General features: G+C 44.6%; 2 protein-coding genes across 6 annotated transcripts; one reads left to right on the plus strand and one right to left on the minus strand.

The window, feature by feature from the left end:
* Positions 1-415: 415 nt before the first annotated feature.
* On the minus strand, positions 416-7,343 carry Trmt5 (tRNA methyltransferase 5). Its single transcript, XM_006992729.4, has 5 exons — positions 7,217-7,343; positions 5,215-5,867; positions 2,966-3,090; positions 975-1,626; positions 416-650 (listed from the first exon to the last, which is right to left on the minus strand). Exons 1-5 carry the CDS (start codon positions 7,219-7,221, stop codon positions 571-573), a joined length of 1,515 nt encoding a protein of 504 aa, XP_006992791.2. The 5' UTR covers positions 7,222-7,343; the 3' UTR covers positions 416-570.
* On the plus strand, positions 7,282-74,062 carry Slc38a6 (solute carrier family 38 member 6). Of its 5 annotated transcripts, XM_076550875.1 has the most exons (17): positions 7,282-7,581; positions 9,015-9,145; positions 12,920-12,993; positions 14,111-14,211; positions 34,131-34,183; positions 38,544-38,583; positions 50,271-50,349; positions 57,628-57,710; positions 58,114-58,172; positions 62,573-62,638; positions 62,872-62,925; positions 64,996-65,075; positions 65,378-65,478; positions 70,755-70,879; positions 71,997-72,141; positions 72,311-72,402; positions 72,691-74,062. In XM_076550875.1, the coding sequence occupies exons 4-17, from the start codon at positions 14,139-14,141 to the stop codon at positions 72,790-72,792; spliced, it is 1,152 nt and encodes a 383-aa protein (XP_076406990.1). In that variant the 5' UTR covers positions 7,282-7,581; positions 9,015-9,145; positions 12,920-12,993; positions 14,111-14,138; the 3' UTR covers positions 72,793-74,062. The 5 variants fall into 5 exon arrangements, with proteins under 5 accessions (XP_076406990.1, XP_042116716.1, XP_006992792.1 ...); XM_006992730.4 differs by lacking the exon at positions 14,111-14,211 and having other exon boundaries at positions 7,360-7,581; XM_076550876.1 differs by lacking the exon at positions 9,015-9,145 and having other exon boundaries at positions 7,368-7,581.
* The last annotated feature ends 70,117 nt before the right edge of the window (positions 74,063-144,179 follow it).

Consider the following 144,179-nt stretch of genomic DNA (forward strand, 5'->3'; position numbering starts at 1 on the left):
CACTAGTAACTACAATGTAGTTAAATGCTTTCCTAGTTAAGCAAAATATAGTTGTTCGGTTTTTAAAAACTGTCTCTCCGAGGGACAGACACTATTAAAAAACCATTTATCTAATAAAAATAACTTGATTATATAATTTAGATTTTTAATTTATTAATTTGTTCATTTATTTTGCATTTGTGTATGCATGAGTGCCTTGGTGCACACATGAGGTGGGAGGAAAACTTCCAGGAGTGTCTCCGTTGACCATGTGGGTCCCAGGGATCACACTCAGGTCATCAGGCTTGGCGGCGACCACCTCTACTCACTGAGCCTTCTTACTGGCCCATCCCCATTCTATTTTAAAACTGTGCTGGATAATGGTGGTTCATGCCTGAAATTCCAACAACAAAGTAGTCTACTATACAAGTTCGGCTTATTTCAGTTAAATTTTACTTTGGTAATGTTTCATTTATAAGAGCAAAACATACGGGTTCAATTACAAATACCTGATAGTTAAAGTTTATAAAATCATACAAATTGTTCTCCTTTACAAAAAATTTACTGGGGAGATGGAGAAAGCATTTCCAACTAAGAATCTGATGTGATTTGTGGTTCTGAGAAGGAATCATCTGTCCTCTGCCGTTTAAGAGATGGCTCTTCGGGATTCTCTGTAACAAATTCAGAAAACCCATTTTAGAGGACTTTTAACAGTTGAATACAATGTTTTTAAAAGAAGATATTCTTAAGATTTTTTTCATTCAGTCACTTTAAAGAACACTGGTGTAGATTTATCATTTTAACAAGCCTATTAGACGAAACCACATACCATGCTAAAACTTGAAGAAACATTCTCAACTAAGTGGCAAGGTATCACTTCCAAACCTTACACACACACACACACACACACACACACACACACACACACACACACACACACATGAGCTATGTTAAAGGCATGATATGCCCCACTCCAGTCTCAAGAACTTGCTCACCTACACTGAGGGCCTGGGTCTTGTAGAGTGTAGCAGCGGGAATCTGGAAGGTGATGCACAGCATTTCCTTGTTAGGGGCCACGTTTCTCACGAGGTGAACTGAACTACTTTCCTCCAAGGGAACTCCTAACACATCTCCAGCTCGCTGACAGACATCCTGAGCAGGATTGGCGTCTTTGGAGAAACAGTAACAGTGCACTGTGGGAAGCCGCTCACTGCTGCTTGGCTGCCCGTCTAGGAGTGACCTGAAAACCCCGAGAAATTCTATGGCCTTTGCTGGCAAGTTCATGACAATGTGGACAGAGGGTTTGGCTTCGGTCGGCAGTCCTAGCCGGCGCATTAACTCTTCTCTGACCGGTCCTTGGAGGAAGTCTCTTCCATCCATGTTGAAGACTTTCACTTTCTGGTCAACTTTATTCAGTTTACAATTGTGCAATAGCCATTTATGGGACTCCGGATTGAGATCATTGGCAAATACTGTACAGTTTTTCCTTGCTGCTGGTATGGCAAAAGGCCCAACCCCAGCAAAAACATCAAACAAGACGTCTCCAGGGCGGAGAAGTTCAGTGATCCGGCCGTGTTCTGTAGAGAGACGAGGATTCCAATAGACTTTGGAGAAATCAAACTCATATGTGTAATTATTTTCTCGAACCTGAAAAGGAAGGGTATCATGTTTTTAGTTAATCTCATTGGATTTAAAGTCTGCCCACTGAAACTGGATAGGTTGCATATGTACACATGAGACATACATGTACATGTTACTGTCATAGGAGCAAATAACTTCACTTAAAAACATTCTGGTTAGACTCCTGGTGTTTATACCATTTCTGGAGCCAATTAATATCTTGCATTCACCTTTTTCATGTGAAAAGTCAGTTCTCCAAAGCCAAATGGCTGTTCCCATCCTAAAGGACTCATAAAGTTGATTCCAGTTCACACAGGCAGGAATGCTGCGGAGAGGCCGACTAACTGGCTTATGTTCCCAGATGAAGAAAGAAAACAGCATGAATCATCTGAAGCCTTCCTCTTCTACAGCACTTCCACACAGCAAGCAAGCGGCCCTCCACAGCACTCAGGCTGCAAAGGGACATGTTAGAATTTGAGGTATCTATGTTTGTGGTGGTATTTTAATTGTGCTGAAATGTGATTTTATTTGTATGTTAATAAATAGAGTTTGCCTGGAGATCAGAGGTTATAGCAAGCCATAAACAGAAGTCAGGTGGTGGTAGCACACGCCCTTAATCCAATCACATGGCAAGCAGAGTCTTTGTGTGGTCAAGGACACAGCCAAGCATGGTGACACATGCCTTTAATCCCAGTACCAACCATAGAGACCTGGAGGTCTGTATAGACAGGCAGTGACGAGGAAGGGATGTGGCTGGGCTTAGAGCCAATGAGAGGACAGAACAGCTAGGCAATAAAGGCACAGGTTAGACAGGAAGAAGCTCTCTCTGGGCAAGCTACAGCGTGGTAGTAAGCTAAGGCTAGTCGTGGCTATTCGCTATTTCTCTGATCTCTTCGGCTACTACCCCTGTATTTGGCTCTGTGTTCCTTATTTAATAAGACTGTTTAGAAATTCGTATACATGTTTTTAGACAATTACTAAAATTTTACGAATTTCATATCTATAAATTAGACATTTTAAGCTCCTCATTTTATGAACAAAGAATCAAAGACCAGAAAGTCCCTAACTTAGACAAATATGCTATATCTTTCCTCTGTTTCCTGGGGCCCTAATTTCATATTGGTATATTACCTTCCCCTTTGGACCAAACCAAACACTTCTGGCCAGAGCTGGAGGCATTTCAGTGTCTGCCCCCTGAGAGTGCCCAGGAATAACCTGGCAGGTAGATGTTTCAAGAACTACTTTTCATACACTGTTCCACAGCCTGCTCTGTCCCTGAGCTGTCCGGGGCATATTGTGAACGTGCTGTCTTGATTCCAAGCATCAGTCTTTCTGTTCACTTTGGGTTGGTATTACAGTGCAGTACCTTGGTTAGCATTTTCTCCTCTCCAGACAGCACCTCCATTTGGAAATTTCGGTATGTATTATCAATATTGCTGGTTTTATTTACTGCCGAGGTGAGTCCTGGGTTTTTGTCAATCATAACTTGGCCTAAAAGGTGAAAATTCATTATAAATACTGCTTGTTGTTTGTGAAGTTAAAATTAAAAATACTTAACAGAAATGAACAACATTTTCTTTTGGTTTACGAATAAAAGCTGTACTTGGTATGTGTAATTCTACCTACAATTCTTAAAAAAAAAATCAAAGAGATAAGTTAATAACTTGCAGCCTATATAGAATTTATGGGTACCTTAAAAAAATTTTTTTTGAGGACTTGTGGTCTATCGTTTTCCACATTTTTGTTAAACACAGTCAAATAAAAGCAAATATGAAACTGGCAAAGGATGGAATGAGAGGCTGTGAAGACCCTGAACAACAAATGGTCGCTGGAATGCCAGCAAAGACATGCTTGTTCCTGTTGGCCTCACACCAAAGGTTTCTTTTACTGTGTGTTAGAAACAAATGGCCCCAGTTTGGAAATGTATTTCAGCTAGCAATGTTTACAACCAAGGAGACTCGGGTTCTTCAGAGTCTGACCGACATTAAAAATGTTCTTTTAGTCGAATATTTATCATAGCAGAGAAGCTACAAAGACAAAAATATACATCAAAAATGACTTACTATTGCTCTTTAATTAAGTCTGTATCTTTTTGCCAACATTAAAATTTTATAAAGATCTATATACTGTCATTTCATAAGGAAAGAACTTCATCTGTGAGTTAGTAAAATGTACTGAATATAAATTAGCTGAAATGAAATGAGAATTTCAGAATTCAGAATACAATAAAAAAAAATGAATCAATGGCCCACTTATCATGTTCTGCTTCAAACTCCAACTCCTCCTGGATCCATCCCACCCCCCTCCCTACCCCCCCAATTTTGTGTCTTTTTCCCCCACCCATCAAGTCCGGTTTGTGCGGCCCACATATTCAGAGCTGTATTGCCTTCCACCAACTTTCTTTCTTTTTTTTTTTTTAATTTTATATGCATTGGTGTTTTGCCATGGGTATTGGGTCCCCCTGAAACTGGAGTTACAGACAGTTGTGAGCTGCCATGTGGGTGCTGGGAATTGAACCCGGGTCCTCTGGAAGAGCAGTCAGTGCTCTTAACCACGGAGTCATCTCTCCAGCCCCAGCCTTCCACCAACTTTCAAGATATAAAAGTTAAATTAAATGAAATTTTAAAACATTAAAAGCAATTCTACAACTCCATAACAAAAACTTAGAGCTTTGCACTTATTTGGTAAGCCCACAGAGCTGTATCGCCAGTCCGAAGTGTTTTATTTTTAACCCTTGAGCACTGTATGAAAAATTAAAAAACAAGCATGACCAAAGGACGTTTTGAGTTAGGGTAGGCAGGCACTGAATGAACGCCCACATCTGACATTGCACTAATCCCCACTCTCAGGGCCACTGCTGTGCAGGATCAGTGTCTTTGTTGATAAAAACAGAGAAGCGGAGGGGTTGGGGATTTAGGCCCTGGGTTTGGTCCTCGGCTCTGAAAAAAAAAAAAAAAGCCAGAGAATCGCAATGCCATTATCAAATCCCAGCCATGCAGAACACTGACTACTGCGAGTAATTCCCACAAGTTTTGAAAATTATTGTATTAGAGCAGTAATCCACAGGATGCATAGACACCGAGTATTTATATAAAATGATTTTGACTAGTCTTCCATCTAAAGAGTAAAGGCCTTGGGTCTCCGTGGAGCTACAACAGTGGGGTGTTCATTACAGTTTCTAAACAGCTAGGGACACTTAAAATGTCTTAAAGTGACTAACATAAAGAAGAGGCGTAATTAGCTAAATCAATAAATGAACGGCACTGTATATCTGACTCTAATTAAAATTAAACACCGCCATTTTTGAAACCTAGTATTGAACATTGTCCCAGAGGTCTAATGGCTTTTTGAACTGAAAGAATTATGTTCAATACAGAGCACAGCTTTTGTGTGTGTGTGTTGGGAGACCCAAAGTCTATGCCAATCCTGTGATTAGAGAGAAGATATTCCAAAAGGCTCTTCAAAAACAGGGATGGTGCTTACGGTTTGGCTTCAGATTAAAACTAAACTACCCTGCTTCTCTAAGTTAGCATTTTAAAGTAAAAATTGAAGCACTAACGTTAGAATCAGTCATTCTTTTTTTCTAGAACATGAATCTGACTATAATACACCTACCAATTAAATGCTTGAACGGCAGCTGATGGTCTCGGAGATTCAGGTGTGCGATGTGCCCAACCCTGCTGAAACCTGAGGTCACGTCTTGACCTTCTGGAAGCACAGCTCTCAAAATTTCTTCTGACTTAAAGTTTTCATAAGTTAGTTCCAAATTGTATTCGGATAACTGTGGACTGACATTGAGTTCTTCTAAAGCACTGAGTTCTGCTTTCTCAAAGGACTCAACAGAAAGCATTTTGAAGGGATCCAACATAATGAGTCTACTGTCCTCATCTTCGGGATCTTCAACGACACGCTTTATGCCCGGGCGCTGCAGGGCTACTCTCTTGAGGGCGCGCATCAATCTGTTGACGACCTCTTTCCCCACTTTGAGCACTGGGACGGACACTGTCTTTTTAAAAGCTGTCCTATCCAGTTCTGTCATTCCTCGAACACCAGAGGGTGGTGAAAATAACTCAGGATCTCTCATACTTGCTTCTGTTTCTGGCATGGTTGAGAATCTTTGTCTCTGACCCAACCAAAAAACACTAGGTGCTTTCCTAAGCCTTGGTACCAGCGTCCTTGTGATTGCGGACAAAGATACAGATTCACTGGGGCGGCACCATTCTACTTGCAGAAGTCTTCTTGAGAATCCCAATGGCTTCCATAAGATTCTAGGAAAAAGATTCAAAAACACCATCAAACTACATAGGAGTCCATTCACAACGGCTTGAGAATGAAAATAAGACTCTTTTAAATCACCTGCTGAGTGCTGACTGAAAGTCTGAAAGGCATGGGGGGACAGTCTCTCTTGCAGGACAGTATGATTTTTGTCACCGGTTAAACAATGAATTTGCATCTTCAGTCTGCTTGCCCTTCTAACAGACGGATTAGCAGTCCAGCCGCCTCCCCGTATTCAATGACAATTTTCCACAGAACACACAGAGAATTGGAAGTGTGAAATCTGAGTTAAGGGGGATCTCCAAATGAAATGGTTACTAGATAAGATGCCACCAATGGCCATATTTCTAGGATATTCTTACAGGCTTTTGTATCAGAAGCTTTATGATGAACTTTGTAAGCTAAGGAGTAAGTTAATCACCCAAAGTTGTGTAGCTGGTAAGTGGTTCAGCAAGGCCTAAAAAGTAGCTCGTCTAGCATGCCTGAAGCCTTAGAGGTCTTTCTCGAGCATCACTTATATCAGCCACAGTGGCACCTGTCTGTAATCTCAGCAATAGGGAGACAGGAGGGTTAAAAGTTCAGGACCAGCCTGAGATGCATTTCAGACCAATCTCAGAAGACAAAAACCTTGGTTAAGAATGACCTTAAGGACTGAAGATATAGGTCAGCCGGAAGAGTGCTTTGCCTGGCATGCACACACAAATCCATGGGCTTTCAGCACTGCATAATGGGTACGGCGGTGCAGGTCTCTGAGTCCAACACCCCACTCAGAAGAGCAGGCAAGGCAGGAGAATCAGAAATTCATCCTCCAGGCCAGCCTGGATAAACGAGATCCTCTCCCCTCCCACGTGGCCTTAGTATATTGCTAGGATGCCATGCATACGCTATTGCCATGGGCCTTGCCTGAAGTGCCTTGGCTTCCGTATTCTGGTGGACGAGGCTTGACTGTGTGTCTGAAGCACAGTATTAGCTATTCATTTCATCTTTTAAAACACCAAGTGGTAAAGGATCCTGTCACAGGCCACTAGACTATAACGCAATGAAGTTGAGAGTTATACTAGTATTTAATGAACTATACGGAAACTCAGTAATTCTAGGTGTCCATTTATTATTTGTAAAACGTGGATTAAAAACCATGAAAAGATTTTCGTGGTCCTGGCAATCTAATCCTGGGCAATACTCATGCTAGGCAATCGTTCAAACCACCGAGCTTACACCCCAATCCTCACCGGCTGCAGCCGCCGGACCGTCAGATCTTTCTCCTCACCCGGGACACTTGCAACCCCTTCCCCGGGCGCCCCTCCCCAAGTCCCGGAGGGCGGACCAAGACCAGAACCCTCACCTCATGCTCGGGTGCAGATCGGAAATGGGTCTCCGGCGGGTGGGCGTGGCCTCGGCGACGTCATCACTGTTGGCCGCCGAGGGCGCGTAGAGTCAGCTCTGGTGGACTCGCTCCGCTCTTCCTGGCCGCGGATGAGGTACGGGAACCCGGAAGGGCCAGGCCCGTAGCTCCGCCCCTGACGCGGCTCCACCGGGCGCGTGGGGCCGGGCCAGAGGCTCGCTGATGGACTGGGTCGTCGGCCGCGGAGCAGCATGCAGGCGTCGCAGGGCAGCCACCCAGCCGAGCCGGGCTGGTACGTCTCTGCCCAGCAGCCGGAGGAGGAGGAGGCGGCGGCTGCGGAAGAGTGGAGCCCGTTGCTAAGCAACGTAAGTGGGCTCGGCTCACAGCGCGGGGCTGCTGGCGCGGCAGCATCCTCCCAGCGCTTGCTAGAAGAGTTCTCCGGACGTGAGGGGACCGACCCCGGGGTGGGACTCGGACCACTGACCCCAGCCGAGTTTGGAATGTGGCCGTCGCTTGGCGCGCTCAGTCCAGAGTGGGGCTTGGGACACCGGCCCGGCGGGATGAGAGTCAGGGTTTTGTGACTCACAGTTGTTTTGTATCTTTGTCGCCTTTCAATTTCCTCTAGTCTTGGGAGGTCTTTGCAAGAATCCTGAGATAATTTTTTTTTTGGACTTAATCATGGGGCGAAGGGAAACGTGAGCTCTAGGCACTTTATATTACAGATGTCCCTGTAAGTGAAGACGAGGGGAGGGATCTGTACGCACACAGCTCGTCCTTAACCTAAAGCCGGTGTAGTAGGCTGTGTGAACCCCAGGGCCCCCGCCCCCTCTTCGGTGCCCAATATCCGGCCCAGGACCTTGGGCATGCTTGACAAGCGCCCTAACCCAGGACTGCTTTCCAGTCCTGGGACTCCACTTGAACTGAATCCTTATACAGTAACAGTCGACAGTTTTGCTTCTGTTGTCCCTGTAAGGTATTCCTGATCGTCCTTGCTGGGCAGACTTAATTCATGAGGTATATAAATAAAAGGTTAGTTTTGCAGCCCTAGTACTTGGGAAGGAACAGTTATGGGCAACAGTTCCATGCTGACACAGGGATTCAACAGGAATCACGTGAGCTGAGGCCTCTTCCTTCTCTCAGTCTCCACCCTTTGTTTACCTTATCTTGATCCCTTGAAGTCACAAGAGAGGCCATGGCTCCTACTGAGGCCAGCCTGGGCCCTGGGAGGTCTTTTTCTGAAAGACCAGGTTCCTCGAGTTACACCAATAGGTCAAAAGGAAAGGAACAAGTGCTGTGTCCGAATTTGCTTTCTGGTGCTGTGATAAATAAAGCCTGTGACAAAAAGCAACTTGGGGAGGAAAGGGTTTATTTATCTTACAGCTATAGTCCATCATGAAGGGAAGTCAGGGCAGGAACTTGGAAGCAGAGGCCGTGGAGGAACACTGCTTTTTGGCTTGCCCCTTCTGGCTTGTTCAGCTTGCTTTCTTTCAGGCAGGAGGGCCTGCCCAGGGATGGCAACACCCAAAGTGGGCTGTGCCCTTCCATGTCAGTCAGGAAAATGTCCCCCCCCCCCAGGCTGGTTTGAGGGTATTCTCTCAACTGGGGTTTCCTCTTCTCAGATGACTCTAGCTTGTGTTATATGGACAGAAGCCCTAACCCTGTCCTGGTGATGTAGTTAGTGTTGCCCACACAAATCCTCAGGTTTGTAGATCGCCTCCATAATTTGACAGTGATGTTTCCACAGATTTTTTAAATTCCTCATTTGGACATTTAAAGTGGCTAAATTGTGTGTCTACAGGAACCTCACAGACAGCGATCTCCGGGGGTTTCCTTTGGTTTCTCAGTCTTTAATGTGATGAACGCCATCATGGGAAGTGGCATCCTTGGATTAGCTTATGTGATGGCTAATACCGGTATCCTTGGATTTAGGTGAGGCCTGTTTTCGTCTTTTATCATCACTTTTTCATTTTGATAAAGAATTGCGGTTCCAGAAGTTACTGGTCTACAATTTCCAGGCGGATGATTGCTGAGGTTTTAGCATTGCTTTGTCACCCCTGTGCCTCACTAATCTGTGGTTTGGAGGAATGCTGCATGCCACCATCAGGCACTGCTTGAGGGATGTGTGCTCTTGTAAGACCATCAAGAAGGAATCAGGGACTCTTCAGACAGCATGGGCTTTAGTTGGAAAAGGACCTGCAAGGGGCGGGGAGCGACGGACCTCTGGTGTAAGAATCTGAGCCTGTTGCCTTACAGGCTGGGGTAGTTAGTTACAGGGCACAAAAAGGGAAGGAGGAAGGCCACTGTAATTTTTCCCTTTTTAGCAGGTGGTTGCCAGGGGTAGCTAGGGGAGTAAGATGAGTGGTAAGGATGTCACGTGATAGATAAGCATCTTTTCCTGGTCACTCATTACTAGAGTCCATAGGGCACAGAGGGTGAGAATCTAGAGAAACAAGTTACTTTAGTTACTATGGCCCGAATGACTTTACTTTGGCAATTGTCATTGCTGAACCAAATGGAGAAGACATGGCTAACAGTTCTGAAGTGCAGCACTGGCCTGATTCATTGTTGGGTGATCCATATAGAGTGTACTCGAACAAACGTAGGTGGCAAGGCCACTCACACATCTACGCTATATGGTGCAGCCTGTTGCTCCTAGGCTAAAGATCATGTAGTGTAATGCATTCTATTGTTAGTGCAGTAAAGCAGTTGTAGCATAATGGTCTTTGTGCATCTAAACATGCAAGGGATTTAGTGAAAGAAAAGTGATGTTCCTGAATAGGACATGACTGGGAGAAGAGGTTGGAGGACTATCGTTTGTTTGTTTGTTTTTCTCTTTTTCTTTTTCTTTTCTTTTTTTTTTTTTTGAGATAGGGTTTCTCTGTGTAGCCCTGGCTGACCTGGAAGTTACTTTGTAGACCAGGCTGGCCTTGAACCACAGAGATCCTCCTGCTTCTGCCTCCCTAAGTGCTGGGATTAAAGCCCCACTGCCTGCCTGGGGACTAGTTTTAAGGGTCTTTTGTTTTGTTTTTAACTTTTTGATTCTTGCTATAACAGCTTAAAATACAAGCATGTCATTTACCATATGAAACCTTCCTTTCTTTATGTCCTTATTCTACAAGGTTTTTAAAAGTTTAATCTACTTTTATTTTAGTAATTTACTTTTTTTTTAAAGATTTATTTATTTATTATGTATACAGAAGAGGGCACCAGATTTCATTACAGATGGATGTGAGCCACCATGTGGTTGCTGGGAATTGAACTCAGGACCTCTGGAAGAGCAGTCGGTGCTCTTAACCTGTGAGCCATCTCTCCAGCCCCAGTAATTTACTTTTTAAACTTTTTTCTTTAAAACTAAGACACAAACACACTCCCTACCTGAGAGCCAGGATCACCAACATCATTCCATCCTATTCCCCTGGGAGGTCTTCAGGGCAATATACAGCTGAAGCTAATGCCCAACAGGCCTTTTCTGAAGCACCTGGAGGATTGGTCAGAGACTGCATTACGGTTAACATCCTTCCATAACAAGAAAGAACATGCTTCGCACCTGTAATTGTGGTAGTTGGAAGGTAGATACAAGAAGATCAGGAATTCAGGGTCTTCCTCAGCCACATAAGTTCAAGACCAGCCTAAGCTACGTGAAACCCTGCCTCAAAAAACCAACCAACCAACAGAAATGACAATAAAAGTGTACTTGAAAATCATGATTTAAAAAATACAGTATAGTAATATAATAAATACATAAACCAATGATTTGATTATTTATTCTTGGTGAATAATCTATACCAGATGTAAAAGCATGTACTACACTTTGTGTGATTGGCAGTATAGTAGTGTGTTTTCCCCAGCTTCAACATGACCGTGAGTAATATGTTGCGCTATGACATGAAAACAGCCATGGTATCACTAAGACCTCATTGGTAACCCAGACATCATTATACAGTACAGGACTGGTGTTGATTTTTACTAATCTAAAAATGTGGCTAAGATTGTTTTTTTTTTTTTAAACAAAACAAAACAAAAACCACTTGATTACTTGATTTACACTCATTTATAATTTTTTTAAAAAGCCTCTTATTCAAGTCAATGTATGTCAGGTTGTCCATTGTGAATCAAAACTTGTCAGCCATCCATGCAAGTTAGTAGCCGTTCTGTGGCTATTTTCAAGAGTTGATTGTGGGCCAGTGTCTTCGTACTGTTCTATGGCTGTGACCAGACACCGTGCCCAAGGCAGCTTATAAAAGAAAGCAGTTACTGGGGCCTTGCTTACAGTGTCCGAGGGTGAGTCCACCATCGCCATGCTGGGGAGTGTGGCTGGCTGCAGGCGGGCAGGCAGGTGGGCGGGCTGGCGGGCGGGCAGGCGTGGCACTGGAGCAGTAGCTGAGAGCTTTCACCCTGATCCACAGGCCAGAGGCACGGGACAGGACACACCTCCCAATCCTTCCTGATTTGGTCACCAACTGCTGACCAAGCACCCAGGGCTGGCCAGGAGCCTCTGGGGGCCATTCTCTTGCCAAGCGCCCCAGCCAGCTAGCCCGATAGTTTCTGGCTGTTGATCACGTGGTGCTTTGTATAGTCGTGGTTTCACTGTCACCTGCTGGTTTGGGTTCTGCGAGTTCCTGTCGGCCCGGAGCTGTGGGATCTTCCGGAACCAGACCTCATACCGAGCATCCAGCACCAGGTTCCTTTGGCTCGTTTGTCAGTAGAAGCCAACGTCTCATTTCCCTTTCCTCCCTTCTCCCCTCCTTTCTTGATAAGCAAAGCGGCTTTTAAGTAGCCTGCTTTGGTTTTGTTGTGGGATGCGTTCACACGCTTTGACAATTCTAAAGACTGCATGGGACATGTCAGGCAACTCAGAATCAGAGAGCCTCTTCTTTTAAAGCTCTCTGAGAACTTCCTCTTTTATATCACGAGTCTTAGATGCAGGTGGACAGCGCTGACAGTGGTCTCACTGTGTCAAATCAGAGGTCCCTTTGGCGGTTGTCAGATGTTAATTTGTGAGGTCCCCGATGCCAGTTCAGTGACTGCTTGCTGTTTACTAATAAGTATTACATGAGTCACAGAGAGGATTTCACTTAAGTTCTGTGTGGTACACTGGGGACAGCAGCCTAGCTAGAAGCCTGTCCTGCTGGGATCTCCCTGGGAATGAGAGGAATCATTTATGCTGCTGTTTATTTCCACAGCGTTGACACAGGTTTTTAAATTATGTCATTAGAAAGGTGTTAATTGCATTGTTTGGGTTTGAGCTGGAAGAGGTGTGTGTTCCACAGAGCCTAAGAAGTGCTGCCGTGTGATCCTGGTAAAGCTATGGCTGGTTAATGGGTCCACATCACTGGAAGGGGAGGGCGTTCGGGAGATAGGGCACAAGGAAGACAGGGAGGCTTTGACCAGGGAAAATGCGTCATTAAAGGGAACGTGTAGATCACTGGAAGCTGAGCTGGCAGTCAGCAGACAGTGCAAATGAGGAATTTGTGTTTCAAGGAACGCTTGTTCCTTTTGATTTCTCCTTTAATTTTCAAAGCACTGTATTTTCATTTACCTGCACCTCGGTAAAATACAGAGCGATCGTTTCTTTAATATCTGTAGTTCTTCTACTACTCAGAGCTATTCCCTATGACCGTTTGACTGTGAAGAAATCTGTGATGAGATGTCATGAAAAAGAGCAAGTTTGGGGAAAACTTAACTGTGTGATCTATATTTCAGTTTCTTGCTGCTGTTAGTTGCGTTCCTGGCCTCTTATTCAGTCCACCTGCTGCTTAGCATGTGCATTCAGACAGGTGAGTAACACACGATGCTCTCACTCCACCCGGTCTCTTGAGTTTGTATGTGCAGAAGTGAATGTCTCGGATCTGAAGTCTGAGGGCGAAGGTGCAGCTCAGTGGTAGCATATATATTTAGCAAGCACAAACAAGACCCCATTTGGAACTCCAGCATGACACATACCTCGAAGAATCTAATTTCCAGTGAGCATATGTCATTAACAGTGTGGTGATCGGTTTTGATTTCTTGAGCTGAGGATGAAAGCTGGTGTTTGTATCACCTCTCTCTCTCTTATCTTTGCATTAGATTTGTGTTGAAGTTTGACACAAGCTTTATCTCTCTCTGCATGGCCAAGCTCGATTTGCTCTCACTGGTCTTGTGGCTTTCAGACTTACAGAAGCAACTACATGTACAAAATAGAGGTTTTAAGTGGGATTATTTTAGGCTCAAACAAATGAGAACCCTAAAGGGAATTTTTGAGAATTTTAAGACTCTTGAACAGAGTTCTAAAACCACCATTCTATTTTATTTCCCTTGTTTATACATCAGAAATTCCTATTTTTTTTTTTTAATGAACAGATTTTGTAACATATCAACTAGGTGATTCTTACGCAAAACCACTTAGGATTCACAGCTCCGAGCTGCAACTCATACCAGTGGTTGGATGGCTTTGACCATCAGGCTTTCTGATTCATGCCTCTGCCCTCAGGGTGAATGTGCAGGCAGATAAAAAAAAAAACTCAAAAGATGGTTTAAGGTAGCAAGCTGTTACAGCAGCATCCTGAATTCAGGAATAATCCCTTCAAGTAGCATTTGTAAATCCTGCCAGGAATATCAGTTTAGCTTCTTTGCATGAAAAGTTCTTTAAATTAGGATAGTTCTTCTAACATTGTAATACATTCTTTTGATAAATGCTATTAAAGGATTAAGATTTTAGTCAACTGTGTGTGGCAGTCAGTTTTATTTTAGTTATTTGGGAGTAGTATTTAAATTTGTGGAATTTTAAAAAGTAATATTAATTTTATTCTTTGCACCATTTAACCTTACATTTCTGACACCCATTCTTTAACTCTGGGGCACACAGTGAAAACTTGTCTGTTTCTCTCTCCCTTTCCTTCTCTTTTCCTTTTGTAGCTGGCTTGGGTCCGGTAACTAACTTCTCATGGCTCTCCACTCACCTGCTGCCCCTGTGTCCGCTGATCGATTCCTCAGTCTCTGTAAAGCTCTCAGTCCAGGTAGGCTCCTTCACAATGTACTCACGTAGACTGGAGAGGAGCGAGTGCTTAATCGCCTCTTGGTTGACTGTTGTAAAGGGTGCTGTGTTCAAGTTGGAGTCAGAAAAGAGTTATTTTAAGTCTTTATAAAAGGTAATGTCTTCCTTTTCTTGCCTAGAGTTGAAGGACAAAGAGGAAATTTCATGTTTATAAAAGGAACGGGTCTTTTCACATGAAACTCTCTTACTTGAAATTTTAATCAGGGTTGCGATCTGTCAGGACTTCTCTTGGGACCTGAGGTGACATGTCAAGGTGCCATATGCCACCAACCTTAGTGTGTTGACTATGAAATGGTCTGGGCAACACTTCCTTCCTAGAATCAAACAAAGTCATGAATCTAAGACGTCAGATCCGTGGTGAATGCTGAGTTCTCACTGAGACATAATCCCAAAGGACTGTGAGGTCTTACAGATGATGTAATCTCAGAAGCAGGTGGCTGCTGGTCATCCTGTGAAAACATGGTTTATGCTCTGGGGTTAGAACAGTCCCCGTCCCATCCCCCATCCCTCCACCCCCCAACCCCCCACCCCACCCCGGCCTCCACATCACTATCAGGAGGGAATGAGTGTTCTGGAGCACTGTACTGTTGCTGGCTCCTCACCCGCACTGCACACTACATTATCACCATGGCGTGCATTCAAAGCCAGTGGTTTAATGGTATTATAATACTTATCTCAATGATGTCAGTTATTTCAGGAGTCTCATTTATCTTTCGTTCCCCAGACCCCGTGTGTTCACCGTCTATTTTCTGATCTTATCTTTTACTGTTCCCCCGACTCCCAAAACCCAGGTCATCATGGTGGGAAGCATGACAGCAGGAGGCAGGCAGGCATGGTGCTGGAACAGTGGCTGATCTGCAGGCAACAGGCAGAAAAAACAGCTAGAATGCGCCTGGTCTGAGCTTTGGTCACCCCTAGTGACCCCCAGTGACACACCTCCAACAAGGCCACACCTCCTGATCTTTTCCAAACAGTTTCACCAACTGGAGACCAAATATTCAAATATATGAGCCTATGGGGACATCATTTTCATTCAAAGTACCCCAGTAGCCTGGCTGGCCTGTAACTTCCTTTTCTTTTTAAGATTTATTTCATTTGTGTAGAAAAGTATGTATATTGGTGCTTTGTTGTGTATGTCTGCACACAAGAGGGCATTTGGTCATGAGCTACCATGCAATTGATGGGAACTGAACTCAGGACCTCTGGAAGAGCAGCCAGTGCTCCTAAGGGCTGAGCCTTCTCTCCAGACTGGCCTGGAACTCCTTGTGTAGCCCTGGCTGACCTCAAATTGACAGAGTTCCACCTGCCTCTCCCTCCTAAGTGTTGGCATTAGCGGCATGCCCCACCATGCCCAGTTCCCTTTACTTTCTTACCTGCCGTGAACACTCAAGCCTCTTAAAGAACAGCATTTGTTATATTGACTGTGCTCAGCAGTGTCTGAAGAGATTTATACGTGTAACCTTCTGACAACTGCATGAGGTAGATTTTGTCATATGTGCCAAAGACTGGCAAAGTGAGACCTCAAGAGATGACGTGCTTCCCCAGGGATGTACAGCCAATTGGTTGTTTAGAGGAGCTGATCTCGCAGTGCACAGTCTGCTGCCATTTCCCTTTGCATTTCCCATGCAAACCTTGAGGCTTGTTTTCTGGAGGAAGTAAAAAGAATCCTGCACTTGACCCTGAGTCATCTTTCTGAAGGCAGAATGTAAGTGAAAGTCGGCAAGCCAAGGACGAGTCCCACTAACAGTTCTAGATGCTGGCACGGGAATCTGCTCTCATCAGGGATTAGAGGAGTGCTTCATACAGAATTTCTTCTGCCCAAAATCAAATGCCTCAAGCTGCAGCTAACGGGGGCACCTTTCAAGAAAAGCATGGCTTCTTCCTGTGGGACTGTTGTGTGATTAAGCCGGTCGCTCAGTAAGCCAGAGCTTCCGTTTATCCTCTCAGTACCTTACAGTGTGTCAAGGGACAGCCAAGTAGTACAAGACCATTCAGAGAAAGATTCATGCAAAAACAACCACAAAAAGAACACAGAAACAGCAGTGAGATGCCTTCGTAAGGATATCAGGTGACAGATTCAGAGCAGTGTCACAACAGACGCTGGGAGGAACAAGAACTGCCTTCCCAGCCACCCTGGAATACAGTTTTTGTTGTTATTTATTCTTACAAAGCTATACTTGTACTACAGGGTCTGCCAGGTTTACCCCTCTTGGCATTTACCCAGACTTTTATGTCTACACAAAACTTACATATAGATGTTTATAGCAATTTTACTTATAATTGCCAGGGAGTGACCAAAATGCCCTTCAGTTGATGAATGACTAAGCAGACTGTGACATTGAAACAACAGAAAATTATTTTGTTCTAATAAAAAGTGAACCACCAGGCCCTGAAGTAGTGGAGAATTTATAAAAGCATGTTATCAGGTGAAAGAAACCAAATGCTCCAGAGTTCTGCTTGAGGTATGTGTACATCGAAAATGAAACCCATACCTTGTGGGGATGACCTATGCTACTTGTTCACTGCAGCATTATTCACAGTGCTGAAATAAAGAAATACCCTGTGTGTATAGTTGGAAGTTTTCCTGTGTCCTGCCCGGTCCCGCAGCCACTCCAGCCCAAGTAAACACACAGAGGCTTATATTATTTACAAACTGTGTGGCCTATGGATTTAGCTTCTTGCCAGCTAGATTTTTCATCTTAAATTAACCCATTTGGCATTACCTGTCTGCTGGCATCTTGTTGCTCCTTAGGTGGTGGGCTGGTGTCTCCTTGACTCTACCCTTTCTCGTCTCCTCTTCAGTTTGAATGTACCGCCTAACCTTGTCCTGCCCTGCCATAGGCCAATGCAGCTTTATTTATTATTCAGTGGGAACCACACATATTCACAGCATACAGAAAGACATCCCACAGCATGTGTGTCTTTAGGTAGATAGAAAAACAATAATCTATATGTGTATTGGAGTATCATCCAACCTTTAAAAGCAGGCTCATAATGTCTTCCAGGCTCCTAGCCAGTGCTGGGAGCATAGGGGAGCCTGGAAGACATTATGATAATGGTAAGTGAAATAAGCCAAGCAGAAAGAAAAACTGCATGTTCTCACTTACATGTGGACACTAAAACGGTTTAGTTTCAAAAACAGAATAAAACTGTTTGCCAGGGACATTGGGGAAGGGAGGGGGAGATGGTGAGTTCTTGGTTGAGGGACACTAAGTTAAGCAGGATAAAGAGTCTAGACACCTGATGTACAGGTTGTTGTTAATGTCAAGTTTATTGGAAATTTGCCAAGAGACTAGATTTTAATTTCTCTTAACCAAGAGAGAGGGAGGAGGGGAGGAATGGTTGAATGGATATGATTGTTTCCTTGAATATCATAATTTCATATGTATATCAAAGCATCATGTTGAATACCTTAAATATATACAACTAAGAGAAAGAGGAAACTAACCAGAAAGGATGTGTGTGATTGGTTTCCAGCTATCTGACGTGGTGGAAAAGGCAAAACTATGAAGAGTAAAGAAGTCAGTGGTCAGCCGGGCGGTGGTGGCGCACGCCTTTAATCCCAGCACTCGGGAGGCAGAGGCAGGCGGATCTCTGTGAGTTCTAGGCCAGCCTGGGCTACCAAGTGAGTTCCAGGAAAGGCGCAAAGCTACACAGAGAAACCCTGTCTCGAAAAACCAAAAAAAAAGAAGTAATCAGTGGTCACCAGGGTCAGGAGGGAAGGATGAATGAATGGGAAGAGCATAGAGAACATTTAGGACAGAGGAAAGGAGCCGTGTGATAGCATAATGGTGGATATACATTCATCAAGCTCCATAGACTGTTCAGTACCAAAAGGGAACCTTCATGTTTGTGTGATATTGGCAGGGCAGAGCTCCTTGATAATAACAGAACTACCGCTCTATGGCAGGAAGGTAGCCTTAGGTGTCAGGCAGGAGGTACATCACAGCCTTATATTTTCTTAATTTTGCTTGGGCCCTAAAAATATCATCTGTTAAAGAAAAGTAAAAGGAGAGTGAGAACAATATAGGAATGAGATGAAAAGTAAAAAATTAATAATAATGTATTCATAAAAGCTCACAAGGCCCCAACCCTACATAAAGAAGACCAGGTAACTAGGGGACAGACAGAGGGAGAAATAGTCTTCTCCAGGGAAGAACAAACCAATTGATTATTCTATGTCAAATGGTCAGCCCTGAAAACATACATGCAAATAACATACAGACTGAGCAGATTATATTTATGTATTTAAGAATGTAGATGTGTATACATATATGTATATAACAACAATTAATGGAAAAAGAGGCTATGCGTTTAAAAGAGGAAGGAGGGATATGTCGGGGGGTTTAGAGGGAGGAAAAGGAAGAGGGAAATGATGTAAAAAAGAAAGAAATACTTTTTCATAGGATCAGCAAATGAGGATCTCTTCTAGTCTAGAATGAAAACATGGATTCTGATATTTGAAAAAAAATAATGCATCCTTAAAGAAGAACAAGAAAATATTAAAAGTGTTCAGAAACCACAAGTGCCATAGGAGACAGAGACAGAGACAGAAGGAAGGAAGGAGAAAGTAAAATAAAATTACTTTTCTAGTTGGATTGGAACACTTAAAGAAATTTCCAAGGATTGTCATAGACAGGAGAAGGAGCTTGAAAATGGGAGAAAAGTCTACCACTGTACCACCTTGAATGTGCTCAGTCTCACCTGAACATGAAAGAGAAAATGTAAGAAAGTTAGAGCAGTCCGGGAAACCAGCATGCAAACCAGAGAACTTCCACAGAAGGAGATAAACGGAATGACAAAGTTATCAACAGAGGAGCTGGTGGAACCGAAGAAAACACGTTTCCATAATGAGGTGTTCCTTCTGTAATAACCGTTGTGAAATAATTCACACTGAGTGCATTGTAAATATGGGGAAGCCAGAATAAAAGGATGGTATCTTAAACGTCTACACAGAAGAAACAACAAACAAAAACTCAAGAGCTCTGGGGAGATAACTTGGTTAGAAGTGCCTATTATGAAAGTGTCCATGTGACAAGCTAGGTGTCCTGCAATGGCTGTGACTGCCACCCTGTCCAAAAAGCCCGAGCTCCGGGTTCAGCAAGAAACTGTCTTCTACACACAGTGTGTGCACCCACATACCAGTGTGAGCACATTACATATACACGTAACAAGCAAAAACCAAGACCCAGATTAGCTAAAGTCTTCACGGGAGCTGTAAAGTGAATTACAGAACAGTCTTTTTGCGATTCCAGGGGTGCAGGGAGATGATTCTAAAACAGAATTCCCTACCCAGACAAACTCATGGGAATGGGAAGTTTCAGTAATGACACTTCATACGTGCAAGGTCTGAGAGGCAGTCCCTCAAGCACACTTCTGGAATAAGCAGTGGAGGATGTTATATCAGACTCGGGAGTAACAGGAGCGGGGACTCCAGGAGAGAAGGGAAGGGAACTCCCAGGACAGCAGCTGCACAGCAGATCACCACTGCCACTGTCGCTGTCACTGTGATGTCCCTTTCACCAAGGCCCAGCACGGCTGCCAGGCCTTTACTGCACCCAGGATCATATGCGGGGTGGCTAGCGCTAATTTCCATGACCAGAACTTGTGGAGATGAGAGGTTAGGTCGGTACAGAAGTCTTAAGAATTAAATAGGGATGGAATCCAGGCCGCAGGTTGGGGATTAAGGGAAGAGATGCGCTAAGCAGAGTCAAAACAGGAGTGTTGTTGGAGTGATAGTGAAGAGTGAAGTGAAAGGCTGCTTTGGGCCACTTGGAAAGTAGCAAGGTCATTAATGGAGGTGCTAACACAGGCAGAGGTGGCTCAAAATTTAAAATAAGTTCATTTGTGACAATGTGGACTTGGAAGTGTATGTGGAAAGACTGTTCTTAGATCTGAAACCAGGTAGAGGTTCGCTCCTTCAGTGTTCTTTTCTCTCTTAGGAAGACAGAAATTATCAGTTCCTTGCCTGAAAAACTCAGTCTAGCACCGTGGTTCTCAGCCTGGGGGTTGTGACCCTTTGGGGATCACATATCAGATCTCCTGCATCGCAGTTGTTTTCTTTCGCTCTTTGGATTTTTTGGGGGGGCCACCATCCAGCTCCCAAATAAGTTCACATGGAGACTTATTATTACCTATAGATGCCTGGCCTTAGCTTGGCTTATTTCTAGCCAGCTTTTCTTAAATTGTTCTGTCTTTTGCCTCTGGGCTTTTACCTTCCTCTATTTCTGTGTACCTTTCTTTACTTCTTACTCTGTGGCTTGCTGTAGCTGGATGGCTGCTGGTCCCTGGGGTCCTCCTCTCCTTCTCTTTTCACTCCTTGCTCTCGCTCTCTTTTCCTTCCAAATTTCTTCTCCTGTTTATTCTCTCTGCCTGCCAGCCCTGCCTATCCTTTCTCCTGCCTAGCTATTGGCTGTTCAGCTCTTTATTAGACCAATAAGGTGTTTTAGGCAGGCACAGTAACACAGCTTCACAGAGTTAAACAAACGCAACATAAAAGGATGCAGCCCATCTTTGTATCATTAAACAAATGTTCCACATCATAAACAAATGCAACACACCTTAAAATAATATTCCACAATACTGCATATCAGATATTTACATTATGATTTAAAACAGTAGCAAAATTAAAGTTATGAAGTAGCAAGGCAAATAATTTTATCAATGTGAGGAACTGTCTGAAAGGATCTCAGCGTCAGGAAGGTTGAGAACTATTGCCCTAGCAGGAGAAACAAGTACAGGACCAAATGATATCTACTATAGTGTGCTAAGTAAAAGGACTCGGTGTGAAGTCTGGGAGACGTGAGGAGGGAAGAGTGTGTACTGTCTGTTGAGGGGGCATGAGAGTCGGAACATTCTAGAAGACTGAGCTGAAAAGGATTTTAGCTAACATGTTCTGTACATTGTTCACAGTGTACTCAAAATAGCTTACTACCAGTAGTGAATAATATACAAAGGAGAAAATTAGATGGTAGAGAGGTCTCAGAGCCTGAAGAATATGAGGATTTTGCCCAAGGAACAAGAGACCCACTGGGATGGTTGAAAAATTAAAGGTAGATACCAAAATCTTGTTCTGTCCAAAGAGAATTTTGGTCCTTCCTAGAGCCCATGACATAGCCTGTAACTCCAATGAAGACCAAATAGTCCATTCGTCTACTTCTTTACTGTGAAGCAGTGATGTTTCTGGTTTGTTTTGTTTTTTGGTTTTTTTTTTACGCCATCAAGTTTGTGATGATTGGTAACACAGCTGTGGTGAACTAAGTTTTGTTCACGATAACAAAATGCCCCAGCTAGAAAATAACAGAGAAACAAAAACAAAGGACGTGTTGCTGGTGTGCCTTTTCTTTAGAAACAAGTTTTTGATAAAGTTCCAGATGCTCTGTTAAGAGTGTGTCCTGCGCTTGTGTGGTAATTGTGTTCCTGGAAGGAGATTTTATAACCAAACCACATAGCATCTACCATGCCTGTGATGAGGACATTTCATGAAAGCTGGAGCTAGGTGGTGAGTGGAAGTATTAGAACTATGGAGACATTGCGTTTCCCTGGTTCAAAAATTAACATGCATGCACATGCCTGTAACCCCAGACTCAGAAGGCTGAGTCGGGGATCCAGAGTTCAAAGTCAGGCTGGTCTACGGACCAGGATCCTGAATGACAACAACTAAATGACAAATCGTCAAAATGACCTTTGAACTTACCTTACGTAGTTCATGACGGAATATATCTATATGTTAAACATCCACATAGCATTTTCCAAGAAAGCTCACCCTGGGATTTTGTGGTTTCATTCTGCCCAGCATTGGTCTGGGTATCCTGGGAAGATTTTGAATCACTTTCAGGTCATAATAAATTCCATTTGGGACTGTGAGGGACTCAGAACTGAAACTGATGGAGAGGACAATAGGCATCTTTCCCAGAGCATAGCTCTCTGTGACCAGTTGTTTATCAGGGAAGGTAGTCAGGTATCCAAACTGTATTCTCCTCTATTTCTTTTTGGATTAGTGAGCATAGGTTAATGCACTCAGAATTGATGGAGTGAGTCAGTTAACTGGGCCAGCTTCAGTGGATTAGTGTCCTCATGCCCTGCTTTTTATTACCGATTCTCGACTGACCTGGCATTGGCTGCAGACATTTCTGGTTATCATGCATGCCCAGGGACGGGGAGGCTGGGTGCAGTGCTATATTGGCATCCAGTGTGGTCAGGACAGGGATCCTGTTGAACATCCCACAGAACACAGACAGCTCTGTCTGACGGAGAACTACGTGGGCCAAATGTGGCCAGGCTGAGCAGCCATGGACTAGATTGTATGTGTGTTGTGTGTTCTCCACTCGTCATTTTACCTGATGTTAGGGTAAGGAGTTCCTTGCCAGAAGCTAAACTTCCTGCCTTTGGTTAGGAAAGAATGCAACATTCATTTTCATTGTCGGTGTGGATGCATGTGTGTGTGTTGAGTGTAGACATGTGCACCACAGTACATGTGTAGAGGTAGGAGAACAACCTCATGGAGATGGTTTTCTGCTCCCGCCTTTCCGTGGATCCCAGGGATGAAATACTCACTGAACCATCTCACTGGTCCTCATTGTTATCTTTATTAAAAACTACATGCTTGGGATTGGGGAGAGAACTCGGGTTAAGAGCACTGGCTGCTGTTCTAAAGGACCTGGGTTCAATTCCCAGCACACACACAGGGTGGCTCACACACAGTCTGCAACTTCAGTCCCAGGGGAATGTGATGCCCTATTCTGTCCTCTGTGGTCACCAGGCACCATCACAGCTCACTGATACACATGCAGGAAAACTCTCACACACATAAAGTAAAATTTTGTTGTTTTGAAACAGGGTCTCTCTACGTAGCCCTGGCTGTCCTGGAACTCACTGTGTAGACCAGCCTAGTCTCTGATTCACAGAAATCCACCTGTCTCTGCCTTCCAAGTGCTGAGATTAAAGATGCGTACCACCACACCCAGCTAAAATAAATTTTTTATTGACCCAATAATATGTGCTTGTAAATGTGGGACAGTGCAGACTTATGAGGTAGTTGGAGAATTTCCTGCCTCATTCTTTCCTTACTTCTTTTGGCAGCTGCCTTTCCATGTTTAAATTATGATCTCTTGTTTGTTGAGTTTTTTGTCAGTCCTTCATTGCAGACAGTGAGAACTTAACTCGGTTGTGCCATGTATTCCCTCCCCACTACTGAGTTCCATTGCTACTCAGTAGTCCATCACTCGGCATCTTATGTGTAACTACAGAATACACAAAGCCCTAGTTTTGTTCCCATTGACTTTGGGAAGTTCTTTTCAGCTATTTTCTCTCCTTCTTATAAAGCATGTTCTTCCCTTAAATCAGTGTTCTCAGCCTTCCTGATGCTGTGACCTTTAATACAGTTGTACCGACCCCCAACCATAATATTACCTTTGTTGCTACTTCACGACTGCAATTTTGCTACTGTTAGGAATCATAATGTAAATAATTTTGAAGATAGAGGTTTAAAGGGTTGAGAACTACTATTTTACATTGTCAGGGTAAATAGCATGTATTTTATGTTTTGTAATGAGTTTTAAACTATCCATATTATCTATAGATTGAGTTTAATAGTTGAAAACCATGCATCTATTAATAGCCTATGACTGTGTAAATTATTCACTGCACAGCTAACTAGTAAATTGGGAATCCAGAACATTTCTACATGTGTAGTATTACAGATTCTGTTGCCAGCTGAAAGAATGCCACTAGTATTCTATCATTCTCTTTTAATGCATAGAAAGGTTGTTAATCATGCCATATTCAGATGGCACAGTGGCATTGAAATGTATATTAAGAAAGATCAGAAGTCTTAAAACTAGTGAATATTCAGGAACAGAATGCCCTCCATGTACTGTTAGGAAAAAAAAAAGCAAAAAAAAAAAAAAATGATGGAAAACACAAGAAAGAAAGAATTTCAGAATAATAAGAGTACTTTCCAAATGGCCAACTTTCTGAGAGTTGAACTGTGTTTGGATAACTTGTGTCCCTCAATCCAAATCCAAAGATAATATTGCTTCTGCTGAAACCTGGGCTCGTACTGTAACCAGAGTTTATTAATTGTCCTATTTCATTGAGGAAAAAATGCAAAGCAGACAGAACACTGGAGTAGCTAGCTGGAAATGCTCCACTGTTTCATGGGAAGCAGCTTTCCAATGGTTCCTGTGGAGGACGGGAGTCTTGCGCCTAATGCTTATTAAGGAAAAACTCCCCATTTACTGATTAAGACTTACAGCCTCTCCATTCTTTCAATGCGCAGCATTGATTTCTCTTTTTTCCCCCTATTTTCATTTTTTAAATTTATTTTTCTATTATCAGCTTGAAACAGTATAAATTCTTATCCTAACTGTGAAATGTTTCATTGAGGCTTGCCCAGTATTGAGTAAAACCAAAACTTATTACAAGCCACAAGTCATCCTAGGGTCCCCTCTGCTATATAGCCTCCCTGGTTCTGTGGGTTGTAGTCTCATTGTTCTTTGCTTAATATCTAGAATCCACTTATGACTAAGTACATACCATGTTTGTCCTTCTGGGTTTGGGTTACCTCACTCAGGATGATATTTTCTAGTTCCATCCATTTGCCTGCAAATTTCATGCTGTCATTGTTTTTCTCTGCTAAGTAGTACTCCATTGTGTATATGTACCACATTTTCTTAATCCATTCTTCAGTTGAGGGGCATCTAGGTTGTTTCCAGGTTCTGGCAATTACAAATAATGCTGCTATGAACATAGCTGAACATGTATCTTTGTGGTATGATTGAGCATTCCTTGGGTATATGCCCAAGAGTGGGATGGCTGGGTCTTGAGGTAGATCGACTCCCAATTTTCTGAGAAACCGCCATACTGATTTCCACAGTGGTTGTACAAGTTTACATTCCCACCGACAGTGGAGGAGTGTCCCCTTTGCTCCACATCCTCTCCAACATTGACTGTCATTGGTGTTTTTGATCGTAGCCATTCTAACAGGTGTAAGGTGGTATCTCAGAGTCATTTTGATTTGCATTTCTCTGATGATTAAGGATGTTGAACATTTCTTTAAATGTCTTTCAGCCATTTGTGATTCTTCTTTGAGAATTCTCTGTTTAGCTCTTTAGCCCATTTTAAAATTGGATTATTGAGTATTTTGACGTCTAGTTTCTTGAGTTCTTTATGTACTTTGGAGATCAGTCCTCTGTCAGATGTGGGGTTGGTGAAGGTCTTTTCCCATTCTGTTGGCTGTCTTTTTGTCTTATTGACCGGGTCTTTTGCCCTACAAAAGCTTCTCAGTTTTAAGAGGTCCCATTTATTAATTGTTGTTTTTAGTGTCTGTGCTGCTGGTGTTATATTTAGGAAGTGGTCTCCTGTGCCAATGCATTCAAGACTACTTCCTACTTTCTCTTCCATTAAGTTTAGTGTAACTGGATTTATGTTGGGGTTTTTGATTCACTTGGATTTGAGTTTTGTGCATGGTGACAGATATGGATCTATTTGTAATCTTTTACATATTGACATCCAGTTATGCCAGCACCATTTGTTGAAGATACTTTCTTTTTTCCATTGTATAGTTTTGGCTTCTTTGTCAAAAATCAGATGTTCGTATGTGTGTGGATTAATGTCAGGGTCTTCATTTAGATTCCATTGGTCTGTATGTAAGTTTTTATACCAGTACCAAGCTGTTTTTATTGCTATAGCTATATAGTAGAGCTTGATGTCAGGAATGGTGATGCCTCCAGAGGTTGCTTTATTATACAGGATTCTTTTAGCTATCCTGGGTCTTTTGTTTTTCCATATGAAGTTGAGTATTTTTCTTTCCAAGTCTATGAAGAATTGTGTTGGGATTTTGATGGGGATTGCATTTAATCTGTAGATTGCTTTTGGTAAAATTGCCATTTTTACTATGTTAATCCTACCTATCCATGAGCATGGGAGATCCTTCCATTTTCTGATATCTTCTTCAATTTCTCTCTTTAGAGATTTAAAGTTCTTATCAAAAAGATCCTTCGCTTGTTCAGTTAGTGTTATCCCAAGGTATTTTATATTATTTGTGGCTATTGTAAAGGGTGATGTTTCTCTGACTTCTTTCTCAGCCCTTTTATCATTTGTGTATAAGAGGGCTACTGATTTTTTTGAGTTGATCTTGTATCCTGCCACTTTACTGAATGAGTTTATCAGCTCTAGGAGTTCCCTGGCAGAATTTTGGGGGTCAGTTATGTATACTATCATATCATCTGCAAATAGTGAAAGTTGAACTTCTTCCATTCCAATTTGTATGCCTTTGATCTTGTTTTGTTGTCTTATTGCTCTAGCTAGAACGTCTAGTACTATATTGAATAAATGTGGGGAAAGTGGACAGCCTTGTCTTGTTCCTGATTTTAATGGAATCGCTTTGAGTTTCTCTCTGTTTGATTTGATGGTGGCTGTTGGTTTGCTGTAAATTGCCTTTATTATATTTAGGAATGTTCCTTGTATTCCTGATCTCTCTAAGACCTTTATCATGAAGGGGTGTTGGATTTTGTCAAAGGCTTTTTCAACATCTAATGAGATGATCATGTGTTGTTTTTCTTTCAGTTTGTTTATATGGTGTATTACATTGACAGATTTTCATATGTTGAACCATCCTTGCATCCCTGGGATGAAACCTACTTGGTCATGGTGGATAATTTTTTTGATGTGTTCTTGGATTCGATTTGCCAATATTTTGTTGAGTATTTTTGCATCAATGTTCATGAGGGAGATTGGTCTATAATTCTCTTTCTTTGTTGCATCTTTGTGTAGTTTGGGTATCAGGGTAATTGTAGCCTCATAAAAAGAGTTTGGTAATGTTCCTTCTGTTTCTATTGTGTGGAACAATTTGAAGAGTATTGGAACTAGTTCTTCTTTGAAAATGAGATAGAATTCTGTACTGAAATCATCTAGTCCTGGGCTTTTTTTTTTTTTGGTTGGGAGACTTTTGATGACTGTTTCTATTTTTTTTTAAGGGTTATTGGTCTATTTAAATAGTTTATCTGGTCTTGATTTAACTTTGGTATGTGGTATTTATCCAGAAAATTGTCCATTTCTTCCAGATTTTCCAATTTTGTGGAGTACAGGTTTTTGAAGTATGACCTGATGATTCTCTGGATTTCCTTGTTGTCTGTTGTTATGTCTCCCTTTTCATTTCTGATTTTGTTAATTTGGGTGCTCTCTCTTTGCCTTTTGGTTAATTTGGCTAGAGATTTGTCTATCTTGTTGATTTATTCAAAGAACCAACTCTTTGTTTCATTGTTTTGTTTTTTTTTTATTGTTCTCTTGGTTTCTATTTCATTGATTTCAGCCCTCAATTTTATTATTTCCTGGCATCTATTTCACCTGGGTGAGTTTGTTTCTTTTTGTTCTAGAGCTTTCAATTGTGCTGTTAAGTCATTGGTATGAGATTTCTCCATCTTCTTTATGTGCATTTAGAGTTATGAATTTTCCTTTTAGCTCTGCTTTTATAGTGTCCCATAAGTTTGGGTATGTTGTACTTTCATTTTCATTGAATTCTAGGAAATCTTTAATTTCTTTATTTATTTATTCCTTGACCCATTGGTGTTTCAGGTGGGCATTATTCAGTTTCCATGAGATTGTAGGCTTTCTATAATTCTATAATATCCAAAAATGATTTCTGAAATACATTGCTAGTGATTGCTTCAGCTATTAAAGAGGTTTGCTCCGAGGGCTGCTTGTGGAGGACTACATTAGTTACATAATTCATTCCATTTCTGTTCAGTAGGAATATGCCACCCCTGTAATTGTTTAGCACCATCTTGTTTTTGTGTCTCTGAAACATTCTCTAAATGTTTATATTGTTGTAATATATAAGAAGAGAAAAAAGAAAGAAAGAAAGAAAGAAAGAAAGAAAGAAAGAAAGAAAGAAAGAAAGAAAGAAAGAAAGAAAGAAAAAGAAAAAATCCCTTGCTGGTAAATCAAGCAGCAAATTACTTAGCACTAGAAAAAAGTAAAATTTCTGTTTAACTGCAAGCTGTCTGGTTTATAGAAGTGGAACTATTGAAGTATTGTTTGGTTTGGGGTTTTGAGGCAGCCTAGGGTGTCTTGCTGTTTTGCTCAACTGCTTTCAAATTCTTGGGCTCAAGTGATCCTCCTGCCTCAGCTTCACAAGCAGCAGGGATTAAAGGCCTGTGCCAATACACTTGTGGTTCTTAAAAATAAAGTTCCGCCTTTGTTGTTTAATCATTGGAACACATTTGAATTCCTCTCTTCAGAAGTACAGAAAGCTGAAGAAGAGTGACTGGAGACTCACTCATCACTTACGTTTTTACTCTGTACATTCTATTTGAATCCTGGTTTTTGTTTCACTTAAAATATTGACATTTTCTTGTTATTATAAATGGGCTCTCGTAGTTGTAGTATTCTATAATGTATGCCTACCATGATTTACTTAAGCAGCCCTGTTTTTCCAGCGTTAATCACAGCATGATTAAATATCTACTGAGTTCCCTAGTTATATTCTTATCTCCTAAGATAAAAGCTCACAGGTTCAAATGTTAAATATTTTAAAGGCTCATTGTTCAGACTGCATTCCAACCATCAATCCAGTTTATAAATTTCAGCATTTGAAGAAACTGCCCCAGCGACAGAAGAGAACTTGAAAACTGTTTCACAAGACTGCCTTGGTTCATATGCTGAGATGTGGAGGAAAGCGCTTGGCTGGCTGTGTCCACATTTCATCTTAGCAAAGCCAGAAGCCATTATTCATATTCATGATGTCTCAGGCTGGGGAAAGTGCTTCTAATTTTTGCAACATAAAAGAGGTCTGATGACAGTGACAGAGCTGAGCAGGGACCCAGACATGCTGACGGGAAAGCCAGAATTAGGCTGGAGCACTGGACTCGGCTCCATTTAAAAGCCTAATGCTTCGCCTCTCTCAGTGAGGGACTTTGTGGTATGCAGAGAGATTTTTACGAGGCTGAAGAAACAGTAGAACCAGAGGGCAAGTTTGAAATTGCAAAATTGTCAGAAGTTGCAGCTAAAACTGTCTTCGTTAAGCTGTTAGGTCTACTGTGCTTTCTGACGTGAGCAAGGGCTGAATTTCAACTTTTAAAATTTAGAATAAATGCTTGGTCTTTAAATTAGAATTGAAATACCTGTTCCCTTGAGAACTTTTTCAATTTTTTTTTCGCTAATAGGTATTTGCTTTTCATGTTTACGAGCTATACACTCAATACATTTGTCCAACTATTTAAATATAAAACAAGGCTGGACTGTAGCTGCGTGGTAGAGCATGTGTCTAGCATGGGAAGGGCTTGGATTCAATACCCAACACAAAAATGAAGCAAACAACAAAAATTAAACAGCTGTAGTCTAACTTTTTGATGACTTCCATCTTTGCTTATGTACTGAGAAACACACAAAATAGTAATATGAAAAGCAATATATTTAATGTAGTCTCATGTGTAACACTGGAAAACCTCATTGCTTTAAATTCTTGGAAGAAATGTTTTTCTTTTTTTTCTTTTTTAATACCACCTAAATTATAAATTATAATTATTTTCATTTTAAAGCATAGTCTGATGTGATTTTCAGTTGCCATATTAGATCTGTTCATATTAACAAGTGTATATGTCCTTGACATATAATCTTTGATATTATAAGGGAATTAATGAGATGTTAAACTATTTTATTTCTGAGAAGTATTTTGGTTCCAAAAGAACTTAGCCCAAGGGAAAGATTAATTATAGCCTAGAAAATATGAAAGGGAATTTAAGTAGAAATATCTTAAAGTAGAGAAAACTTTGAAATAACGTACTTCAAATGTGCTTATTATCACGAGACTGCCACAGAATCATAAAAATGAGCTAGAGTATGATCTACACTGCCCATATCACCCTAGTCCCTACCCTGCCGATTGTACTCTTTCTGTCTTTATAAATTTATCTCATTGTATGCATCTCTGTAATTATTCTGTTTAATTATATTTAATTCAGCTTAAATTTACATAAATGGTAGTGTATGCATATTTCTGGAATGTTGATGAATTAGTGGAATATGGCAGTTTAAACTAACAAGCTATGTCTAATAGAGACATAAATGTGGAAATCACTGAGAAAGACAATAAACATGAATGGCGTTGCTTATGAGTTACCATTACCTCTGAATAGAAAGTAATTAAAGGAAAAAAGTCCGGCAGAGTTGGGGGAAGATATTTATTATTGGAAAATCAGGAATTTAATTTTCAAATAGTAAGGCATTTAGGTCAGGTAATTTTTATAAAGTGACAGAAAAACCTGACAACATGGAAATGTTTTTCTTAAGCAATAATGGAAGTCTGAAGTAGTGGCCCATACATTCCTGTATTCCTGCCAGCCCAGGGGCTGTCACCCTCAATTTAGTAATGTTTTAGGGACCACACCTCAGGTAAAACTGGATCCTTGACCTCTCCACAGAAAAGAGTTTCTGTGCAAGCCAGTACGAATCTGAGTTAGAGATTATTAAATGGCATTTTTTTTTGTTCTGAACAACATTAAACTTCATTTAAAATTGCATAAACACTGTAAAATAATGAACAGAAAAGTTAAATACAATTTATCACATGTAAAATGGATCATTATATAATTAGCAAAATATCAACCCTAAATTCCCACTTCCACAGTGGGAATGGGATACAGCAATATTAATCTAATGGATTAAGTAAAAAACATAACTTTAAATTGAATAAAACTTTTCAAATAATTCAATATAGCCCTAGCAAAGCTGAGGTTTGGATTCAATGAGACCTGGGATAAAAATGGATATTTACCATTTTAGTTACTTCTAATCAGCTTCCAAAAACTAAGGCAAGTCTCCTTAATTCTGGGAAAGAATGTGTCTCTAAGTAACCATGGTGCTTTTCTTAACAGTCCTGGACAGGCAGTCAGTAGTGTGGCCACAGTTCTGCATCCTAGGCAAGTCCAGTGGAGTGTGATGGGTCAGGAAAGCACCAGTCTGTGCAACTCGTTGTCCTTTGTTGTACTATTTTCAAGCTTTAGAAAATACATTAAAAAAACAAAAAACAAAAAAAAAACCTCCTCCATCTACAACTCCGGCATTGAGATGCTAGTCAACACTTCTGCCTCTTCTTGCTGATGTCCCTCCTGATCTTCAGAAGGGAACGACACTAGGATGGGCATTCCTTTCAGGAATAAACAGTTCACACAAGGAATGGAGTTGGTAATTACAGAATATTGGAAAATGACGTCGAAAACGGAAATACCAGGACGAAGGTGGGACAGAGATCGAGTCTGAAGCTTTGGGACAAGGTAAAAAAAAAACCGAAATGCCTGGATGAGGGTGGAGTGGATTTGGAGTTTGAAGAGCCCAGCAAAACTCGGAAGAGGATGCCTCAGGAACAGCAAGACCCAGAGCTTCAAAGTCATCAGCCAGGCAGGAATCAGTTATGGAAAGGTCTAAAACAACTAAAGCCCCTGGAGTGGCCGCAGGCCCCCAGGAGCAGGCTGTAACTGGGGGAGAGTCTGCTGACGGTGGCAGGGGTCACGTTGTCAGTAGGATTCATTGAGAAAAAGACACATCACGACCTTGGTGACAGTCCTGGAACTAACACAAGCCCTGAACTCACCCCTAGAAAACAGAAGAATTGAGTTGGAGCTGGAGTTACAGATGTGTGGTTTTTCAGTGGGTGCAGGGATCTGAATGCAGTCACCATATTATACAACAAACACTTGACTGATTTTTACAAAAGTGTGAGCAAAGTAAACGGCATTTCTACTACAGAGTTTGAGCACAAGGGTTGAGAGAAAGAGGCTCTCATGAAACAAGACACAGCTGAGCATGAGTGTGGGCTTCCGTGAGCCCTTGTGACCTTCATATATGGTCTACCCACAATAAAAATGTCCTCCAAATCCAATACTGAATTGTACATGTGGGCTATGTTTAGCAGAATGTAAATGCATTTTTAAACATAAATATATCACTCAAAAAAGTGAACTTTTTTAAAAAGATTTATTTATTTATTATGTATACAGTGTTCTATCTGTGTGCCAGATCTCATTACAGATGGTTGTGAGCCACCATGTGGTTGCTGGGAATTGAACTCAGGACCTCTGGAAGAACAGCCAGTGCTCTTAACCGCTGAGCCATCTCTCCAGCCCCGTGAACTTTGATAATAGATTAAAATGAAGATTTTGTTAATTATTAATACCTTTTTATTATTCAGTATCCCACTGTTTTCATCCTGGTTCCATAATTACTGTGTGCAAAACTACCTATGATTTTTAAAAAGCTTATTTTTATGTATCTAAATGTCCTTTATTATGAAAATACAAAAAAAGATTTTTTTTTTGTTCTCAAATGGCAGTTGAAAGAAAGCCCAAATATGTCTTAAAAGATGTATTCAAACTGGCTTTAAATAACAAGCCAGGTCTGTGACCAGCAGAAACCATTGCTGTCCCAAGGCTCAGTGTCTCCCAGCCTGCTTCTCTTCAGTGGCAGCGCTGTGGCCATGTGCACTTCTCAGACTGTAGAGCCTCATAAACAGCAGCATCGCTTGCGAAAACGCAAAGCTGTATGGACTGAGAACATACTGTGGCTCTTTTACAAGCCTTTTAATTTTCATGTGTTCTTAATAACCATGATACTTCTTGAATATAATGAAATGAGAATGTAATTTAACATTTTTATGATGAAAAAGAAAGTATGTGCCCCTCCTAATTACAGGATGAAGGTACTCTTCCCATTGTGAACACATTACCGTCACTCTAAGCACTTGGAAAGGCAAATGGTACAGCTATCATACCTCATCTTACTATGTGTCCAATGTTTAGAAAGTCCTGCCAGTGAAAATTTCTGTTTGGATAGTGTGTATGCAAGTACACAAGTCCTGTCCAAGGATGAACAGGTGTTCTCGAGAAATCAGGCCATTGAATTAACATGGGCTGCACAGCCTGGATTAGCTAATGTCTGCCTATTGTAGGTAGACTCTGGCTTTACAAAGCGTGTATCTTTAAAGGTTTCTCCCAAAGCTAGTACTTCTGCTTTAACTGTAGTCATCTGTCAATGATTGTAAGGTGGGTAGACCAGCTACTAGATCCCAGCTGGTATTGGATGGTTTGTTGTTGGTTTTGTTTTGCTGTCTTTGGTATTTCAGAATATTTAAGAGAAACACAGATCTACCCTTGATGGCCTCCACAGACAAGAGCTGTCAGATTGATAGATAAATGTCTGTTAGCTGGTTACCAATTTTAGTGTGCTGATATTGGTTATCTTACAGTAATTAGAAACCTAATAAAAATGGAAAATAACCATTAATATGTGCATTTGAAAAACAAAATTAGAGCATGAGATATACTAGAGGAGCATTATAAAAGGAGTCCCTGGCGAATTTTTTTATCTTTAAAAAAAAGCAACAACTTTATGTGCATGAGTGTTTTGCCTGCCTTTGTGTCTGGGCACCATATGTATCCCTGTGCCCTCGGAGGCCAGAAGAGGGCATCAGATCCCCTGAACCTAGAGTTATAGATAGTTGAGAGCTACCGTGTGGGTGCTGGAAATCCATCTTCTACTTTTAACTACTGAGCCATCTCCACAGCCCCCTTGGTAATTTTTTTCTTTTTTTAAGAAAGGAAAAATCACTACTTGCTAAAGAGGCACATTCTACAAAATATCTAAATCTTAAGTGTTGGGTTACATTTGGAGGGGGATTGAGATTTCAGAGAGAAATCTCTGGGAACCACCTAAGTGAGTGCTGCCTCCTTTCCTACCTTTACCTCCATCCCAGGGTGTCGGGGTTCCATGCCACAGCTAGTCCTGACTGGCTGAAGCTGAGGATGGCACTGTGCCCAGCTTGTGAGAGTAAAATAACCTTCATGAATAGCTTTGTGTAAAAGTAACAATTGTACTTTCTCCTAACAGCGGTGACGTCTTACGAAGATCTTGGACTCTTTGCGTTTGGATTAGCTGGAAAGGTAATTTCATTGTTTCGTCCTGGGGCATTCTCTTCTCCTTCAAGTTCAAAAAGCTGTATATATGAGAAAGACCTTAGGAGATGGAGAGGATACAAAAGTAAGAAGAGACAGGACAGTGGGATGGGAAAATAAAGAAAAATGTGCTCCCCTCCACGGCACATATGTAAGCCAGTTCGGTTTCTAAGTCTTGTCACTGACTCGATGAGCTTCAGGAGTAATGGGATTCTTAGTTTTCCTCATTAATTTTGATCAGATCCTCTGAGTAAATCCTTAAAGGGAAGAAAACAGTATAGGATTGAAATTATAACCTGGCTATTTTCAAAAGCAGTAATTACACAGGCAGTATTACTTAAGAGCCGAACAGTGCTGAAAGATTGCCTGGCTGTCCCCTTGTTTACATTGTGAGAAAATGAAGGCCCAAAGCTGTTAAAGGACCTGTTCTCAACTGTTACCCAACACCAGTTCCACATCTGAGGACTGTAGACACTGCATCTGCTGGGTTTCCTTCTTAGACTAATGAAAATCAAAGCAAACTGTTACTGGCACTGGTTGTTGGTGGTTTTCTAACCTTACAGTTGGGGATAAACGTTTTTCCTGCAGATTACCAGGGTTTCAACAGTGCTTTTAGTGTTACAGTTAAGTTGCTTTTCTTCTGTTTCAGTGTCTGAAGAGCTACCCGTATTTTTGGTCCTAAACAAGAATTGATTGTAAAATAGAATTCTGATTGTAAATCTTAGTACTTTGTTTGCATTTGTTTTAAATTAACAAACAAGTAAGTCATATACATATATACCATGTACTTGGTACTTTAAAACAGGTACGCATTGTAGAATGGCTAACTTTGAGCTAATTAACTTACAAGTTGCCTCACACATTTATTCTGTTTTTGATATAAGTGGATGCCATATGTAAATGGCTAAACTGATTTCTAAGGGGTGAGTCTCAGAGGAAGATGCAGCCCTGCCGCAGGAAGAGAAGCTGTGTTTGCTTCCAGTTACCTTTACTCTTGGAATGTTGAGTTGGGTATGTAAACCTCGGTAACACCAGGGCTTACATCCTCATCTTATAAACCTCAAGCAAAACAGACAGCGTGGTGCTTGAGGGTATGGGTTTCGTTAATCGTCCCCAGGAACATTTTCTTCTTGGAGAGCAGAGTGTTTAGTGTGTCTGGTTGATTCCCTCCATGTAGTTTAACCAAAGAAGAAATGTGTTTGTATAGGACAGTGTCCCAGATAGAGCTGAAAAGCACGTGCTGTGCAAGCATCAGGACCAGAGTTCAGATCCCAGCACCTGTATCAAACCAGGGCATGGCAGCATCTTCCAGTGACCTCGGTGCTGAGGGAGGAGTGCAGAAGCGGGAGGATTCCAGGGTGCAGGGGAACGGCATAGAGGGGTTGCTGGCCTGTCAGCCTCACCCAAACAGCCAACTCCAAGTTCAGGGAGAAAGTGTGTCTCAAGAAGTAAGGTAGAGAATGGAACAGGGGAGGATTCCTGCAGTCAGCTTTGGCCTTCACACGTGCACTTCCTAACATACACGGAGCAGCCTATCTAATGCATGGGTGTGTGCATATGCATACAGCAGGTAGGTCCACAGCAGCAACAAAGAAGACAGGAAAGAGAACTCCCTGGTGATTTAATGTGACTGTGGGTGACAGTCCATGCTCATCACTGACACTAGCATCAGCTCACAGCAGTAGTACCATCCCTGCATGGCAGCACAGTCTCAAAGAGCGTGGACTGTGGAGTCTCTCTTTCCTGAATGTGAGCGGCTTCATCATCAGTGACGTCCTTTACATGCACTGGGCAGACCGTATCCAGAGTGAGGACTTTTTAGATTTTGTTTGTATTTCTTCCCCATCTCTATAACTGGTCTGAAATCTTCCCATTGTCTTGATGTGTGCTTGGATAATATTATTCTGTGAATCAAAGAAATATTTTTGAAAATGTTAAGGGATATTTTTTAAATTATCTTTGAATTTGTGTATTGAAAGCCGGGCGTGGTGGCGCACGCCTTTAATCCCAGCACTCGGGAGGCAGAGCCAGGCGGATCTCTGTGAGTTCGAGGCCAGCCTGGGCTACCAAGTGAGCTCCAGGAAAGGCGCGAAGCTACACAGAGAAACCCTGTCTCGAAAAAAAAAAAAATTGTGTATTGATCTATCAGATAAGCATGTATTGAGCAATGCTATGCCCATACACTATAGTAGGCATAGAAGTATAGATAGGCAGACATTCATTCTGACTTTCTAAACATTAAATATCTAAATTTAGCTAAGGAATGGAAAAGGGGTTAGTGCTAAAATACTGTATTTGCAATATATTTGTAGAAAATAGAGGTATTTTATGTGTGTGACCAGGGGCTTTCATTTGCACTGTAGGTGATATACACAAAGTCAGAACAGTCTTCCCACAAATGACTGGATTTCAGGAACTCATATCTAAGCTTAGATGCTGTGAGAGTCTGTGGGAGTCCAGCTTCAACCTGCTCCCACCTTTCAAAGGGTTCTTGGGTAGAAGAGAAAGGAGTTAGGAAATATTAAGTAGAAAGATAGAACTAGACGATGAGGAGAAAGACAGAGACACAGGATAGCATCGGGAGGGCCTGGGTCAATACCCCACGGCCCAGAGCTTTATTCAAAAGGGCTGTTTATAATATGCCAAGGGGAGAGGCAAAAGACCTCCTCCTTATAAGATCAAAGCACACCGTACAGCCAAGTGTAGACCCTTCTAAATACCTGGTAAACACTCCCGTGGCCACAGCATCTCCTATGTAGCCCTGCTGGATAAAGCAAGCTCAGATTCTCTGATCCTGAGTAATTTTGGCCCCCCACAAGATACAAACTGCCTTCTAGAAAACATCAGAATGGCCATGACCACTGTCTTAATTACTATTGCTGTGATGAAACACCACAAAAAAGCAAACCAGGAAGGAAAGGGTCCATCTAGAACAGTCCATCACTGTTGGGGGAAGTCAGTGGGGGAACTCAAACAGGGCAAGACCATGGAAGCAAGAGTTGATGCAGCAGCCGTGGAGAGGTGCTAGTTACTGGCTTGCTCCTCATGGCTTTCTTAGCCAGCTTTCTTATAGAACTCAGGACCACTAGCCAGGGGATGGCACCACCCACAATGGGCTGGGCACTTCCACATCAATCACTACTTAAGAAAATGCCCTGCAGGCTTGCCTATGGTCCAGTCTTATGGAGGCATTTTCTCAGTTGAAGCTCCCTCCTCTCAGATGACTCTATCTTGTATCAAGTTGACATAAAACTGTCCAGCACACCTGAATCTCTAGAGACCTTGCCAGAATTCCAGACCATTAGGCTTCCCCTGCACCTGCAAGGACTCCGGGTCCCAATGCTCTGACCAGGAGGAATTCCCGTAGAGGTGAACCTGCAGTATGACCTGTCCTCAGGCCACGAGGCCCGAATGATACAGGTAGCTAGTCAGCTCCAAATGTCTGCTGGGGCTTACAGCCCAGGGGTTTGGTGGTCAGGAGGCCTGAGAGAGAACATAATATTTAAACATTTCCTTCAAGTTCCCCACGAGTCTCAGCCCAGACCAGAAACAGACTGCGCATAATCCTTGGGCATTTTTTGTTTAGTTCAGACCTTTTTTATTTTTAGCCAGTTGCCAACTTTTATACTCTTAAGAGTGTGAAATTGAATTTCTAGCTTACTAAATACTAGATGATCTGGCTCCATTGGCCCCATTTCCTCTCACGCCATCAACCAGCCAGACTGAGGAGAAAGAGTCTCAGCTCCCTGTTGCCCTCGCCACCACCTGCTCTTTTACACTTGGCTTACTTCACATTTTTAGTTTGAAATACGTTGCCTAAATTCTCTAGATCTCACCATTGTGCGGTAGAGTTTTCTGCTGTAGGCTGTTGAATCTTTGAGACTAGGATGCCCAAATACGGGGGTTCTGTGCCAGGCTGCTGGCAGAAGATCATCCATTCTGTCTAGGTAATGTGGTTGATACAGCACAATCCAGTCTGTTTTGGGATACCTACTAAAGCAATGTGCTAAAGCCAGGAAGAAAGGGACCACAGGACTTCCCAGATTCAATGCCAGTTTATTAGACATTGGTAATCACAGCTTACAAGCTTTATTACCTTTTTTAGGTATTCAAACATGACTGCTAAGAAATATCTTTATAGTAGCTATGGAGGTATTAAGGAAAGACTTTTTATGATATTTATTAATTTTACATAGTACAGACAGCTGACAGAATTTATTCTTACCAGTATCTCTTCAGTCATGAGTCGTGCATCTGTCTTTGTAGTATTGGTTATTAATTTTAATAAAATCCTGTCCTTTTCTACTGTTTTTGCTTTTATCTTCTGAATACATGTGTTCTTTTTTAGGTGGTGGTGGCAGGCACCATAATAATTCAGAATATTGGAGGTAAGCATTGAGAATGGATTATATATGCATATAGTAATGGAACTGGTTGTTCCCTGGCCCCTTGCCTTCCTACAGGTCTAGTAGGGACACTAAATCTCTGTAGATGTAGCCATCTTCAGAAGTCCCCTTTTCTTGTCTCCTGATCTTTCTTGGATCTTTTTAGTAGCACTGGTAAATATGCTTCTAACTTCAGCTTTAGCCAAACCTTGATCGCAGTCTTCTCAGGCCTCCACGGCTGTGGTGGTGAGAGGGTACAGTTTGGAAATGCCCTCCAAGTGATTTCTGAACAATTCTCCCTCTGCTTTCACCCCCTTAACCATTCCCACTGACAGAAACTTCTTTAGAGGGAATAGTGCCCCATGGACTTTGTGAACAGTCAGCTGTGCCCAGTGTCCCCTTGGAGCTAAGAAATTAAAAATGACCAAGTAGTTTATAATATGTCTAAGGACAAGAGGCATCCTCAAGTTTATCTTTCCCTGGTTCCTACTAAAAATTGATCATACAACCAGAGGTGGAAGTTTCTCTCCCTCCTGCCTGTTCCCAAATACCCAGCAGCTGCTTCCCAAATAATTGACTTGGAGGTTTAATATTACTTATAAATGCTCAGCCAGTAACTCAGGCTTATTACTAGCTAGCTCTTACATTTAAATTAAACCATAATTTTTATCTATGACTAGCCACGTGGCTTGGTACCTTTTCTCAAAACAGCATTCTCATCTTGCTCCCTCTGCATCTGGCTGGTGACTCCTGACTCTGCCCTTCCTCTTCCCAACATTCTTAGTTTGGTTGCCCCGCCTACACTTCCTGCCCAGCTACTGGCCAATCAGTGTCTTATTAAACCAATTCAAGTGACAAGTCTTTACAGTGTACAAGAGAATTATTCTACAGCATACAACTGATCCTAATTATGAGAACTATGTAGAAATAATAGTTGACTGAATGTATTAAACATTTAACTCCAAAGTATGAGAATTGTATGTACATGTTGTAAAGAGATTGCAGAGAGCTGAGCTGTGTGTTCATTTGTTTTTATCATCAACTGGAATGCTAAATAAATACTGTCAGAGTTGTAGAAAACCCACGAGGAAGTGACGTGCACTTTGGATCTCACACAAGATTGTATGCTCACAAGAAATTTTAGTCATTCTTTTACATCTAATAATTAAAATAACTGAGAGATGATAAGTTAAGATCTGAGCTATTTCACTCTAAGTATTATTCAACTAAACTGTATCTTTAGTGAGTATTTTGGTGGTGGGGGTTCCAGTCAGTGAGTCTTTTTGGAATCCTGAATGTCCACATTTTAATGCTTTGAATTTTTATGAAACGGTGACTTCATACTTCACTCCTGAAACCAGGAACACTAACCTCATCCCTTGGGAATTTTTGCCGTGCAATTGATTTCAAGACTTGTTGTGGAATAATTTCAATTAGCAAATATGTATTGCTTAACTGCTTAGTGGTGATTCTTCTGTGGGCCCTCATTAAGACCCATCAGATTTTGTTCAGATCGAATTGAACCATTGTTTAATAATTTATTTTGAATTTTTAGTTTGGGGATTCAAATCCACGCCTTTTATCCTGGCATGATGCCCCCTGTTGTGTTGCCTGTCGTTTTCACCGTGGAAGCTCGCTCCTTTTTTCTCTAACCTGCTTTAGACATGGCTCTTCCAACCTTGCTGAGGGTACCTCCGCATGTCTTTCTCTTCTACACTATAAGTTTTCCTGGGCTTATGTCCATTCTTCTTTGTACTCCTAGTAACCAACACAATGTCGGAACCTTGCTGGGTTGAGAGACACTTATGATTAGTACTCTATATCTAAGTATTTGGGAGCTGGAGAGATGGCTCAGCGGTTAAGAGCACTGACTGCTCTTTTAGAGGACCTGGGTTCAATTCTCAGCATCCACATGGCAGCTCACAATTGTCTGTAACTCAAGTTCCAGAGGGATTTCATGCCCTCTTCTGGCCTCCACAAGCACTACATGCACATGGTACACAAACATATATAGCAGCAAAACACCATACAAATTTTTTTAAGTGAAAATAAGTGGGAAATAGTGGGGCTGGGAAGATAACTAAGTTGGTGAGGTCCTTGCTTCACAAACAAGAGGCCCTGAGTCCAGATTCCCAGCACTCAGGAGCAGCCAGTGTGAGGATACACACCCCCACCCCAGTGCAGAAGCAGCGTGAAGATCTCTGGGGCTCTTTGGCCACCAAGTATAGCTAAATCCGTGAGCTCCAGGTTCAGTTAGGTACCCTGCCTCAGAAAACTAAGGTAGAGAGCAATTGAGAAAGTTACCCTCTGTTGACCTGTGGTATGCACACAGACACAGAATGTAGGTCCATCACTAATGTCAAAGCTGACCATGAAAGATAAAGAAACTGGACTAATCCAGTATTTTCTTGAGAGAAAAATTGGTTCTGATGTATGCAAGTTCACAGAAAAGCTAATATAGTTTCCTCATCTAGAATACTCTTGTTTTGTGTTCTGTAGCAAAATATCATTGACTGGGGGATTTGTAATAAAGTTATTATCTTTTGGAGGCTGGAAGTCCGAGATCAAGGAAACCACATCCTGTGAGGGCTTTCTTACCTGATCACGTGGCAGAAGCGGTCACATGGCAGAAGCTGTCACATGGTAGAATAGAGCATACAGTCAAATTCTTAGCCTTGAGCCCTTACAATGGGCTAAACCCACATGTAAAGGTGGATTCTCATGACCTAAACCTTTCCCATCAGATGCACCTCAAATCCTTCTGCATGTTAGGACTGTGTTTCCTATACACATGGTTTGGGGCACACTGTCAGACTTAGCAAATAACCTTGACAATAAGCTGGGTGATTGAAGTGGAGATGACCCACACTTTTTAAAAAGTGGTCTTTGTCCCTGAAAGCATTCAAATGAAACTGTTCAGCCGGTTGTCTGGCTGATCTGGAAAAGATTCTTGGATTTGGTGTCATATAAATCATCAAGTCTGCATTCTTAAGGTTGTTGCTTGGCTTGCTTGTTTGAGAACTTTAAAAAAGCAACTCAGATGCTGTCACAGCATTTTAAATGTCCCTTAAGTTCAGTAATGCTTATTTTAGAATGATGTCCTCATTATTTTATTCACATTACTTGAGAGTTTATTTATTGAGAGCCTGTGAGTAATAAGTGAAAGCATATTTGCAAGGTTTTCTTTTCTCAGCTAAATATGCATAAAGACCTCCTTCGTTGCAGTGGAATTTGAAGCTCCCCCTTGGAGCAGGGCGCTGCTCCATGGCAGGTGCCTTGTGCTGTGACTCCAGTCTTTGGTCAAGCAGGCATGGGCTTCCAGGGACCCTCTCTCTTGGCTTTCGTTTTCTTTGTTGAAGAATCCGGTGGGAAATAGAAAGCTCAGGGTCTCCTCTCATCTAGAAATGTGGACTCTGATGTGGCCCTTGGGGAAGGTGTGTTAATCCTCTCAGGCACTCTCAGGCAGAGTCTGTCTTTTCAGTTAGGTGCCATGTCTTAATGCTCCTTAACTCTTTCACTCTTTTTTTAATGGGTGTGACGGGCTCTTACCGTGTCGTCTAGGTAAGCCTGAAACTCTTGGTCCTTCTGCCTTGGCCTCCTGAGCGCTGGGGTCACAGGTGTGCACCACCACACTCCTGGCTTAGCGACTTTTCTTGCTGCTGCAACTAAATACCTGAGGAGGAAGGGTTTGCTCTGGCTCTCCGCCCCAGGGAAAGGGATCATGTGGGAAGGTGGAGCTACAGTACCAGGCTGCCCTCAGACTGTGCCCATAGATGCGAATTCAGTCCAGGACTCTCTCCTATGGAGTTGGGTCCGCTGTTGAGGTGATTCTTCCCACCAAAGTGAAGCTAAGCTAGATAATAATACCTCAGAGGCTTGTCTCCTAGGAAGTTGACAAACATTGTTAGTCATTACACCCAGCTTCTTTCTCTCTTTCTTTTTTTTTAGTTAAAAAATTTTTCGTATGGGCTGGAGAGACGGCCCAGAGGTGAAGAGCACTGGCTGTTCTTCCAGAGGTCCTGGGTTCAATTCCCAGCACCCATGTGGTGACTCACAACCATCTGTAATGAGATCTGATACCCTTCTCTAAATAAATAAATAATCTTAAAAGGAAGGGAGGGAGGGAGGGAGGGAGAGAGAAAGAGAGAGGGGAGAGAGAGAGAGAGAGAGAGAGAGAGAGAGAGAGAGAGAGAGAGAGAGAGAGAGAGAGAAAGAAAGAAAGAAAGAAAGAAAGAAAGAAAGAAAGAAAGAAAGAAAGAAAGAAAGAAAGAAAGAAAGAAAGAAAACAAAACAGGTTTCATTTTTTTTTTTTTTTCCGAGACAGGGTTTCTCTGTGTAGCTTTGCACCTTTCCTGGATCTCGCTCTGTAGCCCAGGCTGGCCTCGAACTCACAGAGATCCGCCTGCCTCTGCCTCCCGAGTGCTGGGATTAAAGGCGTGCGCCACCACCGCCCGGCCCAAAACAGGTTTCTTTAAAACAATTTTTTTCATACAGTATATTTCGTCTATATTGTCTCGTAACCCCAGCTTCAGCTCTGGGCTGTGTGATATTTACACATCTCACAGGCCTTCTTGTTTCAGTCCCTGACACTAAAAGGAAAAACAAGAGACGAAGTGATCATAAATTCATCAGTTGCTCTTTACTACTTATTCTATGGGTCTTTTGGTGAAGGCCTGGTTTATTCCCTTACCATAGTCTGTTAACAAAAGTGGGGCACTAGTGCTAACCACAGGTACCAGTGCGATCTACCAAAATGATTGTGGTGCAGGCGTCCTTCAAATAACCCCTAAAAGTGCTGCTTACTACAGTTAGGACTTTTGTTTTGGTTTTGGTTTTGGTTTTTCGCAACAGAGTTTCTCTGTGTAGCCTTGCGCCTTTCCTGGATCTCACTCCGTAGACCAGGCTGGCCTCGAACTCACAAAGATCAGCCTAGCTGTGCCTCCCCAGTGCTGGGATTAAAGGCGTGCGCCACCACTGCCCAACCAGTTAGGACTCTTAGGTTTTACAGTTATTGGCCTTTAGAAAGTGGAGAGCCGTACAGAAAATATTACTCATGACTCCTGCTCTCTCAGCAGTAATGATCAGGAGCCTAAAAGAAGCCATTGCCAAGTGTAGCCCTCTGTGTCCCCTGCCACAAGGCAGAGTTAGTGCTAGCATTTGTGTGAGTTTCTGCTGGGACAGAGGGAGGAAGGAGACATCTTAGAACTTTCATGTTGAATGCTTTCGCAGACAAAAGAATGCTAGCGCCGGCTTTGAACTCAGTCAGCTGCCTTCTGAGAGGACTAAGAAGTGTGGTGGGGGGCTAGCTAATTCTCACGGCCCTACTCTACTGCACTGGTCCCACAGTCTGGAAAGGAGTTTGTTTTCTATTACATTGAACTGTGGCAGACCACTCTGTAGGCTACACTGTCCCTAGGAATCAAACAGCAAACCCCAGCTCATCTTAGTTAAGCCAAGGACAGTCCTTACCTACTCTTGGAAGTCCACGATTAAAGCAAAGGCCATTAATGGTCCTAATTCAGGTCTTGCTCAACTCAAAACACGGGAAGGTGAGTGGGTCCAAGCAATGTGCCAATTTACTCTGCTTTTATAACACGTGAGTCATCATTACAGATAGCATACTTACTCTTTCCCTAATTCCCCGGGTCCTCACAGAAGATTAACGATTTAATCACTACACATTGTCAGGAGAGCCCTAGTTTCACTGAAACCTCCTGAAATGGCTAGAGTGACCCAGGCTTTCCTGTCTGGCACAGAATCCACAGACGTTAACAGCCTTGATTACCGCCTCAGTTGGGGCTGTGAGGAATGAGAGAACCTAGCAGCCGTGAACTAGATGTTGCAGGGTCTGCGTCTTATAGACAGGAAGATTCAGTGACTACAGAAATCTCAGACTCCCATTATTGGATAAATCTGTGATGTAATATTAGAGAATGTAAATTGTTTTCTTGAAGCCGAGTCTGGATGCAGCGGTCTGTCTTGCCCTTGGGGAAGCTGGGGTTGGGAGTGCTGTTACACCACCATCTGCTGGTCAGAATAACTGCAGCTTAAAAAGAGAAAAAGAAAAACCTGGAATAGTATTATCCCCAAATTCTAGAAAAGACTGTAGAAGTATAAGGAATCTGAAAGGCATCTTTTTTCACAAGCACTCGCCTTGACAAAATGTAGTAGTAACATGTCGTTTTAAAGAGTTCGGAAACAGTGTGTTAGCAAAGATCTCTATTGAGGTTTGATAACGAGAGTTTAAAAATAGTGGATATTTTAAGTGTGTGTGTGTGTGTGTGTGTGTGTGTGTGTGTGTGTGTGTGTGTGTGTTACTGAGAATTGGACACATGCATGCTAAGCAAGCTCTCCATCACAGTGTTTTCCCCCTAGCTGGCCCCCCTCCCCGGGTCTCACTAGGCTGTCCAGGCAGGCCTTGTACCCCCATCCTTTCATGTCAGTCCCCTAAGTAGCTCAGTTCCAGACCCTGGCCCCTAGGCCTGGCTCTCTGGTCCCTCTTTAGGTTTAGGGTCTTAACAAGCTATAAAAGAAAGGCTCTTTTAGGAGAGTGAAGGAATAGTTTCCACCATGGTTTGTTTTTTTTCCAGTTTTGCAGTTTAGGGAAATTACATTGTTTTACAGAGATTTTGAAAAAAAGATTCTTTTAAAAAAGAGATTGTATACTATTTGAGTGGGGATAGAATTTCTGTGGCATTTAGACATTTAGTGGAAACACCAGGTTAATGAGACATCTTGAATAAACTAGTTATTATCCATGACTAAAGACAAGCTTGAAATAAAACTGAATCTCTTCAATGGAAAGGCAAACCATAGCGCCTCTGTTTGTTTAGGCCACTGACTAATCCTTTGAGAAGTTGCTGGGCTTCCCCCAAGTGCTGAAAACCCAGTTCTATTTTTAAGATCACTGAACGCCATCCTGTCTTCATGCATGTCCTCTTAAATGTTTAGCGGCATGGGGAATTGTCTTTTAGACTAATGATTGTTTAGACCCAAACTCAATTGAGTCTTTTCTTCCTTAAAATTGTATAGTTGACTAATGACAAACTGAGAAACATTTCTGGATATTGGGGAACACTGTTTCCTAAAGAGTAGAGATATGGAGGGAGAGGGTTGATTTTTTTTTTTCTAATTTTTTTAGGTTTCAGTGATGTGTTAGATCTTTGATGTATGTGACTAGGAGACTTCCTCTTGGAGCTTTGCCTCCACTGACATTCAACTGAATCATGGCAGCAAATACTAGGAAGTCCTGGCATGAAGCTATATGAATTTTGAGCCAATTACTCCAACAAAAATTACAACCCCAAGTAGACTCCATGAACAATACAGTGTGTCTCCAGCTGAAATGGTTAAAACTTTGATCTTCATTTTAGAGATTCTTCTTTTCTTTGAGCCCAGTTGTTAAACTCAGTAGCCAAAAGCAATTTGTTGCTTAAACGCTGATAGAAATAAATAAAAGACTTCATTCTATAGAGGCCCCTTGGATAGACTTCCTTATTTTTCTCGGCTTTGGTTGGTTGCCTCTCCACCTGCCCAGAGCAGACTAGTGTTTAATAGAGTGAGCTCCTCCAGAGAGACTGGCTCGTTCTGCCTGCAGCCACACAGCAAATTAGTACACAGGGCTCCCATTCCTACAGGTGAAATCATGTCTGCCTGGCAGGCTGGTACGGAAATTACATGCCCCAAAAACTTCCTATCACTTAGAATATAGCCAAGCATGTAATAGGCATGCCGTGCCCAGAGAAGCAGCTGGTCTAACTTCCTGGCCTTTCTCCTCTCTGCCTGTTCCCTGTCTGCTTCTCTCCCAACTCATGTCTCCCCATGACCATCAGTCAGCAGTTAATACTTATGTCTCCCCATGACCGTCAGGGAGTACTCATCTCCCCTTGACTGTCAGGCAGTAGTACTCATGTCTCCATGACCATCAGTAATTAGTACTCATGTCTCCATGGCCATCAGTAGTTAGTATTCATGTCTCCCATGACTGTCAGTAGTTAGTACTCATGTCTCCCATGACTGTCAGTAGTTAGTACTCATGTCTCCCATGACCATCAGTAGTTAGTACTCATGTCTCCCATGACTGTCAGTAGTTAGTACTCATGTCTCCCATGACTGTCAGTAGTTAGTACTCATGTCTCCATGACCATCAGTAGTTAGTACTCATGTCTCCATGACCATCAGTAGTTAGTACTCATGTCTCCCATGACTGTCAGTAGTTAGTACTCATGTCTCCCATGACTGTCAGTAGTTAGTACTCATGTCTCCCATGACTGTCAGTAGTTAGTACTCATGTCTCCCATGACCATCAGTAGTTAGTACTCATGTCTCCCATGACTGTCAGTAGTTAGTACTCATGTCTCCCATGACCATCAGTAGTTAGTACTCGTCTCCCGTGACCATCAGTAGTTAGTACTCATGTCTTCCATGACCATCAGTAGTTAGTATTCATGTCTCCCATGACCATTAGTAGTTAGTACTCATGTCTCCCATGGCCATCAGTAGTTAGTACTCATGTCTCCCATGACCATCAGTAGTTAGTACTCATGTCTCCCATGACCATCAGTAGTTAGTATTCATGTCTCCCATGACCATCAGTAGTTAGTACTCATGTCTCCCATGACTGTCAGTAGTTAGGACTTATCTCTCCCATGACCATCAGGCAGTAGTGATACTTGACTACCTATTGTTGCCTGATCGGATTTCCCTGTTTCAATGCTTTCCTAATTTCCTGTTGCTTTTCCACATGGTTTTTAAAGGGTACTTTCTATTTCTATGTCTTAACTAGGTTGACAGATTTTTTTTTTTTAATTTTCTTCCCATGGTAGTTTCATTTAAAATGAAGGGAAAGCATACCTATTCGGCTAATATGGTGAAACGAAATGATTTGGAATGGCTGATAACTGTCATCAAGGTGTACCTTGTAGCACAGATCTTGGCTTTGGTGTTATGGAGGCCCAAACTGTTCGACTGTAATAATGGGTCTTATGGATGATGCTGGTGCAGCTGTTAATTTAGAAGAAGCATGGTGTGTCTTGTATTTGGATTCTATGCCATGGATAGTAAAAATCATTTACAAATTCCTGCGTATGACCTGTCTCTCAAATAAGTCTTAAGTATTTCCTTATGTCATCAATGGAAGACATTGGACAGAAGGTGTGGCAACCAACTATTCAACCTAGTGACCTTTTGGTTGAAAACAGTGGCTGTATGAGCTTTCCTGCTGATAGTATTTTTTTAAAACCTTTCGCAGCTTACTGTATTGACTTGATCTTTTGATGTGGCTGTAAGATGTATTTCTTCACTTGGTGTATATCTAGTAATCTTTTGTTCTCAGTATTAGGTACTGTATATTAAGGTGGTAGTACTTACATGGAAATTTATTTGTGGTTAAGAAAAAGTAGTTTTAACAGTGGGATTTCTTTGTTTCACTTGCTCAACCAGTGGGATTTCCCCTATGGTAGGCTCTGTGGTTTTGTAGCTCTTAAAACATGCCAGAGTTCTCCAAGGAAGAAGCAGTGTTTTACGTGTTTTATGATACTCGTGTATACTGAGAGGCCTTTTTTTAAAACAGAGAAACATATGTTTAGTGAGTTCGTTTTTCTTTAAGTACACATGGCTCTTCAGACTGGAATCTATTGAAACAGGACTCCCATTTGAAAAGCAAAGAGCCAAGGCTACAACACAGAAGTGATCTAGTGATTAGCCAGAGGCTAATAGAAATGCTGGAAAGAATGACAGATTGTATATGAAAAAGAAATATAATCTCCCAGTCATTGTAGCTTTTTTACAATTAAAGATCAAAAAAATAGAAAATTACTGGAAGAGATGAGTGTCTGAAACTTTAGAAATGCGCACAGTGTCGGATTATCCCCGCAAAGGGCTGATGAGCAGATAATAAAAGTTCTGGGTCGGAAGTCTGCGCTCTTTGTTTTGAATGTGCTCTCGGCTCTTTACCCCTCCTCCTCTCAGGATACTACAGTTAAGTAGTTTCTAAGCCGTTTTAGAAAACTGGAGTCTGTTTCTTCTGCATCTTATCATGTCGTACAGTTCTTTGGGAAACAAAATGATGTGACAGCTCCAATATTTGAGTGGAAGAGGTCAGCGCTGACCCCTCTCCCTCCTGTGCCCAGCTGTTCTGCCGGCGTTTTCCTTCTGAGAGAACAGAGCAAGGCAGAAGACTTTTCCACATCCAGTTGCTTGTAGAAGCTGCAGCTAAGGGCTCGTAGGCATGTCTTGGTGGCTCCTGGTGAGCAGCCTTGTTTCTTCTGGAGGAAAAGAAATAGTCTGAGATTACAAAGTATGGGTACATGTTTTCATTGCAGAAAAGTGATTGTTACTTACCTGTTCTAAATTCAACTTTACCATGGGTACCTGTTATTTTACCAAAAAAAAAAAAAAAAAAAAAAATTGACTGTTTGTGCATGTGGTAATCGTGCCTTCTGCAAACTAACATGTCTCATTTTTCTCCAAAGTTAAATCATCACAGCGTTTTAACCGCAGAGTTCAGCGGCTTTCCACCAGCTTGACTGAGAAATGCACACTGTTCTTAAACTGTGCGCCTTTTCGTCCAACTTCCTCCAGCTTTCATTGTTCAGACCTGGCATTCAGTGGTGTTCTTAGTTTTTATAAGTCCAAGGAGAAAGTGGAATGTTTCCTGAAAGATAAATAAGTAATAAAAGCAGTATGCACGTAGAATACATGCTTCATTCTTCAAGGGTCCCCCCCCCCTTTGGCTCTGAGAGAGAGAGAGAGAATGTGTGTGTGTTCTGTCCATCTCTGGGGAAAATACTGTTACACTGAAGATCTGACTCCAAATCAGCTGGGTTTCCATAGAGCTGAGTATTTAAGCTTCCGCTTCTGTATTTGCCTAAATGAGTTCTATATTCCACAACCATATTTACGATGGGAGGCTTGTGAATTATTTGTGTTTGTGTGAGCACAGGTACCTGTGGAGGACAGGGAGGGGATCCGATCCCCTGGAGCTGGATTGAGGGGCACTTGTGTGCTGCCCCACAGTGGAGCCAAGCACTGAGCATCTCTCCAGCCCCAGAATGTGCTTTAATGACTACGTGACGAGTGGTTCATTATTAAGTGATATAAAAGCTAACTATTTCTCATATGCTAGCAGATGAAATCTGGGTGGCAGTGCTGGCTTTGGTTTCTGTTTTATTGTTGTTGTTGTTTTGTTTTGTTTTTGTTTTTTTCCGAAACAGGGTTTCTCTGTGTAGCTCTCATCCTAGAACTCGATTGGTAAACCAGGCTGGCCTTGAACTCACAGAGATCTGCCTACCTCTGCCTCCCGAGTGCTGGGATTAAAGGTGTGCACCATCATTGCCTGGCCCTTAAAGTTTTTATGTTTATTACTAAATTGACATCTTGTACAGTGAACAGATGAGACAATGTGAAAGAGTTTTTGCAAAACTTGAAACAATTTTATAAATACCCTATTACAAAATCCCTTTTTTCTTTTATACTTGGATTTGCAATATAAACAAAGGTTATGTGATAAACTTACAGTTCTTCTCTGCAGAGTCACTTACCTTCATTTCTGCCATGTGTGTGTTTGGGTTAATTCATTATGGGTTATCTTCTACATGGTGCTCTCGATCCAGTGGACGTCTGTGCTTCTGAACAGATGACTCTTTGAATGGTTAAAACTCTAACAGGAATTCTTTTTGTTCCTTTTGCAGCTATGTCTTCTTATCTTTTAATTATTAAAACAGAGCTTCCTGCTGCTATTGCAGAATTTTTGCCTGGAGACCACAGTGGGTAAGAAGAAATGTTCCAATATATCCATTCATCCATCCATCCTTTCATTCATTCATTTATTCATTATGTTTTTAGTAAACCTTAGTGGCAAGGGAAACAAACGTAGTCATGTACAGGTTTTGTGGGGTGGAACAGCAGTGGAGAAAACACTGTGGACACGTCCCACGTCCACGGGCAATCTGCTCTGCCAGAGCTCTGGGCTGCCAACCACCGGAGCTCCGGGCCCGTGTGCTCCTAAAGGCAAGGCAAGTCCAGGTTAGCTCTCAGAGGAAAGTGAAGGAGCGCGCATCTAAGGACAGGAAAGTGGAGACTGGTGGGAAGGCCTCAGGGTGTCTGAGTTGAAGGGACAGGGAGTCATCTTTGCTGTCACTTCTCAGCAAGTTGTTGGGACAAATGATGGTGGTAGCCACTGTGTGGGACTCGTGTTAGGCAGCTTGAAGAATGGTGGACGAGAACCTGTTTCCCTTCGCCTTTTTAATATTATGAAGAATACCGACCACAGCATACTTCCTTCCTCATTTAAAAACACAGACTCCTACAGAATACATTGACTTAGCTCTTATTATGGAGAAGGGACCCAAGTTAATTATGCTTTTCTTTTTGATATGTAGAGCAAGAAGCAAGACTCCCCTTTTCTCATAAAAAATAAACTTGAAAATAAGAATAAACTTGGGTTAAGCTTAATTCTCCAGTTACTATACCCAGTTTTCAAACCACAGCACAGGACTGCCCTGTCTGGGACTGGAGTATTGGGCTGCTTTTCCCCAGTAACCAGACTTACCTGGAATGCAGAGGAAAACTTGAGAATTTAGTTTTAGCTTGGAGAAGTCGGCTTCTCTCAGAGCAGTAGACAGGTGCAGCTGCGTGTGTGTGTGAGGAGCACGCGGTTACTCTCCATCTAGATAGGAGCCGTGAAGGAACGATTAAAGCAGGCTCGAGAAGTCAGTCACGATCTTCATCCCCAGAAGACGGCCCTCTCACGGCACGTCATAGCTCACTGGAGGCCCATAGCATGCTCACCCCTGCCTCAACCTACTGTCAGCTTTACCTGGGTGCATTTTGATTATGTTCTGACAGCAAACCACACTAAGAAGTACCTGTGTGAAATACACTTTTTTGTCTATGCTGTAAAAATAGTAAGAACCACTTTGGCTACTTGAATTCTAAGTGAGAAATTCGCACATGGAGCTAAGAACTCAAGGCAGTGTGATGGAGAATAGAAAGAAAACACGTCCTATTCATTTCATGCTAGTTAGCCTCAAGTATCTAACTTTTGACCTTCTAACTTGTCATGGGCTGTAGGTTTCTTTACCTGGTGCTGTGAGGGTACCAATGAGGGCTGGGAATGTGGCTCCCAGACACAGTGCTCACCTAGCATGCCCAAAGCCCTGGGTTCAATTCTCAGTACCAGAAAAAAGCAAAAACAGACAAGCATTCTGAAAGGGCTCAGTGGTTAAGAGCACCAACCGCTCTTCCAGAGGTCCTGAGTTCAATTCCCAGCACCTGCATGGCAGCTCACAACTGTCTGTAACCCCAGTTCCAGAGGAAATACTACCCTCCCATAGACAGACAAAGGCAAAGCAACAATGCATATAAAATAATAAATTAATAAATCATTAAAAAAAGAAAGGAGGGTTCTGGGTGGAGGTAGCTTGCCTCTTTTAGTCACTCAGGAGGAAGAGGCAGGCAGATCTCTGTGGGCTGGAAGCCAGCCTGGTGTACAAAGCTGTTACACAGAGAAACCCTGTCTCAAAAAAACCAAACAAAGCAGATGGCACCAATGACTTTACCTCTGTTTAGGTGCTTTCTTAACAGAGTTCTGATGACCGAATGAGATGGCACACATGTATATGCTTATAAGTAGCTAGTACAGTGTAAATGTGGAGAACAGGGAAATTCCAAGAGCAATGATTATATTAAAGGTAAACTTTCCTTTTTTATGCAGATTGCCAGGAAGCTCGGAGTCAAACACAAATGGACTCTGATCATCCTAATGGTTGTCGTATGTCACCGGAGTTTGTCTTTGTTTGGTTCTGAATTTGGTGACTTCTAGTAACATGCTTTCAGTCACTGTAGAAATAGTTACCATGAAGCAGAACGCTAGTAAAACGGAGATGTTTTGTCTGCTAAAGCATTGCTCACTGAAATCCAGTGCCACGTCTCTTGTTTTAAACAACTGAAATGAACTCCTATTTCAATTGTCTTAGTAAAACTTGTATATAATGTTCTGTTTCTGTCACAAATGCATGCTTTGATGCATTCACCCATTTTTCACCCACAGTGTGCTACAGTCACACATTTTTGATAACTCATACTGTTTTACATGTAGTATATTCATTTCTGAAGAGACTGTATTAATTGGCTATAGAGCGTGAGTCTTTAAAGCCTAACCTTGTAAAGTCAAAAACAAATGTTATAGTGAGGAATGTTGCTTTGGAGCAGTTTATTTCTCAGTGGTGTTGGGTGGCAGTATTTCTTCACTGAAATCACGTGGTGTTGATGTTTTACTTTAGGGTTTAGTTTACCATAAGTTTCAGTTCTTTTTTTTTTTTTTTTTTTTTGGTTTTTCGAGACAGGGTTTCTCTGTGGAGTTTTTCGTCTTTCCTGGAACTTGCTCTGTAGACCAGGCTGGCCTCAAACTCACAGAGATGAGCCTGCCTCTTCCTCCCAAGTGCTGGGATTAAAGGCGTGCGCCACCGCCGCCGCCACCACCCGGCATTCAGTTAAGATCGTTCAAGTGTCTTTGTTTTCTGGGTTATCTGTGAGGATAAGATATCTTTATGAACTATAACCCTTTATGAAGATGCTGTCAAATCACTGTGTTCATTATATTCTAATTTCCAAAGTTACTATTAGAAAATGCAGATCAGTGATACTTATACCAAACTCTTATGATACATCTATATTTTTCCCAGACTAACTTACATACTTTTTAAATCTATAGCTGTTAAAAGTTGGGAGCTCTCTGTTAACATTTAATGGTCTTGTCAGGGGACTGTGATTGACACAATTAAGTTGTCTTGCATTTGAGTTACATAATTGATATGGGATGTGAGCAAGATCCTAATTGAGAACATACGATACTCTTGTTCCATTCTATTCGAGAATGAAATTAAAGCAACTTATAAATAAATCTGGTTTTCATTTAAAAATGGAAAAAACATCTGCGTGCCAAGCATTTGCAATACAGCTAAGGATTTATACTCTGTGTTTCTTAGTTGGAGCATTTTTATCATATAGGATTAAATCCACAGATCAAACAAGTTTTCTAGGAAGTATAAAACTTTTTACTCTAATTCTTTTGGCTTAAAGAGAATGTATATTTAGGTCACAGTAGGAAAACAGGAGTTTGGTTAGGTAATTCTTTTTCCTCTCTTAGAAAAAAATGGAAGTGCAGTAAATTTTCCCAAAATCTTGGTTTATTAAATGATTGTATTTACTGCATACTTTCAGACTGCTTATTGCTGGCTTGTAGTCTCTGGGCTTGGGTTTCATCGCATCTGCTCTTTGGACTATCTCCATTGCTAAACCCGATGCAATTGTCTGGGACATGCATGTGCAGTTCACTCATTCCACTGGGAGTAGCTGTTGATAATGAATGATAAAGAAACCGCTGTCTTAATGATTGGTTTTTATTAACAGCAGTCAATAAATATAAGAAACGATTGATAACCAGTCTCCAGACCTAGAGAAACTCAGTTTTAAAACACAGGCCTTTACATATTAAGATTTTAAGTTCAGTCCTAAGGAGAAAAGTGTGACCTTGAAATAGATGAAGGACATCTGAAAAATGCTGTAAGCTCTGAGTAGTAGCTGGCTCCGAGTGTTTGCATTGCTACTGTCTCGAGCCCATGGTCCTTTACGGCTTCTGCAGACACATGAAATGAGGATGCTGACCAGGCTGATTCTTGAGCCCCCTCCAGTCCAAGCATTCCCTAGCTCTGTGAGTCTGATGCCTGCACACCCTCAGTCAGGGCTCTGTCGGGCACGCCGCTCTAAGATGTGCACCAGTTCCACCTTCAGGTCACACGGAACAGTCCTACCTCAGGATTTTAGTGTTTCTTTAGTCCGATACAGGGGCCAGGTTGTGGTCCTGTGGCTTAACACACACCCTTTTATACAACTCCACCCTCATTGTGTTTTGTTTTTCCTCTTTAAAAGTCGGTTTGGGCCAGATGGTGGTGGCACACGCCTTTATTCCCAGCACTTGGGAGGCAGGTGTAGGTGGATCTCCAAGTTAGAGGCCAGCCTGGTCTACAGAGCAAGTTCCAGGACAGCCAGGGCTACACAGAGAAACCTCATCTCAAAAAAAGAAAAAGAAAAAGAAAAAGAAAAGAAAGGAAGGGAGAGAGAGAGAGAGAGAGAGAGAGAGAGAGAGAGAGAGAGAGAGAGAGAGAGAGAGAGAGAGAGAGTCAGGTTGGCTTGTGACCATTTTTCCTTTATGTTTTCATGATTAGAACATTGATCACGATCTGTACCCTCTTAACAGATATTCAGTATACAATGCAGCCTTGTTATCCAGCAGGAACAGCAGTGCTAACAGATGAAATCTGCTCGGCTCTTCCCTCGGGGCCTTTTTTCTCCTGGCACTGCAACTGTCTGGGTCTGATACAGGGTCCCAGAAGAGAAGACATTGCAGACAGAGCCCCAGGCTGGCTGCCAGTTTCAGAATTCAGCTGCCAGGTGTTTCTTGTGAGGGCGATTTGGAAGTGCCTGTTTGGTTTTGTTCCTCAAGAGTGACTAGAAGATGAGCATGTTGAGCATCAGTTTGTGTTTATTACACGGTTGCTTTTGTATCACTTCCTGCACAGCGGCCTCTGAGGGGCTCGTGCAAGTGTGGATAGAGAGCACAGCAGCATCAGACCCTGCAGAGCAGAAATGCTTGTGCATTGCTTGTAGCTTCTGGCAGCGCATGCCCAAAGGGCGGGAGTTAGAGCGGGACCAGGGAAAGTGTGATGGGGTGCTGTTTCTGCTGCTGCTGCTCATCCTGCCCTCCTAAGGAGGATGTTGTCACTGCCCAGCAGGAATGATTGAAGGTGTACCAGAAAGGATGTCCTCCCAAGCCAGGGTGTAATATGCGCTGAACAGTAAAGGCCAGGCATGCTAGAAGCCAGCTCTTAAACCCAGGCAAAGACACACTCTCTTAATTTGCCAGGGCAGTGGGACACTGACCACCGTCGAGAGTGAAAGAGGATGGATTATCACAGAGGGAGATTTTGAAATCATCTACCAAACACTTAATAAAGGAATCCCTATTGATCTTTGAGGTTTCCCAATCCCGTTCTATCCTGGACTTTATTTTCTTAATGTGGTACAATTGTGTTTCTATGTTTTTCTGATTTTCTTAGTTAATTGCCACTGTACTTTCATTGTGCTGGTTACATATTGCCATTCTTTTTCCAGAGGGTTCTAATTGGACAATATAGTAATACATATGGGCCAATTACATCATGTCCTTGACTGTTTTACTAATTTAATTTCAGTAATCTCAGGATACATACACTTAATTAGCAACTGTGATTAGATTTTTTTCTTTCTATATATTTGCTAGTTATATTTCGCGTATTAATTGTCTTCCACATGTGCATGTATTAAGGTTTTGGAGAATTAACTTTAATATTTAAATTTGTCTATGGTTGTATTAAGAAATTAAAGCATATATGTGTGCCCATGTATTGCTACCATATAGAAATAGCCATTTTTTGTATTCTAGGTATATCCTTCTGACTTTTTAAATCTATATCTTCAGCATGTTATTTTTTCCCTCTCTGTACTGAAATTTGTCTTTCACTCTTCCTATCTGTGTATGAATGAGTATGCGTACACGTATGAAAGTGTATGCACACGTGTGTGGAGGTCAGAGAACAACCTTGAGTCTTGTTTCTTAGGTGCGGTTCACTTCTTTTCTTTTTCTTTTGAAGTGAGACAGGGTCTTTCATTGTCCTTAAACTTGCTTACAGGGCTGATCTGCCTGGCCAGCGAGCCTGCCTCCAGACCCCAGCATGCATTGGTGTTGTGCCAAGTGCCCAGCTTTTTTTTTTTTTTTTTTTTTTTTAGCTGATTCTATGAATCAAATGCAAGCCCTCGACCCTTCAAGGCAGACGCTTTACTGACTGGCTTTCAGCCTCATGTTTCTTTTTTATTAACAAACACATGATCATTCTCTTAACTAACCATTCTCAGTCAGTATTTTACTATCTTTTAAAGAAAAGTTTAGTGTTTTAAGCTGGTAATTCATAACCCCTTCTGAAACTCTGTAGAAATGTATGAAGAGGAAAAAAAATGACTATCACTCAGAAACAATGAAGTTGCTGTCCATTTTTAATAGTATCTGTATTTTTTTTCTCAAAATGTCAGATTACACACACATATTCATTATATTCATTTTTTCAAAGTTGTAGTATTAGATATTTGTTTGCTTCAAGTTTTCACTATTTTTTTAATTTACATTATTTTAAATGTTCTCAATAAATATTATTTGATAAAAATCTTTGTAACTATTGCTGGTGTTTCTTTGTTTTTAATAGTATTTTTTAAGTATTATAGGGCATAATTACATGAAGACTCCTAGCATCTTTTGCCAAATTGCTTTTCATGAGGTAATTAATACAGTTTATCTTTTAGCAGTGTTTGGCATACCTCAGTACTCCTCATCAACATGGATTATTATCTCTTTTTTAAGTACTTGTTAATTTGGTAATTGAAAAATAGCATCTCATTGGACACTTTTGTATTTGTCTTGGTTGAGGTGTTATTTTGAGACAAGTTCTCACTATATAGTCCAGACCAGCCTCACACTGTTGATCTTTGCCTCCCAAGTCCCGAGATTATGGCCTATGTCAACATTATTTTAATATATTTCCTACATGCATATTCATGATTAACAATAAAAGGTTTTCTTGTGGCAGGGGCTGGGGGTGGGAGTAGGGGGTGGAGAGATGGCTCAGGAGTTAAAGCACTGGCTGCTCTTCCAGAGGACCCAGGTTCAATTCCCAGCACCCACACGGCAGCTCACAACTGCTGGTAACTTTACCTCTGGTGGATCTGATACGCTCACACAGGCAAAACACAAATGGACATAAAATTTTAAATAAATAAATAAACAATAAAAGGTTTTCCTAAGAACATTAACAAAAAAGTGGGTTTTCCCTAATGGATGATTGTGTGCCCTTGTGATGCGCTCTCTCTCTCTCTCTCTCTCTCTCTCTCTCTCTGTTAGAATAGACATGAATGAGTCCCATGTCCTGTGTCTGACACAGAACGTTGTTTTCCTAATAGGTCTTGGTATCTCGATGGACAGACGCTCCTACTCATCATCTGTGTTGCCATTGTGTTCCCTCTTTCACTGCTTCCCAAAATAGGTGGGTCCCTGAAGACACAGGGGTGTGTTGGGGAGGGGGAGGCAGGGGAGGAGTGGGCAGAGAGTAAGAGGCTTTTAAGCTTAAACTTGGCCTGTGTTCAGCTGCTCAGCCCTCAGCCCTGCCTAGCTAACTTATTACTTGGCTTGTGGTGGCGTTTTGTCTGCCCCCACTAACATGAAGTCGTTACGGCGGCGCATTAAGGAGCAGCCTGCCCTGCAGTTGGCTCCTAGTGGCAAGCCAGTTCCCGTTCTGCTGTGCAGAGCCGCATAATGACCTGTGACAGACGGGCCCTCGGCCCAGATACCAAGCTGCAGTAGAAAACATGCCCAAGATGCATGGCTCTGTTTGTGAGTCAGGATCACTTGCCTTATAAATTGCTTTTTATTTTATTGGTATTTTACAGGCTTTCTTGGCTACACAAGCAGTTTATCATTTTTCTTTATGGTGTTCTTTGCCCTTGTGGTAAGTTTAAAATATAATATGTGGCTTATTTCATCACAGAAATGCAACTGTGTTAATGACATCTTTTAACTGCTTTGTGCTGGGCACAGTAGCCCATTTTATGTTATTAAGAGCACTGTTGTTGTTTTGCAGACAATTAATTTCAGTCACAGGATTATTCATTTTGTCCATTTTAAAGAAGCTTAAAAAAGCATTTCAAATTTAGTGTCTTGTGGTTAGCAGAGAGGTATACACAGTTCTTCTGTTAAGACTCTGAGTGGAATAGACCCCTGGACAGCATAGCACTCTGGAGTAGCAGTAGGGATGTGCTCTGTACAGTCAGTTCAACACAGCACTTCCTGGAGCTTTATTCCGTTACTGAAACTACAGGTTCTGAGACTTGATTGAAAAGCTCTCAGGAGAACTGGGGTGTGAATGTAATCCTATCCGATCTGCTTACTCAGCATAAAATGTTCTCAGAAAGATAGTGTTGGGAATAAATATTCTTTTCATATGCAGGAAATGTATTTTTAATTAACTCTTTTTATTATGTATCATATCAAACAACAGTTTAACATTTATAAAATAATTTAACATAAGGATAAAAGAGAATTTAAATTTATAGCCTTTTAATTCTTCTTCTTTTTTTTTTTTTTGGTTTTTCAAGACAGGGTTTCTCTGTGTAGCTTTGTGCCTTTCCTGAAACTCGATTTGTAGCCCAGGCTGGCCTCGAACTCACAGAGATCCACCTGCCTCTGCCTCCCAAGTGCTGGGATTAAAGGGGTGCGCCACCCCCCACCTTACCCCCCCCCCCCGCAACCTTTTAATTCTTCTAAGACAGATATGTCCTTGTATATAATTTCTTAAAAAAAAAAAAATTCTTTGCAGTTCAGTTTATCCCATAGTAAGGATCTAAATGTCAAACCTTACATAGGATTAAACATTTTTAATTTGCCAGAGTATATATATTCCAAGTAACCTTTTTCTAAGTATTTAAGCTTTCCCTGAATTACTGATAATGAATCAAGGGGAAATGTCACCCCTAAGCAGGTTATAGAGCCAGGTGCCAGAGCTGTCAAAACAGTCCTCAGACTGGGGAGAGAGTTCAGCTGACAGATCGTGTCTGCCCTGCAAGTCTGAGGGCTTGCTTTCAGTTCCTAGAGCCCGTGCGAACAGTCGGGCCTGTTGGTACATGCTTGTAATCCCAGTGCTGGGGGAGACAGAGATGAGTGGATTTCTGGGCCTCGCTGGCCAGCCAACTCAGCCTTCTCCTACTCAGCACACTCCAGGCCAGTGAGAGATTGTCTCAAAGACCAAGATGAATGGATCCTGAAGAATGACATCCACCGTTGACTTCTGGCTTCCATCTGTGCATACACACATATGCACACACAACCACACAATATGTAACCACCAACCACCACACACATGTGCATACAACCACATGCACACCACACATGCACGCACACACTGCCACACAAACATGCAGCCACATACCCACTACGTATATACACATCAGTCCTGTTTGCATTACATTTATCTTTGGCTAAATCATCTAAGACACAGGATAAAACGACTAAAATCCTTATAAGCAACTCTGATCTCACTGTTCATAAACATTTATGTTATAAGGAATGTTTGTAAGGCTGAACATATTTAGCAGTTCTTGATCATTGTTGAATTTACCTGTGTTAGAATTGCCCCTCCACCGACCCCAATGCCATTCAGATAGTGAATTGAGCATGCATTTTTTTAGGTTCCATACTTTAGAGAGAAACAGTAAGTATTTTCATTGTAAGGTAATTGTTGAAAAGCATCTATCTACATGGTTAGAAGGTAGCCTACATATACATAGGAATGTATGGTTCTTAAATGAGTGTCGATAGCACACTGAATTTTCTCCTCCTAGTTAATTAACAAGGCAAGCATTTCATAGGTAGAAGTAATTCAGTTTTCACAGTCAATAGCTTAACACAGGTGAAATGTATTGATACAATATGTCTATCATAGTTTTGGTTTCTGTCATAGGAGGTACTCTTTAATTCAATGCAGATTTCTGCTCCAGTAGTCATATGGAAATGATTCTCTTATAGTTATCGTGATGTTCTACAAATCATCTGCTTGGATTTCTACCTGTGAGAAGAGTTGAAATTTGGCCTACAATGAGACTATGAAGATTATGTTTTGTTTTGTTTTTTAATGCTGTCTTTTCTTGCCATATGTATTACAGATTCTGTTTCTAGTTTTTGTTTGTTTGTTTGGTTGGTTGGTTGGTTGGTTGTTTGGTTGGTTGGTTGGTTTTGGAGAGACAGGGTTTTGCTAGGTAACTCTGGCTGGCCATGAACTCACTGTGTAGACCAGGCTGGCGTACAGTTCACAGAAATCCATCTGCCCAGGCTCTGCCTCCTGAGGGCCAGAACTCAAGGTGTGCTCCGCCATGCTCAGCTAACTGACTCTGTAAACACGTGTGCCAGTGTGTTCATTGAATATCTTTAGAACATGTGTGTATAAGTCTATTACATTTATATTGTTTTATACAATCAATATAGAAAACATTTTCTTAATTAAACTCTTCAAGCATGTAGCTAAAGTGGCTCTACTAGCTGCTCTCCCAGATCCTGATTTTCATTTAGAAATTTAGCATAATTTTTCCCTTGAGCATCTAAATTTAAAAATAAATTTCAATTTTTATCAATGGCTCAAAGTGACGTAACAGATGCTTTTATCCTTTTTTTTTTAACTTACCTTTTTGGTCACTTTGAAGCAAGTCTCTGGAGTTGAGGGGAGGGAAGGGTTCCTGAGAGCTCTGTAAAGGGATTTGAAAGACGGAGGAGGAAGGGCCTTTTGGGCATTAAGTAGTTTTAGTGCTTCGGGTCATTTTTCTTGTCTGTCCATCCCCCAGAATTGCCTTCTTACCCTGTAACTCTCTCCTCTCTTGTTGATGGGTCTCGGGCCCCCTCCTCACCTCTCTGCATCTCCGGCCACCCCATCCCACCATGCTGGTCTGAAGCTGGGACGGCCGTTTGCACAGGAATTCCCTGTAATAAGGGAATTTATGTTAGCGTAAAATCCAGTTGCTAATAATTCTTTCTAGTAAATGAAATAGGTTCTATTGTATCTTGGAGAATTTTTGCAAGGATTTTGACTTGAGGCCTTCTAAAGTCACAGAGGACCAAGCAAGGAAGAGAGGGAAGAGCACTCATGTGGCGCTCAAGGCCTGGTGCTGAGCAGTGCTCAGAGGTGCTGTCCGAGGCCCCAGGAGGACACTGCGTTTGGAGTGTCATCAGCAGGGTACAAGAGAGACCAGGCGCTCTCCCCTAACCCACACGCTATCTCTTTAAAAAAAAAAAAAAATGAGATTCTTGGTTCTGGTTCTGTTCTTTTCTGTCGATGGTTAAGCTTGGTTTTATATGAAAACTTAACCTGGAAATGCCCAGTTTGTCCTTAGGCGCCCCACCACCCCCCCTTTGGGTGAGATTTTTAAATTAAGACTGACTTGGGTTCACTCATTAACTTAATCCTAAAAGTGTGTGTTTTCTTTAGATTTACCACTGTATAAAATTTTGATTGAATTTGTTAAAACCCAAACTAGATAAGTTCCAAACAGGAATAGTATTCACTTACTGCTCTCCTGCAAAGACAAATACTTTCTTTCTTCTCTCTGCCCCTTTGTGTGCTGGGATTTAGCCTGAAGCAAATATTTACAGAGTAATTATGTGCCTGCAACAGGGGCTACAAGGACAGTGTTGACATGGTGGCAACCATGGCTCTAGGAACGGGATGGTCACAGTTAGGAGTCAGTCCTGAAACCTGTTCGTTCTGGGAAACATCGTCCCTCTGGCTTTCTTTTGAGGTTTTTTTTTTTTTTTTTTTTTTTTTAATTTATTTTTGCCAGCTGGAGTTTTCATGTTCTAGCCAGCTCTCTCCACATTGACCAAAATACCACAAACCTGAAAAAGTGAAGAGGCCAAAGTAGGTATGCATCAGGCCACGTTCTGTGTTAAGTCCCAGCTCGTGCCTGCTGGCTAGTCTAGGCCTGTCTGCTGCGGACAGACCTAGTCATAGTCTGTGCCACTGTCATTGAAAACGTGCTTCCTTTTTGAGTTACACTTTTAAAAACAAACCAACAAACAAACAACAAAAAAACAGGGTACTGTTGGATTTTGGAAAATTGACCCAAGAGCACACTGAGTCTCTCATGAGCAAGATTCCTCACTGGTCAGACGTAAGGTATCCTATGCCCCCCTCTCCAGTGACCATGTTAAAGGGTGACCCCATTCTAGCTGGGGAAAATCGGAGCAGCAAGGATCCATCTATTAGCCTCCTGTTTGGCATTTTTTAAAATGTTGTCCTGGTTGAGATCAACTTGTGATGAATTTTACTACAGATCATCTGAGTGTCGGTTGTATTTACTTTTACAGATAGTAATTAAAAAATGGTCCATCCCTTGTCCTCTGACCTTAAATTGCATCGATGGAGTGTTCCAGGTGATAATTTTTAGGTTCTTTTGTTTTAACTTTTCAACCAAAAAAAAGAAATGGAAGATAAATGATTATGTTTCTAATTAATGAAAAAGTAATGGTTCCATTGCATTTTAGAACTTTTCTTTGAAGTGATTTGATGGGAAAGTGTAGTAGTAATAAATTCATCATATTTGTTGATGTATTCTGACTTTTAATAGCTGTTGGTTTCTCTTTTTCCCCTCATTGCTCTTAAACAGATTTCAAATGCTGCAGATGACTGTAAACCAAAGCTCTTTCATTTCTCCAAAGAGGTGTGTAACTTATTAACAGATACTTTGGGTTGATTTTTCACATTTCAAGTTTTAAGAGATTTGTGTAACAGGGTCTCTCAGGTCTTTATACCTGTAACTAATTAATTTTCATGAAAGTGCTAAGTATAGGATTGCCTACCAGAAGAATAATATTATTTAACACAGGGTGGCCCATTATGAAACAGCCACCTTTTTCTTTTCTTTCTTTTGGCATGCCTTTAAATGGAGCCTGTTTTAAATGGGCCTTTGCCTAAAAGAACAGATTTACCAAATGTCTGGTCTGGCCAGTAAGGTCCTCTGTGGATACGGTTTTCCTGTTGCGCTCTGGACTTGTAAAGCTAAATCGCCAATTACATCAAAAAACTCCTCCCCTGTGAGTAGGACTTGGGTCTCTAGCTAAACAGCCTCATCATTGGACCAGCAGTTGAGTACTGCCAATCCTCCTTGTGAACAGCATTCCAAGGGGAAATTTATGATGCTCAGAGCAGAGACCTGAAGACCAAGTTCCTTGACTGCTCTAAGAGAGCTGTAGGGTCCTGAGAATCCCTGAGAATTTGGAAGAGTCCCTGAGCATGAGCAGAGAAACAGGAACTGCCATTTGCATGGTCCCTGCTTTGTTCTAGTGGAAAAGCCAAGTCTTCCTGTTTCTGGGAGTCTCTTCCTTCTCCTCTTTGTATTTCTGCTGAAATGTTGTTTTATAGGTCCCAGACACTGGATTCCTCCACTCACTGCACTTTATTAGTGTAGAATGTTAACGTGGTTAGTCCTCTGTGCAGAACCTTCCTTTGTTTTTAACTAAGAAATGTCTCAAGCCTCACGAGGGAGGTTACCACATCTTTCACATGGTAAAGACCTCCACGGGCCTGAAAGATCTAGGTAGGGTAATTGACGCTGGGAAATTGAACAATATATGAACCAGAGAATCTGTGGTGTAAACTCTGGTTCCCCTAATGCAGCTTCAGAGGACACAACTTCCTAGGTACTATATCCCACAGTAGTTCTTCATCTGGAAGTTCTCTTGGTAAAGAGCCTAATGCTAGCTGAGGAGAAATATTTTTAGACCAGAAAAGAGAAATCATTACCATCCATTTGTTAAAGACAGCACTTTAATTTAGAGGGTAACTTTCTGGCTTGCTAGTTTTCTGTGGCTTTTGTTAAGTATTCTAATAATAATTTTTAAAGAAACTATAGGTATTACATGGGATCCCAAGGAGTTTTTCAGGTCTAGAATTAATGATCTTTGTGTTCATTAAAAAAGATCTTGGTTGAAGATTCTGGCAGTACAAAGATGTGGTTTCTATTTTTAGTACTTACTTGGATTGAGTAAGTAAAAGCAGATTTGGAAGCATCAAGCATGCTGCTTGAGGTAATGAGATGTTTTTAAATTGTGAATACCTTAAGAATGACTGGAAATTATAATAAAATGTCTTTAAATGTAGCTGTTTATATCTTATCTAAATTATTTTTATCTTACCCAAATAATATAGAAAGTGGTAATTGCAATAAAGCAACATGATACGAGAGGCCAGCCAGAAACTGTTCAGGTCAGACTAAGCAAGCCACCTAAGCCATCGTAAGCTACAGTGTTTGCTGGCATCTGTAGAGCACCCCCCCCCCCACCTCTCAAAAGTCTTATAAAGAGATCATTCATAAAGGATGAAATAAATTTGACCAAGGTTTTTGTTTGTTTGTTTGTTTTTTTAAGAACTTTATTGTTGGGCTGGCAAGGTGGCTCGGTTGTCTTGTTGGGCGCCTGCCTGCAAGCTTGTTGACCTGACCCTGCTCCCCAGAACTCACATGGTGGAAGGAAAATACTGACTCCCACAAGTTTTCCTCTGACCTCAGCAAGTGCTTAGTGAAATGGCTGTGTGGGCACACACACACACACACACACACACACACGCACGCACGCACGCACGCACGCACACACCCACGCACACGCACATACACACGCACAAGTTTTTTTTTTAAGTGTAATTAAAACAAACAAACAAAAAAAAGAATCAAGTGTGTTACCAAATAAAAATGGAGTAGCATTTAATAATTTTTTTCCTCTAAATTTTTTTTCAGAGTGTTTATGCCATACCAACCATGGCTTTTTCATTTCTCTGCCATACCTCAATATTGCCCATATACTGTGAGCTTCAAAGGTACTGTAGAACGCTGGGAATGTGCATTTCTCTCTGGGGCTTTCGGATTGAATAGCATTCTCATTTATGAATCCTTCTCTGTTGTCCTGAATTCTAAGTGTTAGTTAAAAAAACAAGGCAGTCGCCAGCTAATTCCGTCCTCGTTGGTAATGTTGTCAGTGACGCCATCTTTGTCTGTGAGTGTCCACTTGTGAATTCTAATGTGTAGTCATTGATGAACTCACGGTTGTCTGAAGAGTCCTGACTGGCCTGCGAGAGGCTTGTTTCTTCAGATATCAATTCCTACCGTGTTTGTGTTTCAGCCCCTCAAAGAAAAGGATGCAGAACGTAAGCAATACAGCAATTGCTCTGAGCTTCCTGGTTTACTTGGTATCTGCGCTCTTTGGATACCTCACTTTTTATGGTGAGTAGATTCTTAACCAGCGGTAATGAGGGAAGCGCAGATGACCTCACACCTGCCTGTGGTCTTTCTTCCTACCTCTCCCTTGTCAGTTTATCTGTCAGGTCACATGTCAGCACTGTGGTGGCTTTGTGAGCTCCTTTTTCTGACAAAGGTGAGTCAGGCCTGAGAGTAATGACCTCATGGGAAAGTTTTTCCTCTCTTTAGAATGGTATGTATATGTGTGTCCGAGTGTGAGTTTGTGCGTGTGAATGGATTACCTGTGGAGGCCAGAAGAGGGCATCAGGTCCCCAGAAGGTGGAATTACCTCGGAAGCAAGTGGCTGTGACCCACCCAACTTGAGTGTCCAACTCCTCTTCTCTGTGAGAGCACTACGTGTTCTTAACAGCTAAGCCATCTCTAGCCCTTCAAGTTTTTCTTAGATTTTTACGTAGATTTTCAAGTATATTGATGTCTCTATAAAATAATGATTTGGGTCTTTTAAATTTGTGTATTCAGAGCCAGGCATGGTGATGCCACACATGTAATCTCAGCACTCAGGAGACAGAGGCAGGTGGATCTCTATGAGTTCGAGGACAGCCAGGTCTACGTAGTGAGTTCTAGGACAGCCAGAGCTATATAGTCTTGAAAAAAGCGAGGGGAAATTACATATTCAGTATGTTAGGCTCCAGATGGTAAACTTAGAGGTTAGGAAAGTAAACCATCTCAATAGTTACACAAAGCAGCTCCAGAAGGCAAAAGCTAGTACAGTGCACTCAGCCGTTGGCCGGCCCTGTCTTCCGACTTCGCTTATACAGCATGCGCTTAAGTGCATTCCTCCCCATGCTGCCCCGGGGCCTGTCTCTTCAAGTTTCTTAAAGACACTTGTAAAATTATAAAGCATAAGCAAAATTCTCTTTTATTTATTTTGGAAACGTTTCCTGCATAGTTTGTTGGGTTTTTTTTTTTCTTCTTTGAACAAGCATGTCAAGAACAAAATCAAAGTCTAGAGCAAGAAAGAATGAGCAAAATTCACAAACAATCACATCCTAGCACATGCCACTCAAGCCCAATTTTGAATGTATTCTTCAGCTTAGAAGTGTTTTTATAGTAACTGCAAGTGAATGGCTGTTACTACTTGGGGATGCTTAGCTGTTGGTGACCTGCTTGATGGCTTTGTGCACTTTTCAAGGTTGGGACTTCTGCGGTCACCAGCTGTGGACCCTTATTTATACTTATCTCCCGGTTTCCGCAAGTGCCAAGTCTTTAGACAGTGTTTTCTTATACCACTATCTTTCCTAGGCCCTTTGAGAAGAATACTGGTTTTGAAACCCAGCAAGTCTGGGTCATATAACTAGCTGTCATTCCCTAACTAGCTCTGTGACCCTGAGGAGAGCCTCTACCATGGAGCATCTTCAGCTCCTAATCTATAGTATGAGCCTAACTGCAGAGGGCTATGGTGAGGCAGAAGTGAGTTCTATCTAAAACCCTGCTGTAGTATTTGGCACGTAATAGTCCTTCTCAACCCAGGCCTGTTTATAGCTGTGTATCGCTGTGTATACTGTCACCCTAACTGTTGTAACTGTCTCTGTTTTAGGGGTCCTCTTTCAGCATCATGCTTCTAATTACTCTTACACATCTGTTGTGTGTGTGTACAGGTCCCTGTGTGTGCATGTGAGAGTGGCCGTTAGAGGACAGCCTCGGGGGTCATTCATCAGGAGCCTTCCACCTTGTCATTTTGAGACAGGGTCTGACACTTGGCCGGGAATTTACAAGTAGGCTTTTGGGCAAGCTGCAGGGAGGGTCGCCACTGTCCCTGCCTCCCCAGCACTGGGGTTAGCAGCACATTCCACCACACCCAGATGATTTTTTTTTTAAAAAACATGGATTCTGAGGATTGAACTCAGGTCCTCGTAGCAGCAGGGCAACCATTTCTACAGCCAAGCCCTCTCCCCAGCCCCTCTTCTGAGTGACGGCTTTTCAGTGGGTGCCCTCTCACCTCGGGGTTCCCAGTGTGTGTCCTAGACAGGGATTTGCCGTAGTCCAGCTGTGGGTGTGCCTGTACCGTGGCCCCCCTCCACAGCACCTGGGCACCCAAATGTTGTGTCCTGCAGGAATGCACAGCTGATAGGGTCCCGCGGCGGTAGGCTGTCCACAGATGGGTGGGGACGCCCTCCCAAAGGTAGAGGACAGGCAGAACAGTCTGTTCCTCGCGATAGTTCTTCTTTTTCATTGTTAATCAGAATCAAGAAATGTCTTCTGCTGTGGCTTTCAAGTAGTCTAGTCAGAGCTGTCTAATAACAAGAAATTGTTAGTTTGGTAGGCCTAGCCTAAAGGTCAAGCTTATATAATTCATCTTTCCAGGTTAGAAGTTCACCCTAGAGAGGTAAAGTGGACTGCCATGGATTTAAGGCAGCTTTCTGCCTGCAAGCCAGTATTCTTGGTGCTACCTAATGAAAATCTTCCTCGGTGTCTTAAGCAGGCAGCCATGTGACGCCAGCGGTACAAATGACTTGCAAAAAAAAAAAAAAAGCGGTTCTTTCTAGAATTTATGAAGCTTTCTCTGAGTCCAAATGAGTGTGTTATAATTGTTCCTTATACATGTTAAGGCTCAATTAAGAATATGAGGGGGGGGTTGTGGGAGGGTGTCTCAGAAGGCTTTCCCCCTGGGAAAGTAGGATTTCTAGTAAATGTAGTTCTTAATACTTGTGGAGCTGATTGGAATCTTTATCCAGGACTCTCAAAGCTTAGTTAATATCGAACTTGTGTCAGATTAAAGGGTCTATAAGTATCAACCTACATGAATAATATTGGTTCTAATCACAGATGTTACAGAGGACAGTGTCCCTCTGGTGAGCCAGGCCGGTGCCCAAACACGGGGTAGCCGGCCATTTTAATGTCTGTGAGGCCGTTAAACAGGGAGTGTTAACAGCTCATTTTATGATTCAGAAAATGGAAATAAAATAGTTTGCCATATTTCTCCAAAGACTCCTAAGTATCTCACAGATTTGGAAATAGAATCCAGATTTCTTGGCCCTTCCCAGTCCTCATACCTAGTCCCATCTCTCCATTCTGTAATTTTCGTCTGTAGCACTGTAGACGATTTTATTTCTCTGCTGTGCCCATGACTAGCCTAGCTCAGAGTCTCATTACTTTAGTGATTATAACAGTAGCTTTTTGTTTCTTTGTTTCTTTGTTTCTGGTGTTTTCCTTCCACTCTGCACTTGGGTGTAGTTCGAGTCACAGTACACTCCTCTTTCTGTCTTAGTCACGTTCCTCACTGCTGCACCACAACACCTGAGGTCCAAAGCAGCCTGAGGGAGGGAGGGAGGGTCTGTTGTGGCTCCCAGATCATCATGGCCGGGAAGGCACAGTGGCGGAAGAATCAGGAGTAGTGAAGTCTTGTCCAGCTTACTTTCTCCTTTTATATAGTCCAGGATCCTGGCCCACGGGATGGTGCCATCCACTACTGAGTCTTCCCACCTCAACTAACCTAATCAAGATAAACACACACACACACACACACACACACACACACACACACACACACACACACACCAGAGGTCTGTCTCCTGGGCGATTCTAGATCTCATCAAATTGACAATTGAAATTATCCAATTCCTAGATGCTTGTACTTTTGGCTTGTCAGATTTCATCTAAACCCGGTGCAGGGCTGTCTTGCTGAGTCTTCTCCAGCTCACTCACTCACTCACTCACTGTCCTCTTGCCCTCCTGCTCACGATGCCTCCACTGTGGTGCTGACTGGAGCATTCACTTCCTCAAGCACAAGTGCCCTTTGCTACCGCAGGCTTCTGCTGGTTCTGCTTCTCCGTTCTAGAAAGTCTGTTCCACGTCTTTGAATGTCAGCACACATGGCAGCTCATTCCGTGAATTCAGTAACTGTTGAGGTCCATGAATTATTGTCATCTGGAGACAGGAAGTTACAGCAGGTAGTGGGATTTGAATGCGCATTGTCGTCTCAGTTTAGAATTACCGTAGCGCTTTGTTTAAGCCTCCTTCTGCCGCTTAGATTTATTCACCTTGTATAAACTTTCCGGTGCATCTTTACGGGGTCCTCTTATCTCTTAAGACCCAGAAAAACAGGCATATTTGCTTTTTGTATTTCCTCTAATTTTTGTATTTCTAAAATTTGATTTTTATATTTAGGTCCAAACTGGTCTTTGTCCATAGGTCCTGAGGTGTGGTGTGAACACCCTTGTTCTTCCTCAGGTGACCTGGGTGAGGGAAACTACCAGGCAGAAAGCAGGGGCGGCATCTCTCAGTCCTGTCTCTCTCTGTCCTGACTAAACAAGCCATTTTCTTAACGCTTCATTTTCTTTTATGCAAGATGAAAATGGACAAAGCTGATAATATGCACACTGTGCAGACTATAGAATTGACCCTGAAAGTATAGTCTTACACAAAGCGCTGTGAAATTTGAGAAAATGCTGGTATAGCGGGAAAGCTATCACGAAAGTGTGGGGTGCCCTGCTCTGCCCCCCTGATATGTGTTCTTAGGCAAACTGGCTGGTATTTGTGAGCCTTCCTATCTCATATTGCCATGGTGACCAAATTCAGCAGTACACGTCAACATTTTACAAACACTTTCCGTAAAATTATGGAAACTTCTAAGGAGTTTTGCTTTCGTTTGTATTTTGTTTTATTTTATTGTTTTTATGACTGGGCCTCACTGGCTTGGAACTTGCTAGGTAGACCAGGCTAGCCTCAGACTCACCGAGATCCATCTGCCTCTGCCTCCCCATTGTTTTGATAAAAGCCTTGCACCACCACACATGGTTAGGGAGATACTTTTAAATACAATTTTTTGTATTTAAAATTAAATTGTGGACATTCTGTGTGTCCTGGTTTAACGTTTCTTAAAGAACACAAGAGTGGACATGGACTGACAAGATGTTCCAGCAGGTAGAAGCACCTGCCACCAAGCCCAATGACCTAAGTGTGAGTCTCAGGACTCACGTGGTACAAGGAGAGAGCCAACGCCTGCAAGCTGCCCTCTGAGCTCCACGTGTGTACAATGGTATTGGCACACCCAAATAAGTCAATGAGTGTTATACGTTTTAGAAAGAAGTGTACATCTCAAGAAAATATTAAATATCTTGGTATTTCAGAGCAGAGAGAAAAGGGCCAGAAATGAATTTCAGAACGGGATCCAAGCCTGGTATGATCCAATAAACCAACAGAAATATCAAGAATTTTGCTATTATTGATATAGTGGCACATAGTTTTCTAATGCGCCCCTGATTGCTGCTGCTGTTGTTATTGTTTTAATTTACTTACAGACAAAGTGGAGTCAGAGTTGCTACAAGGTTATAGTAAATACTTGCCACATGATGTTGTTGTCATGGCTGTGAAGTTATGCATACTGTTCGCTGTGCTTTTGACAGTTCCTCTAATCCACTTCCCTGTAAGTATGCCCAAAGGTTCTGTTGCTTAGTGTCGTGACTCCCTAATATGGCAACACTAATTCTTTGCAGACCAGACCCTTTGAATCACATCTAGTCTTGTGTATCTTATTCATTTGTCAAGTAATTGATCCAAGACCTCATACTAGCATATGGTCCCATGAAAGCACAAAAATAACAGTCCACCTCGAAGCTAATTTGTGCTTTCTGAGATTTGGTTTAGCTTTACCTCTCCCTTGGTTTTGTTTCTAATTTAGAGACTATGGTTTTAAGGGGCTTTTTTTTTGGGGGGGGAGGTCGTTCTGTATTCTGTTTTCAAAAGAATGTGCACAAAGAAGAGACAGTCGAGTCAGCAGAAAGGAGCCCCTCCTGGTTTGTTACAGGTTGCTTCCCATGGGGAGTTCATGCTTAGGCTTTGAACTTGCTCTAGGATTCAAGAGGCGGACAGATTGCCATCTGTATCCAGTCGCTACACATAAGAATCCTAAAAATTTCTGTGAAAATGAAAACAAGGGCAGTGGGTGGAAATGCTTCTGCCTGGGTGTCTTGAACTCACGTGAGTTCCTAAAATCCAGGACCTTCCAGAATGCTTGCCCCTCCCTGTGAGGCTGCAGGACCAGGGGTCCGACCAAGGCCAGATAAACTTGTGCGCTGTGGTTGCCAGTGACCTGCCCTGGCAATGGGAGATGTGGGAACTGTTTTCTTGTATTTACATGCCATGGAACAGATAACAGAAATAAAACAGAAAATGGCATTTCTTTACCATACCATGGTTTATTTTTTTCCGCCTGAAAGTTTGTTTGTCTGTTGAATTTAATGAAAATTGTTCTTTGTGATTTCATAACACAGTGTTATTGCTTGTAATTTTTTTAAATTACAGAACCTTAAAAAATTGCCTATGAAACTTTTGTGTGGAATTTAAGCAAAATAATTTTTATGAAGCTCACCCAGAAAGGTTTATGTGTGTAAAAACACTGCATAATGATAGTTTATGCTGTGTCTGGGGAATAGAAATGATTTAGGGTAAAAATATTATGGTTACTATACATGTGTTTCTCTAAGCAAATGCCATGCCTTTGATCCTTCCCTTTGCCTGAATCTCTTTTTTCTGCTCTACAGGCCAGAAAAGCTTTAATGATGCTACTTTTCTCAAATTTTCCATTTTCATGGATCCGGCATTCTCTGACCACATTAGCACTCAACATTATCATTGTTTTACTTGCAATATATGTTCCTGACATTAGGAATATGTTTGGTGTAGTTGGTAAGTTTCCATTAAAAAAGAAATCATGCACTAAAAGGAGCCGGGGAGGGCGTCGTAGTGGTAGAGCTCTTGGATTTGATTCCCAGCTCCACGGAAAGAAAGGGGCAATGAAGTCGTTGCTCTCACAGCGGATCCAGTGATGTCTTATTTTCTCCTCTCTTCCTTGTAGGTGCCAGCACATCAACGTGCTTGATTTTTGTGTTCCCAGGGCTGTTTTACATGAAACTTAGCAGAGAGGATTTTCTCTGGAAAAAGCTTGGGGTAGGTTGTTCCCAGCTGTTTCCTTTAAGCCTTCTGTCTTAAGAAATAGCTTGTCATTTCATTACTGTTTATGTCTAAGTCAATATGTATCTTCATATATGAAGTACATTTTGGAGTCGGGTGTGATGGTCATGCCTGTATTCCCAGCTCGTAGGGGGGTGAAGGAGGAGGATTGCTGAGTGTTTGAGGCTAGCCTGAGCTACAGAGTGAGACCCTGTATTCTGATACTGCGTGGAAGTCCACCTCAGAGGACCGAGGCTCACACTCACGGTCTGCTTTTCTCCACAGGCCTTGCTCCTGCTCACTACCGGCGCCTTGGTCGGGAGCTTCAGTTTAGCACTCATCATTTTTGACTGGGTCAACAATGAAAAAAAATTTTTTCTATTATAAAGAATAACTTACCTCTGTAAGCAAGAAGGAATCATTCTGGAAGGCATTGGATATGAAAGTCACACTCAGGAAAATTATTACCAGAAAAGCAAGACAGAGCAGCAGGAATTTAGTCAATTTATTTTGAACCAAAAATTAGAAATATTCAAAATGTTGTTCTTAAATATGTTGAGTCACTCTTTTTTGTGGGAATTTTATTTTATTTTGTTTTTGAGACAGGATCTCACTGTATTGACGAGGCTGGCCTTGAACTCATAGCATCTGCCTGCTGCCACTTTACAAGTACTGGCGTTAAAAGTGTGCGCCAGCATCCTGGCACATGCCTGCCATCATCCTGGCACATACCTGCCATTTGTGACTTTTAAAAAAAATAAATAGCTTTTATTTTTTTAGAGTAGTTTTATGTTTCCAGATATATTGAGTAAATGAACTAAGGGATTCCATTTGACTCCCTACAAGGGTAGTCTAACCTCAAGCGTTCCCTGATATGAATGCCTTGTGGCAGTATAGCATGTTATACCCAGGAATGATAAAGGTCTGAGTGAGGGTTTGTTCTTGGCCACCACTGATCTTTTTACAAGAATGCCGTGATTGGGATCATGTAGGACTGTAGCACGAATCTTAAATGGTCTTATTAATAAAATCAAACTTGGAGCCAGGTACTGGGGTGAATGCTGGAAGATCAGAGAAGCAGAACAAACCACAGCCACCTCACCTTGCCAGTTCGTCAGCTGATCCTGTTTCCTCAGACTGGAAGCCTCTGTGTCCTTACATCCAAATGGATCTCAGCTGAACTGTTGCTCAAAAGTCTAAAAGCTTAACCAGCTAGTTTCTGGTCCCCACACCTTATATACCTTTCTGCTTCCTGCCATCACTTCCTGAGATTAAAGGCGTGAGTCACCACGCCTGGCTGTTTCCAGTGTGGCTTTGAACTCACAGAGATCTGGATGGATCTCTGCCTCCAGAAGGCTAGGATTAAAGGTGTGTGTGCCACCATTTTCTGGCCTCTATGTCTGTCTAGTGGCTGTTCTGTTCTCTGACCCCAGATAAATTTATTAGGGTGCACGATATATTTTGGGGAACATAATACCACCACATAGGACCCTGTGGCATTTTCAGACTGACTTTGATGTAATAGCTCATTTCCTTTTAATATTGAATAATATCCCATTATAGGGTTGTATCAAGGTTGTTGAAACACTCACCTCATGGAAGACCTTCCTACTGCTTCCAAGTTTTGCCAACTATCAATAAAGGTGCTAAAAATGTTTGTGTGCAGTTTTTACATGATCATGTTTTCATTTGGGGAGGGCGGGTTAAATACCAAGGAGCACGTGCTTGTTTAGTTTTATAAGAAACTGCCAAGCTCTTCCCAAGCTGCTGTAACATTTTTGTATTATTGTCAGCAATGAGTGAGCGTTCTATAATCCCATATCCTCACCAGCATTTGGTGTTAGTAGTGTAGTGCGCTGAGTTCTCGACAACTGAGTGTTGTCGAGAACAACTGTTTTGAGATTCCCTAATGGAATGATAGGGACATCGCACATGCTTCTGTGACCAGCCGCTGCCTATTTTCTTAGATGAGTGGCTAATTCTTTTGCCCATTTTTAAGTTGGGTTGTTTGCTTATTATTTAGTTTTACATATTCTTTGTGTGCATTGGATGCTTGTCCTTTATGAAGTAAGTATTTTGCAAAAATTTTCCTGGGCCTTGCCTTTTCATTTTTATTTTTATTTTTATTTTTGGCTTTTGGGGCCAGGGTTTCTCTGTGTAACTACCCTGGCTGTCCAGAAACTGTAACCTTGACTCTTGAGACATGGGCTTCAGCCCTGGACAGGCCCTGCCAGGTCCACTCCTGAACAAGGTCACAGACCTGAAGTTCCCTTTGTCCGTTCAGTAGGGCCTCTAAGAAAGTCTTGAGTTGGTGTGCCTCCCTACAATATATAAGGTATCAATTTTGTTTTATTAAGAAGTCAGTGCATTACATTTTTATACAAAATTGATTCTTAGTGTGGAGGTTAACCTTAGTGTCAGTCAGAAACTGAGATTTCTCTACTGGGTATGGCCCTGCCTCCCAGTCTCACCTGAGATTTTCCTGTTGCTTTGATGAGTTTGAAAGTTCCCCAAACCTTGTCAGGCTGTCACTAAAATATGTAACATTCTTGGAAAACAGACACCTAGTGATGGTCTGTCTCATACGTTGTCTAGAAACCGTGAAACATTGCTTTTGGACCACTGACATGGTTCCCCGTTGGAAACTTGAAGCTGGGACTCTTCTGCCATGAGGGTTCCACGTAAAGGGCGCTGTGTTTGGCCGCCGGCTGCAGTTGACTTGGAAAGTAGGGAGTCTCGTGCAAAGTGATAGTTTGCATACATGGAAAGACACACTTTTACAGGGGTCCTCTTGCCTCCCACTTAGGAAAGAGGCTGAAAGTGTGGCGACTGAGCTGCTCTTCCGGAAAGATCAAAGAGAACGCTGGCAGCTTGAGAGCGCTGGGTGTAACAGGGCAAGGCCAAGCTGTGGGTTCGAAGAGCAGGATTCAGAGCCTAATGAAAGCCACACCACTCTTAACCTCCGAGCCTCTACTTCCAACTCCGTGAAAGGGAAGTAATACCCATTTTCGTGACTGTTGGGAGGATTAAATGGCCTTTAATAAATTAGATGCAGACCAGCGAGGCTTTCTTACCAGCTGTTTGCCCTTTCTCTGTCTCATCCCTTATCGGGAGCAGTAAAATGAAGTGGTTTTTACCCGAGGGCACGGAACGAAGCCTTGGATTTTTCATCTTGTATCTTGCCTAACTTTGACCTGAGTCTCTTTGGCCTTCACCCCCAGGAGCTGGCCCCGGAAGCAGGGGTTAGTGCTTTCCCACAGTTCCACACCAGCTGCGTGCTGCTTCTCCTGCCACGCCGAGGCTGAGCACTTCGCATGCCCCAGCCCGGGCAAGCATGGCCTCTCCTTCGGCTTCAGGTCAGAGCTCGCCGACTGAGCTCCTCATACCCTATTGTTCTGTTTATGAAATAATGCTCATAGGTGTTCAGCTGCCTAAATAAATCTTAACTCTGGTAATACCAAAATAACCCTAAATCTACAACAGATGCAAGGATGCCCCCAGGGGCAAATGGTAAGTGTGGTGACAGCTGGCCATCAATTAATATGTTTGTCACCTGTTCTGGAGCTGGTGCCCTGGGAGGTTTGTCAGGAGACAAATACCCTTTGTAACACTGCACAAAATGGAGTTACTATCAAGAAAAGGAGTTGGTGGAGGTGGTCAGTTTTACTTCAGCGTTCTGCCTTGCCTGGTTGCCTGTCTGAGGTCACATTTTCTGTGACTTTAGAGGAAGCCAATGAGAAAAGCTAGCAAGAGCCATGGCCCCTTCATAACCTTGGGCTAGTACCCACAGCACTCTTTCTGGGAAATCTGGGCCTTCTCCTTATGGGCTTAATGGTCATAATTTATTAGGTAATAACTATTTAAAAATAAAACTAAGAAACGCACAAAATACACACTTTCCTAACATTGGGAGAGTTATTTGCTAAATTAAAAGACAAAATGCCAAGACCGTAAATTACTTTCATATGTTCGGAGTGAATGTTTTAAGTTGTACTTTTTTTTTCCCCCTTAACAATGTTTACTCATGAGCTTAGCATTTAAATGGTTAATACAAGCCTTTGAAGTTAACACTCCATTAAGATGAATGGGGGTAATTCACACCTCTGCTGGGCTGTATTATTTCAGTCTGGCTGCGGAGAAAACAGGACAGCAGCAGGCTGATTTACTGTGCGAAGGTCCTTTAAACACCGTCGTTGGCTGGAAAACTTTGTTCTTGGGGTGGTTTCTTCGTCTGTTTGTTGTCTGTGTGTTCGTTTTCCTTTTCCACCTGGGAACAGGGTCTCGAAGTCGCATCCCGTTTAGGTGTAGAACTGGAGTCTTGAGAGGTGGCAGATTGTCTCCTCTCCAGTGACTTCGTGACATTGGATGGGTAGTGGGGTTCCAGGCCAACTAAAGCCCGCTGGCTCTGTCGAGTTCTGCACTGAAATGTGGTCTGTAAAGTCCAGCTTAGTCCCCAGGAAAATTCACCCGTGGAAAAGCAGGCGGGGCCGTTTTCCTTTTTCACCTTAACTTCACAGATGACGTCAGTGGGTTAAGAAGTCATTGGTTTTCTTGTACTCTTAAAAACTTTGTTTTGGCGAACTTTTATGTTCTTATTTGCCTGTATATAAAGATCTACCTCTAAAAAGCCAGGCATGATGGCATACGCCTTTAATCCCAACAGGCTGAAGCAGGTGGACCTCTGTGAGTTCAAGGCCAGCCTGGTCTACATAAAGAGTTCCAGGACAACCAAAGCTACATAATAGAGAAACTTTATCTCAAAAAGACAAAAAAAAAAAAAAAAAAAAAATCAACCTTAAGAAATTTTGTATGGCCCTAAAAATAACTCAGGGTTAAGGCCCTTGCCAGGAAAGCCTGTAGTCCAACCCCACAAAGTTGTCCTCTAACAGCCACATAGTGTGATACTCACACTACACACACACACACACACACACACACACACACACACACACACACTAAATAATAAATAAAACAAAGGCCTTTTTGAAAGAAAGAAATGTTTCCGTATTCTTGCAATAGTGAGGTGAGCAGACATCAGCGAGGAAAGAATCCTTTCTCAAAGCATCCTTTGTAGTGAGCGTCCCAGTCATTGGAAGTGCTAAAGCCATTTAACCTGAAAGGATTCATTTTAGAGCCTTGGAATAAAGTGTTCTTAACCCACATAAATGGCTAACCTTGTGTGACAGGTAATGAATTCGAAGGACCTCTTTTTAATGTGGGTAGATTTTTCTCCCTCCATCCTCGGCTCTGCATGTTTGTGGGATCGGGTTACTGGGTACCCTGTGGGGAGCTGGATGTGGAGGTTCCTCCTAGCTGTCTGCAGTGCTGGTGTTGCCAGTGGGATGTGGAGAGACAGAGAGGAGATTGGAGAAACAAAGGGACCCACCCGAGCCGCACCTGATTTACCCTGTGACTAGCGCTCAGCATCTGCTAAACGCCCGGCTAAACATGCAGGTTCTGACGTCATAATGTCTGACCTTAGGGCATCTCCCCATCTTTTCCAATACTGAGAAGTGTGTTCGCTAATTTCAATGAGTGGCTTCTTCACTCTTCTACCTGTACTCCCGCCGTCTTCCCACGGTGGGTAGAGGAATGGAAGAGGAACTCGAATGGAGGCTGAGCAGGTCTCAGGCATAGTTCCTGCCTGGAGTGAACGTTCTTTGTCTCGTCTCTCTGGGTGAGCTGTTGTCCGACTCACCACACTGCCAGTCAAGAACAACTCAGACGAGCAGGAGACTCATCTTGGCCGTGAGCCAAGTGGACAGGTGGGCGTGAGAGCTCTGTTTACCTGTGGGACACAGTAGATGGGGAGAACGGGAAATTGAGTTGCCTGGGCCGGGGACAGATGGTGGAAAGGCATTGTAACGTGGGATACTGTTTTTCGAAGTGACCTTTAGAAAAACGTCTCTCGCTTGTTTCAAGGTTTATCTAATGTCATCAGTGGACTGAGGTACAAAAACTAGGGCTAGGCATATGGTCACCTGATAGAATATGGGCGTTCCGGGGTGTGCCAGTCCTGAAGGAGTAAAGCAAGGAGCTAGTGTCCGTCTTGCCTGAGAAGAGTTCAGCTACAACTTGAACTTCTCTGACAACCGTTCAGATTGGTTGGATAATTGAAACTGCTTAAAAGGAGATTTGTGGCCGGGTATGGTGGTGACCAACTTTCGTCCCAGCACTTGGGAGGCAGAGGCAGGCGGATCTCTGTGAGTTGGAGGACAGTCTGGGCTGTCTTGAAAACCAAAAGAGAGCGAGAGATGTGTGTATACATTTTCATATGCACGTGTGTGTGTGTGTGTGTGTGTGTGTGTGTGTGTGTGTGTGTGTGGAGGATATGAGTAGGAATCTTAACCTGTGTTCAACTCTTTCTACTTTTGAACAAGTTCATTTTCTGGTGGTGGTGGTGGTGGTGGAAGTGGAGATGGTATGTGTATTGGGCGGGCGGGGGGGGGGGGGGGGGGGGGGGTGGTCGGGTGTGTGTGCAGAGTCCAGAAGAGTATTGTATCTATCACTCTCTACCTTTGAGGCAGAGTCTCTCTACCACACCTAGCTTGTTACATGGAAGCTGGGATGCAAACTCAGGTCCTCCTGATTGCCCAGCATGCACATGGCTTTTAACCATTGAGCCATCTTTCCAGCCCAGTGAGATGGTCTCAGTGGTATAGGCCAGGCTGGCCTGGAACTCACTATGTAGCCAGGATGACCTCAAACTCCTGGTTATCTTCCTGCATCAGACTCCTAAGTGTTGGGTGCAGGCATGAGCCACCACACCAACCATGCCTGCCTCTCACCACCAAAGATTCGTGATTCTTGAAAACTGGTTTCTCTCAACCAGGAGAAATATACTTCATTTCTTCAAGTTATGTAGTAGTCGGGGAAAGCGGGAGGAAGCCGTTAAGACTGAATATATGGACACTTTTATTACTGACTGTTCATCAGATTGTATGGCTCCCAGCCAAGTGTCTCCGTATCCCTTTTCCCGGGTCGGCCACTCAGGCAGCAGAGGATAATGTTGCCTTTGTTCTCGCCACTCAAGTCTTCTCCCCCTGAAAAGGCATTTTTATTATATTAACATTGCGATTTCAATAGCATCACACTTTTGGAACATCCAGCATGTAGCTAACAAACGATGTGGGCCCTTTTCAGGCGAATTGCTATACACCGGAGACCCTTATTTAAACTGTAGATTTCAAGTACTTAAGTATGAAGGAATGTGCATACTGCTAGAGATGAGTGTTAAGTGTCCCCAGCTTGGAGGTGGCAGGAGTTTTAAGAGCGGGGCACACGGGAGGTCCCCCCCAGTCATCAGACCACTGAAGTGGGGGACTCTAGCCCTCCTGTTTTCACTTCCTGGATGCTGTAAAGTGATCAGTTTCCTTCACTGTATCCCATTCTTCTGTGCATCACGGGCTTCAGCATAGGCTCTTAAAGCAGCGAGACCAAAGGACCGTGGCCAAACTGGACCAGACTAAACTTTGACTCTTGAGTTGATTATCTCAAGTGTTTCCTCTGTGTGTGCGTAAGAGAGATTGGATATGAACCTGTTGCATCATGTTTAGATTTCATCTAGTTACTTTCAGCTAACATTCCAGTAATTGACACCTTTTTAAAATCATGACTCTAGTGCACCAGTCACCGCTCCTGCTTTTTGGACATGCTTTATCATCCTCCGTTTCTTCATCTCTCTCACAGATAAAAAGGCTAGGTGACACAGTTGGGTACCACTGCTAGAAACAGCTCTTTTACATCATCACTACGTCATTCTTCTGGTGCTGTGCTGATACCCTATCGTGTCTCCCAGCCTTCAGTTTCTCAGCCCCACATCTTGTTAGGAACACACTTTATACACTTGTCTATTTTCTGCATCTCTGGTTGCTCTGAGATCACCTGCTTGACGTCCCACGATCGCCTAGAACTCAGTCTATGTGAGTCTGTTCCTCTGCGTGGCTTGTCTCTGCTCACAGTCCACCTGTTCTCATCCAACTTCCCAGCTGCTGTCTTGCTCCAACCTCTGCCACCTGCAACCCCCCCCCCCCCCCCCCGTTTACCTTCCTCCAGGCTTCCCATCTTACTTAGAACATAATCTGCATTGTGGTCAGCAGGGCTCGATTGTGTCTGTGTCTTAGCAGACCCCTGTGTGTAGTGCCGTATCATAGGCACCTAGTGCAGCAGATACCTAGAACTTTCTCAGCTGGCATGACTGAAATTGTATACCACTGGACGTTTCCTAGATCCTCATCCCTGCAGCCCTGGGCAACCTCACTGCGCTTCTTTGTTTCTGTGAGTGGGAGCCCTCTGTCTGGACCCTCCTGGAGTGGACCGTGTAGGGACAGTGTGTAAACCATTGCTTGGAGAGAAACCATGTGATGCCTGCCCCTTGGGAGCTGATTTGTTTGGCTTAGCATATTCTCCAGTTTCATCCAGACACACGGGATTCTCTTTCTAAAGGCTGGACAGCATTCCACTATCTGTACACGTCAGGATCTCTTCGTTCATTGACTGGTGGACATTTGGGCCATTTCCACCTCTTGGTTATTGCAGATAATGCTGTGATAAACATGAGAATGTTCAGACCTTTTGTGGTGCTGTTTTCTAATTATTTGGGGTGAGTATCTGGAAATGGGTTACAGGCTCATAGGATAGGTCTATGTTTAATCTGAGTTGTTCTCCAGCGGAAGTACTGTCTTACCCTCTCCCCAACGCTGGCTCTGCTCCCCCACCCCTCGGCACCATTTGCTGTCTGTCTTTTTGCTAACAGCCATTCTTAAGGCGTGAGCTGCTCTCTCAGTGAGGTTTGGTTTTACTTCAGGTAATTATTCGTGATGTTAAGTATCTTTCCATAGAACTTAGCAATTTGCATGTCTTCTCTGGAGAAATATGTAACCTAGTCTTTTTGTTTTGTTTTAAAATCCAATTATTTGGGGGTTTCTTCTTCTTCTTCTTTTTTTTTTTTTTTTTTTTTTTGGAGCTGAGGATCAAACCCAGGGCCTTGCACTTGCTAGGCAAGCGCTCTACCACTGAGCTAAATCCCCAGCCCTATTTTGGGGGTTTCTTATCACTTCTGAATTACAATTCCACATATATTACATTAATTTCTTATCAAGTTTATAGCTTATAAATATTGTCTGACAGTCTGAGGCTGCCTTCTTGTTCTGTTGTTTTGATGCATGCTGGACCAATGCTCCAGAGCCCGATGATTAATTAGTTCTTAGAATTGGTTCTTAGGAACTACTTACAAGCTCTTACCGCATGGTGTATTTAGAGAGCTTTCTTGTGGCTTTTATGAGTGCTGTGTGAGAATTTCCCCCTTGTCTGTGTGCTGCTCCCATGAGATAAGGTGTGATTCGTAGGAAAGGCGCTGTGTTAGCCTGCTTGCCACAGGCTTGGTCATTTATAACGAACACAAACAGGTAGGTCTCAGGGAAGTGCAGTCTCTAAATAGCCTTGGGCATGGTGTCTGTTGAAGACTTGCCTGGTCTCCTATCCCAAGAGGACACCTGGAACACCGCACCCTGTGGAGGGGAGCACTGTTCGGATAAGGACAGTGCACGAGCCACAAGAGGAATGTATTTCTCTCATTAAGGCATTACCCACCCATGTGGGTAGCAGAGCCCCCAAGGCCCCGTCACCTCCGAAAGGCCCTGCCTTCCCAAACCATTCCCCTGGAGAGTGCATCTCGGAGTGAGCAGTGCAGAGCACAGACAGGCAACCCCAGCAGACCGGCCGTTATTACTGCTCTTCCTGCATCCTGGATCAACCCTGACTTGGAAGCAAAACAGTGCTTGGGTCTATTGTCAGCTTTGTTTAGTTTGAATCATTCGGTCTTAAGGGTTACAGCTGACACCAAACGCATCCAATACTCCCCGTATCTGTAACTCAGGAGATACTGCAGGGTTTGCTGTTTAGTATGAATTCAACAGAAAGGTTACCCCGTTAGTGTACTCTGCCTTTTTACTATGAAAAACTTCAAACACGAATGTGAATTGAACTAACCTGCCCACGTAGGCACCATTGAAATTTAACATTTGTTCAACTTTGCATTGTTACCCACATCTGAATAAAATTTATTTTATCACTTATTTATCTGTCTCTGTGTGTTCCTCTGTGCGGGTGCCCTTGGAAGCCAGAAGAACTTGCTGGATGCCCTGGAGCTGGTTACAGGCAGGTGTAAGCTGTCTGGTGCGGGTACTGGGGAACCTCTGAAAGAGCAGCGAGCACTCTTAACTAAGCCGTCTCTCCAGGCCCATACATTAATTTCTCTGTAAATATATGTGCAGAATGGGTTTTTCAGGAAAATGCCTGACAGCTTACTGAGCAATAAATTTAAAACTCTATTTTGATCATTTCACCAGCTGTGATGTGATATAATATAATATAATATAGCATGTCTCAGGGTGCTATAATACCATAATATAGCATAATATACAGGGAGGAGCTGTGAAAGGACTGCCTCAGAAAGAGAAGAAAGGCACAAGGAAGGACAGAGGGGCAGTGACAGGGACTGGGGTGGAGGAGAGCGACGTCAGGGCAGTGAGGAACGCAAATATCTAACGCTCCATTTAACTTGCCTGCCAACATGCCTCTGGAGCAAGTCAAGTTGGTACTATGTGAAAATGCCTTGTGTGAAGAGAACCCCATGTGTAAACTCACAAGGACACTCGGCTCAGGCAGGTGGAAGCCACCCACAGGTCTGCCTGGGTCCTCAAGGCCTGGGTTGGCTGAAGATATTCGCAGGCCTGCCTGGCCCCTTGTGGCACTGGGCAGTAGGGTGGCATTATGATGAGCAAATGTGTGGTGGAGAGGTGTGCTGTGAACAGAGGTAGAATGGAGGAAGCGAAGGCAGTGAAGAGCAGGATGATCTGGGTGGCTTGCCTGCCACCCAAGGCCATGGTGACAGGAAGGGCCAGTGAAGGGCAGGGCCGGCTCAGCCGGGCCCTCCTATTTCATCATGCGTGGTTCTTATGGCTCCCTGTGGTAACATAGGCCGCAGACATCAACACAGACCCCAGCTGCAGCAGGAGCATGGACCTAGACATGGCCTTCAGCAGCAACCTGGGCCCTCAGCAGCTTCACAGACCTGGGCTGCTGCCTAGGGCCATGTCTGGGTCTGTGGTCTTACTGCAGCCAGAGTCTGTGTTGAAGTCCATGGCCCATGTTGCCACCAAGGGCCTTGTGGATACCTAGGGTCTGGCCCACCACCTGTGGGCTTGTTGGTGTCTGAGGGCCACGCTGCCATGGGAGCTATGCTGACCCGAATGACCTATGCTGCCTCCCAGGGCCATGGTGTCATCCAGGCTCAAGCTGCTGCCGAAGGCCATGTCTGGATCTGTATCCAGATCTGTGTCCAGGGTCTGAGCTGACATCTGTAGTTCCTGTTACCACCAAGGGCTATGAAAATGCCTGGGGTCTGGTCAGCCACCTGAGACCATGTTGGTATTCAAGAGCCAGGCTACCGCTGGAGCCATGCTGGTCTGGGTGATCTGAGCTTCCATAGGAGCTGTGGTGATGTTCAGCCCATGCTGCTGCTGAGGGCCATGTCTGGGTCTGTGGTCCTGCTGCAGCTGGGGTCTGTGTTGATGTCTAAGGCCTGTGTTACCACAGGGGGCCATAAGAATCATGCATGATGAAATACGAGAGCCAGGCTGAGCTGGCCCTGCCCTTCACTGACCCTGCCCCTTGCTGGACACTGCAGCAAGAGAACTGACCCCAATGTCCTGGGCACAGGAGAGCTGGCCCCCTGCACTCAGAGGAGATGGTCCCACCCCTCCCCATGGGCGTGGGAGAGCTGGTCTTGTTGGTGTGGGTGTAAGAGAGCTGGCTCTGCACCTTGCCTTAGGGGGCTGGCTCCAGTGACCAGATCTAACCAGCGTAACTACCACCCTGGCCCACATCAGGGCCTTGGGTTGGCCCACCCTAATATCTACCCCATCTAGGACCTACTGGAGCATGTGAAAGGACTGGTCCTGCAGAATGATACCCACAGGATCTCCATGACTCGGGGTGGCCTTGGACTATCCAAGAGGAGTTTCAGTGAGGGTCCAGTGATGATGGTGTACCAGAAACCAGAGGTCTTGAACCAGACCAATGACTCATTGCAATGAGCATTTGCAAGTAAAGCTAATAGGACAAAAGGGTCTACTGTGTGACACACTGAGGCTCCCAATGCCACTAAGATGAATGAAGAGGTGTTGGAGATTTGAGAAAGATGGAGGAGCAAAGTGGTTTGGGTTTTATTTGTTTCTTTGTTTGTTTTTGTCTGGTTGGTTGGTTGGTTGGTTGGTTGGTTGGTTGGTTTGGTTTGGTTTTATTTGACTTTTAAAATTTCTTTTGGGGAGGATGTTGCAAGGGTGAAGGATGGATATGGAGAGACTGGGAAATGAGTGGAATTGGGATGCATGATGTGAAATTCCTAAAGAATCAATAAAGAAATTATGTTTAAAAAAAAACCAATAAACCCACATGGACACAGCCACAAGCTGGCCATGTGATCCAGAAACGCAAGCAATGGCAGGATTCAACACTAGGTATGACAAGGAAAGAAAAGAGTGACACACCTGCTTCCTCTGTGGTCATTAGGAAGATCGTGGGACTATTCCCGAGACAGGTGTGTGATTGAACCAACCAGCCCGACTCAGAGTGTAGCAATCGGACACTATAACAATATGGTGTTAACTCATTGACCTGAGAGTTCCTTCTTTGTTAGTCTTCAAATTGTACTTGTAGAGAAATACCTCTTGTGGTGGTAATCTAATTGTACTGAAATGTGATTTTGATTGTATGTTAATAAATAAAGTTGTCCGGGGGTCAGAGCTATTAGAGCCATAGCAAGAGTTTGGCGGTGGTGGCACACGCCTTTAATCCCATAGATCTCTGTGTGTTCAGGGATACAGCCAGCATTGGAGACATATACCTTTAAGACCTAGGGGGCTGTACATACAGACAGTGACGAGGCAGTCACGTGTTTGGGTTTACAACCAATGAGAAGGCAGAATGACTGGAAAATCGATTTACAGACAGGAAGTAGCTCTCTTTCGGGAAGCTGGGACACCGCAGGCGGAAGGGTGAGATTTTAGCTCTGAGCTCTGACCTCTCGGCTTTCTCCTTTACATTGTTTCTGTGTTTCTTATTTAATAAGACAGTTAGTTACATCAATAACCTCTTGCTAGAAAAAGAGCAGACTTTTACAGAGGGGGACCAGGGTTAGGGTAGTGCTACACCCCCTAACATCTGTCTCCCTTCAGTAGCAACCCAGCAGGCAGCTCAGGGCGTCTGCTTCCAGACTTGCCTTATAGCGACTTGGAGTTTGTGTGTGTTTGGGATCCAAATGTCTGACTCGGCTTCTAGATAGATGGTGATGGTAGACATCAAAGAATGGAGTCCCTGGGGGTGGCCCTCCCATGGGAAAAAGGGAATGGCCTAGTCTCCTTGTTCTGTTAGCCAGGCCTCCACTCCATTCAAAGATGAGAAACTTCGGCATTCTCAATAATGGAGGGCGTCAGTCTCATGAAGCCGTGTGGCAGTGGTGAGCTGTGCGTCTGTGTGGAGACAACACTGTACCAAGTGCATGACATCATGTAACCAGAGGTAGGAATTGTAACCCGCCCCCCTTAATAGATTAGAAACGAAAGTTTATGGTGATCGTAAATGATTGGCCTGTCCAAAGTCAGACATCTCAAACATAATCTTTAGTTGAACTGCTGGGTTATCTATCATACTAATTAGTTAATTATATCCAACTGTAGTGGTTTTATTTATTATTCTTATAAAAATGTTCTGATCATAGGGGATACACAGTCAATACTGTGTTGAAAGATGCTCTATTAGTTTCTAATGTGGCATCTAAGTCTGTTCTGTCACATGCTCCAAAGAATGCTTGGGCCTGCTGTGTCCTCTGAATAATGGTTTATTGCCAAAGCATTAACAAAGGAAAGACATGCGATACAGGATTGTAAGTAGCACAAGAAAATTCCAAAAATAGAGTCCCTTGAAAAACAATGTTAGCAGTCCATGTCTATGGCTTTAGAAATAGAAACTATTTATCTAAAGAAAGTTTTTGATTTATTTTATGTGTTTGTTGTTGTGGACTATTTTAAGATGTATTACATTTGTTTATGCTGTGGAACATTTGTTTTAAAGATGCAAAGATGTTTTACATTATTTTATGTTGCATTTGTTTAACTCTGTGAAGCTGTGTTACTTTACCTGTCTAAAACACGGGTCTAATAAAGATTGATTGGTCTAATAAAAAGCTGAATGGCCAATAGCAAGGCAGGAGAAAGGATAGGAGGGGCTGGCAGGCAGAGAGAATAAATGGAAGGAGAAGAAGAGGAATGGGGAAGCAAGAGAGATCAAGGAACGAGAAAAGAAGGCACCAGGCACACAGCCACACAGCCAGCCAGGGAGTAAGAGTGAAAGTAAGATTACAGAACTAAGAAAAGGAAAAAGCCCAGAGGCAAATGGTAGATGGGATAATTTAAGTTAAGAAAAGCTGGCTAGAAATAAGCCAAGCTAAGGCCAGGCATTTATAAGTAATAATAAGTCTCCATGTGTGATTTATTTGGGAGCTGGATGGCGGGCCCCCAAAGACCTAAAGAGCCAAAGAGTTAAAAAACAAAACAAAACAAAAAACAACTACAGTTTGTATTTGCCTGCATGTATGTATGTACACCACATGCATGCCTGGTGCCCACCGAAGTCGGAAGAGGACATTGTATCTCCTGAAATGTGGTTAGAAAACCGAGTGCTGGCCCTCTGCAAGAGCAACAAATGCTCTTAACCACTGAGCCATCTCACCAGCCCAAATAAAAAATTTTAAGTACATAATAGGCAATCCCAATCCAATTCAGTGTTCTCTACACTTGGTATTGCCTTTGGCTCTTTAGAACCTTCAGAGCACATTGGGAGCATTTGTAATGCTGTCAGCCTTTTACTTTGTAAGCTGACTGAGGGCATTTCCTTTCCATTCAATATGAAAAATCCCAAAGTAGGGTCCTATGAATCTCTTGGGTTCAGCAGGTCTGGATCTATGGGAAACGTGCTACGTAGTCTGATTTTCTCCTCAAGGGCCAATGAAAACCTTACAGAGCAGCATTGGAAAACCAGAAGTATAAATAACCAGAGTCTAGATTCAGAAATTCAGTTATCATTTCCCCGTGTCTCATATTCAGTGACTTCAGTTATGTTTAGAGGGAATTTATTTATGTTTAAAACAGATCTTGATTATAAAAAATGACTTGGTTGGCTTTCTTGCCAATAATTTATGAACTTGGAAGAGAAAACTATTTAATCAATCCTTGATTTATAAATTTCCAGAATTTTGCCAACATTTCAAATGAATTGGGGGATGAGCATTGACGGAGCATTTTTACTTTAAAATGTCATCAGCTTATTGAATACATCTCCAGTCAATCAGGAATGATTAAACAAGGATAATGTTTACATTTCATAAAGAAACAAAATTCTTGGAGCTTCTCCACATCTCTGTCTAAAGATTTGTCATTCATTTGAGTTCAGATAAATTCTTAGTTTTCAATCATCCAGAATAATTCTCAAGTTATTGACTAGCTAGACTAAATAGTTAGTTGCATTCATGCATCATAATATCAATGTAAAAAAAGGCTTTCCTAATTTTATTTTCAATCAAATCCCCCAAATGATGTCTGATGACTCCCAGGTTCAGTTACTAAACTTTCTACCATGTCACTTCCAGAAGGAGAAATAAAACATGCTTACATCTTGGCCATTTCCTAGAAACCTAGAGCTATGCTCTGATCTACCTCTGTGGAGCTTTATGAATGAATGACCTCATCCGTCACAGAGATACATGACTATGCATTGCTAAGTATAGGATTTGTATCTTATTTGGCTGTGGAGGCAACCTGTATGCCACACTAGGTTAGTTACTATATCCCAAAGAGCAGAGTTTGTCCATTGGATGACCCAGGTAAACACTGGGTCACTCATGGGTGCTTGTTGAAAAAAAAAAAATGAAATAGTTTGGTAAGAAGAACATTCAAAGTTCCACTGGGAAGGTCCACAGGAGTCGGGGTTCCCTGCCTTCTGGGTGAGGAATGAAGATTTTGTGGAGCTAGTAACAGCTGGTAGAAAATTGAAAGATAACCGAAGTGAAACTGGGCATGAAAGGAAGGGGGTTAGCTTGCAAAGTGAATGCTCACAAATGCAAAGGAAAATACAGGGTATCGTTTAGAGTGAGAAAAACATTGCTAGGAACAGAGATGTCCCGCAGCCTGAGAAGCAGCACTGGTGGGTGGGAGCCTGCTGTTACAGAGTGCTGGGAGCTAGGCTTAGCCTGAACTTCCCATCAAGCGAAAGGCAGGTCTCCTTGAAGGCTGGAGAACATCGCATAATAAAAATCGTGGCAGTGGGGCTGGGGAGACAGCTCAGCAGTTAAGAGCACCGACTGCTCTTCCAAAGGACCTGGGTTCAATTCCCAGCACCCACATGGCGGCTCACAACTGTCTTTAAACTCCAGTTCCAGGGGATCTGACATCCTCACAGAGACATACATGCAGACAAAACACCAATGCATGTAAAATAAAAATAAATAAATTAAAAAAAAATAGTGGCAGAAAGGGACAAGTTGCCTCTGTGTTAACCGCCATTACCATCTTCCAAAAGCTAAAAAGAAACACTGTTAACCTTCAAGGGCTGGCCATCTAAACAGCCACACTTCACTTTGTTCTCAGGTCTCAGGGCTAGTGGACATGAGGATCTTCTCTGCAGTTTTAGGCAGTCTGCCATGGTCTGAGGTCCTGTTCCGACCTTTGCCTTCCAACGGGGTTTCCTGTGATTTTTTTTTTTTTTGCCTCCACACTTTTGCATGAGTCCTTCATGCTGCCTTTGCCTTTTCTCCTTACAGCTCTTCCTGTCCATCAAACTCAACACTCGCCTCCTCTGCAAGAATCTCCAAGACCGTGACTCTCATAACTGCTTGTTCCGTTACTCTGAAAACCTATCCCGGATGTCTTGATGGCTACAGTTAATTTCTTTACAGAATAGAACGTGTCCTTCCTGAAGGACACTGCATCTGCCCCTCTTTGTCTCCATTGAGGATCTGCTACCCACCCCTGCTTCATCCCTCACCTAAACTAGAGACGTCATAGGGCAGCACTATGCCTTCAGGAGAGTTGTCCCTTTAAGCAAGGAAGGATTCTTTGGAGCTGCAATCCTGCAGGATTCATAGGGTGCAGAGTTTCATAGTTCTTTGGCTCCAGCTTTTCCTCAGGGTGTACAGAGCTGTTACAGGGTCCCCACCAAGAAAGAATTACTTTGTATCCTGGTTCCTCTCCTTACTGTTCCTGGCTTCTGTGGGCTTGTTAGTGATATCAGGACTCAGGCTGTTAATAGTCTGGGATTGGGCACCATGGACAGGAAACGCTAGGAAAGAAAAAAAACTGCCAAAACCATTTCACATTTTTCAGGCTTACTTTTTAAGAACTGTTTCTCTCCAGCACACACACCCCCCTCCGTTCTCCTAGCAATGGCTAACAGTGGTGGGGACATTGCACCCATTTTGCACACCTAATTCAATTCTTCCAGATGTTATTTAATGCTCAGAGCCTTTGAGACACGTGTGTTGTGGGGAGAGGCCCCATCAAGGGATTCTGCGATGCCAGGTGAACAAAGGCACCTTTATCTCCAGGTCCCAACCTGGTAAACACCTTGGCATCTGGGGTCTCAGAGCCGACTCTTGTTTGAAAGCAAATTGGGTCTTCCAAAAATATATCCGGAGCTGTGCCATACCTGTGAGTGATAGTCTTCCAGGCTCAGAGCTAACTGCTGCTTCAGGCTGTGCTTTGGCGAGCCAAGTCCTGCCCTCAGGGATGCAAATGGAACCAGAGCTTGAAGCAAGTCCAGTGGTTTGATTTGCATGGGAAGCTTTTGCCTCTAAGTGAAGGCAGCCAAATTCCCTGGGCGCCCCAGCCCTCCGGAAATATGCCTTACAGGGGCTGGGGGCCCTAGGCCCAACCGGGTGGGTGTGATTTGAATGTTCATTGCCACAGCTGCTACGCTCAGCCCTGGTCATTGCCATTGGTCCCGCTCCATTTTACTGCCTCAGAATCCCCTTGTGCATGTTAGTGGTTAATACAGCAGCCAGGAGACGCCAGACAGCTCTCAGCACCTGGTTCAAATTTAAGGCTCATTTACACATGATGTCACACACGCATTGTCAGCGCGAGGGAGGTCAGGATGGTTCATTTTGGGAAGGTTTGCATTGTTGAGCCTTTACAACACTCACTGCTATTAATGCCTTAACCATCTGACTTGGATTTCGGTTTTCTGGCATGAGGTAATCCCAGGCACTAGATTTATATGCTGAATGGGAAGCCAGCAAGGGTGGCTAATCATGCTGGTTTGCAGATCTGCACCTCTGGAACCTTGGGATGGAATTAGAAGGCCACATGGCATGCAGCAAATCATAGGGCTTCAGAGAGGAGGGGAAAGAGCCAGCCCTGGAGTCAGGGTGTGGAGGGTTGCTACCTCAGCCGGGAGGCTTAGTGGAAGAGTAGAATCCCAAGTACTTGGACAGGGGTCTAGACCAGCCATTCTAGATGGTTGGGGTCATTATGAAACGTATCTTTCTGCTCATTACCCAAAGAAATCCCAAACCATCTTCCCAGGCCCATCCAAGTCTCTGTTCCATGGAGCCCTCCCTGGCTGCCTAGTCCATGGTGATTGCTCTTCTGAATCGCCAAATGCTTCTGCCAATAAAATAAGCAGGGCAACTGTTACTAAGTGTGTTCTGTTATCAGTTCACTGTCCCCTCACAACAATATAACATGGAAAACATTATTCTTTACAGTTTTTTAAGGTATTAGAACAGATTCAGAGAGTTCAAGTCAAGTGTCCAATGTCAGAGCTGACAGGACTCAGGACAAAGACTGATTCTCAGGGCTGGGTTCTGGACCATCAGGTAGGCTGGGTACTACACGGGTTCCACATCTTCAGCAGTACATGGTAACACAACAGGGCCAGTCTGTGTCCCTAAGGAGATGCCACAAAGGAGTTTATAATAATGCTGCCTGGTGTTTCCTGTCCATGTGGCCATCCCCTCTGCCCTTCCAGTCCCCTCTGCCATTCCGGTCCTCCCTGCCCTTCCGGTCCCCCCTGCCCTTCCGGTCCCTTCTGCCCTTCCGGTCCCCTCTGCTAGCTAGCGTGCATCTAGATCTTAGCTAGCAGTGCAGTCTCCTCGGGGTATGCTTAGATGGGAGAATGGAGACCAGCCCCCTTCACCATCGCCAAAGCCAGTTTCCTATGTAAGACACTGAAGTGTCTGTAATCTTTGGATAACTACCCTGTCACCTGTCGTCACTGTGCTCGTCATGTGGTAGTTCTGAGAAGACCTTGAAGGGCATCTGAGCAGGTGTGAGAGTCTGTGGAGGGTTTCTGAGAGGGTAAGCAAGAGTGGGTCAGTGGAAAGGAGAGTGGTGGACACTCCAGAGAGAGAAGGCAGGATGGAACTAGAGGTGTGATTGCCCACATCTAGGAACATTTTTTAGACATAGTAAGCCAAAAGGGTCCTGAGAAGAAGGATAGAGTCCAGGTCATACTGGACGCTTCTCTGTTGTCCTTTTGAGCAGTAGGGCAGACTCTCCTGAGTCCAGCCTTTGGAAGAAATTGCTGAAGTCCATCAGGAGATGTCTCCTCAGCATAAAACTGCAATCTGTGTGTCCTCTCACCTTGGAACATAGTCACGAATCCTTGGAAAACAGGCAGTTAGGTGCCCTTCTCATAAAGCATAGTTCATCAGAGCAGAATACAGCATTCAATCTGGGAATCATGCTCGGCACTTGGCACTGCCCGACCCCATCCTCCTGCTCTGAGCCTGGGAGCCTGACCTAAGTAGACTGTGTCAGTGGATTGGTTTACCTCTGAGCCTCCACTGGCTTCCACCAGAGAAGCATTAGTGACAGCTCAGAGTGGAAGGTAAGTAGGCTCACCTGCTCGTCAGCCGTGTATTGCCCTGACCCTCACACAGCCCGGCCACTGTTGGCTCAGTGTCCTGCTCAACAGTGCACCGCTCCCACCCGGTAGCTTGCTCTGCCCAGCCATCCTCATCAGGTCTGGCTTCTGCTACGTCCACGTCTTCTTGCCCTTTGAATCATAGGATGCAAACGGTCCCCACATGGTTATTAACTGTTATGAACAGGCCAGTGTTCCGCTTCTCAGCTTTAATATTTTTATTGTTGTTGGTCTTGCTTTTTTTTTTTTTTTTTAATTTGGAACAGGGTTTTGCTGTGTAGCTCAGGCTGACCTTGAATTCATGGCAATCCTCCTGCCTCAAGCTTCAGGATACTGGGATTATGGGTATTCACCATTATGCTTTCCTCATATGTGTATGTTGAAACCCTGACCCCCATACCTCAGAGCACAGCATGCTTATATGAGACTTTTAGAGAGGTCATAAAGTTACAAACAAAGGCCTGTAGCAAGCCTTAATCTAGTGTGACTGTTGTCCTTATGAGCCAAGGAGGCAGGAGGTAGCACAGAGGAAAGACCATACAAGGGCATGGTGAGATGGTGACTCTCTGATGTTCTGTTTATGAACACCCGTCTCTACCTCTTAAATGCCCACTGTCTCCCAGTAGCATCACAGGCTGCCACCACATAACACATGGGACTTTAGGCATCCAGATTCAGAGGGAAGCAGGTGTCATCTGTTTCTTATTGGGTCCCAGTGAACAACAAAACTCAAGAAAAACTGCAAACATGCTACTCTCTTGATCCATCAGAGAGCTGAGGTCACAGGGCAGCCAAGTCCTAAAAACCTTTTAATGGGAGCCTATGAGGAAGCATGGACAGGTGCTTTCCTGGAACAGGTGTGGTCGGTAAAATTAAAGGGAAATAAGAAAAAATAGTGGAAAATCAGTGTGGGTAGTGAGAGTCTGGCTCCTAAGGGCCACATCTGGGGGGCAGGGGTCTCTGTGGGCTGTAGCAGGCACTCATAGGAAGACAAGCCAAGGTCTGCAGCAGGAGCTCAACTGTAGACTGTAGATCTCCGAGCATGCAGGCTCCAGACCCCATCCCCAGCACTGGTAGAAAAAGAGAAAAGAAATGATTGGCCAAGTCCTCAAGCAGAGCTCCTTCATCCACAGGGCAAGCCAGGAAGACGCCACTGCAGAGAGATGTGAAGCCACCTGCTGTGGGATGTCTTTCTGTACGCTGTGAATATGTGTTGCTCTGATTGGTTGATAAATAAAGCTGCATTGGCCAGTGGCAGGGCAGGATGAAGCCAGGCGGGAAAACCCAAGAGAGACAGTGAGAGGAGGGTGAGAGGAGATGCCTAACCACTGTCCAAGGAGCAGCGTGTAATGGACGCAAGTAAAGCCACGCAACATGTGGCGATACTTAGATTAATAGTTATGGGTTAATTTAAGATGAAAGAGCTAGCTAGTAAGAAGCCTAAGCCAATAGGCCATAGAATTTGCAACTAATATTAAGCCTCTGAGTGATTATTTTATAAGCAGCTGCAGGACTGCTTGGTCAAGTGGGACCAGAGAAACTTCCGGCTACAGCCACCCAGACCCCTCTCCCCATCTCACTTCCGGAACAAACCTCCATCTGAAGAAGAGAGGACAAAACACCTCTCCCCTTGGACTACAGTGGAGACCCACAGAAAGAGGGGGGCAGGAAAGGGGACAGAAGGAGCAGACATGCAGAGACAGAGCCTGACGAGTCAGTCAGTAGACACGCTACTGCAAGAACCTTCCTTACAGAATTCCTTCAAGCAGATAGAAATGAGACTCAACATACAGATAGGAAGGGGAAGTAAGAGACATCTGAGATGTATAAACTATTCTAAAAGATAAGTAGCTGTTGAGAGGAAGAGTCAGTATGTGTTTTGTGCATAGGGCACGTGAAATAGAGTATGCCACATGATAGTGCAAAGCTGTGAGAGAAGAAAGATGGTAATATCCTTACAAGTGAGCAATGTCTAACGTGAAGGGAGGTTTTGACCAATGAAAGGCATGCATTCTAAACCCAGGACATCCACTAAAAAGAATTCAGAGAGATACATGGCAAATAGTGGTGATGAAAGTTAATCATTAAAAAAAAAAAGGGTTTCATTAGCCCAAGATAAAGCAGGAATGTAGATAGGCCAGCAGCAACAACAATCACCATGAGAAAGACGGCACTTTTGTTTGAGGTGTGAGATTTAAACCGGGGCCTCATTCTAGACAGGCTCCATCCTACTGAGCTACATCCCAGCTCAATATAACAGACAGTAATTGAAACATATTAGTAAGCACATTAAATGTGAAGGCTTTAAACACATCTGCTGGAGATTGTCAGGCTGTGTAAATAAAGCAAACCTACTTTCAATATAAAGGCATGAATCGGCTTTAAAAAACGAACAGAAAATATTCCAAGAAAATAATAGCCCAATGTAAGCTGTGGTGTCTATATTAATATCATTCAAAGTAAACCTCATGATAAGAAATGTTCCAAGGAAAGATGCACAATTCAAATGATGTCCGTTCTGTAAGACAATATAACTACCTGGATGGTATGTACCTAGCAAGGTTTCAAAATATAATGGCATACCTACTGTTCTCATTGGAGAAATATTCCTCTCTACAGGAGTGATAGAATAGACAGACAGAAAATCAACAATGCAACCCCAACCCAAGCGACCAAATTGACACTGTTTATAACTCTTGGCAGCAATAACAAATTATGTATTCTTTGCAATGCACTTGCAATATTCCTCAAGATGGAACATTTAGAACCATAAAATAAACTTCAGTAATTTTTAAAAAATTAAAAATCACACAAATATGATATTAGACCACAGTGAAATTTAAGCAGAAATTGTTAATGGAAATATTTCTAGAAAACTTCTAAATTTTTCAATATTAAACAATATGCTTCTAAATAATCCAGGAATCCAGAAAAATGTTTTAAAAAAATCATTTAAGTGTCTTATTGCAGGGGGAAAAAAACAAACAAAAAACCTAGTAAAAGAGAACAAATTAAACTCAATACAAAGGAAATAATAAAAATAAGTCGGAACCAATAATATAGAAGACAGAAAAAAAAGTCAGTGACAGCGAAACCTGGTTCTTTGAAAAGCCCAATAAAATGGCTAAGTCTTTAGCCATATGGGCCAACAAAGCAAGAGATGTAATGATCAACTCCAGGCATGAAGGAGGGGATCACCACGGATCCCACAGACGACGGAAGGATAAAAGAACTCTCCCTGGCTGCGTACTTGACAACACAGGTGTTGTGTGTTGTCTCGGGTGGGAAAACAAACTGCTTCCTTGAAAGACTCAAATTGCCCGAACACTTGACACTTATCATATACCCACTGATGAAAAATGAATTCTAGTCATAAATCTGAGATAGTCAATTTTAAAAAGCCCACACAATATGACCTTTTATGTTTCTCCTAAAGTTTTGATTGGATGCAAGAACACTCAATGTGTAGAACAAAGAAGGTAAGTAAGATTTGTTCCTGGCGTTCCTGGTAAGGCCCTGCCTCGGGCGCCATTTTGAGTCCACTGAGGCAAGATTCCCACTGGTTCGGTTTTGTTACTGCTGTGGCACATGTACGCTACTGGATTTCGCTTCCACTGCTTTGTGTGAATGGCATAAACCGAGTGCCAGGGATTTAGGTTTTTGTTATCAAGGTTCCCTGCACCCTGAAGTTTCATCCTTCACTGTGTGTCTATGCTGCAAAAGGGTCTTTTCCCACGCTACTGCCTTCCAATTCTGAGGTAAAGTGCTATTCTTTATAACGTGGGAATATGGAGTATGCCTGGTCCTAGTTCAGTCTCAGGCAGGCCTGAGGATATATTTGAGTGTCTTCGTTAGGGTTTCTATTGCTGTACTGCAATGCCATGACCAAAAGCAACCTGGGGGAGAAAGGGTTTATTTCATTTACTCTTCCATATCATTGTTCATCATCAGAGGCAGTCAGGGCAGGAGCCTGAAGGTAAGAATTGATGTAGAGGCCACAGAGGAGTGCTTCTCACTGGCTTGCTCTCCGTGGCTGGCTTAACCTGCTTTCTTATATGATCCAGGATCCCCAGCACAGAGGTGGCACTACCTACAGTGGCCAGTGCCCTCTTACATCAATCATCAATCAAGAAACTGCCCTACAGGCTTGTCTACAGCCCAGTCTGATGGGGGGTCATTCTCTCAATACAATTTCCCTCTTCCTAAATACCTCTAGCTTGTGTCAAGTTGACATAAAGCCAGCTAGCCCTCTGTGTCTCGGGGCGGACTTTTTTCTGGATTCTTGCCCCTCTACCTGCCACAGCCAAACTGTACCTTCTGTCATCGACAGGAGAAAACGTCCTGGCTCTGCCTGGAAATCAAGAGCTGCATCTGTTACTGCAGACTGGCTGCAGTGAGTCTACACCTGACCTTGATCTCACCCAACCCTGATTGTAGCAGCCGCTAAGGCCCTCGCCCAGAATTAAAGGAGAAGCGGGTGGGGGTGGGGGTGGGGGCAGCTTTGTGCCTTAGCCCTGGTGCTATCCTTCCTCCAGTCTCAACGGCGGAGGGTGGTCAGTTTTGGCCACAACTGTGCTTTCGATCCTTAGGCAGTGGGTGGAGAAGAGCCTGCAGGGAGAGGGGGGGGCCTGTGCTCTTGCATTTGAACTCCCGGGTGTCCAATCCTCCCACGGCAGCCACTTTAGGCCTTTGGTAATTTGCTAATTTTTTGTCATCGTTGTCTAGTCCCTTTTATTTTTCATATGTTCCTTTAGGCTCTCTTCTGTCCCTACTCAGAAGGCTTTCTTTGCTTAGATTCCAGGGTTTGGGATTCCCTGTGATAGCAGCTTTCTTATGAATCGGAGAAAATGCGTGGTGATTGAGTTCCCTGGGGAAAGTGCGGCCTGCTGAGCATTAGGGAGGCAGGAAGCTCACCCACCGTCATATCTAATCAAGCCTACGCCGCGCTCTTCGCTTTTCTTTTCACGTGTTTCTTGGCTAGTCTCGCGTATCTATTTCCTTGAACGCACTTCCAAACTCTCTTTGTTAGACTCCTCATGTCCCAAACGCTTTAAAACAAAAAACCTTTTAGATTGAAATGGTGTTGAAACATGTAGACTCATTTGGGTCTCAGATGTCAAAACCCCGTCCCCCAGATCTGAATGTGGCAGCTGGGGCAGGCAGGTGTGAAGGGAAGAGCACCCCAAAGGTCGGCCTGCCTCTAAATCCTACCCACTTTGCTCTGGCGCTTTGAAATTCTAGCATTTGTGTGACATTTGAGAGACATTTGTAGGATGTAAGCGGCTGAAGTTGTATGAGGGGCTGGAGAGATGCTCACTGCTATTCCAGAGGACCCAGGTTCGGTTCCCATCACCCATGCCAGGCAGCTCACAGCCACGTAAGCCGTAACTCAGGCTCCAGGGGATCTATTGTCCTCTTCTGGCCTCAAGCACTTGCAACGTGTAGCATACACTCATTCAGACATAGCCATTCATATAAATAAAACTAAATACTTTAAATGGATGCTGGCCGGGAGGTTAGCTCAGTGGTATTTGCATTGCCTGCATGGGTCCCTAAGTTCATCCCTTGGGACTGTGAAATGAATGAATCCATGGATGACAAAGATGAATGTCGTTTGCATTGGCATTATGAGTGCACAGCCATCACTTACAAATTAAGGTCATGGAACTTGATAATTTGGTGGGACTTGAGTGTGCTAAAGTAGAGAGGGAGTTGGGTAAGCACAGACTGGGACGGGCATCACTGGCATGGAATTGAGAGCCATGGGTCATGAAGAATGAAGACTCGGAATCTCCTGGGGGAGGCCAGGAGAGGAAGGGAAGACCCATGATCCTTCACCCAGAGGAAAGGTGAGCCAGGCCCCAGATAGCTTCTCAGAACTGGGAGTCGTCAGGTGGGATCTGGAGTCTTCTTGTCCATTGCTCCTGTGGCTCTGAATTAGATGCAACAGCCACCAGCACGTTCAGAAAGGAGTACCCAAGAGCAGAAAGAAAACAAAGAAGACCAAAATAAAAAGGAAAGAAAGGTCCAAACAGCAGAGTGGGAGAACTTGGTATTTTTCACAGACAGATCTAGAAAGAGAAAGAGTGATGGAATTCATTAAAAGCTGACGGTCCTCAGTTGACCTGGGACATTTTGCAGGCCAGAGCCTGAGGAAGCACAGACACATACTTGCAGACCTGAGTTTTGATTTTTTTTTAAATGCAGCATTTTTTTGTAAATTAATATTTAATTTTCAACCAACTCCAGCACCTCGTTAAGGAGGGGCCTGTTCTTTGCCAAACTCTTCCAGGGAAACCTGCTTGGCTTGAGTGGAGGTGTCGGCAAACATTTGCCAGTGTGTTCTAATGGGGAAATATTTATTTTGTAACACTCCTCCCTAACCCAAAATACAATTATGTGACATGTTTTTATATGGCCAAGGGGAACTGGGCTGAGATTGTATATCCATACTGCACCCTAACATTGAGAAACATGCTTTAGGTGTGTTTTTACTTTGGCGTGGTCAGGATGCTTCGTCCAGAAGGGTGGTGCTTCATGGGAAATTCTCTTTTGCCCTGAGCGGGGAAAATAGTTTGGAAACACGTCAGTGTGTGTTTGGTTTGGGAGCTTGAATACTGGATAGTCTTTGAAGGAAGCAAATAAGTATAAGAAATAATCACTTTCTCCTGCGAGTTCATTTCATACCGGCCTACAAAAACACCCAGGCTCCACTCCAGCATTTGCAAGCCTTTCTACGGCTAGTTTTCTAAAACAAGAAAGTTTTTTTTTTTTTCTACAAGGTCATTTTCTGCTTATTGTGGGGTAACAGTTAGAGCAAAGGCCCTTTGACAGAATAATTAGATTTAAGGCCAAAATCTCAAACACTCTACTTGTAACTGATGATCCCAGTACTGCCCAGGATCTGCGGACAGACACCACACACATTCAGAAATCATGGGAAAACCAGCTGCTCCACCAACCATTCGGCAGCATTAATCCAAATCACATGTTCTGCAGGGGAAGATGTGATTATCTGCTAAGAAAAGCCTCTGTCAGGAGAACCATGGGGAATGGGACCATACCGAACAGAACTCAGGAAGAGCCCCCAACCCTTCCCAATACCTCTCCCCATGCATTTAGAACACGTCCCTGGGAACACCTCTCTGGCTTCGTAGCAAGGACTCAGTGTCTCCAGCTCAAGGCTAAAACAGAGACTTTAAGAGCAGAGGGGTCATTTCTGTGGCTCTAGTGTCTGGAATAGGTGGCAGTTTGGAAGCACCAGAGGGAGGTGTGTAGGGACCGAGGCAGAACTTGTGTTAATGTTACTGTAAGAGGTTGACCAGAAAGCCTGTTAACTAGTGCCCTGCTGTTAGATGGGACACTTACCAATTTAAGAAGGCCTTTTATTAGAAGACAGTTGTGTTTGTACAATAATGATGCCATAAAACTTCTTTTGAAGAAGACAGCTAATTTATGGACATAAATGAAAATCCAATTCTGACATGTGAACTCAACAGGAAATATAGAAATGGACAGTTAAGTAAGGGTTTCTCTACCAATTTATGATCCATTCAGCACGACATGTCCTCTGAGGCATGACTGGTGGAGGCCACAATGTCAGCATCCTCAGCTAGGAAGCTACTTCCTGCCTCCCACATCCTGGTTTTCGTGAATAATTTATTATGACCCGTCATCCACCCATCCATCCCTAAGCCAGTCGTTAGCGGCCAGTCCCCACGTGAAAGAAGTACTGAGTTTTGCCTTTTATCTTATACCAGCTAAAAGGCCGGGCTCCCTTTTTCTGGCTGACTTTGCCTTGCTCTTCAAAACAGAAAGGAAAAGAAATTCTGCTACCTTGAAACCTGGAACAGACTTTCTGTTTAATCTCCCTTACATCTTTCAAAAATTTTATAACTCTATAGTTTATCACTCATCTTTCCAGGAGAAAAAAAAAAGATTCATTTTTTTTCCTTGGCTGTACAGAAGCTACTCCATTTTCTGGGCCATATTATTATTATTGTTGCATTTCTCTGGCCTTTCTCCAGCTCCATTTTGCTTTCCCAGCAAAGGCGTGTTTTTAAAAGAAGTTATTTTGGAGAGTAACCTCACATGGTTTATTATTTTTCCTGCTTCATCAACCTCTAGTTTGCCATGTTAACAACTGTTGGTAGAGCCAAAAGTGAGTCGTGAGTAGTTTCATGTCTAATAGAAGTGTTGACACAGACTTGGTGTACTAATTTGCTAACCCTTCTGGGATATGTGCACACATATAAATAATTTAGTGCACACCCACACAACTACAGAACATCCAAGGTGGTGATGATTGTACGCCCACCCACAGCAGCCACGGAGTGATCAACAAGTTGTAAACTATGAGCACACTGACACAGATTTATATACATTCCTGTAGTGAATATGGAGTGTGCGGGTCGATGTCAAAGAACCAGAAGAGTCCCCAGACATGTAAGCCAACTCCACATCCCTGGATTTGGCGACACCCCACCCCACCCCACCCCCACCCCCACCCTGAGCTAGACAAGTCAAGCTGTTGTCTTGCTTGTAAACTCAGGACATCAGCCGCACTCAGTATGACATCAGTGAGCCCTGGCTCCAGGTATGGAAGGAAGGAGAGCCTGGCGTTGCTACGGAAGACTTTGCCTTCTGGGGGCATTAACAAGATCATTTCCCTGAGCTGCTTAGAAGAGAGCTGACTGCACGTGTAGTGAACTCATGTGGGTCTGTTCTGATGCAAACTTTCTGCCTTTTACTTCCACGTTTTCTGGAACAGAAGAAAATGGCATTTTCATAAACGCCCAATGAGCCACTAGGGCCACCGTGGAAACGGGGATGAGGCTCCGAAGGCAGAAGGACTGGGAGACAAGCATCAGAGAGAACTTTCATTTGGGCCTCAGACAAGGGGGAGGCTGGGAAAGAGCACTGGCTACACTCGTTTCTGAAGCAATTTCCTCTTGTTTGGGCTTTAGAGAGAGAGAGAGGGATTCTGACAGGAGATGACTGATAATAACTCTCTTTTTTGAAGGCTGCTAAATCACCCATAATAAATGTTCCTTCCAGACTATAATCTGCCCAGTTCCTCCTCTTGTCCTTGGGGCACGTGTGTCCATCTGGTTTTGTTCTTTGGAGACGAGGCAGCCCGGAGGAGCTGTGGCAAGATGGGCAGGTCGACACGTTTTCCTTGGACTCCATCCTAGTTTAGGGTGTTCCTGTAGGATTCCAGTGCGGCTCACCCTCACTGCACACTGCCCTGGATTCGACAGGCATACATGCCTGCATGGCAAAACACAGAACACAAGCTTCCTTAGAGGATCAGTTAGGGTTTGGGTGGTGTGGTGGTGGTGGTGGGGTTTGTTTGTTTGTTTGTTTGTTGTTTTACACAAGGTCTTCCATGCATTGCAATCTTCCTGCCTCTGCTTTCTCATTGCAGGAATTTTAGGCATGAGCCACCACACTCTGCTGAAAGTGGCGTTTCAACACAGAAGGTTTTCCGACCAGTAAAATTTCCAAGAATTTTGGTTAAAAAAAAATCATCAAAATTCAAGTTTGACAATAGTCCAAGCCCAGTCAAAGTGCTTTTATTTTGCTAAGTGCGAACATTAACAAGAAAATTCCCATCTAATGACACCAATTCTCCATAAATGAAAGCACATTTTAGGGCTGGAGATAGGGTTCAGTTGGTAGAGTTCTGGTCTAATGTGCAGAGAGCTCTGGGTTCTGTGCCCACATAAACCACATAAACCAAACGTGGCCGCGCACACCCATAACGCCCCCAGTCAGGAGCTAGCAGGAAGGTCAAGAGCTCAAGTTCATCCTCTATGACAAAGCAAGTTCAAGGACAGCTTTGGATCCATGAGACCCGGTCTCAAAAGAAGGAGGGGCAAGAGAGAGAAAACACATTTCAACAACAGCAACATAGTGGAAGGGTAGGATTTCAGATGAATGGTTGTCCTTGAAATGAAACAGAACTGGTTTATGAGAAGCTTCTTGCCTTAATCTTGCTGTTAACCCGTGACCGTCATTGGATAAGTACTCCATGAATTCGGAGGGATGCTAATATAATGGCGGCCGACTGAGCACCTGCAGGGGCCCAGAAGGAACAGATTGTAGAGAAGGAAATACACTGGCTTGGTTGGCGTCACTACTTCCGCCTGTTTGGACTCTCCTCGCTTGGCTCTCTGAGCCCTTAGCACTTGACTGATAGAGTGTTGGCCTCTGCATGGGCTGCCCACAACGTCAGGTCAGCAACTGACCTAGATGAACTGGTTGTTGTTTAAAGCCATATCGTATCTCCTGAGTTTTCAAACATCAAGACAAAACCTTCCTTTGGTGATCAGAGACGTAATTCAGTTGGTAAAGTGTACAAGGCACTGTATAAATTGAGTGTATATGGTGGTGGGTGCCTGTAATCTTAACTCTTGGGAGGTAGAGGCAGGAGGATTAGAGGTTCAAGGTCATATACAGCTACATAGCAAAGTTGGAGGCTGTCTTGGGCTGTATGCTGCCCTGTCTCACATGGGGGTGAAATTAAGTATCGGGCGAGGACAACACATTTAAAACATTAAAATTTCAGCAAATGCTCCTCTGAAGGTAGCTCATCTTTGACATGGAAGATATCAAGCTTTAACACATTTTGATTAATCACAGCAGCCATCCCAGCCCACTACAGAAAGGGTCAAAGTGCTAGGTTAAGGGATGAAATATGCAAAACCCGAATGTCTAGTTTTGGTCCCGCTCTACAGTGTGGTTCCTAGAATAAATTGCCGCAGCCCAGCAGGACCCAAGGAAGCCATGCTGATGGACTCCTAGCCTCACTCTTCCTGGACTGTGATGCATGCTGATAACTAGCGTCTCCAGTGGCGGGTGGAAAATGGATTCCAGGCAGGATTTCAGCTCCTCACAGCTTACCCCCTGTCCCACACACTCTGAATAGATTATTCTTGAGATTGAGTTGGAATCACCGATAAGGGAGATATTAAGCCATTCCCACATAGGCAGAGGAGAAAGCCTTTGTCTCCGACTCTTGTACTGCATGCATCCTGCCCAGCATCCACTTGATCGGTGCGTGAAAGTGTGTATTACAGGAGGGAATAGAATTTTCCTTCTTAAAAAAAAAAAAAAAAAATGTTTTCTTTTGGCATCCTGCTGGGACAAGGACAGGTGGCATCCAGTGGTAACTTAAGAAAGCAGGCTTCTTTTTCTGACTTCTCATTGGCTTTCCAAACCCCCCCAGCCCCCCACCCCCTCACCCCCCCCACCTCCCGTCCTCATCTATAAGGCTTGCACTGTTCACTGGAGTTGTTATTCCTGGACAACCTGTGGTGCTTTGTATGTTTACCTGGCAAGGCGCAGCAAAGTGTCACGTGGCTAGCCTTGGCGGCCAGGTTAGCACTGTGAAAGCAGGCTCCCCCTCCTGTGAGCGCCTCGCCTCGCGGCTTCCATGCTACCCCGTCGAAAGAAGGGATGGGGACACTGCTGTCACTGCTCCCTCAGCGCGGCTCAAGCACAAGGACATCACACTAAGCTGCCTGTGTTTAGGAAGCTTTCCTCTGCCGACCGTGTTACATTTTTTTGTTTTGTTTCGTTTCAGTTTTCCAAAACAGGGTTTCTCTATGTAGCCCTGGCTGTCCTGGAACTCACTTGGTAGACCAGGCTGGCCTCGAACTCACAGGGATCTGCCTGCCTCTGCCTCCCGAGTGCTGGGATTAAAGGCGTGCGCCGCCGCCGCTACCACCTACCTGGCTCAGTACTACATTTTATAAACATTTGGTGCCCCATAAATGCTGGCGGGCAGGTGGCCAGGCTGATGCCAGTCAGCTGCCTTGAAAGGACTGAGTGTCCATCCCCGAACCCCTGGCTGACAGGGAGTTGAGGCTCGGAGACTCTGACGTGGTGTGTGGCACCAGCCCCTTGGCTACACCTCACGCCCCCCACTTAGCACCTGCCAATCTCCTGCCCTTTCCGAAAGAGTCTGTTTTTCTCCCTGCTGGGCCCCCCCACTTCGGGGGTTTCCTCCACGCTGTCTGTCCAAGTCTTTCTGCGGCTCCAAGTGTTTTCTCAGGCCCAGAAACACCAGGAGTGGAAAAACCAGGCAGCTCCAACTCCAGCCACAAACTCTCCCCTCCCAACAGCCCGGGCCCTTCCTTTTTAGCTGGACCACTAGGGCCGAAGCTCTGCCAACTTGGTTCCTGCTCTTAATCTGCTGGACATAACCTCCCCCCAATGGTAGTGTCCCCACCCCAGGGCAGACACCCCTGTCGTCCCAAGAGGCCAGAGAGAGCAGGAATGGAATGGGGACCTAGGCAGAAGCACAAAGGTCCCCTGGAGTTCAGTCCAGTGTGCCCCGTGCCCAGCCTGAATAAGGACACTAAGTCCACATGGTGCTGCTTGTCACACACTCAGTCGTGGCAGCTGTGGCTGTGGCTGTGGTGCACGCATCCGATGGCACGGTTTTCACCTCTGTGCAATGAAAACGAGTTTAACTGCTTTTCAGTATGGCCTTTGCGGACCCTCTCCGCTTCCCTTCCCCGTGAAGTGTAGGGTGAGTCATGGCTGGAGAATCTTGCCCCCCCCCCCCCACACACACACACACTGCCCATGAGTCTCCAGCAGCAGAGAAGTTGGCTTCCTGGGGTTTCTCTTCCTGGCAGTAAACCTCATCCTTCCCAGGACTCTTATAACTGGACCGGATTGAACATCAGGGGTTCTCCTTGAAGCCCGGCTCCCATCAGGAGGGGAGGACCAGTGTCTGCTCCAAATGTCCTAGAGTAGACGCGAGGCCAGCCGGAGAACAATGAGACCAGACAGATGGACAGGGCTGTCCTGTGAGTCCTCGTGCCTCAGAGGCCTCTCTTTTAAACTCACAGCCATGTGTTCCCAGGTCCTGTAGTCAGCTATTAACAAGAAGGGCAGACACTCAACCCTCAGTTACTCTGCCAGGGCTGCCCTAACACACTTGTGGCCAAACAATGGGAAATCATTGTCTCATGGTTCTAGAGGCTGGAAGGCCAGGATGAAGGTTCAGGCTAGCAGGACCACGGAGCGATGGATCTGCTTCTGGTTTCTCTCCTTGGCTAGCGGAGGACCACCTCCTCCCCAGGTCTTCGCACGGTTTTCCCTCCATGTATATCAGCATCTAATATTTCTCCTTTTAGAAGAGCATCAGTTAGACTGGATTAGGGCCTACCCTAGTGACTTTATTTATAGAACTCATCTCCAAATAGCAACATTCTGAGACATGGGGAGTTAGGACTCCAGCATATGAGTTGCTGCTGGTGGTGGTGGGGGTTTGTGGGGGGAGGGAGCACAATTATACAGCAGCCTCCTAGAGTAAAAGCCTTCCTGAGGTGTTCTGTGGCCTGCAAGAGCTACGTTAGGCAACATGCTCTCTCTCCCGCACCCACCCCTTCTACCCCCTTCTTTCTCCCCACTCCGTTTCTCTCCCTGTTATCTTCCTCCTCCTCCCTCTCCTTCCCTAGGGATGAGGTGAGTTCTAGTGTGGATACTCCCGACCTCCTCTGTCTCCTTAGATAACGTACCACCACTGTAACTAATCACACATCCTTGGGTTGTTTAGCTGACTGATGTCCATCTCTGTTAGACTAAAGCACAGGACAGGAGGGCGAGTGACTGCCCTGATCTCTCTGCATGGCTGAACCTGACGTCCACATGAAAGGCTCTTGACTCTCCGTGTTGGGTTGAAAGTCTCGCATGCTGGACCTTTCTGTCCTCATCAACTCTCACTCTTTACTAGGTGTATAAACTGACTACATGACCGCTCCACGGTGTGGTGGAAGAGAAGAAGGTTTTTAATTGTAGATCCGAGGGAGAGTACAGTCAGCGGCATCTGGAAGAGTCCAGAGCGGAGAGAGAAAGCAGTAGACTAGACGTGGCCAGCAGACTGGTTCTGGACGTTAAGAGAAACAGGAGCAGAATAGAGAGAGAGACAGGGAGGGAGGTGAGAGATGAGGACAGAGAGGGCAAGAGAGAGAGAGAGAGAGAGAGAGAGAGAGAGAGAGAGAGAGAGAGAGAGAGAGAGAGCAGTGCTGAAATAGCAGGGCTATGAGGAGAGACAAGCAGCCGGTGGAGGAGAGGGAAGCCCATGAGCTGGAGTTTAGGGCAGGGGAGGAGGTGAGAAGGGTGAGGAGGAGAAGATGCCAGCCTGGACTCTGAAATGTCTAGCAGGTACTTGTGATATTGAGGGAGCCAGGAGGCCAGCATGGGCTTTGGTATGCTGACAGGCAACACAGATGTCCCTTCTTCCAGTGATAAGGGAAATGGCTCCTTTGGTAGAGGGGAACGGCTTTGCAAGTTCCTGAGGAATCCTGGCTTTTGTCTGACTGCCAGAATAAGGGGAAATGGAGTTTCCTTTGGACCTGACACCAGGCAGTTCCAAGTAACCTCTATCCCATTTGCCCACTTTTCAGAGAGTCACATATCATACACTATATTTCACTTCATATCACTTGCACTATAGGGATGAAGCACTTTGTTTTCTCATCCATTGCTATGTTTATGACAAGAGATCCTTACCAAATGAGACAAGTTAACAGAGTAAAGCATATGCCTCTATTTAGTATAGGTTTAATGTAAAACGGGTGCTTTCAGAAATGAAGATCCCAAAGAAACAGAGAACCCATGCAATATCTTTATTCAATATTCTCCTTTAAAAACCATCTCTCAGCCGGGTGGTGGTGGCGCACATCTTTAATCTCAGCACTCAGGAGGCAGAACCAGGCAGATCTCTGTGAGTTCAAGGCCAACTTGGTCTACAGAGTGAGATTTAGGACAGGCACCAAAACTGCAAAGAGAAATCCTGTCTCAAAAACAAAAACAAAAACAAAAACAAACAAACAAACAAAAACCATCTCTCCAAGGCTGCTCTTACAGAGGGCCAGAGTTCAGTTTACAGTTACAGGAAGCCCCCAACCACCTGTAACTCCAGCTCCAGGGGCTCTGACGCCCTCTTCTGGCCTCTTAAGGCACCTATATGCACACACACACACACACACACACACACACACACACACACACACACAATGAATCTAGCCTGGTGGTAGTGGCACATGCCTTTAATCTCAGCACTAGGGAGGCAGAAACAGGTGGATCTCTGTGAGTTTGAGGCCAACTTGGTCTACAGAGTGAGTTCAAGGACAGCCAGGGGTACACAGAGAAACCCTGTCTTGAAAAATCAAGAAAGAAAGAAAGAAAGAAAGAAAGAAAGAAAGAAAGAAAGAAAGAAAGAAAGAAAGAAAGAAGGGAGGGAGGGAGGGAGGGAGGGAGGGAGGGAGGGAGGGAGGGAAGGAAGGAAGAAGAAATCTTAAAAATATACTCTTAAAACTCATTCACATTTTTACTTAAATGAGCAAATGGTAGAAGGGACTATTTCACAGGCTTGATGCTCCATTTATTTTACACTTTAAAACCGACAACGGCTTTAAAAAGTCACAAACGTTGAAACAGATTCACAACCATTAAATGTTTTATCAAAATACATTGTATGAAATTATCAAAGAGTTAACAGAAATATTATATTAAAATACCAATGTTTATGCAATAGTTGAAGTTCTCTACCTTTCCTGAGCAGATCCTGTAGGGACAAGGTCTACCTGACTTAGCCAATCGTCTTTGCTGTGACATCAGACAGTGTTCTTGGAGCCTCGGTGACACGAGCATCATTGGCATTTGTTATCCCACAGAAGGGGACTATCCGGGTCACAGGGTTTGAGCCCTGGTTGTTTTCAGGGCTGAGATTCTCTCCACCCCTCTGGTTTAGGCTTCCTAGCCCTTGTTCCATCTTTTGGTAGTAAGATGGCAGCCGTTGTAGGCATCACGTGGGGACACCTCATTTAAAGACAGAAGAGGTTCTGTCATCCTCTTTCCCCAGAAGTCCTATCAGACTTATTTCCACTGGCCAGAATGGAATCAAACACCCACTCTTAAATTCAAAAGGGAGATGAAATGGCCACGGAGGTCCATAACAGAAAGAATGTTAGAATAGCGATTGCACTATATCCAGCACACATCAAGGCTTAGACTATGGGCAAGGGCCCACTTCCGGTCCATTCAACCGTTAGCCTAAGTCAGTGGCAAATAGTTTCTACCAGAGCCTCGATACGGCAGGTGTCACAACAGACACATCTGTAATGTCCCTTAGGTGACTATTACTGTGATCCTCTAGCGATGTCTGGTCTCGGACAGAACCATCTGTCTCTTCAAGATGCTGCCTCCTCTCTGCGTTCCAAACGCTCAGGCTCCCAGGGGACCTGTGCAAGCCTGGCCAGCACCCTCCCACCTTGGCCCTTGCATCTGGGATGAGAGGCTCTGCCAGTGTCTGCTTTTGATGGTGCCGGGCCAGACCCGCAGGACTCATTTTCTCTGTCTCCTGCTAAATTCCCTGGCTGCTCCTCAGCTGACAGGCTGCCAAGCTCCCAGTGTCTCCTGGCTCCACGCACAGCAGGAAATGGGCCTGACAATTGTTCTTCCAGAGTTGGCGATTTTTCAATAAGTATTTGCACGGATCCCACCCACACTTATCTGAAACCCCAGGCTGTATCCAGCTCTGGTTCCTTAAGCACATACTACCAGCAAAGCTCTGTTCTCGGTACTGAGGGGATCGAGGCACCGGGAGATTACTGACCAGCAAACTCAGGTCACTCACTCGGCCATCTTTGTTGTTGTGACAGCCATGGCTCCAGCCACACACTGATAAGGAAGATCATCAGCCAAGATGGCTCTCAGCGGCCACAGGTCACCGAAGTGACCTGTGATTGGATTCAGCACCAGCTGGGTTCAGAAAGAGTTGAGACAGAGGTGGTGTACATTGATTATTCTGCCTGTCCCATATTCACCCCGGTCTCCGGGCTCTTTGCTGGGTCCCTGGAAGGAGACAGCAGGGCAGAGAAGCGAAGCAGGACTTCTACAGTGGTTTCTTTCCTAGTGCTGGGATAACACACCACGGCCGAGGCAGCTCAGAGAAGGAAAAGGGGTCGTTTGGGCTTCGGGTTGCAGAGGGATGAGCACAGTCAAGTGTAGCAGTAGGCAGGTTGGTGACTGAGGCGGGAGGCGGAGAGCTGAGGACCGTCATCTTGAACCACAACAGGGAACAGAAAAAAATGAACTTGAAGTGCCTTTCAAAAGCCAAAGCCCAGTGATACACTTCTTCCCAGCAAGGCCACACCTCATGAGCCTACCCCCAACAGCCAACAACTGAGGACCAAGTATTTAAATGCCTGGATTTTGGGGGACCACATTCAAACCACATTCCCCTCCCCCCTTTCCTGTCTTGCCATGATTTTGATTTTGGCCTGCTCCTCCACAGCACGTGACAGCTCCCGTAGGAAACTGGTGGCCATAGCTTCCTCCTTGACCCCCCGGCCCTCCCCACTTCTCCGGCAACAAAGCTCTGTATTCTTTAGTGGTCTCTTGAGTGTGTTGGGACACTGACTGTGAACCGTGCCCAAGAAATACTCCCCAGAGGGACGAAGGCAGAGCTGGATTCCTGAGGAGTTGAAGTTGAATAAGCAGAGGAGAGGAAAGGCCCTCCCGTGGGGAGCACACTCCCAGCTAAGGAGCCAAGAAGAGATGGAGTGAGTGTGGCCCTGTGGTCTGGAATGGAGACAGAGGGCTGGGGCACAAGGTGAAGGTATACTGGGGTCCAAGGAGTCTTTAACTGGCAGCTTAAAGGGTTTGGCCTCTATATCATGGGTGACACAGACCTACTAGAAGATTCTGAGCTAACTGGAGAAAGCTATTTTCTTTGCTGTTAATAACTTTGATTTTTTGTTCCTACTTTTCCTTGTTACTGATGTTATCATTAACCACAGCTCATATTTATTAACTACTATTATAGGTTGAATGATGGCCGTCTCCAAGTTCATATGCTGAAATCGCTCATACCTCAGACGATGACGTTATTTGGAGCCAGAACATTCCCTGAGGTAATTAGGTTAAATGAAGTGTTTTGAATGGCTCTTATCCAGTATGATTGGTGTCCTTATATATTCACGAGGACCTGAGTTCAGATCCATAGCACTTGTGTAAAAAACTGGGCGTAGGCGTGCCCATCTATCTGTAACTCCAGTGCTGGGGTCGGGGTAACACACTGCCAGCAGTGTAGGAGGCGCTCTCCGAAAATACGGTGGGTCAGCGGTGGAAAAAATCCAACGTTGACCTCTAGCCTTTGCACACGCGTGGATAAGCTTACAAGGGTGCACACACACACACACACACACACACACACACACACGCACACGCACACGCACACGCACACGCACACACGCACATAAAAAGAAGAGGTTATGGGAGGAGGTTGCCCTCTACAAATTGACAGACGTTCTTATAAGCTTAGAAGGAATCCTTGGGCAGACATTGTGATCACGTCCTTACAGCCTCTCGACTTTGTGACAGTTCCTTCCTGTGGTTTAAGCCGCTCCATCTGCGGTCACTTTGCTCGGGCAGTGGAACTAGAACTTCAACCACACAACGGTGCTGTTGTGGCTTAGATTCGAGATGTCCCTCGTGGGTGCTGTTCTGGGAAGCTGTGGGACGTGACTGGTGGCCCCCGATAACTGGGGTGGCCCCTGGAGGGTTATGATCTAGCCCTGTTTTCTGCCCCATTTGCTTTGGTTCCCTGGCTTCCCGGTCCTTTGAGTGGAGCTGCCCGGCCCCCCCATGCCTTCCCCGCTGTGATGGACCTTATCCTCTGAACTGCAAGTCAAAATGAATCCTTCCTTCTGTAACCCGCTTCTCCCAGACATCTTAGCACTCAGACACTTCCTTTTTAAAATACGTTCCTCTATTGAGCACCTTTTCAGGTGATGGAAAGTCCAAATAGACAAAAAAATCCCTGCCATCCTAAAGATGGCATTCCTGTCTTGAATCTGTTTCCTCTATCTCTATCAAAAAAGTCCCTCCCCAAGGGTGGGGGCGGTATTTGTCCCGTTCACACACCGCCAATTGTGAATACATGATGAGGAAACCCGGATTTGAACCCTGGTGTCTCTTGCCTGTTTTCGGTCGCTTCTAAATACTCAGTGAGCTTGAAAGAGGAGGCCTGGGCCAGCCTGGGAGGGTGGCAGGCAGCCTCGGAGGGGTAAGGGTGGTTACCGTTCTAAGGAGGGTTGACCCAGGGCCTCCGGCCTTTGAGTGGCGGGATGGGGTGGGATGGTCAAAGCAGGGGTCGCCAGCTGTTAACACTGCAGAGTTGGGTACTGAAACATGTGGGAGGGAAAGAACTTTTTCAAGGCCCAAAGTGTGGGACCTAGGAAGCAAGCTCTGGAACCTAGACGCAAAAGCAGGCCAACAAACAACGCTCCCGCCCCTTTCTCTGGGACTCACACCAATGCTTTCTCTCCCACATTGTATGCTCTTGTGTTGGTCTTTTCCAGCTCCTTCCCAAGGCCCCACCCCCACCTCCAGGATCTCTTGTTTCCCAGGCTGGCCTTGGATGTACTGTGTAGATGAGCGTGGTCCTGAACTTCTGACCCTCCTGCTTCTACCTTCCTAGTGCTAGGATTACAGGCATGTACTATCGTGCCCAGTTTTTATGGGCTGGGACTGAACCCAGAATTTTGTGCATGCTAGGCAAGTACCAACTGAATTTCATCTACAGGCCCTCTCGTGTGTGTGTGAGTGTGTGAGTGTGTGTGTGTGTGTGTGTGTGTGTGTGTGTGTGTACATGCTCAAGGTGCACGCATGCGTACATGTACGTTCTTGTATGCATGCAAGTATGTGCACAGGCATGTGGAAGTCCATCCTCTGACGTAATTTCTCAGGTGTCATCCATCTTGTTTTTAAGAAAAGGTCTCTCACTGACTTGACAATAAGTAGGCAAGACTGGCCTGCCAATGAGCCGCAGATCTGTCCCCCCCCCCATCTCCCCAGCTTCAGGTTTACAAGCACACACCATCTCACCTGACATTTTTATATGACCCTAACCTTTTGAGAACCTCATTATATAGCTCTAGATAGCCTGAAACTTGCTCTGCCCCGGCCTGCGGGGTCCTCAACGGGGACCTAAAGGGAGGGCCGGCAAATGAGAGGGACAAGAGACACAAAGAATGAGAGCAAGACGGGACGTCTGATCAAGCTCCAAAATTGTATTTTTCTCTCAGGGCATATATAGGTAGGCAGAGGGGGTTGTAAGCAGGAAGGGACTTAATTATGGGGGTTGCAAGCAGGAAGGGACTTAGTTATGGGCTGTTCGGCCGGCAGGAAATGTTGCTCTGAGGGTTATCTATCTACCCTTGTCTAACTGCCTAATTGCTTAACTGCAGCTCATTCACCTGCTATCTGAGAAGAGGTTCTGGTGTCTGTGGGAAGAGGTTCTGGTATCTGTGAGAAGAGGTTCTGGTATCTGTGGGAAGAGGTTCTGGTATCTGTGAGAAGAGGTTCTGGTATCTGTGGGAAGAGGTTCTGGTATCTGTGAGAAGAGGTTCTGGTATCTGTGAGAAGAGGTTCTGGTGTCTGTGGGAAGAGGTTCTGGTATCTGTGAGAAGAGGTTCTGGTGCTATGGAGAGTTAAGCAAGGTCTAGATCTAAGAAAAGAGGAGAGAAGCCCAAATATGGCAGCATGTGTGTCAAGTGTCGCTTAGGCTTATGGCTCTCATCATCGCTCTGTAGACCAGGCTGGCCTAGAACTTCTGGTGAGTCTCCGGTCTCTGCTCCCAGAGAACTGGCATTGATTGTGGCATCGGCACCATACTCTCCTCTCCCTCCCTGTGTTGTGGGTTAGACACAGGTGTCCCAGCAGACAAAACAAATATCTCATCACGGAGCAGTGTCCCCGGCACAACCCCAACACTGCCTTTTGCTGCAAGATAGAATCTTGCTGAATGGTCCAGGCTGGCCTTGAACTTAGGACACTGTGCCTCAGCTTCACGAGTAACCAGAATGACCCCCCCCCCCCCCCCCCCCCGAGACCTCACCCATGTTCTTGCATGTGCATGCTGCGCATCTCTCTTGACTGGGTCTCATGCTTTGTTTAGATCCCCCCCCCCTTTTTTTTGAGACACTGTCTTGTTGTGCAGCCATGTTGGACTCAGACTGTCAATCCTCCTGTCTCCGTCTCTCTAGGGCACCATCATATCCAGCACAGCATAGCAGTCTTGAAAATGTAATTCTACATCGGTTACCCCAAACTCCACCAGCTATGGAATTTTCTGGTCCACATCAATCAAAGGTGAAGAAAGCTGCTCCTGTAAATTAGTGGGTGACACCAGCCTCTGAAAGCCTGTGGATGCGGCCTGAATAATAATAATAATAATAATAATAATAATAATAATAATAATAGCACATCATCCATCTGCCTCTTCTTCCTCCCTGCTGCACATATACACAGAAGACCCTGAGAGCCGGACAGTCATTCTGTGTTCAGGAATCAAACAGAAACTCTCAGGAGGTTCTATGCTGGCTCCCAGTCTCTCTCTCTCTCTCTCTCTCTCTCTCTCTCTCTCTCTCTCTCTCTCTCTCTCTCCTTGTTTTCCAAGACAAGGTTTCTCCGTGTAGCCCTGGAACTCAGAGATCTGCCTGCCTCTGCCTCCTGGGGTCAAAGGTGTACGCCACCAACCACCTGGTTCCAGGTTTCTCTCTTATCATGAGCCTACCAAGACTACACAGGGATAGTAGTTATCTACTTCACAGCAAAGAATCAAAATCAGTGAGTGATTCCTACACCAATTGAAAAGGAAACTAGACTCGATTCTAGATCACCCCATAATAATGTCCCCTGATCACTTTTATTTCAGTTTGCTTTCATGAATGGGAGACAAAGTGTTGGAAAGCAGCCAGGATGTTGGAACTGCGCAAGTGAGTGTCAGTCAGGGGGCATGTGCTACTCACGGAGACGTCAGCCTGTGCCTTGTGGCAAAGGCTGGGAACCAAATCTTCCCTTCAGGTTGTTGAGAGATGGGCTTCTGGAAGATCCATTAGCACAATGCTTTGGAACCTGGCTTGGAAAATTTGACATGTCAGTTTCGTCTGCTGAGAAACTTACAAACATCCTCACAAGGACTCTCTCCAGCTTCTCCCCTTCAGTGCTAGCTGGCCATCTGAGATTTTAATGCAGAGCCAGGGTAGGATGGCTCAGGGTTCTGGGAGGGTGTCCAGGGAAGATGGGAAGCTTTGGATAGGAACCATCAGTCCTCAGGAAGCTCTTTTTTTTTTTTTTTTAATTACTTTAAGTTTATCTTATGCGCGTTGGTGTGGAAGTGTCATATCCCCCGGAATTTGAGTTACAGCTGCCATGTGCGTGCTAGGAATTGAACCCAGGTCCTCTGGATGAGCAGCCAGTGCTCCTAACCTCTGAGCCATCTCTCCAGCCCCCTTCAGGAAGCTCTTCATTTTGCTTATTGTGCATCCAAGGCAAGCACCGAGTAAGCTACACCCACAGATCCTTTTGTGTGTCTGTGTGTGTTTGCGCAGGTGTTGCTGTGTGTGCAGGTACGTGCGCCCTTCCTATTCTTCCCATGGCAACTAATCCCCAAGACACTCTGCTCTCCAACCAGCATCAGTTGCAGGAGCCTTTCTAATAAGTGGGCGGTGTGGGAGACTGTGAGGCTTTTTGACTGGTGGGGCCGTGACCTTTCCCTGGGACTGTAAAGGAGAAGCACAGGCCACTTTGCAGGAATGGAATCTGCCCTAGGGACCAGAGAGCTGACTCTCTTCCGGATGGCTTAGAATGTGCACCGCGCAGCGGTCAAAACCCCACACCAAAGCTCCTTCTATCTTCCAGGGTGTCTCCCACTGACCTTGGTGCAGTATCTCAGAGTAAAACCTTAGGTCGGCCTCAGCGCTCCATACAGCAGAAGCTCTCTGGGGAAATGCTCGAGGATCCCTTTACCCAGTTTCCAGCTGTGTGAGCTCCATCCAGCTGTGCCGGGCTCCAGTTTGCACCTCGGAGCCAGGTAGCCCCGGAGTTCACTGTCTCTCCTTTTATTTGCATCTCCAGCTGTCTGTCATGTGAGAGGCCTTATGAATGCCCGGGGCTCCCCAGGGGTTGGAGAGGGCAGAGCTGAGGGATGACCTAAGGTGGGAAAGAGAGGCAGATCTGTAAATAAACAAGGGCAGAGTTGGGCGACCCGGGGGCCTCTGCGGCTTCTGCTGAGGGGAGCTCCTGAGGCCCCTCTGAAGCAGCCAGGGGGAGGCGGTTATTGTTTTTGGATTTCGCTGAGATGAACTCCAGATGATTTTCCAAGGGCTGATTTCACAGCACATTTGCTGCGTCTGAGCAATCGCTCTGTGCAACAGTTGCGTTTCCATTCGGCATTTACCTCGTGTGCCCGGGAATCAGGACTGTCTGCCTCCTTGGGGTCGTCGAACCCTTTTATTTTCTTTGGGGCTCGGCCAGAGCCTTTCTGTCAGCCCTGGTTTCATCTGGCCCTTTCCATTTGTGTACAGGCAAGATGAGGCCAGGTTCCAGAGTGTTCCCGAGCTAGTGACTGTGGCCAGTCCTTGTTGAACGTAATCGGTACGGACAGCGGGGACACCAAACTCTTCAATACATTTCAGAGAGACAGATAATTCAGCTACATACAAGGGAACAGAACAAAAGCCACAGTGATCCCTAATTTGAGAAACACTGATTGTTTCTGTTTGTTATGGCAAGGGAGAACCCCGAGATGTGGGAGGAGTCGGGAGTTGTAGGGAAGGGAAATGGGGTGCTACGTGAGCGCAGTTGAGCTGTTTTGGAGACAAGAGTGTTTATGACAAAGGATCAGTAGAGCTTGCCTTGAGAAGTCTTATCATTGTCAAAGGAGTAATGGAACTCTCCTCGCGGTGTTCATTGTATACAGTTCCTGCTGTGGATACGGCTTGTGGTGGTTGGAATAAGAATGGCCCCCGTGGGCTCCTATATCTGAATGCTTAGTCATCTGGAAGTGTGGCCTTGTTGGAAGACGCGTGTCACTAGTGATGGGCTTTGAGGTTTCACAAAGCCCATTCCAAGCCCAGGGTCTCTCTTCGTGCTGCCTGCCAATCCGGATATGGAACTCACTGCCAGCTTCTCCTCCAGCACTATGTCTGCCTGCACGCCGCCATGCTTCCCACCATGACGATAATGGACTAAATTGCCCGAGTTGTTGGTGGCACATGCCTTTAATCCCGGCACTGGGGAGGCAGAGGCAGGCTGAGTTCTGAGTTTGAAGCCAGTCTGGTCTACAGAGCGTGTTCCAGGACAGCCAGGCCGACGCAGAGAAACCGTCTTGAAAAAATAAAAAAACCAAAAGGAAAAAGAAAACAGACTGAACCTTTAAGCTTCAATTAGACGCTTTCTTTAATAAGAACTGCCTTGGTCAAGGTGTCTCTTCACAGCCATGACACCTCCATAGAACAACCCCAACTGGATGTTCGCCTTGAGGGCTATTTTCTGACTTGGGGAAAGAAGCTTGAGCCTGGCTCCTGTGCAAGTCACATTTAAACTCCTGCCTGACCACCGCCATCAGCAGCAACAGCAGCCCGTCTTCAGGAAAACGGACTCAGCATCCCACAGTCACCACTGTTCTCAAGGGTTCCAGCCCCAGGAAGTGTGGGCTTCCCCAGGGGAGCCCAACGTTGCTCAGGCAGCATGTGCCCCGCCCCCACCTCCAGCCAGACTTCTGTTTCTGACCTTCTCTACCGGCCTTGTCCTCACTCTCACTCACCTGTCTATGCACACAGGGCTGAGTGGCCTCTGGCTCCCTGGTGACCCCTCATCCCTTGGCACAGGGGTAGGGTTGTGGAGGGTGAGTGTTATTTCCTAGCTGACCGAGCATACTACTTTGTGGGGTTGATCCTGGCAGCCTCATTCCCACCATTTCCTCCAGACACTGCTCCCCCACCCCCCAATCTACCTACACCACCTCCTTTCCCTTCTCCAATGATACTGGATGTTGTTACCCAAGCTGCCCATCCTCCCTTGAGAAAGATGAATCTAGACTCTGGAACCAGGCCTGGTTCTGCGCAACTCATCTGTGCATCCTCCAACATGCTTTTCATTTCCCTGGGCCTTGGCATCCCAGCTGTGAAAATATAGAGGACTAGCGCTTTGACTCTAAAATTGCATATGAAAAAGAAAACAACAAACAAACAAAACAGGTGTTTTGATTAGTCCTGGCATTTCAACAAAGAAGGCAGGGAGGAGTCCTTCTCCAGTAGGCTTGTTGGTTTTGCAGTTAATAAAGACTGAAGGACCTTCACCAAAACTTTTCTTAGATGTGCAGTTTTTTGTTTTGTTTTAAGCACATATGTTGTGGAATAATGCTTTTGTACACTGGTTTAACAAGATGCTGATTGGCCAGTAGCCAGGCAGGAAGTATAGGCAGGATAAATAGACAAGGAGAATTCTGGGAAGAGAAAGGCTGAGTCAGGAGAGATAACCTGCGATCCAGGGAGCAGCATGTAATGACACACAGGTAAAGCCACGAAAAACGTGGCGACACATAGATTAGCAGAAATGGGCTGAGTTTAAGTGTAAGAGCTAGTCAATACTAAGCCTGAACTCATGGCCAAGCAGTCATAGTTAATATAAGCTTCTGTGTGTTTACTTGGGTCTGAGCGGCTGCAGGACTTTGAGGACACGGGAGCAGGGTGGGCATGGGAAAACTTTCAGCTACACATGTACAAACTGGATTATGGGAAGAAAAGAGAAGAAGGTTGAAGTCTGCCAGGCAATTGGGGATGGAGCACTTATGCGGTCCTGTTGGATGGAACTGGATCCTTGCACCCTGAGAATCAGTTTTAATTGTCCAAAGGCTGAGGTAGCTGATTCCTTAGGGTGGTGCCCTTGGCTGTGGTAGGAGGTTCCTTGGGGTGATGTCCTTGGCTGTGGTAGGAGGTTCTCTGAGAAAAACTGCTCTTTCCTGCTGCCATCCTTCATCGTAGCTTTCTTCACTCCCCAGGCCTCCCTGGTCATGAGGCTTGGTCTTCTTTCAACCTCCCTTACTCTGTAGGCTTCTTTTTTCTGACTCTGTGCTCAAATCTCACTGGACACCCCCAGGGAGAAGACATAGGCATCTGAGGACAAGGCTGACTGACTCACATCTCTGTCTTCCCGGTCCAGGACTCTGGATCCTGGGCGGGATTGAGGTTTTTGGTGGGAGAGAGCACCTAAGGGCTGGAAAAAAGATTGTTGATTAAAATAGAGGTTTCTGCAGCTATGAGCTCTGCTACACTTCAGTGTCCCTTCCAAGCTAGAAGAATCCAGTTCAAAATAGAATCCTAGGCTGTTGTCTCCCAGGAAGAAATAACTGCTCTAATTCTAGTTTGACACATAATTATTATACATTATATGGAGTGATAATTCAATACATATATACAATGAATAATGACTAAATCAATATAATAAGTATATCTATCATGCCAAATATTTCTCATTTTTTGTGGTACGAATATCCAAAATCATCTCTTTTAGTTATTTTGAAAATATAATAAATTAATGTTAATTATAGCATTAATAATATTCAACACTGTGCCACTGAACACTGGACTTGTTCTTCCTGTTTGCCTACAATTGTGTGCTCATTAAACAAAAGAGTGAACACGCTGTGGAGTTATGGTCCAAAGCCAGTGGAGGAGCTGAGAAGGGGTTATGAAATATAAACTGTTAATCTCTTGCATGTAAACAATGTCCACTCTTTAAAAAATGTTTTTCAATTAACATACAAAGAAGTGAGTTTCATGATGTCATTTCTATAACACTTCATCTTTAGTTTCGTTGCTCAGCCTCTCTCTCTCCCCTCGAACCCATTTCACTTTGGTGGTTCTGGTGTTCTACGGCCCTCTTCCCTCACTTAAAAACTTCTCTCTCTCCCACAGTCCCTCTCTAGTGTCCCAGCCTAAACCCACACTCACGTGTGTGCACATATATAAAAACCTAGACTCTGGGGGATGACAGAGAACATGTGCTGTTTGTCTTGCTGAGCCCGGATTATGGAGCAGTGTTTGATTTCATAACGTCTCATTACTGGACACTACCAAAGGTAAAGGAGGAGAAACCTAAGAACCAATTACGATCAAAATGTTGAAAAAAAAACATTGTTTTATATTATGAAATATAATACAAGTGCATTAAATAACTATAGAATACATGCATGGACAGGAGATTATTATACATAGAAAACTATTACACTATAAAACTATGTGTATATGTTTATAATTTTTAATATGTTTTTCATAGAAACAGAAGTGTATCACTTTACCCCCTCCCTTTCCTTCCCATAACCCATCAGTCTCTGCGTCCATTAGTTACGAAGAGCGCCTTCTCTTTTGGTGAGGGGGGGTAGTTACACTTATCTGTGGGTCTGGGGATAAGATTTAGAATGTAGTAAAGAATCATCCTGGCATAGCAAAGTGGGGGGAGTGGAATCTTTTCTGAGGTCCATGACCTCACTAGCTCTGGGAAGGTGACTAGGGTTCAAGTAACAGCCATGATTTCACTCCTGTGGAGTGAGCCTGAGGTCCAATTAGACAGCTGCAGGCCACTACCAACTCACCTTTAAAGACACCCTGCCACACTGGTCCCCATGGTGGTTTACGAGCGTGGCAGCTGGGTGGGACTGTTTAACTGCTTCCCTTCCTTGGGTATATTCATAGTATATTCTGGTACCATGAAAGATAGACCATAGGAAACAGGCTTTCAGGCCAGATCCAGTTCAGGTCACCCTCTTGTATCCTAAGTGTATGATGTCTTCAGCTTCTGAGTGTGACTAAGCTTCCCCGTTTCTGTTTTAAGAGTCATGCCAGATTATATTGAAAAGGCTAAGGGCCAATAAGGTCCCACACTCGACCCCTGAGAAGCAACCAAGGGTTACATTGATGATCTCTATGGTTCTGGGAGTCACTTGGGCTACCCTGACCAACCATTAGAAAGGAGGTCTCTTGTGTTTGGCATTCTTAGTCTGTTTCTTGTGGGGAGCATTGTCAGCCCAAGAGGCTTAACTTCATGATGTGTGAGTGTGTGCGTCTGTATATACACATATTTGTATGTATATATGTATGTGTGTATATACATATACACACATTTACATGTATTGTGTATAATTAATTTTAGCTAACTATAAAAATGTGATTCCTTGAGGCTTTATCAAACAGTCTTGGTGTGATTTGACTCTCTACCCTCTGCTGTCCGTACTGACCTCCCTGCAGTCAAAAAGAGTTTGAGGGAACCATCCAGAAAAGAAACCTGCGAATAATCTCTCTCAGCTCCTTCTGTTTCCTAAAAATGGCTTAAGGATTGGTGCCCAGGAAAGAAAGCCTTTTCAGGTCCCCGGCAGTGGAAGCAAAGCTCCAAGCGTGAGATGATAAACACAGATCGCCACCTCACAGCTTTGGTGGCGCCTCATGTTGCAAGCGGACACTCTGCTGTTCCTGGGCCTGATGCTATGATCAGCAGTGAGATCGGGGCTGTGGACCACACTGGAATGTGTCTTGGAGCTCCTGGGTGCGTCATGTGACCGCTGTGTGTCGGTGAGTGGGCAGGGCCCCAGGGACCCAGAGTTGACCCCAGTTATATGAAGCGTCAGTGTCCGTGGTGAGAGTTGGGCATCAACCCAGACGCCAGAGCAGACTCTACACACCACATGGGATGGCAGTGTTTACACTCAGTGTTTTTCTCAAAGTTGTAAAACCTAGAGTTATTACAGAAGAGTTGAAAAACAATTTTTTGAAGTGGAATCTCATCTATCCCAAGCTGACCTCAGACTTGCTTTGTAGCTGAGGTTGACCTTGAACTTCTGATTCCCTTGCTACTACTTCCTCAGTCTGATTATAAGCATGCACCACCATGCCTGGTTTATGCACTGCTGGGGACTTAAACCCAGGACTTGTGCATGGTAGACAAGCACTCTTCCATCTGAGTCATATCTGTGTAGTTCTTCCTGAAAATTGCTCTATGGATCAGGCTGGCCTCAAACTCAGATTCTCCTGATGATGGCTATTCTTGACTGTCAATTTGAATACACCTTGAATTAAATAAAACCCAGCTGGGTATGCTTGTGAGTGTTTTTTTCTTGATGAAATCATTTGAAGTGGGAAGATCCACCTTTAACCCAGATCTTTTGAGGTAGGAAGGCCACATCTTTTGCTGGCAGCCTATGTAGACGTGGAAGAAGGAAGCCTCTCTCCTTGCCCACTTGCTCTTGGTCTCCCTGACAAGTCCTTTCCTTCTGTGGCATTAGAGCTTACTTCTTTGGCATTCCAGCATATGCTGAAGACCAGCTGAGACATCCAGTCTCATGGACTGAACAACTGCTAGATTCATGGACCTTGTGTTGGTCGGCAGCCATTGTTGGACCAGCCTGTAAGCCATTCTAATAAATCCTTTTTCTCTCTCTCTCTAGATGCATTCTATACGTTCTGTGGCTCTACAGAACCCTGACTAATACACATGGCAAAACACTTTACGGACTTAATCATTCCCCCAGCCCTCAAGCATCGATGTCCATGACTGACTCCATTGTGTAGCTCTGCACTTCAAGATCTTAGAGGTCTTTCTCTGGTTTTCCACCCTAAATCTTCACTCGGGTAAAACAGTTCCTGATTTGACGGACTTTATTGACAACTTTATGCAGGCACGCAGCTGAGTTTAGTTCACAGCAGCGGCAGCACCTTCAATTGGAATACCAACCTTCTTTATACCTGGAGTCAGCCAGCTCGGTGCAGCAGCTTTTCACTCAGAGAGGACTGGGGCTCACACCCCGAAACTGCCTGCTCCCCTCCTCCTCACCCTCCACCATGACCCCGAATCATCTCTTCTCTTGCTCTGCACATCTGTCCACACTTTTCCCCTGTCTAAACAAGCACTTTTTCCCTGTAGTAACTGTTACAATAATAAAAGCCTTTAGATCATGTGCTATATACAGTTTTTACCCTGCCTGTCCAATTGAGCGTTATATTGTTAGCACGTTCCCATATCGTTAGATGTTTAACAGCACAGGATTTGATTAAGTAGAGGCATCAGAGTGTGTTCTGCAATCCCACTGTTGTTAGACAGACGACTTTGGGGAAATTTATAAAGCAGAACTTATTAGCCCAAGGGTGTACCTCCTTCCTTCCTTCCTTCCTTCCTTCCTTCCTTCCTTCCTTCCTTCCTTGAAAGGGCCTCAGATAGCCCCAGACTGGCCTCAAACTTGGAGTCCTCCTGATTCCCACGTGCTGGGGTTACAGGCATGTACCATACAACTTTCAAAAGTATATTTTTTTTTTTTTTTTTTTTTTTTTTGGTTTTTCGAGACAGGGTTTCTCTGTGTAGCTTTGCGCCTTTCCTGGAGCTCACTTGGTAGCCCAGGCTGGCCTCGAACTCACAGAGATCCGCCTGGCTCTGCCTCCCGAGTGCTGGGATTAAAGGCGTGCGCCACCAACGCCCGGCTCAAAAGTATATTTTTAAAAGCCCATACTAATCGCCATATTCCCCCTCAGAAAATTACATCAATTGCGTGCTGCCCAGACTGAGTGTCGGTGACTTTCCATGGTTTGCTAATATGGCATGGATGTGACTTGTCAAAGCAGCCAAGTATCTGGTCATAGTAACAGCCGCCTTGAGCTAAGCTCCCAGGAAGCTCTTGGCCTTGGTGGATTGCAGGGCCCCAGGGCAGTTGATAAACACCCCAGTTTATCTCCAGAGCTGCTACCATCTGCCGCCAGACCCATTGCTCACTAGGCAAATCTTGCTTCTCAACTCCCTGCCCTTAGGAATAAACTATAGAGGTCTCTCTCCGGTCTGCAGGGTGCCTCGGTGGGGTTCCTCTCACAACTGCCCTCAGCGAGGTCCCCACAGATGAGCGAGTGGCTGGAGGCTCAGGAGGACCCTGGTGTCTGGCTCATCTAATTCCATTCCTCTGTCCCACCTTGGAGTCTCGAGGAGTTGAAGGTCGCCTACTTCCCTGTCACCCTCCACTACCACACAGGAGTCTGCTTTCAGCTTCTCCAGGCCCCGCTTTTCTGAGATGAAAGTGCTTTAGGGCGTCTCAGCCTTCTGTCGCCCTTCCCTCCGCTGGGCATTTGGCGAGCAAGGCACACATGTGCACCACCAGCCATCCGGACTATTTTTACCCAGACTAAAAATACGGCCTTACCTCAGAGGTTGCGCTGAAGGAGCTCGTGGAGGGAGGATATCAAATAGACCTCTGCAAATATAAACTGCTGGCCCGCGGTGAACAAAGGTCCTGTGAATGGGACTGCCAGAGTCTGGTGGTGCCTGCCCGATTTGCCCTCTCCTCTAGACTCTGGACAACTCTAGGGAAGGTTCTGGAGACCTAGTCTGAGCCTTAGGCCTGGTGCACAGGAAGCATCCACAAAGATCGGCAACCGTCGGGAACAGAGGTTTTTTTTTTTTTTTTTTTTTTTTTGCTACATCTGCCCAGGTCATTGAGGTCAAGTATCTAGATCCCACCCCCTGGTGAGGCGTAACCCACATGTGCCCTGTTTCCCCTCTCCTTCCCACCCTTAGTCCTTCCACCACGTCCCTGGCCTCATTCCCTCCCTGAGACATCTGTCTCCTCGGTGTGAGCCTCTGGGGCAGGCTGCACAATGGAAGGAGATCGAATGTGGTTCTGTTCCAGGTCAGGAACTTCGGATTTAACTCTGAGGCAGAAGCTCAGCTGCCCTGACATCCCACTGCTCATCTCCACAGCAATACCCCCTGCCTTAAAGGTAGCCGAGCACGTCCTTGGCCACTGGTTTCTCGGGGCGGTAAAAATAGCTGAGGCCCTGGAGCTGCTGAATGATGAATTCTGGAAGGAGATGATTGATTCTCACAGCTGAGCCTCGGGGTCAGCAAGCCTTTTGCAAGCAGAGATGGTGGGGTGAGGGATGGGGGTTCTGCTATAGATAGAACTGTTGACAGGTGATCCCGGCCTGCCCCCACCCGAGAAGAACACAGCATAAGCTAATTAAAAGGAACTTGCACAGGGCTCTTGGAAAGGATGCAGACATGTGTACCCTTTTCTTTCAGGTCATCATTGGCATTTTTGGTCCTATGCATTCATCCCCCCTCCTTCATGCTGGGACAAGACTCAAAGCAGGGGAAGAGTTTATTTCCAGAGAAGGCAATGGGGTGCTGGTTTCCCGTAAAACAATGGTGAGGAGCTGTCAGGGTTTATGAAACGCCACAGGGACACCAATGTCAGGAAGCTCCCAATTGCTTAGAGTTCATATTCGCTTTCCTCTTGGACTGGAGGAGGGCTCAAGCTTGCCTTGTCAGGGCTCTGGGCTTGGTCACGTACCGGACCTGCTGTCTGAGTCATGGCCATCTAAGGTTAACCACATACATGAAACTCCATGGAAATCCTGGCAGGTAACAGGGTGGTATTTAAGCCAGGGCCGTATCACGAAGCTGTAGGGGCTGGGCACAGTAAACAGCTGGACCTGTGAAGCTGTGCAGCTGGACTCGATCTGGACAACCAGGAGATGGGACCATATGCATTTACTTTACAGTGCATATTTTCTAGGCGATCTATCCCCCAGTGTTCCGTAACGTCATAATAAAGTCTTAGAGAAAGAGAAAGGGGCGGTGGGAGGAGGGAGAAATTAAGAAGCAAATGAGAAACGATATGTTTTCAGATGAGATTATGAAAGGGATGAGGAGTTGATGAGGTGGCCAGACACAGAGAAGGTATCCAGATGGCTACTGCTCTCCTTCCTGGAGATATGTGTTATGATAGAGACGGAGGGAGGGCGGAAGGGAGACGGGGAGACCTACTGGTTTTTATAAAGGAGACCAGAGACAGACGGTAGGGAAAGCTGGGTTAGAAAAACAGCATAGAAAGCTGAGTGGACCTCACCTTTGTCTTTGGGGGACCCACGGGAGACGCAGGCACTGAGTGTCTCCACCCACACCCCTGCTTCTCTGAATTACAGTTTGGGTGTTCTCCCTAGGTATGACTCTTTCTCCTACTAGCTTCAGCCCTGAATCACCCCTAAAACTCATCCAGGCCTTCATAACCGCATCCAGCCTCCCTGATTGTAGAGAGCACACACAGCAGGTACCCGGATTCCTAGTCTGGCAAAATTCAGTGTCAGATCACAGGAGGCTAACCAAGATGATAAGGGGTCTGGAGACTGAGTCAGACCAATGTGCACGGAGCAGGATGAGGTGACTCCGCAATTAGTCTAGAAAAGAAGGTCGCCCTGCGCATTGCCTCCAGGTCTGGCTCCAATCGTAGGAGACAGGAGAAGACCTTTTTATCCAGGCTCCTACTGTGTCTCACACTGTGCGTGACCTTGCACATGTGTGGAGAAAACCGCAACTGTCTATCCAAACTCCACCTGCACCCTCCACCAAGCAGCACAGCCCGTGGCCACTGCCTGGGGCTGCTCTGTCCATCAACACTGTGAGCCGCCCTTGGCAGGGCATACGGGGCTTCCTCATTCCCTCCCAGGGCAACCCTGAGACGGGCTTTCCTTTTCTAGGGCTCTCACACGGTCAGCACTTTGCCCCTGGTGACCCCAGCTCCTTTATACCTGCAGAATCTCCGTTCTCTTTCAAGGTGACGGGCCTCACTTGTGCCGAGTCTGACTTCTTGGCCTCCTGGCTAACCTCCTCTCCTCCAGTCTCCATCCCGCCTGTCCAGTCCCCGGGGGCTGTCTATACCAGCAATCAGATCAAAGCTCCGGAACCCAGCACCCCCAGCCCTGCCACCACTGGGCTCCCCTCTGTTCCAGCCGACAGCTCGTGAACCTTGACAAATACCCTTACAGCTGGTGTGACCTGCACTCCCAGCCTCATTGCCTGTTCGTCCCCAGAACAACAGGCTCTTAAGGGCCCTTTCCCTCACCTACAAGCCGGATGCCCTCTTCCCCTCCCCAGTGGACAGCTTTCTAGTCCCCACACCTCTTCTTCTCCAGGAGAAACTGGTCACTGGATGTACAGACTGAACTGATGGCTACACCACAGCCATTAAAATACTTTGTACCATTTACTTGTTTCCAAGTGTGTTTGTTTTTCCAAGGATAAGCTCCCTGAAGCCAGGGGCTAGACTGTCCTTCCTGGCTCCCTGTGCCTAATGCGGAAACCGGAATTGAGCTGAAATAGAAAAAGATGCCCAGGAGGGATGCTTGTTGCCACAGATCACATTCTGTCCACGACTTAGAGTAAGTACTTGATTTCTTTTAACCAGGCAGTATTGTATATAGAGCAACCACTTGTAAACAATTGTAAGGAGATTATGACACACTTAAGGCTTGTGTCCAAGACACGGATGAGGCCATAAAAGGAGCTCCGTCTTGCAGAATACCTTGGCACCTCCAGCATCTGGAAAGACACCGGGAGCCTGAAGTGGTTCCAGGCTGTGAACATCGTACCTCAGGTGCCAAGGTTACCTCAGGACGAAGGTCAAGGCAGTTCTTCTGGCTGCTTGGATCTCCATGCTCTTTCTCTGTGAGAAGGAGTCAACCGGGGCTCAGGAGGTTGAGCATCAACTATACATCTCATCCACCCATCCGTGGTCCACAGAATGGCCTGTTGCCACAGATACAAATGAGCAAAATGCAGTCTGCATTTGAAGGCTTCGCACTCGGCTTGGCAGGTAGGAAGTGTACCAATATAAAGAATGCAAGTACACACCTACCAAGAGATTTAAAAATCAAAGTATCTGCTGGGGATGTAGCTCAGTGGTAGGGTGCTTACCTAACATGCACAGACAAGACCTCTATCCCCAGTACAATAAAACACATACATACATAATGTATACATACACTTGCATACATAGAAATATCGCACACCTACACATATATAAAGTATTCAGAGCAGGCTGAGCTTGGGCTACCATACATCCCCTTCCAGTAATCTGTTTTCCATGAATCCCTGAGGTTGTCTGTCCTCCAGTCACAGGTGGAATTTGCACCTCATGCCTACTGATTTCTCCGAGCATAGGATACCCTCTGCCTGGACCACTCAGTTGCTCTTCCCCGAGTACTCAATCTCCTCTGTTCCTTTCATCCGCTAACTTCCTCTGAAATGACTGCTTTCCCACCTACAGTAGCTTCTCCACCTTCATCTTTGCTGTTCGCTCCCAGCTTCTTGCTTACCTCCTTCAAAGCACTTACTGAACACGTGCATCTTCTTATACCCATCAAGGCAGAGTTGATACAGTATCTGACTCCGGCAGGGGCTTAAGTATCATCTATTCAGCAGATGGAGAGAAGAGCTCTGGGGTGGTTTGAATGAGAATGGCCTCCATAGGTTCATGTGTTTAAAGACTGGGTCTCCAGCTGCTGGAGGTTTGGGGGTGGGAAGGGGGATGAGGAGGGGTGGTCTGACTGGAGGAAGTATGTCAGTGGAGGTGGGCTTTGAGGTTTCAAAAGATTTATACCATTTTAGTTAGCTCTATCTCCCACTTGGGGATGAATGAAGACGTGAGCTCTTAACAGTTCCTGCCGCCACGTCTTTGCTCCACCATTATGGACTTTCACCTTCTGACACCAGAAGCCCAATTAAACTCTTTCTTTTAAAGTTGCCTTGGTCGTGCTATTTGGTTACAGAGATAGAAATGCAGGCGTCTGTGGGTTCTACTTGAAATGGGCAAGATCTCAGAGAAGGCTTTGCAGGAGTATGGGCATTTGGGTATGGCAGGTGTTGCCATTTGGGTATGGCAGGTTTGCAGGTGAGTATGGGCACTGGGGGGTGGGGTTTGCACAGTAAACGTTTTCTACGAGTCTAGTTCAGAGCAGGTGCATGAGCAGGCATGGAGTCTGTGGCGGCCAAGGGTGTGAGAGGTGAGCTATGTGGAAGGTGGTAAAAGGGGACATCTGCTGTCCCTTTTCTGCGTCCACTTCCCCTTCTGTGACAGATGGGAAGGGAACAACTCGGATACGTTTACTCTTAGGTATGCCCACGGAGGCTAAACAAATTTAGCACAGGCTGAACAATTGGAACTCGGAGCTGATCCCGGGGGACTTAACAAGAGCTGCAAGGGCACCGCAGTGACCCTGGATGATTCTCAAACCTGGAGGGGGGGAGTGGATAAAAATCTTCCAGCAAGCCCAAGCTGTTTGATCATGAGATTCACCCCCTGACTGAGTGCTCACAAAGACCTGGCCAAGGTCATTCCAGCTGTACCAGGCCACTGGGCAGAAATCCCAGAGACAGCAATCTATTGCTGCTCTTCACCCCCATCACACCTCAGGGAGTGTGGGCCCGTGTCCACGGGCTGGCAGACAACACCCCCTAGCCCTGGGAACGGTGTGTGTCCCCAATGCCAGCCAAACAAGCGTGGTTTTCGTTTTATTTATTTATTTATTTATTTTTTGCGCTGGGCCATTGGGTAGAGCTGACATTGGCAAGAGCCCTGGTGACTTATAACACTCAGGTTCACCATCAGGCGGCTCCACTAAGATCATCACCAGAAAAGATGTCTCCCTCCCAGAGATCCGTGGAGCCAGAGTGAGCTGGTTGTTTTGGCCCTCCTCCTCCTCTCCCCTCCCCTTCATAAAACAAATGTGACCCGCAGTGCTGTGGGCCCTCTGACCTGAGATGACAAAGAGGCGTAGGCTGCGCTTACCCTCTCCGCCTGCCTGCACCTGTTGTCCGCGATGACGGCTTTCTGACCGTCCCCCATTCTCCTGGCACCCTCAGCCATTTCTGTGGTGCCCGCTCCGTAGTCCCAGGCGTGATGTTCCCACTTGACTCCGCTGGTTCTCCCTCTAGGACAGGCCTAGGTCACAGCCACAGAGTCAAGGTTTTCTCATGGACCCACCACGCTTCCTTAGCAGGACTCCAGGGGCTTGGAGTCTCGCTCCGTAGGAGGAGAGCCAGCACAAAGCCACTAAGGCCCGTTCCGGTTCCCCAATTGGCTTTAGAATCAGGAAGGCAAAAGAGACAAAAGCAAATGGTCTTGTGCCCCTGTGTTGTCCTTGTGCGACATCGAGACAGTGATGTCCCCGGGGAGCGGGATCGGTGGAAGTAAAGCCAAGATGGAGAGAGGCTGGGAGGCGCCACACATTCTTTCTAGCTTTAGTAGCCAGAGTTTCTTGGCAAAGAAACCCTCGCTCAAAGCCCTGGGAAGTACTTGGGTGTTTATCAGGTAGAGTCTAGCGTCTTTGGAGAGCTCAAAGGCAAAACATCGTGGCAACCCTCCTGTGAATTCAGTCCCCCTCCCATCTTCCATAGGCCGGTGACAAGAGGGAAGAATGGCTAGTGTCCCCCCAAGCCTGCTACCCAGAGGGGACTGGTGTGAGCCAGAATGCTTATGTTTTAGCTCCAAATGTGGCAGCCAGCAGCAGGAGGTGCTGGCAAATCCCTGGATGCCAGAGATGTTTCTCCGAGCTTCCAGGCGGCAGCACGTGGTCCCTATTGCCTGTCTCGGTGGCCCCCAGAGTCCGCCTGTGTACAAGTATGTATGTACTGGGACGTTGGGTGTTTGGGGCCTCGTGAGGGTCACAGAAGGGCCTGCCTTGCCTGTATCAGCAGTCTGTGCTGACCTTTCCGGGATGGCATGTCGTAGGTCATTAGGACTATGTGTCACCACTTTGGAGCATTGATGCTCTCAGGCACTGCACTACTTGACATAATTCACCGAATCCTCTCAAAACCCCACCAGAAATACATTCTTCCTTGACTTTGGCAGTTGAAAAACCTGAGTTTTAGAAAGATGACATCACTGGTGATGGGGACAGTTGAGAATTGGATACGATTCCAAAGTTCTTGTGCTTAGGAAGTAAATAATACTCCTACTTCCAAAGAGTCAAGGGGCACTAAGAAAATAATCAAAATACTGAATGAGCAGGGTGTGGTGGCTCAAGCCTGTAATCCCATCACTCCAGAAGCAAGAAAGGAAGAGGGCTTTGAGCCCAAGGCCAACTTGGGCGACATAAAGAGATCTTCTCTCAAAACGAACAAGCATGCGAAATATCAGTTAGGTGTAGGTTGTTTAAATAAAGGAACTAGTTTTCTGGAATATGGGTTGGTACAAAGTGGGACTACCACAAGCCCACTAATTCTTGGCAGGACTTGAAGGCGGCCACGAGCTGGAAATGGCGTCTTGCTTGGCAGTGGGTCAGAACGCACTCCTCAGCTCCATGCTGATGGACACAGCTGGGACGGGGACTGAAAGGCAGGGTCACAAGGACATGGATGCTGCGGGAACAGGTTTCTGCCACCTCCCACAGCTCTACTCATTTGCCTGTGTGGTAGCCACTTGGGCGACTCCATCCATTTTGAGGAGAGGAAAAGCAAGACTTCCGGAATCTGCAGGACTTGTTCACGGTTGCAGAGCCACTGAAGATCAATGTTAAGGATCCTAGAGAAACGGCTCAGAAGTTAAGAACATGTACTGCTCTTGCAGAGAACTGAAGCTGGCTTCCCACCTGTAACTGAAGTGGCTCATACCCACCTGTAACTCCAGTTCCAGATTATCCAATGTCTTCTTCTGACCCCTGCAGGCCCCCACAAGCAGGTGGTGAATACACATGTGGAATACACACATACCTGCAAATACATATAAACAAGAATATAGTCAAGGCTGAACATAGATGATTTGCCTCTGGTTTGATTACCACTCCATTATATGTATAATAAAATATAATCATATATATATAAATATATATATATATTACACTTCAATAGCCGGTTAAAAAATTAATATGTGAGCTGGGCAGTAGTGGCACACGCCTTTAATCCTAGCACTAGGAGGCTGGCAGATCTCTGTGAGTTTGAGGCCAGCCTGGTCTACAGAGCTAGTTCCAGGACAGTCAAGGTTACATGGAGAAAGCCTGTCTCAGAAAACAAAAACAAAAACAACAAAGTTAATACGTGGCAACATTGTAACGGCTGCACCAGCAAAGGGGTCAAGACATCACGTTTTAAGATGGGCGTGGGGGCTCAAACTCTTACCCAGCACTTGGGAGACAGAGGCAGGCAGATCTACAGGAGTTCTAGGACAGCCAGGGCTACACAAGAAACCTTGTTTTGAGAAAGAAAAACAAATAAACTATATGGTGTATATTCCAAATTCTCCTACAGAATATGTGACATTACTTTTCATGCTTTTATAACAAATGGGATAATAACAATAATACTTCTCACAAGGTGTGTGTGGAGACTTGAGCAACGCATGGTTTGTAAATCACAGCAAGTAAACGTAAGTCCTAGAGGTCACTGGGAGAAGCCCAGCAGGCGAGTATGTTACAGGTAACAGAGACATACTTAATGAAAACTCATTTGTTCGTGACCTTTAAAATTTTTTAATTATTATTATTATTATCATCACCATTATTACCATCATCATTACGTGTGTGTTCATGTGTGTTTGTGGATGTGGAGATTATCGGACTTTGTGGAGCTGGTTTTCCCCCTTCACCTCACATGGCTCTGGGATCAATCTCGGGTCACCCAGCCTGTCACGCAGGTGACTTGACCCACTGAGCGGTCCTGCTGCCTGGATTTGTGCCCTTAACAAAAATATGCCTTAACGAAAAGATCACCTAAGTGAAAGCCTGGGCATGGCGTTCCCTTGCCTTTGAGACTAAATATCTGTTCTGACCCTAGCACTAAGGATTCCTCCACTATGGCCTAAGGTCACACTGACCCCAGGACTCACCTTGACACCCAGGAGACATCACATTCTGCTCAGCATCCTCCACGTCCTTGCTTCCGGTCCTCCTCCTTTCAACACTTCCCTCTTCCTGTTTCTATTGCTGGTCCCACCCAGGCCCTGTGCTGAGTCGCCTAAGGTCTACGGTTTGTACAAAGCATGCTGCAGTGGAATTCTACTGATAATACTCTTCGGCTGGGGCATGCCAGGATCCAGTGAAAGGCTACGTGCCCAGAAGCTTTCCTCTGGGGTCCTTTCTTTCACAGGAACCATACATTTGATAAAGCCCTACCCTGGGACGGTTAATCACTGAACACTTTCCTGACTTTTCTCCAGGAAAGTCACCACCCACCCACTCCCACCCCACCCCCCCCCCCCACCCGCCTCAAATGGAACCAAGGCTATTTTTGTACAACTCGGAAGTTCCATGTTTTCCTCTCCGCTGAAGTGTACCTTCTGGGAGGGTGGGACCAGGCGTGGTGTATGTCCATTCTCCTCTGACACCCAGCATAGGCAGGTACAAGGTGTTGATGTGGGGTTGTCCTATCTGGAAATCGCATTGAAATGGGATTCTTCTCTTTTCAGAAGTAGTGGGACCTTGAAAGAGCACTCGTCTGTGAGTGATCTGCCTCCATGAAGGTGGTCTATGGTAGGAGGTGCTTGTTTCTCAGGACTGGGTTAGTTACCTCAAGAGTGGGTCCTTACAAAGCACCTTCCCCTTGTGTTTTGCCCCTTACAGATGTGGGCATCCTTGAGTGTGCTATTGCCCTGTCATACTGTCATGTTATGATGCAGCATGAAGACTCGCTAGACCTGGCTGCTTGTCATGAATCTCCCAGCCTCAAGCTTTCTATTAGAGGAACAGAAAATGGACCGAGACAGGTGTGTATGTATATGTGTGTGTGTGTGTGTGTGTGTGTGTGTGTGTGTGTGTGTGTGTGTGTAGCAGGGGCTCCATGGGCCATAGCATAGCGATTTCTTGGAATAGGTTGAAGTAGGTCACCAGGAAAGACATATCTACAAGTTTCATGCTCATCTCTCTAAGACCCCGTAACAGTCAACGGGAAAGGCACCTGACCACAGCTATTAGTTCTTGAACTAAAGGCTGTGGAGTCACAGGTTGACTCATGGGCTGTAGGCCTCTTTTTGGTGCCGGCCCAGTTGGGGACCTTCTGTTGGGGCATTGAGAGATGATACATTGGAGAGGCGAGATGGCTGAGTTGGTAAAGGTGCTTGCTGCCAAGCCTGGCTACCAGAGTTTGATTGGGGGATCCACTTGGTGGAAAAAAAAAAAATAACTGACTCATGAAAGTTCTCCTCTGACCTCCGTACGTGTACCAGGGTGTGTGCACACATGTGCTTGTACACACACACACACACACACACACACACACACACATATAAATCAAAGAAATAAAACATTACAAACAACAGACAGTGTTTCCCATGACATTCCAGAAAGGGCCAGAGAGGAGCCAAGAGAGGATATGCTGGTCATGTGACCTCAGCTGCAGCCTCTCCACTCTGTCATTATGTGTGAGGACAGCCACAGCCACTATACAAACAAACACATGTAGCTGTGTTCTGATAAAACCTTTTTTATGGACACTGCAATTTGAATTTCACATTGCTTTAATAGGACAAAGTAGTTTTCTTTGGGGTTTTAAATACCATTTAAAAATAGAAGAAGAAGAAAAAAAAAGCATTCTTAGCTCATGGGGTACAGTTGCCAGCCTCGAGGCTAGCTCGCTGAGGGGAAGATTTCCTCATGTTCTGTCGGTGTGTTTCTCAGACCGCTTGCACCAAGGTCACAGGGATGTCTGTGAAGGTGGGGGTGCGTAGTCTCTACCCCAAGTGTACTGAGCCTGACACCCAGAGGCAGAAGTAGGAAGAGCCTTTTCCTGAATTATGATTGACACCAAGTGGAGAGAGCCACATTAGACAAAAGGAACCAGGGACTTTCTCAGACGTGCGTTTTAACTGGGGCAGAAAAATGAGACGGGCTGAGAAAAAAAAAAAATCACCTACCTGGACAGGTGTTCGTTTGCTTGTTTAAAATTAATTATTTTTATTTTATTTCACATGTAAAAGTGTTTGGTATATCTGTCAACCACTTGTGTACCTGGTATCCATGGAGGCCAGGATAGGGTATCACACCCTCAAGTGGAGTTCCAGACGTTTGTTGGCTGCCATGTGGATGCTGGGAATTGAACCCAGGACCTCTGCATGAGCAGCCAGTTCTCTTAACCACTGAGCCATCCTCCCAGTTTCCCAACTTGTTGGTTTGTTGTTTTGGTGAGGTATTCTCATGTAGCCCAGGCTGGTCTTAAACTTCCTGTGTAGCTGAGGATAACCCTGGGCTTCTGATCCTCCTGCCTCTACCTCCCAAGTGCTAGGCTTCCAGGCGTGTCCCACCATGCCCAGCTTGTGCTGGAGATCAAACAAATCCAGCACTCGGTGCTTGCTAAGTAAACATTCTACCAGCTGAGCTACATCCCTGACCCCAGGTTGTTCTAGGATGTCATAAAGCCATTTCAACTATCTCATGTGAAAATCAATTCATCTTCAAGACTGAAATGTGCAAAAAGGGTGTATGGGTGGCGCACACCTTTAATCTCACCCAGTACTCGGGAGGCCGAGGTGGCAGGTCTCAGAGTTCGAGGCCAGCCTGGTCTACAGAGAGTTCCAGGACAGCCAAGCAAGGCTATACAGAAAAACCTTGTCTCAAAAAACAAACAAACAAAAAAGTGCTGCATTTTAGATTCTCTGAGTGCGGCACCGGATGTCCAGGGAACAGTCCAAACACTTGATGTACACACAACTCATTTCGCATTCCGGACCTACATCATCTTCCTCCTAACTTAGAGAAGCGCATTTTGACTCAGGCTCCAGCACTGAGGAGGAGGAGGATCTCATCACAGTGATGTGTTGGCAAATGTTTAGCACCCGGATCTTCAGGAAGAAAACACTGACAGGGAGGTTGCCAATTCCCGTGGTCCCACCAAGTCCCACGAAGGCCACTTCAAGCCACCGCCACAAGGTCATCGAAGTCAGGGCTGGGGAGAGATGAATGCTATCAGTTTTCACTGGCTGGTATGTTCTGGCTCTGGTTAGGCACTGCTCGGTTGTGATCAGGGATACATAATCATCGTGACCCAGTCTTCCAGCCAGGGTCTGGCTTGAGAGCAAAAAAATATTAGGGACTGGGCTTGGGGCATTTCAGGCAAAGCTTGCTTTCTCATTCAGGGTGTGAGGAACTTCTCTCTTCCTGCCCTTCCTGCTTCTCTGTGGTGAAGCTGCCAGCATCTCGTGATGGGGGCAGCTGCTGGAGAACACCTGAACACCCCAGGAGGTACAGAGCACAGCGAGGTCAGCTGCTTCCTGAAGCCAGTCTGTAGCCCTGCATTTGGAACTTCCGATACTGCATATTGACAAAGTTTCTCGATTGTTCCTGCTGGCTGAGCTAGCTAGGGTTTCTGTTGCCTCCCGCCAAAGTCTTCGTCTGATGTGCCTTTCTCCTTATTCGTCATTTAGACGCTAAGAACAAGAACAAGGGTGAGCTAGGCCTTTATCGGCTCTCGCTGGCAGATGGGGACCACAGTTCAGAGGCAGTCGGCCTGCGGGCCAGCTGTTCACAGTTCATTATCCCCCTGAGGTGTCCTCTGAAGCCCACCTTTCCTGTGAAACATCATCCACTTTGTACCTGACCTCTCTTGTTCCAATGCAGCTAGGACGTTATCAGGGCTGCCGCAACAGCGTGTGTGGCTGAAGCTTAAGTGAATTTCATCAGCATGATTAAATACTTATTACATGAGTCAAACATACGGGCTTCATTAAGCCAGTGAACTCCCAGGAACCTCCTTCTCTGTTTATACAGCCCATCTGGACTCTCAGATTACTTTAAAGAAATGGGATAAATGGCGTTCGATATGACAGCCAGGTCATCTTTCAGCATTGTACTCTCAGAGGGATCCCATCTTCCATCGCGAACTCTGGCATCCTCACAACTGAGTAGGGAGGGTTTTCCATTGCTTCTGGCCTCCATGAAAGCCTGACACGATGCTGAAATTGAGACTTTATGTGTAACGTGCCAGGACAAGACAAGCATGCTTTTCTCATTGAAGCATGGAGCATTGTCTAAAGTCATTTACAAGCACAGACCTCAAGCCTTTTACAGGAAGACACACCTTGAAAGCAAAATAAAGGACCTATAGGGCTCAGTGAACTTACCTAGCCGCTGCTAGTCATTGTTGGAAGCTCTTCATCAAATTAAAAGCTTGCCACGATGGGAGCGCTGAGAAGCAGGGACATGCGTTAAGTACTAAAGTAGATTTTAATTGGCTGTTTAAATGAGGGAACACTTCCTGGCACACATAGCAGGGTGTGTACAAACACCACACACACACACACACACACACACACACACACACACACACACAGTCCCAGGCAGTGTATAATTCAGAGGACTCACAGGGTTTGGAAAGCCAACATCTCCCAAGTGAAACCACAAGCTTCCTGGGGACAGAACCCTTGGGGGACATGTGGCAGTCTGTGCTCTGTAGATGCCACAGTTATTGTTTCAGAGAATAAGAAATAACAATAACACAGAAGCAAGCTGCTTGAACGCTGCCAGATTCATGTTGTCTGTCATCTGGATTGAAATGCCAAGGCCTCTTACTCTTGGACCAGGCTGAGATTTTATTTTGTCTCTTGTGTCTATCAAGCCATTAACATATAAAACAGGGGCATGAATGCTTACGCTGCAGGAATAAGAGATTTTCATGAAGCTCTGTGTTGCCTGATACATACTGACAGCTCATTTTCCTTAAACTAAAGCCTTGTCTGCAGTTCAAGATTACTGTTATTCTTAATAGCCCCACTTAGGTCGAGAGGCAGCGTAACATGGTAGCTGGGAACGTGGTCTTTGACATCAAATTGATGTGGATTTGTATGCTGGATCCGTGGCATCTTAGGGTCTCTCTGAGCCTCAGGCACCTTTTCTATAAAGTGGAATAAAGTCATATGACCACACCTGAAACAACTTTGCCTAGTGACCATAGCAGGTCTGTATGCTTACCCTGAGAATGTCTGTGTTCCCTGCTGGGAGATGGAAGCCAAGAATCACAGGTGACTGTGGGACAGGCCCCAAGGACACCTTGACTTTTCAAGTAGATTGCTAACTAAAGATAGTTGAGGTGAATCGTTGATTAGGCTAACGGAATAACTTATCAACGGAAGGAAGCAAGGGCAGGATTTTAGGGTGCAGAGGAGATTCAGTCAGGGCAAACAGGGAGGAGGGAGAGACAGGCACACTCTGCGGCCTTGGGGAGCTCACCCCTCTTGCTAGTTTTTTCCTGTAGGAACTTGGTTGACTCTGGAACATTCCAGAAAAGCTGGGAGAAGAGGTCAGGCCTCAGCTTTCACAGTTTATTTCACTTTAAAGGTGATGTCTTCAACTGACAGGGAAAAACCATTGTCAAGCAGCTATTCCATCAGCAGTTGCTGTTTCTTAGACTATTAGTTACTCTGATCTCAGACTGGTGAGATGGTTTCCTGCCAAGCTTGGTGACCTGAATTTGATTCCTGGGAGCCACAGGGTAAAAGGAGAGAACTTCCTACCACCACAGGTACCCCGTGGCACATGCTGTACCCCACAACTCATCCCCGGCAAAAAATAAATAAAATACAATTCAATTTTTTTTTTAATATATCCTGATCTTGCTATTTAACAGAAGTTTCCACTGAAGTCCTTATTATAAGGACTCACACTGAGTGTGCTTGCACAGGCCTTTAATCCCAGCACTCCAGATGTGGATACGGAAAACTAGGAGTTCTTTGGCTACTAGCAAGTTTAAGGCTAGCCTGGGTTACATGAGAACCCATGATCAGGGGATAAAGATGGAGAAAATGTCAAAATCATCCTTTACAGTGCAGCCATGGTATCTTTCAGCTTCTGGTCTGCACCACAATCTGATATAAAGTTCTTGGGGTAAGGGCATATGACCAGGGAGGGGACAGGGACCTCTCAGATAGGTTTATCAATGTTTACAGATATTAAATAACCACAGCCCATAGCTGCTGGTGAGGAACTGTAAATACAGGACTACAGGTCCTCGGAGCCATAGTGAATCGGGGGATGTTTTCATAAAAGGCTGGGAAAACAAACGGTCCAGGTTGAAAGCGTGCGGCTACGTGTGTTCAAACACACACGCTCTGTTCCAATAACACCACAGGTCTTGCACTATCCCAGATGGACCACGTGGAAGAGAACACACTTCTTTTTCCGAATTTCTTCGTGGAGGGCATTGGAGAGACAGCTTTCACTCAATTTTCCAGCCAGGCAAGGCTTTGAACATGAAACAGAAGTATCCCAGGGCTCTTACAAATGAGCCACAGCAGGCCGATGTCAGGGCCTGGATTCATGGGCTGCCGGGGGGGTTAATATCTCTGGCAATTACACAGAGGAAAAAAGCCTGCATTCTTCTTCCTCCGGCCTGCTTCACACATCCTTGGCAGCTGGGCTTCCCAATGCTTCATTTAGGCCAATGTCCGTGAAGGAGCCGATCAGCAGGAGCGGCCCATCGGCTGGCCATTTGAAGCCCTTGGCTTGCACCCCCGCTCCCCTCGATCTGGGGAGACAGACAGGCCTTTGTGTGCCTGGAGCCAACTAAGCCAGGATGTGACTGTGAGCTGGAATCTGACCTTTCATGGGCTCCAGCACCTGTCAGAAAAAAAACCGAACAAGCTTCGGGTGTTTTTTCCGCTCTGGACTTAAATGCCACTTCTGTGACTCCCTCACGGTGGAACGGTGCCAGAGCAGTTGTGGTCAAACTGCTGCTCTCTGAGGAGCAAACGTGAGACCTAAGTGATGAACACCCAAGCTCTGGGGGCCTGGCTAGCATGGGATGACTCCAAGCCGAGCAGAGGACTCCAGTGATTTAAGTCAGGAGACACAGAGCAGATAAAACAAAACACATTCCTCTAAACCATGCTATGTGTGTGTGTGGGGGGTGGGGGATTATACATGTGTTGTACGTGTGTATGCGTGTGCACGTGTATGATCGTGCACGTGACATCACACAGGCATTCATCTGTCAGGGGTGGGGCTGAGGAGACAGTTTTAGGCGCCCCCTCTTGGTCTGCTGAAGCACCTCCCACGTATGAACTTATCTGTCAAACTTTGATTGGATTCTAAGACAGAATCGTCCAGATTTTTTTCAAGTGACTGATACAGCTAAACCTCAACTTTCTTAGCTGTTGAATGAGGCTCAAAGTTCTCGGTTACAAAGGTGACCATGGTGTAAATGAGATAACATAGGAAAGCACCAAGTGTCTTGCCTAAGCACCTTGGAGGTACTTAGTTACTATCACCTGTCTTTCCCCTGCTGCCAGGCATGCTTGGGCTGGAGGAGAGACAGGTGCCAGTCACTACAGATGCTTGATTGACTCATGGAAATACCCTATCCTGATCTTGGAAGAGAGACGGATTAGCCCATCAGTAACTCAAGGTGTGCAAAGACAACATTCCCCTCAGTGTGGCCCCGGAGTACCCTCTTCAGGGACTGCTTGGTGGTCTGGCCTTTGACCTGAGGTGTCCCAGCTGCCTTAAGGGCTTGGGGGTTTTGGTATGGGTGGACCTGTGGTTGGTGTACTTGTCTGCACCCTGCCCAGGTTCAGAACCCTTTAGGACAAGGGAGGCTAAGTCTGTGAGGGTCCCAGCCCGTGGAGCTGATCCTCTGAAATGGATGTGGCCTCTGCACCTGCAGATCTGACTCTGGGCATCTTCATCTGCCACCTCGTTTTATAGGCTGCCAATCTAGGCATCTGGGAAGGGAAAAAAAATGTCCATAGTTAGTTAGCCCAGTGTGCGTAGGGAACATCAATGAACAAAAATGTAAAGTGTAATCATTCTTCTCAAGGCTGTTGATAATTTTAAAACGCAGAAGTATCATTTTGTTTGTTTTGTTTTGGAGACAATATTTCTCTGTTTCCTTGGCTGTCTTGGAACTCACTATGTAGACCAGGATGGCCTTGAACTCACAGAGATCTGCCTTCCTCTCCCTCCAGAGAGATGGGATTAAAGACGTGTACCATCACACTCAGCTCACTGTATCGTTTTATGTCTAGTCTGATTTTGAAATCACATGATTACTAATAAACATTAGAAAAGAAATTTCAGTTGTCTTGATCTTATCACATTCCATGAAAATGGCTGGGTAGTTTCTAGTGCATGCATGTGGTGTATACCTCTGTGTATGTGCCCATTATGTGCAGAGGCCATCGGAGGACATAGAATTACAGAATTGCTCTATGATTCTGCCTTATTCATCTGAGACAGTGTCTCTCTGTAGATAGGCTAGTGGTCAGCAGGGTCTGGCAATCTTCCATATCCAACCCCCCTAAAGGGGTTACAGGCCCATAGGGGGACATACTCTACTTTTTACATAGATACTGAGGATTTGAACTCAGGTCTCAAGTGTTCTTATCCATTGAGCCATTTCCCCATCCCCAGACCCCCTACTTTTTTCTTTTCTCTTTTTCATTCTTTCCTTGTTTCTTTCTTTCTTTCTTTCTTTCTTTCTTTCTTTCTTTCTTTCTTTCTTTCTTTCTTTCTTTCTTTCTTTCTTTCTTTCTTTCTTTCTTTTTTTTTTGAGACAGGGTTTCTTTGTGCAGCTCTGGCTATCCTGGAACTCACTCTATAGACCAGGCTGGCCTCTAACTCACAGAGATCCACCTGCTTCTGCCTCCTGAGTGCTGGGATTAAAGGGGTGCAACACCACACCAGGCTTCTTCCTCGCTTCTTCCTCCCTTCCTCCCTCCTTCCCTCCTTCCTTCCTTCTTTCCTTCCCTCCGCCTCCCCTTCCTCCACAGGATCTCAAATAGCCCAGTATGACCACAGACTCTATTGAGCCTGTGGTCTTCCTGAGTCTACCTCTTGCATCCTGGGATTACAAACAAGCACCAACCTGATCCGATTATGTGGCACTGGGACTTGAACTCCAGAATGGACAGGTAGTTTTATATGGGACATTTAGGGTAGCTAGACAAACGATGTAGACTAGGCTGTGGCACAACTCAGAGAGATAAGTGTCATTCTATTGAGAGGGACTGAAATCGAGCAGCTTGGAGCTGTGACTGTCCACTGCAGAGGACTAGAGCGGAGGCCCAGGGCAGAGGAAATGCGGGAAGATGACTAAATGTGGTTGACAGCTAACGAAAGCTGCTTTTTACAAAGGCAGTTGTGTGTAGCTGGATCTTATGTGAGTTAAGCAGATGCATTTATTTAATGTTCTGAAGCATATGATGGAGGCCAGTTAGTAAACACAAATAGCTACAAACTATTGTTTGTTTGTCTTTACTTCTTTTAAACAATACCGTTGCTAGTTTAGACTGCATTTTGTAACCTTTTGCTAGAGCTCTTGCAAACACAGTCGGGAGTGTGTCAAACACCTCTCTTTAAAGGGAACACCTTGAGTTCCCACAGGCTTCATCCTGGGAGGAGAGAGAGGTAGGTCAGTGCTACAGTCCCCATTTCACAGGCAGCGAAAGGGCTGGAGGAGATTGGGAGCTTGCCCAGCATGACCTAGCTGGTAGACAGCACAGCAGGCCACAGCTCAGGGCCATGGATCCCAAATTCCTTACCAGAACACTAAGCTGGCTTTTCCTGTGATTTCTTAAAATGCCGTTTATGTACTACAGAAACTCAGATGGTCGTAATTTGATTTTGCCAACACAAAGAGTTACTTTAGTCAATCAAATTGCGCACTGACCACGTTTATTTTTATACCTCTCGAGAAACGTCTGTGTTTTAAAAATCCAAATGAAAAAAAAAATTTAAGGGCTCTAAATTAGATTTTCCCTGGAAAGCCTGTTATCTGATTATGTTATTATTTGATGTTTGGTAAATACTCAGCGCTACTGTTCGGTCCTCCGTTGGGCAGTGAAAAGGTGCCTCTTTTGGTCTAATCTGAAATATACTGAGGAGGGTTAGCCAAGCCCAGGCAGGCTTTGCTAAAGGTTTTTTGAATTGGTCACAGTTTTGACTTATAGATCATCAATTAGTTGCAGATGTCGGCAGCAATATGGAGTGTGGGACGGGTCAGGAGAACACTTCGTTCCCATTTGAAAGGAATTTAGAGCTTAAAAAAAATACACTGTTAATTCTAAGCTGCCAACATATACACACTTAGGCATGGATGGGATGTAACTCCCTGGAAAAACAATCAACTGCTTGGAAGTAGTTCAGCATAATTCTATAGATTTTATAAGGTAATTTGATGAAACTTGGGTTTTAAAAATAATCATTGGCAGCACAGAGAATAATGAGCATCCTCATATTTTCCCATCTGTATGGGTCAAAAAGGTTTTAACATTTGCAATATATAATCATAGAAAAGTGATGCCTGTAATAATGAGGGAAGAACAAGGGACCATAGAGCAAGTGTTGGGTGTTGCTTGTGTCTGGATGGTTCCTCCTCACACTCACCCTCATGCGGAGTTGTCATTTACCCCAGTTAGAGACAAAGAAAATGCAAGATCCCCGAGGGTAAGGTCCATGCAGGCTTCGCCTGGTCTGCTGCTGTCACTTTCTGTCAGCCGCACAGGCTGCATCTACATCTGGGAGGGTGGGATTTAGAGACACGGATTCCAGAACTTGCAGAAGAAAGGCCATGGAGAATTCCAAGGAGCTCACTGCAAAGGGAAAGAGGGAGAATGGCGCCCGAGGCCCACTGACTTCTCTGGGTTTACCAGTTACCAGGCCACAGGCTGTATCAGAGACCAAGGCCTGCTTTTTAGCCCAGAGAAAGGGACTCAGTGGGAAGACAGGACCGGAGGGTGCCAGGAGAGGATGAACAAAATGCATGGCCTGCCTTTATAAAAATGTCATGATGACGACCCATTATTTTGTACAAATAATATGTGGTAATATTTCTTTAAGTTTTAATTTTAAAATTATTAGTATGTGTATATACTCATGAGATGCATGTCCACATGACGTGGGGGGTGGGGTGGCGGGGAGCACGGGTGCCATAGTATGTACATGGAGGTCGGAGGACACCTTTGTGGAATTAGTTCTCTCCTTCCATCTTTAACTGCGTTCTAGGGACCAAACGTAGGTTTCAGGCTTTCACGGCAAACACCTTTACCTGCCGAGCCGTCTTACCAGCCCTTAAAGGACTGTTTTTATATTTAAAAATTAGTGTGTATTTTTAAAAGGTTTCAAGGACTTTGCATTTCCAAAGACTGGTGTGTTTTAAAGTGGCAAAGGATGAGGTGGAGGCGGTCAAGATGAAGACAAAGAGAAATGGGTTAGACTGTGTATGGTCCATACAGAAAAATTGCCTGTCCTTGAACTAGGCTGGTATTGACAGAGAAAGAACACCGGCCCATATATAATTAAGTTTCCTAGTGGCCACATCCATAAACCAATAAGAAACAGGTAAAGCTAATCATAATAATGTATTTTATTTAAATCGTAATGTTCAAAATGTTATCATCTCCACATGTAGTCGGTGAGAAAATTATTAACAAAACACTGACATTCCGTGGTTCATCTGAACTCTTAGAACCTAGGCTGGCATTTGACACAACACACTTGACTTTGGACCACCTGCATGTAAAGGGCCCAAGAGCTGCACCCGACCTTCAAGATGGCTCAGCTGGTCAAGACACTTACTGCCAAGTCTGAGGACCTGAGTTTGATCCCTGAGGCCCGCATATTGGGAGGAAGGAACTCACTCTTGCAAGTTTGCTGACCTTCACATGTGTATCATGGTACACACACAGAGGCATGCACACAAACACTAAATACATGCAATAAAGATGTAAAACCGCATGCGGCAAGTGGCCAGTGCTCTGGGCGGTACAGGTTTTGAGGTCAGTGAAAGGATGTGATTCCAGTGTGAAGAGGGTTTATCAACCTCAGCTCTGACCCTGGAGGCTGTGTGACTGTGAAGGGGTGCCCTGAGCGCCATATATTTATTTATCCATCCACCCCCTCACCCCCCCCCCCATTCCACCCAGTAAATGCCTGCAGCACTCCCTTCCCCAGGGTAACGGTAAAAAATGTCTTCAGATTTTGCCAAAGGTTGTTTTGTACCGGAAGCCTCCAGCCTGTGGCACGAAAAAGCTGTGTGTGGGGAATATACCTGGAGCTCCCCGGAAAACGCCAGCCACGTCACCCAGTCTGATGGAAGAAGCACAGCTCAAAGAGAATGATGAGACCAGCTCTGCAGCTGAGGCATTTGAAGTGCGCCCCCCTCGGCACCGATAGCCATCAAAGAATTTGGTGCAGGGG

The sequence above is a fragment of the Peromyscus maniculatus genome, chromosome 14, assembly GCF_049852395.1.
Source record: "Peromyscus maniculatus bairdii isolate BWxNUB_F1_BW_parent chromosome 14, HU_Pman_BW_mat_3.1, whole genome shotgun sequence".
In the NCBI taxonomy this organism is placed as follows: domain Eukaryota; kingdom Metazoa; phylum Chordata; class Mammalia; order Rodentia; family Cricetidae; genus Peromyscus; species Peromyscus maniculatus.

What these genes read in the sequence shown, in the direction of transcription:
- Trmt5 (XM_006992729.4), bottom strand. An exon ending in AGGAGAAAATGCTAACCAAG is followed by an intron (nt 1,627 to 2,965) that starts GTACTGCACTGT and finishes CTTCCTTTTCAG; the next exon opens with GTTCGAGAAAATAATTACAC. An exon ending in GACCCAGGCCCTCAGTGTAG is followed by an intron (nt 651 to 974) that starts GTGAGCAAGTTC and finishes AATTTGTTACAG; the next exon opens with AGAATCCCGAAGAGCCATCT.
- Slc38a6 (XM_006992730.4), top strand. Translation starts at nt 7,468, where the DNA reads ATGCAGGCGTCGCAGGGCAGCCACCCAGCCGAGCCGGGCTGGTACGTC. An exon ending in ACCGGTATCCTTGGATTTAG is followed by an intron (nt 9,146 to 12,919) that starts GTGAGGCCTGTT and finishes TCTATATTTCAG; the next exon opens with TTTCTTGCTGCTGTTAGTTG. An exon ending in TTCCTCTAATCCACTTCCCT is followed by an intron (nt 70,880 to 71,996) that starts GTAAGTATGCCC and finishes TCTGCTCTACAG; the next exon opens with GCCAGAAAAGCTTTAATGAT.